At 20.2% G+C, this 144,179-nt stretch overlaps 3 long non-coding RNA genes across 3 annotated transcripts in view; all 3 read left to right on the top strand.

The window, feature by feature from the left end:
- The first annotated feature begins 29,874 nt into the window (after positions 1-29,874).
- LOC102656712 lies at positions 29,875-39,617 on the top strand. The gene is made up of 5 exons (XR_003306058.1): positions 29,875-29,972; positions 30,070-30,189; positions 36,948-37,038; positions 38,487-38,606; positions 39,581-39,617. It is a non-coding gene; the product is annotated as an uncharacterized LOC102656712 (long non-coding RNA).
- A 14-nt stretch (positions 39,618-39,631) lies between these two features.
- Positions 39,632-128,245, top strand: LOC113219233. The gene is made up of 3 exons (XR_003306059.1): positions 39,632-39,682; positions 39,811-39,884; positions 127,321-128,245. It is a non-coding gene; the product is annotated as an uncharacterized LOC113219233 (long non-coding RNA).
- A 14,074-nt stretch (positions 128,246-142,319) lies between these two features.
- The window catches only part of LOC102656835, a 3,899-nt gene continuing 2,039 nt past the window's right edge, over positions 142,320-144,179 (top strand). The window contains exon 1 of the long non-coding RNA XR_412244.3: positions 142,320-144,179. This exon is cut by the window's right edge and continues 600 nt beyond it. This is a non-coding gene — a long non-coding RNA (uncharacterized LOC102656835).

The following is a 144,179-nucleotide window of genomic DNA, read 5'->3' as shown; positions in this document are numbered from 1 at the left end:
TTCATGGTTGAATCAAAAAAAAAGATATTGTTGGATTGAAGTTATAAGATATGGATCAATTATCTTTCATATCTTTTGCAATTATATTAATCGAATCAAGAAACAACATTTAGGGTTATACATTATTCAAACTAACTAACAAAATATCTATCAAAACAATGAATTATTTCTAATTGAAAATTTCCAATTGAAGATGAAAAATCTTTTTAAACTTCTCTTGTGACAATAAGTTGAAGCATCGAGCTTATTTTGAGTAACGTGGTGATTCAATGGAGAAAACATTCCATGAAATATAATACACAAAGGTTTAGTTTTATGAAGCATTGAAAAATTTTTTTATATTACTGACAATATTAATTTATTTTTTTTTATATAAAAATTTTATATTCTTATATTTAATTTATTCTTAATAGCTATTTTTATGTCATGAACTTGATTCTTTCGAAAAATAACTTGGAAATATACAATCTAATGATACTTTCTGTCTGTCATCTGATGTTTATATTTGGAGATAATTCAGATGTAGAATATAAAATCTTCCAAATTTTTACATTTATGTCACAAAAAGAAATGTGTTCAATGAGGAGATAGTGATCAATCAACATGAAAATGAATGAAGAAATAATGAAAAAAATCTAATGAACAAACAAACTATCAGTTCAAATTCAATATCAAAAGTTTATACAACAAATAGATTTCGGTTTATGATTTATGATACATTCATAACTATTTTTAAGAAAAATTTTAAGAAAGATTTTCTATTATAAGAAAAACATATTCTATTGCAAGCAATTTAATAATATAATTTATCTTTTCTCATTCAAAAAGTTTACAATTTTTATATTTATTCGGTTCTCAGTAACTAATTTAATATAATTTAATTCGATTTTTTCAAACTTCCTAAATGATACAACTTAATAATACTTTCTGGTTATCAAATTATTAATACTGGAAAAAAATATACGATATTTAGAATTTTTAATTGTAATTGCTCTATCCTTTCAAAGAAAAAGACATAGAATACAATGAAAGAAGCATTGAAGTCAATTTTTTATGATTCCTCGCGTCGGATCAATTTAAAACAATCTAGAATAATATAAACGAACAAATTTCATGTGAGAATCTCATTTTCAATCAAGGAAAATAACAATAAACTATGACCACAAGGAAGCAGTTTGAAGCAATATAAATTTGAAGTAATATAACTAATATAAGTAACTGTCTCAAAGACGATGTACAGTCAACAAAATGATATACAATCAAAGGTAGGCTCATTATTTAGAAATTGGTAATTAATTATATTATATGTAGATAACGAAACGAAATTTTCTCTGTATCTTTATCGTTTTAATATCAAATAAAGACTGCGAATACAAGTATGTGATTGCATATTTATGACATGAAATAAAATAATTAAGAATTATAATATTCGAAAACTAGCTAGAAATATATATAAATTCGATAAAAGAACGCGTCAAAGAACGTGCCGGATCACAAAAAAAAAATTCGATGAAAATAATTTATTATTTTTAACCTAACATTCAATAAAAAACGAATTCTTCAATTCGTGTATTGATCATAGTTGGAAATAAATCTTACGGAAGAAATGTGTGTCTAATTAATCAGAATGGAATATGCCTATTTTCATATTTTTGTTTCTATTTATCATTATAGATATTAGTCCAATTATGACAGAGAAAGACAATAAAATTCTGAAGCAATAAGATATAATTTCTTACATGACTTCATAATTGAAAATAATTATTTTATTTATATAATAGAATTTCTCTTTTTACAATTTTGAATATTCAAAAGAGATATTTTATGATATCAGAAAATAATGATTTCCAAAAATGATTTCAAGAGACAGGTGATTCTAATGAAAAATATCTCTTGTCTTTGTGCCATTTTATAAATTTTATTTTAGTAATAAATAATAATATTATTCTCCATATCGAATATTTATCTGTAAATAAGAAGAAAAAATAATTATTTATGTTTTTTATTTTTTGATTCTTATAGCGACTATATCATATCTCTTCTTTCTTCTATTAATCTTGAACAATATTTATATAGAAGATGGTTCTTACAATAGATAAACAAAGAAAGTGTCGAAAGAAAGCATCTCTTACGTGAATTTTAGTAAACTGTAAGTATTTGCTGTAACCATAGTATGGCGCTGTAATCAATCCAATGAGAACGGATGATCTTTAGGAGATTATGAATTCCTCTATATTTCCATATGATGATATATTGAAAAACACGAACATTATGAATGTGACAATTTAATGATAGCAATGGCATACATACGATTTCTATGATTGAGATGTCTATCAAAAAGTATAAGAATACTAGCTAACCATCGATATGATTGTAATTAGATAATAATCAGCGAAATTTAATCTTTTCTAAAATATAGCACTTTAGAAAAAAAGTATAAAATGTTTTGATAAATTCTGATAAATTAAATTAAATTCACATTTTTTTTTTCAGTTCTGTATAATATTTTTTATGAACAGAATCTTTCTATATTATCGGCACTCATAAACATATCATATACTTCATCAAATAAATAAATAATAATAATAAATTAATTATTTAGTTGAAGAAATAAGATGTTTTCTAAAGTTTATGATAATCTATTGCTCAAACAGTAGATAAATTTTAATTCAAACAATTCCTGAAAATGATAATTTCATTTTATTTCGATTTTAATTAAAAAACAAAATTAATAATTGAAAGAAATAATCTTGCAAATTGATTACAAATGATAGGTAAACTTCGAATCATTCTAACAAAATTAAATGCTATTCAATCAAAAATTAAAATGGGTGTATTCAATAATATATTTATAATAATATATACAATATAATACATTTTCAACAAAAAGATAATGAAATAATTTCTTAATCTAAAGATTTTTTTTTATTGCAAATTATTTTTAATATAAAGCAAATTTATATCAACAGGTTACACAATTAAAGAAATTTATGAATTGCACTTCGCATATGCGAAATATTATATAACTGATTTAACATATATAATTTATATTATATATTATAAATTATAATATAATATAAATATTATATATGAATTAGTTTTGTATGCAGATTTTATTTTTTATACAATAAAAAGAAACGACAACAAAACAATGGAGAAGCATATCGTATAATGAATAATTAATTATTATTGATTGAGGTGAATTTCATCAAAAATAATAAACTATCCAAAGACCAAAAATAACATGCAGAGATCTAATCAAAGATCGATTTGTTACAAATTATCAATTAACTTTTATATATTTATAACGAAATTTCATTTCATTTCAATAATTTCGATAAAAGAAAGTATATGAGCATAAATCTGATTACATATCTATGCATATTCATGACTTCATACATTTATAATTATCATATTATAATTTATATTATAATTCATCTGATATCGTAATCGGTTCCATATCCATTATAGGACTAAAAATCTATTAAAAATCAATTTGCCGAATTTTGAAATAAGAATAGAATTTGAGAATGCGTTTCATGCGATATATTCATTGAAATTAATCAAAATTTAAAAATTGCACTACTTGCACTTGCTTGAAAAAATGAAAAGTGTGATTAGTGCAATTCAATATTACAGCATAATTATGAAATTATATTTGATGAAAATATATAATGCCAAAAGTGCGCTTATATCATGCTACATTTTTTTTTGCATAATAATGCCATAATTTAACAATTACATATTTGATCATTGCAATATTGATACTGAATGATATCGTCAATAATTCTTTGGCAAACATTATCATATTGTATATGAAGATTGATGCCATAAAGAAGTATTAATCGAACATCTATCAATCAAAAAATTTCATTAATAACCGCAAATGCAAAAACTTCAAAACACTTGTACGTGCACATAAAAAATTTTAACGCAAAAGAGAAATACTTTGTAAAAATTTCCAGTTCTTGATTAACAAAATTGCAAAAATCAACGAAAGATAATACACATATAAGTAAGATATCTAACATAAGAAAATTTACAAATGTATCATTATTAACAATTTGAAATTACGATGTCATGAAGCATCAAGACTGTAAAAAGATTTTCAAGATTGAAAAATTTGTAACAAGCTATATCAGGAATTTATCGTAGAATTTTGATTGATAATCGAAATTCAAAAAATGAACTGCAAAATGTTCTTAGTTTCGTTTTTAATTGGGTTGACTTTATAACCAGCTTCGATTTTACAACTAAATTCATAGCTATAACGATCGTGCATGTTTAAAATCGCGATTAGAAATCAAATATAAGATAAACATTTTTAGACGATAATATGATTATCAATAATAATTACAAAAATTACAATTTTCAACAAAAGAAATAAAGTAAAAAAAAAAAGACAATAAACATTTCATCAAATCGATCTAATTTTTCAAATATAATTGATGCTCTTCATAATTATATTGATTAAATATCCATTATATTGCAAATTCATAATTCCATCGAACAGTGAATATGGATATATTGATTGGTACCGGGTCTGATTTTTCACTCAATATCAAGTTATATTTTCATGTTAGAATTTTTATCTTAGAGAGATTCATATCTTTGCAGCAACGAAATTATCAACCGGTATTCCAGCATCGTGAAATGAAGACGAATCGTTGAATATTATTTTCGAAGAATTATTGTCTAAGACTTTTGTAACTATATATATATTCAGACAATATCAATTTTGTAAGAAGAAATAACAATAAAAGCAAATTGTATCAAATATTGAAAACAAAAAAAATATTTTTTTTAAATAAGAAAATATTGTAGCATTTCATAATCATTTATATTTAATTCACCAAATTATATTTAATAACATATATAATTGATAAATCATGAAATAAGTGATCAAAGAAAAATTGTTCAAGGTTTGAAATTAAGTTTAATATGATCAAGGCGATAATTAAATTCTTCTACATTTGATTCCAACAATTTCTCGCATTTCTCTTTAACTTCATTTCCTGATTCTTTTAACAAATATGCCTAAGATAAATTTTATCATATATCTTGAAATCGATTGTTCCCTTTCTATGAGAAAAATCAATAAAATGTAGAAGAAAACGATTGTCCCTTTCTATGGGAAAAATCAATAAAATGTAAAAAAAAATGATATTAAAATCAAGAATTTTCCATTATTCCGAAAATCTTCCAATATAAAGACATCTGAGATGAATTAAAAAATTGTATTAAGAATCAAGCAATATTCATCGGCTAACAAAAACCAAGAATTACAATCAAGAATACTAGAACAATAATTTTCAGTAAATAAAGAGAAACATTGAAAAAGTTTATATTGAATCATCTAAATTCAATATATACATACATATTGAATTAATCATCATACAAAATAAATTTGTATGATCTTCAAGTGAACAAATGAAATTCATCGTGAAATCATTCGTCATACGGAATTAGAAATTTAAAAATAAAAATTAATTTCACGAATATATCATCAAATGTTATTGGAGATTTTAATAATTCATGTTTACTTAATTGAGTGAACATATTTGATTTCTATCTTCATTTCATGATCCTTCGTATTCGCAATATGTACAAAATATAATGTGGAAACAAACTATAGTTTCAAGTGTGGATATTATTCTTCGCATAATTAGAAATAAGAAAGAAATAAAACGAAATAAGACTATTAAAAGAATCATATTAAAAAAAATAACAACTATATAACAGCAAGGACAACATGAAATTCAGTCTAAAGTAGATTTGTTAAAAAGAATCGAATCAATTCTTCCAATAAAAATTTCTCTCCATCTTATTCCAATTGTCTTAATATAATATAATATAGAGCCTGCAAACATAAATATTGTATATTTAACTATATATCCATGCACATTCAAGACTCAAACGATAGTTTTTTAAAAATAAAATCATAATACTTTGAATTTTTTTAGAAACGTATAGATTTTGTAAAGATAAGGAAATTACAAAATCGTTAAAATTGAAAGAGAATTCGACGAAATCAATCCAATGCATTAATTATAGATTCTATGAAACATTGTCAAACAAATCACAGAATCGTATTGAAAGATTCAATGAAATCAAGACTAATGAAGTTCTCTTTAAAAATAACAAATATTATAAATAAAAAAAATTACAAATATTAGAAAACTATCGATAAATATAGTATTACAATGATAGCATTGTTCGAATTGAAATCATGCACGAGATAGTCAATCAAAAATTCATCTACCACTTGCATATTTGATAGTTATAATCTTATCAAGTAATATTGCCAATCTTTTTCAAATAGAATCGATTTTCTTTCGAAAATATATAGCAAAAAAATAAGATACAGTTTCTTCTTGTATTTTGATCAATTAAATCCGTATTCTTTTTTCCAGTTCTACATATGAATTTTCATGAACAGAATTTTCTATATTATTGCTAAAAATATTATGTATTTCAAAATCAAATAACGAAAATGAATTAATCATTTATTTGAAAAAATAAGATGTTCTCTTTATCTTATTCATCACAATTTCGAATTGAAGATGATAATTTTTTTATTTCAACTTTAATTGAAATAAAAAAGGGTCAATAATTGAATCAAAAAATTCTTTCTTTGCTACAAGTTGTTTTTTTTCTTTTAAAAAACAGATTTGTATCAACAAGTTATAACAATTGAAGAAACTTATGAATTGCATTTTTCATATACGAAGACTTTTTCATATAGTTGTTCGCACGTGACTTAACTTTCGCGTGTCATCATAAAATCATTTAGCCTTCATTGTGAAAAATGAAAATTGATTTTCAAGCCAAATATTTCAAAATTAATTTTACGAAACAATTATAAATTACAACAAATTACTCAATAATTTATAAAATGAAAATTTTTTTTATAATCTCTGTGCCCAATCGTAACAAATGTTGTGAAAATAACTTAACATAATAGCACTAATTATTCTTCGAGCCAGATACAATTTAAGAAATGTTATATCCTAGTTTTATGTGCGAATTCTTTGCATAATTAGAATAATAACAGACAAAATTACAATAGACAATTACAAAAAATAATCAATAGTCAATTATTATTGACTGAGACTAATTTTATCGAAGACAATACTCTCCAAAGACGATCAATAAGGTCCAGAGATTTAATTAAAAATCAATTTATCACTTACGAATTAATACTTATAACGAAACTTTATCTCAACTCAATAGTTTTAATTAGTTCTATACATGGATTTTTTATACAATCAGAGAAAATACAAAAAGAAAAGACAAGAAAAGAGAAAAGATTATAGAGAAACATATGGGATAATTAACAGTCAATTATTATTGACTGAAGCTAATTTCATCAAAGACAATATTCTCCAACGACGATCAATAAGATCCAGAGACTTAATCAAAAATCAATTTATTACTTACGAATTAATATTTATAAACTTTATCTCATTTCAATAGTTTTAATTAGTTTTATATATGAATTTTTTGCACAATTAGAAAAAAAAACAAGATAAAACTGTAGAGAAACACAGAGGATAGTTAATTACTATTGATTGAAACTAATTTTATCCAAGATAATATTCTCCAAAGACGATCAATAAGATCTAGAGATCCAATTAAAAATCGATTTATTATTTAGGAATTAATATTTATAACCAAAATTTATTTTAACTCAACAGTTCTATCTAGTTTTATATATGGATTTTTTGCACAATTAGAAAAAAAACAAGATAAAACTGTACAGAGCAGTAATGCAAGGGATAATCAATTACTATTGACTGAGACTAATTTCATAAATTATATATTGAAGAATAATTATTCAAAATGAAGAATAATGTCCAAAGATTTAATTAAAGATCGATTTGTTATTTACAAATTATCAATCAATTCTTATAACAAAATTTCATTTCCACTTTATTCTAATCGTTTCAGTAAAAACTGAAATCTACAAATATAAATACAATGACTACTCATTCATGACTTAAAATTTAAGTCAATTTCACAGAAATAACATTATATACTATTGGAAATTGATTAGAAATTTTTTGTGCTTTAATTGCTTGTAACAAACAAAAATGAACAAAAGGAAGTTAGGAATAGAATTTTAGAATCTTAACTACAAGAATTCAAAGATTATAAATCGCATTACAAATTTCATCATCAACTATTTTATAACCATTCGAATAAATGGCTTTCAATTATACAAGTTTTATCATGATCAGAAATTAATCAGATACAGATTTTTTATAGACACGTGTTTAAGAATTTCATTGTCGCCAATCTGAAACAAAATTACGATTTCCAATAAAAAAACAATAATTGATGCGTTGGATAAATTGAACAAGATTTCGAATGAATACAGTCTCAACAACTATCGAAATCGTTCTAACTTTATAACTATTAGAATATCCCATAAGTTTTTTTTTTCATACTACTTTAACTGATTATTTTTATATGAATATGCAAATTTATCTATTAACCGTGTATGGTATCGGTTTCAGTCGTCCAAAGTTCTTTTAAAATACGTTTTGTTGCTAATATAGTTTCTTTTAAAACTTTTTTCTACATCGTTCAATATGGATAGGAAACATTTGCGGCATGTTATGTTTTATTGCTTTAAAAAAAATGATAGTTCAAATGATACTGCAAAGGAAATTTGTATTGTTTATAAGGAATGATACTACGATTATTATGATCATCTGCAATTGGTTTAAGAGATTTAGAACTGGTAATTTTGACTTGAAAGATGAAGGTTGTAGCGGATATCAGCAATGACAAATACGGACTTTATCAAGGCCATACTCGCTAAAAATCCACGATATAATGTGCAAGAAATAAAAGATGCCAACATTCCCAAGATAATTATCTGATCAGAATATAGGATCAGAAAATAGGATATCGATCGATGCAAAATTTCTATTGATGGAGATCTTAACCGTGCGATTTCTTTCTCCAGCGATAAGAAAAAGAATCTTTTTTAAGAAAGATTGTGACAAGACAAGACTTGAGACAAAACTTGGATTTTGTATCAAAATGTGCATCGAAAACGCACTTGATTTAAGGACAATAGATCTCCAACTGTTGCAAAGCCTGAACTTTCCGAAGAAAGTTCTTTTGTCTATTTAATAGGGTTAAAAATGTGTAGTCTACTATAACTCTTTTTTCAAAACCATCAATTCTGCAAAATATTGCAGCTTGATAAATTGAAAGACGCCATAACAGAAAAACGGCCAAAATTGGCGAATCGACGAGACGTCGTTTTTCATCATTACAATGCAAAATTACATGTTGCATTGACTATAAGAGAAAAGCTGTTAAATTGGGACGTTTTATTGCATCTTTTGTATTCTCCAAATTTTGCTTTCTCCGATTCCGATTAGTTGTTCTTATTATTAAAAAATTCTTTCCATAAACGGTTCCAATTCGCAAATTAAATAAAAATGCATCTCGAGGAATATTTTGCAAATAAATTCAAATTTTGGAAAAAGGAAATAATGAGACTGGAAGAGAGATGGAAGAAGATGATAGAATAGTTCATATATAATGCAATAAATCAACCTTACATAAATTAACAGCAAATATCATATATTCATTTCGTATTAAAAAAAGAAAAAACTTATAGGATATCCTAATACAAATCTGATTCGTAAGATGAAGAAGCTGTATAAAAAAGCTGTCCAAAAAAACGAAAAAATGAAACATTTCTTAGCAATATCGTAACACATCAATCGTTAATCTTTCCTTGTGCCTATTAATCGAAAAATAATCGATTAATCGAAATTGAAATAAGTAATGAAAGAAGAATTTTTCACTTTCATAGAATAATTTAACGTGATTGAGATCGAAATGATATTAAAATATTGATAATGTATCGTTAATATTTCTGATTTCATCAACTCTCTTACGTATTCAACTCCTGCTCATTTCCTCATTAGCACTTCTTTAACAGATTTCAGTTGATATCACCTACAATAAAACTGGCGTACATCCATCAAACAAGAGTTATATATCAAATAATATAAAAGAATGTATGAATATTGCTTTCGAATCAAAAGCGTTGTACAAAAAGTTATATATTATACATTGTACAAAATGTATTTAGATTATTTATCAATTTTTTACATTATTAGCTATAAATTGATGTGGATGTTCTGCATATTGCAAATCCTACACCAAAGAATCGAGAAAAATTTTATTGTTCATTATTATTCTTTTCACCAATTTTGATTGCAGATATTTCAAAACTCAAAGAAATCACGTAAAAGAATTAAAAAACTGCATCTCTCTATGAGAGGAATGCGAAAGCAGGATCTCGTACAAGATTAAAAATGGATTTGTTGAGAAATGAACACAAATTAAAAAGTTGTATCAAGAATCAAACAATATCGAATATCAAGAATCAAACAATAGTTGAACGCATACAATGTGAAATAGTTATTATTTATCACTTTTAATTGAAGACAAAGAAATCTTTTCTACAACTTTTCTATAAATTCGAACAATCATATTATTTGAATTATTGTCGCTTAATATATATATTCAAAATTTTAATAACACGATTTATTGAGAAAAGAATGGAACATAAATTTCATTTCGTTTATCAGCAAAAAATGTTTTTCATATTACTATCTTGCAATATTATTTAATACAAAATATTTAAATAATTTCATGTCATAAATTCGATATATCAACTTTTTATATTATAAGCTAAAAATTATGAAACTTCGTGTTATCAAAAATCGAAGATCTTAATCAGATTAAAAATAAACCAATCCTGATATAATCTATTACACAAAGAATTCACATAAGTATCAAATTGGCAATCCAAAAGATCAAAAAAAAAATTATACATTAGACAACATAAAAATATATTTATTAAGCTTTATTTTCGAACAAAAACAAAAAAAAAATTATATCCTTATAGAAGAAATAGAAGAATTACACGAGATTGATTTTTTCTCGTTCTCGAAAAATAAATATTTTTCAATATTATATTGGAACTTAAGTTTAAAAAATTAGGAAGCAATTCAATCAAACAACAACACCAAGCGGATCAATTTATCGAAATAATATGAAGTAGTGCCATTTCTATTTTAAGAATGAAAAATTTCTTCATTGACAATAGATTGAAACATCATATTATTCTTTAAAGATTCTTTTGAATCTTTTATATTTTCTCTTGAATAATTTAATTAAGAATATTTAATGAAACGCACAAATTTATTTTATGGTTTATGATACATTTATGAGGAAGACATTTTCCATATTGGTCATCGAGAAGATTAACAAAAGCAAAACATGATACAACATGATACAGTTAGCACTATTTCTAATTGAAGATGAAGAATTTTTTCAGTATATACAATAAACATCAAAATATTTAAATCGTGAGTAACGTGATGATTTAAAGGAGAGAGCATATTATGTTCTATGAAAAACACAAAATACAAGGATTATGTTTTATAGTTTATCAAACATTTGTGACTATTTTTAAGAAAGATGTTTTTTATTTTTGTTTATAAACACGATACTTTCCAAAAATATGTACAATATACGATATTTCCAGTTACTGAATATATTTTATATTTGAAAGAGAAATTTTCAAATTTTTCATAAGTGAATTGATGAATCACAGAGAGCAGTGAAAAAATCTAGCGAATTCAAATAACAATGAATCATCAGTCCAAATTCAATATTTATAATTTATACAATAAACTTGGTTAGTTTTCAAATAGAACTTATGATTTATTTTATTAGAACAGATTTCAAAAATTAATTTTGTAAAATAATATATCGCGACAGATCAAAAATTTAAACAAAAACAATGTGGAAACTTTATAATTCGCGCAATCATATCTAATCATATCTATGATATTTATATGTATTGTACGTATTGTTCATTAATTACCATTTTAATTATTATTATTATTTTCAATTATTTCTCTTTCGTATAATTAATATAAAACAAAAATTTGTATAGATTTTATCAATTAGTCGAAAAAGAATAAAAAAAGATTTTTACAAATAATTATGGACGTCTAAAACTCTTACCATAAAGAAAACAATAATTCGAAAAATAGAAAATACAAAATAATTTAAATATCAATACTATAATAATAGAAAGATGATGGATTAATCATGGCAGTTATTAAAAAAGAAATATTTATTTAATAGTATATATAATATATAATCTAAATATCATCAAGAAAAGTATAAAGATTAATCATAATATTACAAGAAATATGAATCACACATTTTTCATACAATTCAAGAACAAGTTCAAAAATTAATTCCAATAGATTTTTCATAAAAAATATTATTTTACACGAATATAAAAAGCAATTATAATAAAAAAGCAATATTCACTATATTATATTATATTTGGACGAACCCGAAATTCACGCGAAAGTGGACTATTTAATATATCTTTTATCCTGCTAAATTGAATAAAAACTTATATTGCATAACGGAAAATAATTTTTAAAAATAATTTTCATTCATTTTTATATATTTGATTGTACATGATAAACAATAAATTAATAAAACATTTCTTGTCATATTTCGTCTGATTAGAAATATTTATGCAATATTTTCATAAGAAGAATTAATGCCTCTAATAAAAGTTAATTTAGATATAATGTAGAGATTGTAATTTATTTACGACAAGTCACTGATACATTTTTATGATAATATCAGAAAAATCTTAAACATTATAAATTTAATAATAATTGAAGGTCAAAAGATCAATAGAATAACAAACCATAGATTTATTTCCATAGAAATAAGAGGAAATCATTCAAAAAAATTAAATTAATGAGACAGCATTAATGAATGAATATGTACTGCAATTGAAAATAATCAGAAAAAGTTATATGAAGAGAAATTAATTTAATATATTAATTTAAAAAAAATATTGTAATCCAATATATTAACGTATATAATTGATGATATCATTATGGAATTATAGCAAGGAAGAAAATGATTGTTTTTTATAATTTTACATAATGATAATTATTAATATATATATATATTAATATATATTAATATATATATATATTAATATATATTAATATATATATATATATAATAAAAATACAAGATTAAATAAATCGAACGCACAACATTAATCGAAAGAATATTTTTTATTAACTTTTAAATTAGAGATGACGAATTGTCATGATATTTCAAAGACGAAAATATAAATTAAGTAAATTTAAATTCATTATATCATGCTTTAAATTCTATATAAATAAAACCAACTCTTCTTTAAAATGTTATTTTATTTACCGAAGAATATATAATTTGAAATCTCTATTAAATAATAATTATAGAAAAATAAGTAATCAAAAAAAGAAAAGGCAATAAAGTGACTGAAATAGTATTTAGAAAAGTATTATAATAGTATTTAGAAAAACAAAAAGCAAGATTAGAAATATGATTCAAATAAATCAGAACATAGCCAAAAATATTATAATTAAAAAAATAATAAAAGATATTTTAAACATTTATAAATTATGAACATTTAATAAATTTTTCAATTTTTATTGCTTATAGCTTTCAAAAATAAATCAGTAAAAATTTTATTCTAGCATTACGAATATAATCTTACTAAAGCTTACATAATACTATTTTGATAATGTTGCTATTTTTATACACTACGGTGCTCATAGATTAGTGATTGCAATAAGGATTCGACTTTAATGCAGAATAGAATAAAAATTAAAAAATTTGAAGTATATTTCAGATTCAATTTAATTGAAAATTAACATCCCTTTTCATGTTGTTAATATAATTTTAAATTCCAGAGATTTTTTAGGAAAATAATTTTTAGGAAAATTGAGTTTAGCTTTATTTGCACTTTGAATAATATTTTGACTGACCTATAGTTATATATTTTATTATAGTTAATTATATATTCATTTTTATTTGTATTTTTTGTATTTTTTAAAATTATTATTCACTCTCTTTCCAATTTTTCCAACGTATATATTTTTATATATGTAAAATATTTTAATTATTTACTGATAATAGGAAAGCAAAATCTGATTTTGCCATATATGTATATATAAATGCTTTTATTTGGTTTTAATAATATTTTTTTTTTAATTAATAGTATTTTTTTAAATTCTTGCAATTCATCCTACGTTATTTTCTATTAAAATGTTAACAATTCATAAAATTTCTTTAGATATATTTTAATTGTTTTTTGATAATAAAATAAACAAAAAAGTACAAGATTATTATACAAAGATTTTGATTTAAATTTATTCATAAGTAATTGAAATTTAGATAAAGCGAAACAAAAAAGTACAAGATTATTATACAAAGATTTTGATTTAAATTTATTCATAAGTAATTGAAATTTAGATAAAGCGAAACAAAAATAAAACAATATAACAAAGATAGAAAGCCTATATATTTATGAAATGAAAAAATCTATCAATAAAAGAAATTTATTATAAAATATAAATAATAGAAATATGATTATATTTGCATTTTAAATTTCAATATGAAACATTTTTTTTTTTATTGAAACATTTTTTATTTTTTATTGAAGGATTTATATTTCTGATATATTTATTGCTTTATTATATTTGATATATCTTACATATAGCTATTTTAATTGTTATATTTTTTGACTATTATTTTATTTAATGTTTCTTTTTCTTGAAATTTTTTGAGAGACTTTTTCTTGAACTGTCAGAATTCTTATCTTTCATTTTATATCATTTTTCTTATGAAGAATATGTTCTAATAAGAAGAAATGTTGCGCAAAGGTATTCATTATTGTTTTTTTTCTTGATTTGATTTCTAAAAATATTATTTTTTTTAAATGCTTGTAGCATCTAACAAAGAAGCATCTAACAATAGAAAAATAGAAAGATGTTTTAAATTTATATATATAATTTATAAATTTCTTTACAATGTTTACAATGTTTTTTACAATCTTTTACGAAATAGCATGCATTTTAGAAGTAAGTTTTTAATTAAAAAAAATTATTCAGCATAAAATTTCATTAATTTTCTTTTTTTTTTATATATAATTTTTTTGTATTTTAAGATACCAAGATAAAAGAATTTCCAAGAGTCTTCAAAAAGAAAAATATATGAAATATATAAAACATTTTTATGTAATGAAAAAGCATTGTTTAGAAAAATAATTAATATACTTTTACCAATGAAAAATTCCATTTAAAAAATTATTTAATAAAATGAAATTAAAAATTCTTTAAAATGAATATTTCATTATCAATTTTCTAAAACAAAATAATATTTTATAGAAAATGCATTTATTATTAGAATTTATATTATTTTTTAAATATATTTTTATATTAATAATTAATATTATATTAATAATTATTTGAAATATTTTTTATTATTTTTTTAATTATAATATTTGTAGCATTTAAGTTTAAGATAACATTTGTATTAGAAAAAAATAAATAATTGTATAAATATACGTTTAACTACATAATTTAAAAAAAAAAAATAGCAGAAATATTATATAATGCAATGAAAATAGATTATATTAACGAATCAAGTAACAAAATAATTCAAAGATTTGAAATAAATAACTGTAGATATTTTTTTATTTTCATTAAATAAATTTATAAGAAAATTTAAAGTTTATGAAATTTGTAAGTTTGTAAAATATAATTTTATAATTTTATAATTTTTAAGCAATCATATATTAAAGTAAACAAAAAATATGTATTAATGTATATTTTTATAATTTATAAATTATTTTTAACAATAAATAATAATAAATGTTGAAAAAAATAATTATAATTGAAACAATAAAATTTTCTTCATACTTAATTGAATTATTAATTATAATAATTAATTGTAATAATAATCTGTACTTTTTATTTTTTACAATACAAAAGTATCATTTATGTTTCTTGGTTGATATTTATTGTATAAAAGAAAAATTTTAAAAATACATTTATTAACTATGCATTTATATATATGTTCTATACAGATTGAAAGAAATGTTGTGATAACTTTTTTTTATTATGCTGTCATTATAAAATGCGACGCTTATGATTTTTAACACTTAGAAAAATGTATGTATTATTTGAAAATTTACAAAGCCATCATTTGATTTTGATAGTAGATTTATAGTATTCTTTACTCTTAAATGATAAAGATGATGAATGAACAAATGCACAATTAAAATCATTTTGAAATTCATGATTTTTGGTAAACTTATTGGAATTCATGGTATATAAAAATTATTTGTAAATTTGAAAGACTATAATACTTTAAAAAAATATCTTTTAATATATATAAAAGGCTACAAAAATATATCTTTTAATCTTTATCTTTTCTAAATTTATTGATGACAAAAATTCTATTAATTTATTTTTTATAATACTTATTATATTGTCAATTTCATGGACAACTGTTTCTGAAAATTTTATTCTATTATGCAATATGAATTTTTATTTGTCCATGAGTAGTACTATATATGTATATATATATTATTTTATTATTTAATATATATATATATAAATAAATAAAATAATAAAATATATTAAAATATTATAAATAATTAAATAAAATAATTATTATAAATAATTATAAATAAAACCGAATATATATATAAGACATTAATGAAAAAATACTATTGCATATATTTCTCTAAAGATAAAGATAAGCTATACTCGACGAACAGATTATATGAACATATTGTATGTCCATAATTAATAATATTTTATCTTTTGAAATATGTTAAATTAAAAAACATTTTGCATAAATTATTTTAATTTCATGTCTTTTTGTTTTCTTCTCTGTATGTTATTATTATTTGTTGTTTCAACAAAGATAATATTATATATTTTTGAATATTAATAATACTTTGATTTATTTTAATAATATTTAATTATTTTCTAATTCTAACTTTTTTAATGATAATTTTAATGATAATTTAATGCTTGAATTATTATACTTTATCTCTTGCTTATTAATCGAAAATATATATGAAGAAATAATGCAATATTTAAAAAGAAGTAAAGTATTTGAAATACTCAAGTTAAATGAAATATTATCACCTCTTTAAATATTTTATTTATAATTATTTATATATTATCTTCTATTTCAGCTTATTAAACTGAATTATTTAACTGAATAAAGTATATCATTATTGATGTTATGGTCGAACAATGATATATGAGATGATAAATTGAACTTTAATGTCAAAAATAAAACATTCCATGATTTTTCAATCAAATTTCTTGTAGATATTTATTTGAAATCTATGAGTGCCTGCTACAAAATATTTGAAATCTATACTACATATGCCAAAAAAATCTATATATTTTATTATATTAATGTATTAAATCCATCAAAACTATTTTTTATCAATGTAGAAAATAACAATAATTATAAATAAAACCGAATAGAGATAATCGATCGATATAAAAAAATCGAATTATATAGAAATTTAATTTAAGTGTCTTAATATTTACTAATATTTCTAATAGTTACTTTCTTAATTACTTCAAGTTATAGACAAAGTTACTTAGAATAACAATTATAGAATAACAACATCAAATGACAAATATCAAAGTTAAGATAATCGAAGCTGGTTCACTTGTGATATAAATGTAATTAGCTTATTATAACATTATTATGTATAATATATATAATATAATATAATAATAATATATATATATTATAGTTGTATAACTTTACTGTTGAAATTTGTTTAACAAAGTGTTCAAGAAAATAACAAATATATTGAATTTTTATCACTACTGTATTTCAAAACTCAAAAAATAATGCTTCATTTACAATATTTTACATTTCTTTAATAGGAAGCCGAAAAAAGATTAGAAATTTAATGAATGCATTAATCAAGAGAATCTGAACTTTGTAACCTAAACGATACATTCAAAGTTACAAAATAATTATGAATAATAAAGCAATGTCAATACATCATGTTATAAATAATTAAAATCATATATGTATAAATTGAAAATTTGATCCTCAAAATAATTCAAATATTTTGACCAAATAATGATAAAAAAATATAATATTACAATTTAAGCAATAATAATTAAATGTATAAGAAAAAATTAATTATCTATATATAATAAATATATTGCATTTTTATTACTGATAATACGAATCACGAAAAAACAATTTACATCGCCCGTATTGCGAAAAATAAAATTAAGATTAGAAATTTAATAAATGCACTTACCGGAAGAAAATGGACATTTTAATACAAACAATGCATATATAAAAAGAAGGCTACACTAAACGATAAGATACTAATCAAATCATATATGTTGCACTTTTTACTGATGTAATGAATTTAAGAATTCAAAATACAATATTTTAAATATGTTCCATATATTATATATAGAAATCTAACTCATTCTTTGATTGACAGAGACAGATACTGCGAAAGTCGAAAATTTAATAAATGCATTTTTCTATCAAACATACTTTTTAATAAAGACTCTTCAATATATACCCGTATATATATATATGCAAAACAAAATCCATACTAAGTGTTACAAAATTTTAAATAGCAATTGGGTGTCAATTTACAATTAAATATGAATAATAGATGAATCAAACTATGTCAATATATACTGATGATTTGATCTTCAAAATAATTCAAATATCTTGACCAAATAATGGTAACAAAATATAATATTGTAATTCAATTAATAATTACAGGTATATGAAATAGTTAATTATCTATATATAATAAATATATTGAATTTTTATCACTGATAATACGAATCATGAACAAAAATTTTACATTTTCTGTATTCTGAAAAAAAAATTAAAATTAGAAATTTAATAAATGCACTCACCGGAAGGAAATGGACTTCATAATATAAACAATGCATATATAAAAAAAGACTATATTCAATATTAGAAAATAATTTTTAACAATAATTTAATGTCAATATATAATTGTTATGAAGAATAATCTAAATGGATCATATATATATATTGAAAATTTGATCTTCAAAACAATTCAAATGTTTTGACCAAATAACGATAAAAAAATATAATATTACAATTTAAGCATTAATAATTACAGATATATGAAATAATTAATTATCTATACATAATAAATATATTGATTTTTTATCACTGACAATAAGAATCATGAAAAAAAATTTTACATCGTCTGTATTCCGAAAAATAAAATTAAGATTTCAAATTTAATAAAAGCACTCACCGGGAGGAGATGGACTTTTTAATAGAAACAATGCACATATGAAAAAAAACTATATTCAATATTAGAAAATAATTCTTTAGAACAATTTAATATCAATATATAATTGTTATAAATAATAATCTAAATGACTGTATTCAATATTAGAAAATAATTTTTAACAATAATTTAATGTCAATATATAATTGTTATAAATAATTGAAAATATGATCTTCAAAATAATTCAAATATTTTGACCAAATAACGATAAAAAAATATAATATTACAATTTAAGCATTAATAATTAGATGTACATGAAATAATTAATTATCCATATATAATAAATATATAGAATTTTTATCACTGATAATACGAATCATGAACAAAAATTTTATCGTCAGTATTCCGAAGAATAAAATTAAGATTAGAAATTTAATAAATGCACTCACCGGAAGGAAATGGACTTCATAATATAAACAATGCACATATGAAAAAAGACTATATTCAATATTAGAAAATAATTCTTTAGAACAATTTAATATCAATATATAATTGTTATAAATAATAATCTAAATGACTGTATTCAATATTAGAAAATAATTTTTAACAATAATTTAATGTCAATATATAATTGTTATAAATAATTGAAGATATGATCTTCAAAATAATTCAAATATTTTGACCAAATAATGATAAAAAAATATAATATTACAATTCAAGCATTAATAATTAGAACATGAAATAATTAATTATCTATATATAATAAATATATTGAATTTTTATCACTGATAATACGAATCATGAACAAAAATTTTACATCGTCTGTATTCCGAAGAATAAAATTAAGATTAGAAATTTAATAAATGCACTTACCGGAAGGAAATGGACATCTTAATATAAACAATGCATATATAAAAAGAAGGCTACACTCAATGATAAGATACTAATCAAATCATATATATTGCACCTTTTTAATGATGTAATGAATTTAAGAATTCAAGATACAATATTTTAAATATGTTCTATATATTATATATAGATATCTAACTCATTTTTTGATTGACAGAGACAGATGCTGCGAAAGTCGAAAATTTAATAAATGCATTTTCTATCAAGCATACTTTTTAATAAAGACTCTTCAATATAAATATATAATATAACTCTTCAATATAAATGTAAATATAATTCAATATAAATATATATATATACATGCAAAACAAAATCCATATTAAGTGTTACAAAATTTTAAATAGCAATTGAGTGTCAATTTACAATTAAATATGAATAATAGATGAATCAAACTATGTCAATATATACTGATGATTTGATCTTCAAAATAATTCAAATATCTTGACCAAATAATGGTAACAAAATATAATATTACAATTCAAGCATTAATAATTACAAGTATATGAAATAGTTAATTATCTATATATAATAAATATATTGAATTTTTATCACTGATAATACGAATCATGAAAAAAAATTTTACATCTTCTGTATTCCGAAAAATAAAATTAAGATTAGAAATTTAATAAATGCACTCACCGGAAGGAAATGGACTTCATAATATAAACAATGCACATATAAAAAAAGACTATATTCAATATTAGAAAATAATTTTTAACAATAATTTAATGTCAATATATAATTGTTATGAAAAATAATCTAAATGGATCATATATATATATTGAAAATTTGATCTTCAAAATAATTCAAATATTTTGACCAAATAATGGTAACAAAATATAATATTACAATTCAAGCATTAATAATTACAAGTATATGAAAAAGTTAATTATCTATATATAATACATATATTGAATTTTTATCACTGATAATACGAATCATGAAAAAAAATTTTACATCGTCTGTATTCCGAAAAATAAAATTAAGATTTGAAATTTAATAAAAGCACTCACCGGGAGGAGATGGATTTTTCAATAGAAACAATGTACATATAAAAATAAGGCTATATTCAATATTACAAAATAATTCTTTAGAATAATTTAGTGTCAATATATAATTGTTATAAATAATAATCTAAACGACTATATTCAATATTAGAAAATAATTTTTAACAATAATTAAATGTCAATATATAATTGTTATAAATAATAATCTAAATGGATCATATATATAATATTGCAATTCAAGCATTAATAATTACAGATATATGAAATAATTAATTATCTATACATAATAAATATATTGAATTTTTATCACTGATAATACGAATCATGAAAAAAAATTTTACATCGTCTGTATTCCGAAAAATAAAATTAAGATTTCAAATTTAATAAAAGCACTCACCGGGAGGAGATGGACTTTTTAATAGAAACAATGCACATATGAAAAAAGACTATATTCAATATTAGAAAATAATTCTTTAGAACAATTTAATGTCAATATATAATTGTTATAAATAATAATCTAAATGATTATATTCAATATTAGAAAATAATTTTTAACAATAATTTAATGTGAATATATAATTTTTATAAATAATTGAAGATATGATCTTCAAAATAATTCAAATATTTTGACCAAATAACGATAAAAAAATATAATATTACAATTCAAGCATTAATAATTAGATACATGAAATAATTAATTATCTATATATAATAAATATATTGAATTTTTATCACTGATAATACGAATCATGAAAAAAAATTTTACATCGTCTGTATTCCGAAGAATAAAATTAAGATTAGAAATTTAATAAATGCACTTACCGGAAGGAAATGGACATCTTAATATAAACAATGCACATATATATTTGCAAAAGAAAATCCATACTCAGTGTTACAAAATAATTTTAAATAGCAATTGAGTGTGAATTTACAATTAAATATGAATAATAGATGAATCAAACTATGTCAATATATACTGATCATTTGATCTCCAAAATAATTCAAATATCTTGACCAAATAATGGTAACAAAATATAATATTACAATTCAAGCATTAATAATTAGATGTACATGAAATAATTAATTATCTATATATAATAAATACATTAAATTTTCATCACTGATAATACGAATCATGAAAAAAAATTTTACATCGTCTGTATTCCGAAAAATAAAATTAAAATTAGAAATTTAATAAATGCACTTACCGGAAGGAAATGGACATCTTAATATAAACAATGCACATATAAAAAAAAGGCTACACTCAATGATAAGATAATCAAATCATATACGTTGCACCTTTTTACTGGTAATGAATTTAAGAATTCAAGATATTTATTTTTCAAGATATAATATTTTAAATATGTTCCATATATTATATATAGATAATCTAACTCATTCTTTGACTGGAAGAGACAGATGCTGCGAAAATCGAAAATTTATTAAATGCATTTTCTATCAAGCAGACTGTTTAATATAAATGCACATATATATTTGCAAAAGAAAATCCATACTCAGTGTTACAAAATAATTTTAAATAGCAATTTAGTGTCAATTTGCAATTAGATATGAATGATAAATGAATCATGCTATGTCAATATATATTGATGATTTGATTTTCAAAATAATTTGAATATTTTAACAAGAAAGTTAGTAATTGAACATAATAAACTGGATATTTACTAGAGAACTAGAATTTATTAAAAATTATTAGAAACACCTGATCATCTTATAAATGTATTGCATTTTTATCATGATAATAACAATGTTTAACAATTTGCGAAATAATATTTTATATATCTGATTTATTTACTGAATTTATTATTGAATTTATTATCATATTTGACTTATTATTGAAATGCGAGAAAAATACTAGGAAAAACAAAAATTTAATAAACCTAATTTCTTTATTACTAGAAAAATTTGTATTTATATTCATTAACATGATTATGAAATACTAAATAAGATTAAAAAAGAAAAGAGATTCGTTAGATTAGTAACAATACTACTATGTAATTATTTTTTATGATAAATAAGCAAATAGAATATTGTATGAATTATCTTAATTAATTTTAAATTCTATGGTGTGCATCACGTATTACTTATTTATAATTATTTAATTATTTTAGATAAATCGTAACGGATTTTTATATATCAACTTTCATATTTGATTTTATATTTAAAATTAATTCTCCAAAGTTATCTTATGAATTCTTCATTTAGCTACGAATATAAGAATATAAAACATTTTCTTATTTTTTAAAAATTATTTTATTTATTTATTGTAAAAAAATAGAAAATAATATAATAAAAGATAGAAAATATCTATAAACATTTTTAGGACTAGAATTATGATCATTTAACCAAATTTTCTAGTATAAAACACAGCTTAATAATTTTTTCTTTATATTCTTTATATTATTTATATTATATAATTCTTAATAATTTTTCAAATGTTTTCAATAATAAATTTAATAATAAATTGAAAAGACAATATATCATTTTATAAAAAAAAATTTCTCATCATCTGCTATATTCTTTCTACTTTTAAAAACTAATCTTAATATCATTATCAGCTAATTAGAATTAAAAAAAAGTTTATGATCAATATATAATCAATATATAATATATTAATCAGAAAAAAACTAAGACAATTATATGAATATATATTTATATATATATTTATATATTCATATATATTATAATTTATATATAAACATATAATTCTTATTAATTAAATTTTATCGTCCAATAAATAATCTTGTAATTGTCGTCAAATAAATTATATTAAAATAATGTTTAAAGGATGAATTCGAAGAAGTTAGTAAAAGAAGAATTTTATATAAAAAATAGAATTTGATGAATTGAACATATTTCATTTAAAATAAATCAGCACAAAAATTGGTGAATATTAGCTTAATAATAATTATATAATGATAGACAATAAGATTTTTGGCTATTTTATGAAAATCCTATTATTAATATATTTGTTAAACAATTAGAAATAATTTAAAAAGTCAAAAAAAAAACCTGAAGGAAAAAAACGTACAAATCATATATCAAGTTTATATAAATAGAATAATAAAGCATATCATTATATTTATCTATATTTCATATAGATTCAAATACATAAGTAAATAATGGTAAATAAGAAATATAAAAGGAAAAATATCTGAAAATTAGAAAAAAAATATCAATAAAATTTTATCCACAATTAAATATGTAAATGTTATCACAAATGACAACTTTCACTTAAAGTTAATTTTAAAAAATTATAGAACTTAATTTTATATATATAATTTCATATATTTTAAATCTTCAAGACAATAGCATTTAAATTAATGGTAAATATTGAAAAATTATAAAATAAAATAAAATATATATATATAATATATAATATATAATTATATAATATATATGTAATTATTGTATTGTATTGTATTGATAAAATATATGATTATTGTATATGATATTGTATAATTATAATAAATATTTTATATAGTAAAATATTATAATATATTATATGCAATACTATATATTCCTATTCTATAATATTGTAAAATATTAATTCGTGGAATAAATAATATATAATTAAAAAAATATGTCATATGTATATTAATTTTAGTAAATATATATATATATTTTCATGAAAACACACTAACAATTTTTTAAAAAAATATATAGACATCATATATATAAATTAGATTATATTGATTGTATAATTAATAATTAATAATTCTATAAATTTTTTAAAATTTAAAAAGAGATAAAATAAAAAAAATATTTGCGTTATATATATGATTAAAAATATACAAAAATAATCACACGAAAATTATTTCTATAATTCTATAATTTAAAAAAAATATTTTTCATTTATAAACTACGATTCTGATAATCTAAAGAATGTTTTATACATAAATTTAAATATTTAATTAATAAAAACGGCATATTCTTTTTATTTATACATTTTAAATTATATTTTAAAACCAGTCTTTTATTTATAAAACTTATTGAAAAATTATAATTTGTTATTTTAAAATTTTTAAATTTAAAGACTATTTTATTAATTCATTTAATCTAGAGAGTATTGGTCTAATTAACATTATTTTAAAAACTGTTTTTATATTTAATTTATTTTAATAATTAAAACACGGTAAATAGAATAATTTGTTTACACTTGTGATTAACAGTCACAATATTTCAAATATCTGTGTTCCTATGTTTATTTTATAGTACGATTTTTTATAAGTATTGGTAAGTTTATTTGTCATTTCTTATTATTTAGATGAAAACAAAAATGACTATTAAAAATATATGATCTGAGATTTCTAAGCTAGGTAATAACAATTTTATAAATTGTTATTAATATATAATTTTAAATATAGATATTTATCGATCTCGATATTTATTAAAAATTATATTCGATCTTTTGTGAAAAATTGTATTTATTGATATAGATATAGTTCTATAGCTTTTTTTTTTTTAATAGCATTAGATAAAAATATTCTTAACGAGAAACAATTTATCTTCTCTATTTAAAAATATGTAGATTTATATTCAAGAGTAAAAAATTATATTATATTATATTTGCTAATTATTCACAATTCACATATTATTTACTTATTAATACTTGCGGATACAAATATGTTTTGTCCTGACGATGATTCAAATCGAACTTTCAAACCAAACTTTGATATAAAAACAAAAGGAATGTCTGGAATCAGAAGAAAACATTAAAGGTTATATGTCAAACTAATAGACAGTAAATTTTCAAATTTCGTATTGAAAATATTAACGATTTATATGTAATCAATACTATTAAATATAAATTTATATATTATAATATTATATATTATATATTATAAATTTATATATTATATATTATATAAATTTAACTATTATTTTGTTTTTTTTACAATCATATTTACAATTTATTTTATTTGAATTAATTATATAAATTATATTTCTTTATTATTTATTTCTTTTAGATAAGACAATGAAAACTAAAAGATTAACCAATGTTATCTTATATATAATTATAAAAAATAATTTATCTTTCAATATAAAAAATGATACATTAATTATTTAATCAAAGTTACACTTCTTTGTAAAATTTAATATAATTTAATAATTAATAGCGAAACTATAATAACAAATATGTTAAATGAAAATATAGATTTCTATTGAACAAAGTCAAAAAAAAAATTGAAAATATTACTTAATATTATTATTATTATTATTATTATTTCTAAGTACTAAAATATAAACTTGTTAGTAATAGATAATTCTATCGAACAAAGTCAAAAAAAAAATAATTGAAAATATTATGTATCTCTTTTAAGCGCTGAAACATGGAACGTTAAATATAAACATTAAATAATAATTTTTAATTTGTTCACTATTAAAAAATTTATAAAATAATAATATAAATAAATAAATTACAATTTACCTATTTTAATTTTATATTAAATAAGAATAAAAAAATTGCGTAATATAAATACAATATCGTAGTAAAAATATTAATATTTAAAAAAAATTAATATATAGAAAAAGAATTTTAACCATGCATTGCATATACATATATCTATAAAAATATTTTATTCGAAAATTCCTAATAATGACATTATTATTGTAGAATAAAAAAATTAAAGTAATAATAATTTATACAAATCATTATCTGAGAGATTGAAGAAATTATATACGATATAAAATAGTATGTTAACTTTTACAACATATATTTCGAGATATTTTATATTATAAAAATAAATTTAGTAGCGTTTTGAAAATATTTCATGCAGAAATATAATAATATAATACATAATAATATAATATAAAAGTATTTGTATCATATTTAATACAATTGATTTTATTATATTTATAATATCATATTAAAGAATATTTAGTTAATAATCAATCATTTCTAATAATCTACTACAATGCTTTAATAATAATTTATATAGAAAATAAATTAAAATTATTACAGAAAAATGAAAAATAATTTTCAATTTGTATAAAGAACACAAAAATTATATAAGCATAGAAAAATGGGTGATAAAAATAAATTTTTAATTTAATTAAAAAAAAAATATTATTTAACAAACAATCAATGTAAAAAAAAATCAAAAATTAAACAATCAAGAAAATAAAGTATAACACGTGAAAATAAATAAAACAATAAAATAAGAAAAAAGATTAAGAAATAAAGATATGATCTGAAAAAATATTATTCTTTTAAAATAAATCAAAAAAAGAAAAAAATTTTTTTAAATCAAATAAGAAATTAAATTTAAAAAATTCAAAACCAACTATTAAATTGGAGATGGATCGATTTCAGATACATAATAATTTCTAGAATAAATAATGTATTGTTATTAATGAGATTATGTATACAATGATAAGACTAAATATATAAATATTTTATACGAAAATCTACAAATACAAAAATACAAAAATAAACGGATATAATTCGTGTTCGAAAATTTATTAATTTATTTTAAAAAATTAAGAAATAATAAATGTTATTATGATTAATAAAACATTTTTAATGCGATTATAAAAATTACAAAATTTCAAAACATAATAAAATTAAAAATATAATAATTAATTTAAAAATTGATAATATAGCGCGATAATTGATGTTTTTTTTTTTGTAAATTTTAGAATATATTGAGAATAGAAAAATCATTGTTATATATTAAATATTAAAAAAATATTTAATAAAAGCACAGAAATTAATTTAAAAAATATTATAAATAATACTTAAATATAAAATGAACAAATTATTAATATATATATATATATATATATATATATATATATATATTAATAATTTGTTTATATTATGTATAAGTACTATATATAATATTATATATAATTATATTTATATATATATATTTTTTTAAAATTAAAAAAACATTAAACTTTGACCAAAAAATTATTGATTTTTGAATTATTGAAGATTCATATAAAAGAAAAAAAAAAAAAATTGTATGAAAGTCTGCTTTGATTTTAAAGCATAAAGTGTTTTCTACTTTATTCCTGAATATTTTTTTTTTGAAAATCGCTTTTTGTTATAGAACACAGTGAAAAACTAAAGCTGCTTTTTTTCTTTTTTGAGAAAAAATGATTTTACAGAAAATTTTTGAAAAAATTTGTTTTAAATAAATTTGCAAAAGAAAAGTCTCTTATGATGACAATTTAAAATTTAATGTATGATTTTTTTTCATTTTATTGAATTTGAAACAAAACATTCTATTTAAAATTTTAATATAATAATATTCATTATTTATGTAAATAAAATAGTTGCTATTAATATATCCTGTTATGTACTTGTTTTCCAAAGTTCCAAAAAAAAAAAATTAATAATTAACATATGATTATGTTATGAATTAAATAATTAACTTTATATCTATAATAAGTATGAACAAATTAATAAATATGAAATAATAAATTGTATTACATATATATACCAAACAATTATAAAATTATGTATAATAAATAATTGATAGTAAAAATATTTAAATTCCAATAATATTTTTTTAAGATATAATAATAATTACAAATATTATAATGTAATAATATGTAATACATTCAAATGATTTATAAATGAAAATTTATAGAAAAACACAAAGTATCTTAGCCAAAAGAATATTATCAAACCCATAGTTTCATAAATCTAAGTAAAAAAAAAAAAAAAAAAAATAACATATTTTCTTTATTTCCAAAATAGAATTAAATTATATCTAATGATCATTTATACAGAAAACATGAAAAATAACTTCAATGTACTTATTCAATATGAAATTTTAATTATAAATCTTTTATTATTCATTATTATATAGTAAATAATATAAAATATTTATATTTATTTGAAACAGATTTTAGTTATTTAAGAAACAAAGATTACAGATCTAATTTCTTTTAAAAACAAAAAAATATACAAGATTTTCTTCTTTATTAAAGATAATAATATTTTAGTCTAATAGTCATAAATAATGTTAAAATAAAATATTAAATTCAATCGACATAAAGACATTTAAATTATGTTATATGTATTTATATATTTATTTTTAAGAATATTATTCCGTAATTAAAATTTAAAATCTATCATATGATTTCATACAATAATTTAATCAATAAATATTAACAAAAGTTAATAGAGAAAATAATAGAAAAAATATGATCTTTAAATAATATCTAATGTATATATATATTTAAGAAAAATAATATATAAATATTTAATAATTTCTTTTCTATATATAAATATAGAAAAATAATATAAAACAATATATACATATAATAATATACATATAATAGTATATAAGTATAATAATATATACATACAAAATTATATATGAATTATAGTTAATAAAATATTTAAATTTAAAAAAAATTAAAATTTATTTCATTTTTATTTATTGATTTAAGAAATAAAATAATTTAATAAAATAAAAATAGAGTATTAAAATAACAAAATTAAACTATTAGATATTAAACTATTAAACTAAATTAAATTATTGATATATATATAAAATGTGATTTAATAATATTTTAATATTCTTTATATTTTTCAAAAAAGGAAATAAATATGATGAAAAAACTTACCGTAAATAATAATAATATAACTTGATATCAGTAAAATAAATATTGATGAAAAATATTGTTGATGATTTCAATATATTGATAAATGTAAATCTTAATGTAAAATAAAATCAATAAGTATAAAATATTTCTGTAATAATATCGATAAAATTACTCTTAATGATCTTGAGTAATCTACTTGCAAGAAGAATACTTCGAAATATCTGTAATAAAGAAAATTATCGATGTATTTAAATTATATGATCGCAAAACCGGTAATTTGACATTCGCAACATAAATGAATTTGATTGGTTGATTTTGAAAAATTTAATACATTCATAAAAACAAGCATGGATATTGGTTATATTTCAGGTAAGGTTATATAAAATTGCGTGATGGTGAATAATGGAAGGGAGTATTCCCCTTCTCTAAACTGTTCCTGCTCGAGCATTATTAGTCCTACACATGATAGAGGAACTATGTCTTGAACATGTAAGTCTTATTTGATTTTTCTTTAATTTAAGTCTTTCTCTACTATAAATAGTAGATAAAATAATGTTTCATTAAAATAATTTTATTAAAGTAAAAAATAAATGTATATATCAAAATCGAAATAATTACAAAAAATCAATGTAATTTAATTAATCATAGAATAAAAGGTAAGTCAAAAAATTAATTACATTTATCATTATAATATAATATTAATTTATATTTTAAAAATTAATTTTATAATTAAAATATGTTTTAAAATTATATTATAAAATAATTTTATTATAAAAAATATTAAAAAAGTATACGTATATATACATGCATATTATTGAAAAAAGTAATTTATTGAATTAGATGAATTAATAATTTATTGAAATATTTTATATATATTTTTTTAACATTGACAAATTAGTATCATCTTTTATTTGTACAATAATTTATTTTTAAATTTTATTTTTATATAATTATTTTTATATAAATTTTATAATGAATTAGGTTTTTTTTATATTTTTCCTTTGTCATTACTCTCTTTTATCTTATTGATCTTTTTGAGAATAATATAATTATTTATAATTTTTTCATAAATAAATTTTATATTATAAATGATATTTAAATATGAAAAATAAATTATTTTTAGTAATTTAATTTTTATTTTAAATATAAATTATTATAATATAATTATTTTACATAAATTAAATAAATTACTTTTTAATAAAAATGAATTATTAATATTAATTAATTATAGATATATATATATATTTATATTATATATATAGTATTAAAATATATAATTACATATATATATATATATATATATATATATATATATATATATATATTAATAATATGTTATTCCGCATTAAATCTTTTCCAATAAAAATAATGAAATAAAAATCCAATTCTATATGATCCATTTTTTTAGTTTTTTAAATTGTTGTAAAAATATTGAAATAAATAAAAAAATATTTAAATATTTTGTTTTATTTATAATTTGAATAAAATATAATTTTCTTATTTTCTATCTAAATTATTATATTACTATTGTATTTCAATTGCTATTATTTTTATTTTATATTTTCTCTTAAGTTTTATATTTTTGAATAATATTTTATATTATTATTTAATTTTTATATATAATATTTTTTTTCTCAAATAATTTTCCCTTATATAATTTTTCATTTTTTCAATAAAAAATATTTAAATTTTTTTCATTCAATTTCAAAAATTTAAAATTTTTTATGTTTAAAATATTTCTTTTATTGAATTATTATCGTTTATTATCATTTTATTTTATTATTAATTAATGATATTTTAAATTGACAATGATGATTAATTGAAATCTGTATAGTATATTATAAATAAATACATTATAAATAAAATGACACAAAAAAATAGAATAATATAATATATATATATATCATTCGTAACTTAAATTAATACTAGAATTTGTTCATTTCATTCTTTCATAATTGTAAATTTTAATCTTATTGCTTTTAGTATCTGGTTTTTAATACTTTTTAGTTTTATTATATTAATTCATAAACATTTTTTTAAATAAAAAATTTATAATTTTTAATTTTTTTTACTATTTCTTTATTTTTCATGTTTTTAATAAAATCTTTGTATCTAGCAATAATTGTAATTCATAACAGATTTTATAGAATATTGAATATAGTAAGTTTAACATTTCTTCTAACTTTTTTCTCTCTTTGAAAATATAATCAGCAAATATCTAAATAAATTATTTATTATAATATTACAAATAAAAATTAGAAATTCCATACAAATTTTCTAAAGAAGTTATTAAATTAAATTCAAAATTGTGAGTATTATTTAATTTTTTGTTTAGAATTATGAATTTTTATAAAATATTAATTTATCAACAATAATTCCATTCTATATATTCTATATATATAAATTAGTTATTTTAAGTATAATAAATTCTTGAATAATATAAGATTTAAAATAAAGATTAATTTTCTAGTTGAAAATATATGTCTATATTTTTTAATTGCTTAAGGATTTGGTTATATATTTGTTGTAATGTGGTATACGAGATTATTAATGAACAACACAAGATATTACTCTATTTTTATAAGAAATTAAGATAAAAAAGGAAATTTTATTAAAGAAATTGAATAAAATAAAATCAATAAAAAAAACCATTTAATTTTTAAAATATATGTATAATTAGAAAAATATATTTTAATTTTTTCAGCTAATCATATTGAAACATATATAAATTACAGAAAAATATTTAAATAAAAGTTATAGAATATTAAGGAAAATAAATCATATTATTTATTATATATATAATTACATATAATTTGATCTTGAAAATATATAATAGTAATATTACAGTATCTATATAATAATAGTACTACAAGTAATTTCGAATTTTTTAATTGAAATCTATTTTTTTTTTAATATCTTTATGAAATCTATATTTTTTAGTATTTTATTTAGTAAAAATTATTGAATATTATTATATCTATATATGGAAACCTTGATAATTATATATTATAAATGATTATCGCGAATCCGTAATCTGTTATTTCATATTTGTAAAATATTATCGTTATTATCATTGAATTCTATTCATATATATACATACATATAGATTATTTATGCTAATAGTAAGTATAGTCACCGCTTTGTTCTTCACTTCGTGATTTGTTTACATTCAGCAACCATTAATTTCTTTGTCTTTCTGCGCTATATTTCGCTAATTTAAGTATTTATATAGTTTCCATTAAAATTCCATGCATAATTTATATTTATATTTATATTCATATTCATAAGAAAATTTTACTTCGATGATTATGTTTTTAATAATTATAATAATCATATATAGAAGAAGGCATATTGATGATTCTTAAATATATTATAAAGAATAAAATTAAAAAAATTTTTTTTCTATATATATTTCTATATATATATATTTTTTAAAATTTCTATTTAATCTTAGTTTTCAAGATATTTGTAAAAAATTGTTGCTATTACTATATTGAATTTTATTTATAGTTATTCATAATATGTATGTCAGCATGTGACTTATTTATCCACTTAGTAGTAATACATTATAGTATGTTAATACATCATACATAAATATATTATGCATCATGTATAATACACTGAGGGAGATTCATTTTGAGAATCAATTCTAAAAGTCGATAAATATAAAAATTGCTATATAAAAATTGACAAGAATATCAATCGAAGCTTATTTATTAAATTATAAACAATTATATCATTTTATATTAGATAAAACGAAATGGAGACTTCTAAAAGTAATGTGATGAAAATAAAATTTCTTTTGTGTTATTTTATTTATACCTTTGGTAGAAAATAATAAATTATCTATATATAAATTATTAAAATATAGATATCAATAAATTTATAAATTTTTACTTTCGTTTTTACTTTTGCCTATCGATTCTTTTTTTATTAGTCTAGTTTAATAGTAATTGTCATAAATCTACGAAACATTGTTTAAATTATCATTATACGCGCAGATAAAAAAGTGGTAAAAAGAGATGTTTATTATTTTTTTCACGATTTCGATCGGTTATAATTTTTAAATATCTAATAAGAAATCCTTCTACTTTTCAAAAAACTCAAATTATTTGATCAAATTATTGTTATGGATAAATTTTTAAAAATAACTTTTCGTAATAGTGCAAGAATAAAACATTAAATTATAATAAAATATAAAATATTTAATGTTAATTACTTCATTATAAAAAATATTTCCACTTGAAATTTTATATAAAATATGAAAAAATAATAAAAATTTGGATAATTGTTGTTATGTATTCAAAAAGATTTTCTATCAAAAAATGAATTGCTCTTCATATACGTATAATTGCACTTTAAATTATCTATAAATATTTTAACTAAAATTAAATTTTTGAAAATAAATATTATATTATAAGATAGTATAAACTAAAGTAAAATAAATATTTTTTACGACTAATTGTATATAAATTATATAATTTCCATGTATATATAATTATATAAATTATAAAATTTATTATGTCATTGATCATTAACATTTTTTTTTAAACATTAATTTGTAACTAAAATAATTTCATTGAATTATTTTAAATGTATATTAACTATTATTTTAGATATATTAATATTTACATAATATAGATATTTATGTAATAGATATAATTATGTAAATTTTTAATAAATTTTCTAAAATGTTCTTAAGCGTTCTAAAAATTAGAATATCTGAAGAAAAAGTAGTTTTAATGGTCATATATAAAAAATGTTTACATAAAGCTGTAGTAGTAGTAACAAAAAACAAATGCTCTATGCTGACTCGCTTATAGAATTGTGTACTTCTTTTTTATATATTTTGAATAAAATAATTATTTAAAATTTTTATTAAAATTTTTATTTATTAAATAAGTTTGATTTAAATTAAATATTTATAAAATATTATTATAAAAATAATATTTATAATAATTATATTTAATAAATTTAATAAAATATTTATATAAAATATTTAAATTGTTTATTTATCAATTGTTAATTATTTTACAATATAATATTATTTACATATTATTTACAATATAATAATATTAATTATTTACATTTTCTTTTAAATACTTATAAATATGTATATAATACGTGATTATTGCTAAGCTATCTTACTGTCCTTTGGGCAGTTACTTAGCGACGAGTATCTTTTGTTCATAATGATTGACGACTTCGAACGTATATCGATCCGCGTCAGTATTTTTTCAGCTACTATTATGTGATATTAAAAAAGTGTTATTTTTTTACTATTAAAAATTATAAATTAAAATATTAAGAAAATATTATTTATTATATTATATTATATTATAAATTATAGCTATATATATATAATTTATTATGATAGTAATATTAAAAGTAATATTTTAAATAGTATGATATTTACTATTTAAATTATATAAATTTGATGAATGAATATAATGATTCTAAATGAATATAAATATTTTTTAACATGATCACTAATAATATTAATGAATATATGATAAAATTTTACTGGTATATATGAATTTCTATTGGTATATATTAATATATACGAATGTTCTCTGTTTATTATTTATTATTTTATACATATGATTAAAAATAATTTTAATAAAATATTATAATTTGAATCTGATAAAATGTTTATGGAATTCTAATTGGAATATTAGATGTTTAATATTTCATATTCAAAAATTGCATTTCGTTTTGTAATTAATTCCTTTGAATATTGACATATTAATTTTAAACAATATTTAAATTTGATAAATTTCATAATCAAATATAATAATTGGCAATGATGTTCCTAAATGAATAATAAATGCTATATTATATTTTTTCAGAATTCATACTCGATTCGACTTTATAAATTCATGGAACATTAAGATTTTTATTTTTATGCAATTCTATTAATTTTATTTTTTTCTTCTGCTATTTCGCAAAATAAATTTTTAAAAACGGACAAAATACAAATTATATCAATTTCAAAAAAATTGAATAAAAATACGGTAGATATTTTTAGTTTTCATAATTTTTCAAATTTTTCATCAAAATGATTCATTCAAAAGATTTTTTAATTTTCTGATAATTATCTATAGCTTCAGAAAGAATATTAAATTTTCAAACTGCATTTTTTAACACTTGTATAATTTTTCTGAATCAATTTTTTATGAATTTATTTTTCATTCATTAATATTATTGATAATATTGATTTATGTGTGCATTATATACATAATGTATTCAATAATATTTTTTATCTTAGGATTTATTTGATATCTTATTTTGAATGAAAGTGAAATTTTTAGATTCAGGTTTTTTTCAATTAAAATGTAAAAAAATATATTTTAATATATTATATTATATTATTTTAGTATTTATTGTAATATATATATATATATATATATATATATACTTCCATCAATTATTTAGAATCTGAAGGATAAAGATGTATTTTTCAAATTATTCAAATTTTAACATGGATTTTTCGGATCTAAAAGACTCATCCATAGTTATTTGCTTTTACTTTTGTTTATCAATTATCATGAGTATATTAAGCGATAATTGATAATGTTCACATATTAGGAATAACAAATGATTATGTATGTATTTGTTTCTTATAATTTAATTTATTGAGTGTTTTCTGATATGTTTAAGCATTTATTAATAATATAAATATTTATTAGTACTATAAAATTTTATTTATTTAATATATAATTTTTATATAATAAATGATAAATTAAATAATAACAATTAATATTGTTAACAAATAATAACAAAATTTAATATTGAAAATCATGCGAACAATTAACAAATTTAAGTTAAAAAAAATAAAATGGAAATCACAGTTATATAATGTACTGTTTTTTTCTTTTTTTTATAATACAATTGTAAAATACAATTGTTTTAATAAAAATTATTTTTTATTAATAATGAATTCTATATTTTATTTTTATTTTAGATGAATTTATTATTATTATTTTTATTATATTCTCTCTAATAAGAATTTAGAATTTATGTATAAGAATTGTTATACAATAAAATATGTAATCGATGATTTTATTTCGATGATTTTATTAAATTATTATTATTATTATTATTATTATTATTATTATTAATATTAATATTATTATATTATATTATTATATTATTTTTATATATATTATAAAATTATTATTATTATTATGTATTATACATTTTAATTGATATAATAACAATATTTTTCGTTATTTGTTTGTTTTTAGAGTGACATCACTATGTGAATATGGCTATTGCAAATATATCTGATATTTCAGATAAATATTGGTATTCATCATTTGTAGCATTTAAGATGACGTAAGTATGTAATAATTATTATTTCTATTTTTTCTTATTCTATGTATTTATAAAATATATAACATTATATCTATCTATATCTATCATATATCCACATTATATCAGTAACATTATATCTATTGTATAGTTGAAGAAAGTTAAAATTGATTTTCTTTAATTTTTCTTTTATCATTGAAATATTAATTTTTTTATTAGAAATTATATTTTGTATTCTACTATCAATTTCTTTATTAAAATAATTAATATTATTTTAATGTTAATTTGATATATTTAATATAAAAAAATTAAATATAATTTTAAATAATTACAAAAAATTAAATGTAATTTATCAATTCTTTTTGAAACTGAATTACAATATTTATTAAATTAAATTATTTATTTATAAAATGTGTTTTTTACTAACAGATAAATTAATTTCAATTAATAATAATAACTTTATAATTAATAATTAGATTAAAATAAAAATAGATAAAAAATAGTAATGAAATTAATAAATATAAGGCATATTTCATTTATATAAATGAAAATAAAAAATATAAGACACTATAATACAACTAATAATTGAAAATGAATACAATATATTTTTCATAAGTTCTGTTATTTTAATTAATTTTAAAATCATAAATCTCAGGATATTTTTTTTCATTTATTATCATTCATTAAGTATTTTCATTTGATATTGGCATATTTTGAAATTGAAACTAAAAATAACATGATTATATTTCTTAAAAAATTTTTTGACTTCTAATTTTCACGAAAAAATTTGCTAAATAAGAATTTGTTATAAAGTAAGAATAATTTTTAATATTAAAAATTTTTCTAGATCAATGTTAGAAAAAATTGCTAATTCTTAGAAATCTAAAAAAAGCAACAAATAGTTTTCAAAATAAAAATTAATATATAGAAGATGTTATTATAAAATAAAAATCAAAATTCAAATTTCGTATTTATTATGTACATTTAAACAAATTTATAAAATCTTTTTAATTTTTAATCTCTTTAATCTCATTAATTTATGTTACACATATTTAAAAAATGTTATATACATAAATAATTAAAATAATGTCGAAATCAGAAATGAATTTCGTATAAAATAATCCAAATAGAATCACGCATGATTTATCATGGACGTAATTATCATTCATATTATGTATTTTCATTTTCATTTTATATATTTTCTTTCCATATCAGCATAGATAATATAAAAACAAATTCGAGTTTCTATAATTAATAATTAGCAATAATTACTCCTAAACTGCTATCACTTATGAAAGAATTTATTGTCTCTCGTGATATAAAATAATTTAAATAACATATTAAAAAGTCTACAAGTATTAAATTTTTTATTGACGAAATTATAATTAATGTTTCTTTAGAAGTTTAACCACTATAACATTTTCTATTTTCTCATAAATATTTTTATATTAATAATATTTTCTGTTTTGCAGCATGGGTAAAATAGAGATTGAACTATATTGGAAGCATGTACCTATTATATGAAGAAGAAATTTTTTCTGAACAATGTGGGAATAATATTTCATAAAATTCTTTAAATTTTATGATATAAGGTATCTAATTTTATAATTATATATTATATTTACATTATATCATATTTTAGTTTTATAGACATTGCAATATTTAAAAAAAAAAATAAATAAAGATTATGAATTTAATATAATATACACATTTTCTTTGAAATTATAAAAATTATTTGATGATCAAGAAAGATGCATAAAGTTTCATTATTAAAAATATATTAGCAAATTAAATAAATATTATCTTATATACAATACAGTTTAATTTGTATATGTTTGAATTCAAATCGATAATATAAACTATCTTAAAATATTAAATAAAATATAATAGAGTATAAAAATTAGCATGAAACAATAACGTAATTTCAATATAAAAATAATATTAGCGTATATTAAAAATATAGAAATAAATAATTTAAATAAGAGAAGACATGAAATAATTCCGAAAATAACTATTTAAAACTCTTATATTAAGATAATTAAAATAATTATGGAGAACTTTTATCCTCAATAATTTTTTTAAATTGAAATTTCCAACTAATATCAATTTCGGTTACTGTTCTATTCTGATTTATATTTCTGTTTTGATATTGATTCTGAAATTTTGTTTTAATGGTAGATTTAGTATATATACATATTTTTTATAAAATCATAAAAAAAAAATTTAAGATAGGATATTTTTTTTTTGTTATATGAATATTTTTTATTAATGTTCTATTATATTATTTCCTATTATAATGTGAATTAATTACAAAATATTTATTTTTTTCTATAAAATAAAATTTATTTATTAATTTAATGCGAGTAGTAATAAATGATCACTTTATTTCAAAGCATTTACAGTTTTAAATCAAATAATCCCTTTAAATTCCTTCTTGACTTTATTATTATTTTAAATGATATTGCTATTTTTCCAATTCTGTGTGATATTGATTTATGTCGCATTATAGTAAATTTATGTTACAACATTCTTATATAATATTAATAATTAAAATATTTTGTTTTAGATCGATTTGACAATATTTTTGAGTCAACTATATATATATATATGTTGAATATTATACTGTCGACTATGAGATTTATTTAAAATTATTCTTGTTTTTCAAATGGTATGTAAATGAATACTAAATTAAGATTAAATTATTGATGAATGTTTATTTAAGATGTTTATTTAAGAATATTGAGTTCTACGCTTAATACTTTGTTGATTGATAACGAATTAATTTGATTTTTTTAGATAATGATTCTATTGAAATTACAAAACATAATATATCTATTTCTGGAGAATTCATAATGATCTGAAACATATTGGTAAGTTTAATACAAACATTTTTATAATACAAACATTTCTTCTAATATGTTATCTAATACATATTATACTGTAATTTCATTTACTATAATATATATTATATTATATATTATCTACTATATTATTATATTTAGTATATATTATATGTATAAAAGATGTTGAAATATGTATTTCTGTATTTAGAAAACTTTTGAAAAATTGATTTTGATATCGAAACAAAATTGTAGAAATATTGAATAAGAATTTTTCAAATTACACGATTTCATTTTATGTTATCATGTTATATTATTTTTTGTTACGAATGTTTGTACATAGGAAATAATTCAATTAATATGTTAAACTGATTGAATTCATAATATATATGAAATTCATTAATATATATAAGATATTATATTTATGGAACAACAATTTTTTGAAGAATCGATTCAAAACAAAGACATAAATTGATATATCAAAATGTCAATTGAAACTTGTAATTATTAAATAAGTATATAAGTTAAATTTACAGTAGTTTGATTCACATAAAACAAGACAGAAATAGAATGAGACCACAGAAAGTGATCTCACTCTATTTCATTTAACGTAAGCTTATATTGTTTATAAATCTTTAAAGATTATATAAATATATTTTTATATATCATCATTAAATTTATATAAAAAATATACAATCTTTGAGTTAAGAAAATAGATTTTAATGTTAAAATGATGAAAAATATCCATACATATAAAAATAAAATACAGAAAAAAAATTATCATATAAAATCTAATGTAATTTTTTAAAGAATGTAAATCTTTCTTTAATTCTTTTATAAAATATAATAAAAATATAATTATTATTACGAAATTTTATGTAATTTAGTTTATAATGTATATATTATGTATTTGTCATTTAAAAAAAAATTATTTTCAGAATTTATTTCAGACATTGTACATAATTATATATTTTACATATTTAAGTTCATAATAATGAATAATAATTGTATAATCTGTCTATTTAATAGAATTTAGAAATAAATCGATACTTTAACATAAAATTTCGAATTAAAAATTATTAATGTTTTATTTACTATTGCTTTTGTACAATTGTATAATTGTATAATTGTATAACTTATATTTTTGTATAATTGTTTTAATTATTCTCACACATATATATATATATATATATATATACATATATAAGTCTCACATATATACAAAAAAATCACTAATAATAATTTAATCAATTTAAATACTATAGATCAATGAATTTAAAACAAAATTAGCTAACTTTGTCTTTATTTCACTTGCATTTAATATTTTTTATTAAATGTAAAATTAATAAGCTGAAAAGAAATATATATTATAATCATATTTTCATCATATTATATTAAGTTCTAATGATTTTTATTCATTGATTGGTTAATAATAAACTTATAATAATATCTCTATAAGTGATAATAATTTTGCTAATTATAAAAATGGGATTCTTTATCATTAAAACGATCAAGTTTTTCGATTTCATTTGATTTCAGTAATTCGATATTTCGCTTTCAAATTTCGTTGATATTTTTATATCAACGAATATCGGATTATATTGATTCCAAAATGTGGAATCATTTTATTAAAATATTATTTTAAATTAGAGCACAAATTAAATTTTTCTTTTCTTTCCTGCAATTTTTTTTTAATAAGAAAGCTTGAGGAAAACTCCAATTATTCTTCATTTTGTAAATCACATAAATAGGCAGGGTTTCAATTTATATAACAGGTTTTTCAATCTTTGCTATTACTATTATCCTTTATTTGCTAACTATTATCCTTTATTTTTTCAAATTCATGAATGTAGACAACATTCTTCTTTATTCGATAAATAGTTATTAAATATACATGATACTTATATCAATTATTAAAATTGATAATATTTAAAAATCTTCATAAATTTGCAACTGCATGAATAAAACTGAATTTTTAAAAGACGTACTATTTTATAACTCGCATTATTCCCTTCTCTTACTTTCTAAATCACATTTGTTTTAAACTGAATTTCCATATATCAGAAATTTCTTGTTCTAGCTCTTATCTTCTTCTATGAAAATGGAAAATATGAAATTATTAATTTTGATATATTAAATATTAAATATTAAAATCAAAAGTTTTTATTAATTTTTCGTTTTCAAGAATAAAAATCAAGATACATGTATTAATCAAGATGTATCTATTTTTATTTTTAAAGTTTCTAATTGAAATCTATTAGTTTAATATTTTTCAATTATTCAACTAATTTATAACAGATATTTAGGAAATGAATACTTGCCATTGAAAATTGAGCAAGATAAATATAGGATATTAATATATTCGTGAAAGATCGATTCTAAAGAATAAAAGAAAAAATTGATATACGAAATATATTTAGTATCCAGTATTTAAGTTATAAGCAATTGAAGTTTACATTAGATAAAATGAGAAATAGAATGTTATCGCTCTGATGTCATTGTTTTTGCATTTTTTTATTTCGTTTTGTTTAAGTTTTTACATGAAATTAAGTTTTTTTATATTTTTTTATAATTTAATAATAATATAAATGTCTAAACTGATATTTTTGTTTTGTATTTTATATTTATTTTGATTTTGTAAAAATTCTTTATAAATATATCATGTTTATTAATATCTTATGTATTTTAGAGTAATCGTACTTATTACTATAAAGTCAATTTATCAACAGAATTTATTTCTTTTTATATTTAGATGCAGTCAATTTTTAATAGAAGTGTCTTTTTGATCATTTTTAATAACTAATTTTACTATTGATATTATTTTACTATTGATCTTATCTTGATATTATTGATTAATCTTTTTTCATTTGAATTTAGTATTAGATTATTATTAAAAGCATAATAATTAACAGAAAAATCAGGATTTTCACTTATATGTCCTTCTCGTAGAATTTTAAAAATGTAATTTATGGAACATTACTCTATATTGTAATATAGAATTCACATTTATATTAAATATCAATTATCATTCAAAGAAATATAACTAGTATGGATAACTGAATATTTATATATAAATAAATATTTATTATAATTAAATATGTGGAATATATAATACATAATTTATCTTATTCTGCATACAAGAACTTATGATTAAAAAAAATTATATATTTTATTTACAGATATTAAGAATTAATATAGTAATTTTTAATTAATATTTTAAATTAATATTTTTAATTTTTTTTTAATTTAACTTTAAATACATTGAATTAGTATTAAAAATTACATTAATATTACAAAATATAATCATTTTTATTAATCCTTTGATTCATTAATTCTTAAATTTTTTATATTTCTTTCTTCTGATATTACTATAAAAATATATCTCATTATATATAAAGCTTTGTATTAAATTTAAAATAATTTTTTTGATGAGAGAAATATCAATTTTTCTTGTAAAAATGTGGGTAAGCAATGTTATATGCATTGATAAAAAATATAATACTATTAATTTATTGTCCTTTTTATCTAATCAAATTACACATCAAAAATTGTTTTTGAAAATTTCTATCCATTATAACATTTCATTAAATGTAAGAAAACAATGTATATTAAATATTTTTCTTTCGTCTAAATTGCAATCGTGGAGCCATGATAAAAAAAAAAAAACAGAAAAACGATGTGATATATATCTAATACGAGCATGTTTTATATTTTTTATTTTCATTAAATACTATTATAATTGTTTTCTATGTTGAATGACAATCGTTATGACTTCTTCGGATAAAGATAGATATGTAAGTAATGCAATTTTTGATTATCTTAGTTATGTATAAATTTGCCAAATTTTTTTTTGAATATTAAATAAAATTTCATTTATTGATAAATCAATAACACATAAATTAATAAATTATTGGCTTTAAGTGAAGACTTGTGTTTCGTTTAATTTTAATTGATAGTGATTCTCATGATTTTTCTGATTATGCAAAAAATTTGTAATGTATTTTATTTATGCTTTCTATTTTGTTCTATTTCTAGATTGCAGATCCAGTTTAAAAGATGTTAAATAATACATTTATTTAATTATATTATATAGTTGTAATATTAATGCGTCACAATTATTAGTCAATTATTAGCGGATTATAAAATTCCTTTCCAAGCTTGGTGCCTTTGCAAGAAGATAAATTAGAATATTTTTTGTTTTCGAATCTTTATTTTTTCATTTCCTTATCTATTGTTCTCTCTGTGTTAGGTTAGCGAAATACAAGCAATTTAATACTCATTTGCGTAATTCAAATCTAAATCGGTGTTATTATGAGATTATAATCTGTATTGTTAAGTAGTATTCCATTTCCAAAATAAAAGAGCAATCACCAATACGAATTAATTTAATAAGTTCATTTAGCGATCTTAAAATTAATATATATACAATATGCTTTATCTACATTTGCATGTGATAGAACTAATTTTTTTACAAAATTTGTTATTTCATTTTTAACGTCCGATTTTAAAATTTTTAAATAGATTAATTTAGATTCAATATTGAAATCATTATCATATCTATTTCGATAGATTTCTATTACTAAACTTTATAAATCATCTTTGTATCATTTTTTGATTCACTATCATCATTTGCCATATTATAAATATTTTTTATCATTTATGCTCTATTTTTCCTTTTCCAAAGTAAAAAAACATTATTGTTCAATAATACATCTTTCAGATACTTATTATTAAAATTAACTCAAGAAAATTTAAATTAATATTGTTATATATCTATAACTTTCTGAAATATGCAAATACAAAATATTAGGAATTTTATTTATTAACAAAGTCAAAATTTTTTTATAAAATGATAGTGTTCATGACTAATCTGTTAATATTATAGTCCTTGAACTCGTTACAATGAAAAACATATAATTCATTTTCTTTTAAAATTTATTATATGAAAACATGATTAATTTCCTTTTTTTTTTTTTAATATATTATTTTCTTATTCTGATATTTGGATTATTTTTTATTTGAACATTGTTTACAGCCAAATAAATTCAGTTGATAATGCAAGAAGTTAATATATTTTGCATAATGTAGTATATAGGCATAATTAGTAACAGTATAATACACATGAGATACAAAAGTAATATTCATTGATGAAGTAACATAACATATACTTTATTTCGACATTATCCGGTAATTTTTATTTACTTTGTGTTATATACTTTGATATGTTATCAGTTTGATTATTGAATGAATATTATTGAAATCTGTCTCAAACATGTTTATTAAAGAAATGTTAATCAGGAAATGAGCAAAAGTTAACATCGAAGAATCGTTGGATGACAGTGGACAAACATTTAATATAGTTTTGATTTCTATCATGAATATATCGAAGTTTTTCAACGTGAATAAATTTTTTCTTTTTTCTTCCATCATTTCTTTAATAATTTATTGATTGTTTTTCATAAAAAAAAAGAAACGAAAAAAGAGTGACTTGAACTTTTACGTTTTTTTCTTATTTTTCTTGAGTAAAAATTATCTTTTGTTATTTTGCAACATTTTATATAATTGATTTATCTTGTTTTTCATCTAAGAAATTGATGCTCTCTTTGAATATATATTACAATTTTTTTTCACACGATGAAGTATTTTAAAGCTGCGGTGAACACTTTGAACATCATATGTTAATCTCGAGATCGAGAAAAATATAAATATAACTACATAAATTTTTAGATGCGATTTCGATATTCTTTATGCAACGATAGAAACAGTCCAATCAATTATAAAAGATATGTAAAAAGATCTAAGATATGTATCGCAGATAAAGCATTCATTACATAGTTTATAATTAATGCTTTCGCTTTTATTTTTCTTTGATATATTTATACAAAATCCATTTAATCACTAATTAATTAATTATTTATTTTGTTGACACTGTATATTATTTACAAATAAGCATGACGTAAAATTAAATTCATATATATATTTTTTTGTAAATAGAAACAAATTCTTGTGAGCATTTTTGTTATGTTTCTGTGTGTCATGAGATATTCCCTTGTTGTTTAGCAACAAAAATCTTGTATTCTTCGATGATGATATGATTGATCATTCATCTAATGTAATTAATTTCATGAAAAAAAAATTTCTTTTCTACAAATTGCGCATGAACGATTCTCTAAAATGAAAGCTAAACGAATTTTAATTATAGTTAATCATGACAACATGTGTCGAACACGTTTATGGATCGGTGAAACTACAGATTCACAACTTTAATATTTTTAGTATAATGTAATGTTTGATTTATTTGCTCATTTTGTGTCTATCTAATGATCCGCGGTATGATGAATATCAAATCGTTTGGAACGATTTGATGAATGAGACTTTATTTCTTTTGTCGATAACCATAATTTTGTTGTCAACTTATCAGCGATGAATTTATTTACACATGTGTGTCACGTTTAATATTTGATTGTCATTCGATATGGAACGCTATTTTTTGGTCACGATCTAAAACGTGTATGATAAAGTATCTATCAATTGTAAAATTGAAATTGATTGTATGAAGGATCAATTTGATTAACGACAAAAATAATATGATATAATTAAAGCATAGATATATCTTATGTAAAATCTCGACTATTCTGACAATTTCAAAAATCGGAAGAAAGGAAATATTATGCGATAAATGTTTTCTCATTTCTCTTCATATTGATTGATCGATGTATTTATATAAACACGCGAAGATGTTTAATATACATATGTCTGTCATGTTTTATACCAGTCTGTATAAAAAATTATTATTTTAAAATTGTAATGTTTTGAATTTGATTTTGATGAATTCTTTTTGTAACGATATGCAAAAATGTAAATAGATCGTTTATCTTCGATTTCCATGTTTGCCAAAATATGTTTACACAATATTTCCTATTGATTTCTATTTTCATTTTTAAGATTGAGGCTCGTTGTCAATATTATCTAATATATCAAGAAATTATCAAGAAATTTATTACGATCAAATATGTAGTTTTATTTGATTCGATAAATCGCTTACCAATTTCGCGGAATAAGATATAAAAAAAACAATATTAGATGCTCTTTTGTCGTTTAAACTTCTTAAATGATAGATGTAAGTAATGCAAATTTTGATAAATCGTTTGCATGTGAATCATAGTACGAAAATTTTTCTTGAATATCCTCGTTTCGATGCGAAATCAAAATTCAGTAAATTGATCTTCGATGAATTTATCGATAATAATACACATGGAATCAATGATGATGAATTGGTCGCGAATAAAAATTGTCATTCATGCTCGAGAAAATATGTTTAGATGTATAGATATTATTATCTATAGTAATCTTCTAGCATTCCGCATTCTTCTAGTTATCCGTATTTTTATATTTTCCGAGAGAGCTTAACTTTTGAACAAATTGATTTTATCAAATTATTTTTTCGATGTAATTTTACAATTTAATATGTTTTTTTGCATAATCGTTGAAATTCATATATTTCTTTAGATTACAAATTGTGGTTTTATTGATTATAGTTTTATTTTTGAAAAAATATTGCTTAAGTTTTAATTTAATTAACGAATATTAATTACGTGGATATGTAATCAAAAATATGTTTGCGAATTTTAATTTATATTGAAACGGTTAGAATAAGATGGAAAGGAAATTTTGTTATAGGAATTGATTGGCAATTTATAAATAATGAGTTTATATACTTTGGATCTCACATTGTTTTTTTAGATCCTTTGTTGTTCTTGATACAGTTAGCTCCAGTTAATGATAGCGTTTACTTGTCTAGTTTTTCGCCATCTTGTTCATTATTTTCATTTTTTTAAAAAATAAGATCTATACATGAAACTACAGTTTGTTCATGCACTAAATTCTATGGATCCAGTTTGGAAGACATTACATGATACAATCAGCTATTATATCATCATTAATAGCGCGGATAATAAAATTCCTTTCCGATTTTGTAACTTTTAAAAATAACTCATGTTTTTTTGTAATAGGTTTTATTAATTTTGGAATAACTGATTAGTGGATTTTTGTATAAAATAATTTTGTATGTGGCTATAAGACTACGACTGACTAGATTTGTATGAATTTTATACATTGAATTTGAACTAATAATTCGCTATTCTCCAAAATATTTAATATTTTTTAAATATTTTTTTTGATGATTTATTATTCAGAATTTTTCTTGGAAGACTGAATAATATTTGTTAGATGAAATTCGAAGATTCAACAATATCGTGACTTTCCTTTGAATATAAAATTTTGAAGATATTTCTACCTTTATACAACTTTAAAAATTACGTTTTTAAAACTTTTGAATTTATGACACAAAATTATTTAAATTTTTTGTAAAATTAATAAAGTAATATCGCCTGACCGAATATGGAAGATATTTTAAAAAATTGGCTTTCCTCTTGATGTCATAAATAAAATCGAACGAAATTTTTGTTTCATCCATTGGAATATGCTCTTCTGTATGAATTACGTGTTACTAAAACTTCAAATGGATATCTTAATAGATATGATTCTTGGATTTATTGTCATAAGGAATGTTTTTTGTCTTCAATTAAAAATGGAGCTAATTGCTTCACGTTGTGCTTATTGTCCTAGTTCTCGATAATCTCTCTAATGATGTTTAATTTTAAATTTTATTTCTTAATTCATTCGAAATACTATTTTTCATGGTAGAAGATATTGTTTATTCTTAAAATAAAAAAATTCTTTTTGCTTTGTCTTTTTTTCAATACATTCACTTGATAAATGTATTTTTCATATAAGGAAGATTTACAGTTTCTTCTTGATTTACAGTGAATTCTTTGTGTAGGAGCATTAATTAATTTACCTTATATGATAAATTGATGTAAAAATTTAATTTTTTTGTTTGTGAAAAATTATTATTGTTTGTTTTTTAGTTCTAAAATTATATTTTCAGAATTTTCTTTGATTTTTGAATCTTAATATATTTTCTTTATTTACTTTTCATAAATATTATACATTATTTTCAATCTTTAAATTTCTAAATTTCATTAATAAATTTCACTAATATAGAATATAATATTAATAAAATGTTTCTGTTAACTAATGTTTCTATGTAACTATTATTAAAATATTTGCATCAATAACTATTAAACTTTTTTTATTTTTTTTTTTTATATTATAGAATTTACATTTTCATTATTATTTTTTTAAAATCTTTTTTGCATAGTTTCAAAATATCACTATTTAGTTAAACTTTATCTTATTTGATCAAAAATTATTATTTTTCTGTAAAAATGCAACCTAATATTTTAAAAAAATAGGATTATATAAAAATATAATTTAATATATTTCAACAAATTGTATGAACCTTTATTGTTTCTAATCATATTTAGATAGATTTGCATAAAAAACCACTTAATTTTCTTATTTAAAAATATATTGCTTATATTAGCAATAATATACATTAATACACGTTAAATCAATAATATAATAGTGACAAACTATCATCTAAAAAATTTATAAATGATATTAACAAAATCTTTTTCGAAGCAACTTCTATCTAATTTTTTAATTAGATTTCTTTTTAAATGTCGATTGCCATCTTCAATTATAATCAAATTATGCATAGAAAATTAGTTTGTATTTACATAGACGGTCGCTTTATAGCGAAAATTTAAAATTTGGGTTTCCACATTGTAGTCTATTTTCATATTTTTTTTCTTTAATTAATTTAAACAAGTCATGAGATTCGGTCCAATTTTCGTTGATTATAATTATTAATTTATACTCTCTTATTTAAAGGATGACTTTCTATCGTTTTCAAATCGTCTGGCAAAAAATGGATTTTAAATATTCAACTTCTTGATTGAAAATATCCAAATAAAAATTACTAAAAAAATCTTATATAAATGAAATTAAATCATATTCTAATGAATTATATATTTACTATTTTTTTTATAGATATATTCTTTGAGCGATCCATAATTTAAAAAAAAAAATTATCAAAACCAAATGATTATCAATTATTCTTTCAAATTTGCTTTATCAATAGATGGCTTCATAAATAATATATAAAATAATAATATTAAAAAAAGAATATCTAAATTATATAAAATATCTTCACAACGATTATAAAATTTGATTGTGAAATCTTGTCTAATTTAAATTAATTACCCATCTTTTATAGATATGATGAAATTACGCTGCAATTGTATCAAATAAATTATCGTCAGATATAATAAATCTTTTGAAAAGAAAAATTATGAAATAGTATACTATTCTTGAAAAAAGAAATCAAAATTAAATAAATTAAAAAACTTTGAATATTGATTTTCGAATTTCCGAAAACGAATACTAAATATTAAAAATATTTTCAATAAAACACACTATTTATATAGATGTAACTAATTGATTGTAATTGATTGTTGTCTATATAGATATTAATAATAATAATCTTATTGTATGAATTGTCGTTACGTTGTTAAGTAACTGCCAATAACGATATCTTCTAATATAAATGTTCTATGTAAAATTAATTATTTACAATCTATGTATATATATTATTTAAGATTTTAATAAAAGTATCAATTGAATATAAAAAGTATTTAGTCTAAGTGAAAGAAATATGGGCAATTTGTAAACGCAGCACTACTATAAAAACGCGATCATTTATCAACGCAACGTTACTATAAAAACGTGATTATCAACGCAATACTACTAATAATAATACCATTAATAATATTAATTCTTCAAATGAATTTAATATAAAATTTACTATTATTCTATAAATCTAAAAATCTAAAAATCTAAAAATTTTAAATATCATAATATCATAAATCGCTATATTATAGAATAAAGTCAAATTTATATTAAAAGAAAAAAAAATAAATTAATTCATTATTTCTAGTAAATATACGCTTATTTTATACGTACACAGAATACATATATTTATCAAATTTAAAAAAATTCATTAAATATATTAATTTCAAAATTAAAAAAAATATTTTTACTAAATATAAACACTTATTATACAGAATATTCCAAAAATGTTGAAACCTCAAAAATCTTTAATTTACGAATTAAATTTTTCTTTGTAAAAATTTTTCTTATTGAACTTTGTTAACAAAATTATTAACAAAAAACACTGGCCGATCACAAAAGATGTAATTTAATCGATCCATGCCAGTAGCATTAGTTACAGCAGATTTAGGAATAAATCCAAACAACATATATATGTCGAAGAAATATGTTTTAAATTAAAGTTTTTTTCATATAATTCTATCGATAATTTTTTGACTTCATATTTAACATATTTTCTATGATATATATTGCTTGGACTTGTTTGGTCGATGACATGTAACCAACGCTACTATTGTGGCTCAATCAGACTACGCATGATTGGCCAATATTTTTTATTAATAATTTGTAACAAAATCGTAACAAAAGTTTTTGCAATGTTGTTTGAAATTATCCTAGAAATTTCGAGTTTACAGATATTATAACATTTTTGGGACATCATATATATATATATATATATATATATACACAGAATATTATATATTTAAAATAAATTCATTAAATATATTATTTTTAAATTTATTAAGTTGATTACAGTAGATTTTTCTCCAGCTTTTATTATATCAATAATATTAGCAAATAATTATTTTCATAAGTTTTATTTTCATTCTAATATTGAATTAATTCATATCGATTACAATTATATTGTTATAAATATTGTGCGGACCAATCAGACAAATAAAACATGCATAATAATACAATATAATAATACAATTAATCAATATTTGCATTTTATTTTGTGTATATTTTTATCAATGCAGATATAAAAATGTATGCATTTATTAGTTTATATATATATATATATATATATATATATATATATATATATATATATATACACAAATTAGTATATACACAGATTAATAACATATACAATATATTTATAAAGTTGTTAACGCTTTTATTACAATATATATAATAGAGAAACTAATTCTGTTCATTGTAATTTTGATTGTCTAATATTCTTTATTTTTATAGCATATTTATCCTAATTATCGCTCACATTTTTTATTTTATATTATATGGTTATTATCTTTTTTATATTTTGATTTAATATACAATAATTTCTATTTTTTTATATATTTTTTAATAATATTTGATCATTTTTCCTGTAATATAATGAAAATCAATTTTTGTATTTTCATTATTTTTTTTAAATTGCATTTTTTCAAATTTGTAAATTAATATAAAAATATAATAAAAATGTTCATGTAATGCTAAATGAAATAAAGTTAAATAAATAAATTTATATAATTTATATTTATATAATTATATATTTATATAATTTAATTCGAAGAATCGAACATTAGTGGATAATTAAGTGGATAATTTTTAATGTTTCACTACTGTTCACAACTTTCAGATATTGTTATTATATTATATTATATTCGTTTTTTTTCCTAGATATATATTCTATATATATATCATGTATTCTCAAATTTTTTTTATATGCAAGCATTGAATTGACTATTAAGTTCATTGCAAAAGTATCTTCGTATAAATGCATTTTTTAGTCAAGTTTAACAAAATGAATGTGTTATTTTTATTGCAAATCATTGTTTATATCCCGCTCGCTCTTATTTTCTGTGATTTCTTGTTAATCATTTCCATTCATTGGCATTTGTTATCATTTAGTTATATATATTTTTTTTCTATATTTTTTTTTTGAATTTTGGCAAAACGAATTTGAAAACGAAAACTCGAATTGTCGCAAGTGTTAATATCATTTACTATTATAAGTAGGATAGTAAATATTAATTTTTATATTTTTATATTCTAATTAATATAATTTTTAATTTTTCTAATATATAATATATAATATATAATTATATATATAATATAATATAATATATAATTTTTCTAATATATAATTTTTATATTCTACCGATCATAAACTAAATTTGATAAAATTTTTTGTGAATATTTCAAAAAATAAGATCGAATAGAATAATAAAATTGTTGAGAAAGGCTATCTTCTAAATATTTTTTGCTTTTTTTACTTTTATTTTCGTTCTTTTTTTCCTTTTTCTTTATTATGTTATATACTGTTCTATAATCTTTAAATTTGCTTTTTTTCTTTTCTTATTACAATTCTCAAAATTCGCATTAAAATTTTTTTTTCAATATTAGAATCGAAAAATTGCAATAGATTTTAGTAATTTTACAAATTAAAAAATTATATGATTATATGAATTATATTCAATTCATTCGATATTGTAAATATAAATCGTTATATTACATTCAATCTAATTATCTAAGAAAATATCTAATTATCAAAATCCAAAGAAATTCGTAAAAAAAAACATTACTCAAAAATATTCTCGATTTAAATCCATTTTTTTGTTTTTTTCTTAATTTCGAAAAGTTATAAAAAATATTAATATCGATTAATATTCTTTTATTTCCTTTGTTTTCTCAAATTTAACGTAAAAATGCCAAATTTTATGAAAATATTATTACTAATTGAATAAAAATATTTGAAATAATAAATTTCTGAAATTTTGTAGCATTTTTATAACACTTTTATTCTTTCAGTGAATATAGTAGATCAGTAATTAATCTTTATTTCTATATAATTTGAATTCACCGTTTTTTTTACAATATAATATATAATACAATATTTATTTCTAACCAATACAATATTTATTTTTCAAAATCTGAAAAAATCAATGACAAATTTAATTCAATTCTAAAAAATAATTTACATACTTTTTAGAAAATATTATTCTTTTCTTTTATAATATCATATTTTTTCATAATTTGCTGTAGAATAATATTTTTTTTTTCATTTATAACAGCAGATTCTTTTAATCGTGTACTTTATACAAAATATTTAATTAATATAAAAAATCTAATAAATTAAGATCAAATACTTGTTCTGATCATGCAATTATGTTGTAAAAATATTGTCCCCAATAATTTAGTTAAAAATATGTAAATATTCAATTAAATTATTTTGAATAATTTTAAACCAAATATTTATTGTCATTGAAAATTATTTTCTAATATACAATCATAATTTTCTTCTCACAATTAAATATGTCATTCTTTGTGAACGTTGCTTTATCGTGAAATAAATAAAATGCATTTACTAATTCCTCTATTTTCTCGACATTTTCATTACAAAATGTTTAGTCTTGTTCCATAATTTTTATATATGTTATGAATGATATGGATGCAATTGATAATTCTAAATTTATCGTGATGATATGATTTATTCGTTGATTTTATATTACTTTTCGTAATTGAAATTTCCAGATTATTTTCGATTGTTTGAATTAAAAGTATTTCTTCAAGCACTTCGAAATATTTTCTACAGTTTTCCTAATTCAGTTATGAAAGAACTAATTAAAATTAATTCAAATTAATTCTTTATTTCATTCTATAATTTTATGGATACATATACATACTTTATGGATATATATACATGTTTATACATATTATGTATATATTCCAATGAATTCGTAAGATTTAACTGATGATTCTTGAAGTGAAATAATTTTTTCTTTGTAGAGGTTTTCGTTTCGGTTTTGTTAACGAATTAGAAAAATTGTAATACAAAAAGACGAATATAAATCTTTTCTATAAATAAATGTAGAAAATATTATATATATTAAAAAAATAAATTATCAAGTTATATTAATGTATAAAATAGTTCACTAATTAATCATTTATTTATCTGAAATTTCAATTCAAGCTTTAAGGTATGATATTAAATCATACTATACTGATATTAAATTATATTCGTATCATATCTTATCATTAGTTAATAGTCGTAACTTATGACAAATTTGTCATCAGATCGTATATCTATTATTCATTTCATTGCAACAATCAGTTGATAACTTACAATCCAGTAAATCATTATAGGAGAATTGAATTGAATTTATATTTTTTAAATTATTCCTATGTTAAACAAATCGGTGATTTTAAAAAAAGAATCGATTAAATTTATCTCAATTGAGACTCGACGAAATCCTTTTTTACGAAATGTCTCTGTTTATTTTTTTTGTATCATTCTATATCATTAATATACTTTCAGTGATATTTTCCTTCATGAATATCAAAATTAATTTGTCTCGAAAGATTTTATTTAAAAAGATATTTATACCATTATGCGTTACTATTTTGTTATATTGAAAGAATATTTTCTCCGGATCTTTAATATGTTTAAGAAAAATATTTTTCAGAAATGGAATATATTAAATCATCTAATCAGAAAATAAGAATGATCTAATGATAAAAGAATGATAGGAAAAAAATTTAGCTCATAAAATGATTGACCAGTGGACTTGTGTATAGATGGATTCTCTTTATACAAATGCGTATTGTAATAACAATATCTTTTTCATATGGAAAACGCTTCATTTGTTTATAATACATATTTACAAAATGAAAGTTCACGTTCCATTTTCTCTAATAATCACTTTGAATATTCGAAAATATAATATCCTATTGAAAATAAATCTTTAGCGAATGGAAATTTTTGCACTTATTGTACAGAGTTCTTCAAAATATGATATCATTTGATTGATACTAAATGGAAATAAAGATATTTATATTAAACAAATATTTTTTTAATTCATCAAATGTTATCATTAATTAATCATTGTATTGACATCATCTCATCTCGAATGATATTACGAACGTTGGTAATATCATCTTATTCTGTATTATTTATCAGCCATCATACAGATTCAAGTTTTTATATGGGTATTCAGATGATTTATATATGCGTGGTATTATTATTATAATCAATATTGAGTTCTTGGACAAAGATACTACTGTTTTTATCATTAAAATATGTGACGTTAGATTAACTCCAATATCACTATTAAATTCAATGTGTCTTATTGAATGAAATCTTTTAATAATCAATGTTTTTGCAAAGCATGGAATTGATTTCGAAAAGATTTTTTTCTTTTTATGAAGAATTATAAGAAGCTTGAATTTCAAAACTACTACTAAGAAATGTATTGATTATGATTTGATGTATTGATCTATTATAGAATTATGCAGAAAACATTGGTAAAAAATTTATTTACCAATTATTTACTATCCTTGAGTAAGCTTTACAAGAAATTTAATATTATTTGAGATTTTGATTCAATGATTAATGTTTTCGAATCGATGGCTGATTAATAAGAAATTTAAGGAGGAACAATGAAAAAGGAATAGATTTCAAATATAAAATTTTAATAAAATTAGGTATTTTTTAATTTTTGAAAGATTATAATGTATTGTGTGCCTGTATAATGTATAATGCCTGTATGTATTTATGATAGAATTATCATCATCAAATATGTGATTATCGTTTATCTTTTATTTTATTATTATATAAAAGATCATGATGATTAGCGCTACATACATATAAAATAGCAAAAAATTCATATAATTTTAATTAATTCCATATTCCATTTAATTTCTAAAATTCTCAATATTTCGAATTCTTTATATTTTTATACATGTTGCATTATAATATGCTTATTAATAATCAATGAAAATATTTATTGCTTTACTTTTTATAATATTTCGTCTGGTATATTTTTAGACAATTCCCTTTTGGGAAAATATCTTTCAATTTCATCGTTTTATAGGAGAATTAGATATTTTAAAATAGTGAAAAATTTGATTAAAAATGTATTTATTTGTGTATTTTTGAGACATTCCTTTTTCAGACACTTATTCAATCAAAAATAATACGGATATTTATCCATAAATTAAACTTTTATTGCACCAAAATTAACAGATAATATAATGGATATAATTACACGAATTTTTTTATAGTTTTTATTACATATTTTTTAAATTCATTCAAATTTATCTTTTTGAATTTTTACTATTTGCTTTTTTTCTATTGTTTGTTGCTTATTTCTGTATTGATAATTTACATGACAAATACAGACAGCATTGGAAACATGTATATCCATGTTTGACAATTCGAAATGAGATGGGTGTTATTGACATTTTTTTCTAACATTTTATTAATATTATTAAAAACTCTTTCTATTGCTCCATATAAATAACAGCAGGTAAGAGTGGACCAAGATGTATTATATTTTGCTATGAATCATAATTAATGCAAAATATGAAGTGAAAATTTTATTTCCATGTATAATTGTATTTAGAAAAACAAGTTCTCATTTTTTTTTCAATATATTACATATTAGCTTACAAATGTTTCAATATTTTTATACAATTGAATTCTGATTAATCCATAAATTGAAAATTTAATTTGTATTTTTCCATATAATAATTTTTTCTGCAGATATAAGTTGAAGTCGAACCGTGTCAGAAATTTTCATTTATAATTAAAATATATAATTATAATGTATTATATGATTATATATTATTTTTCTTATTGAAAAAGAAAACAAAAGATAAAAATTCATGATATATAAATAATACAAGATATTCCAGAAATCAAACGATAAAACTTATTAACTGATGATTTTTAAGTGATTTCAAGTAACGTTGTTTTGATTTTATTAATAAGTTATAATATAATATAATAATGTGAAAATAATAAGAATAAAAAGAAAAATAAAAATTCATGATAGATAAATAATACAAGATATTCCAGAAATATCGATATAAAACGACAAAGCTTAACTAATAATTTTTGAAATAGAATAAATGAAAATTTAGTTTGATTTAAATTTATCAATAACTATTATCAAAAATAGAATTTTTTTTTTTATTTATTTAAAACTTAGAGTGATGTGATGTATAACAATAACTCTTTTTTAAAGGATTCAGATTTAAAAATTGTATAAATTAAAAGGGTATAATAAATATTTTAATAAAATCTTATTGGAATCTTAAGTAAATACAATTGTAATAAAATATAATGGAAAAGAAAAATAGAAAAATAGAAGAATAAAATTTGAAAAAAGAATTATAAAAATTAATTATTTTTTATTGTTATGTAACATCAATAAACGAAAATAAAAATAGTAATAGTATAATGTAAAATAGTAATATAAAAATGATCTTAATAATTAAAAAACTATTTTTGTTTGTTATTAATTGAAAAATGTGATTTGATATAGATATCGTCAAATATTTTTTTAAAAATATTTCTGCACATATATATGTTATTTCTTTCAATTAGAAATATTTATTTTATTTATAATTTCAAAATTGCTATTATTTTTTATTTAGTAATAATGTTATAAACAAAAACATTAAAAATGAATTTTACAATAACGTGTAAAAATTTCTAGCTAATTGATTTCTTAATTTTTCTTTCAAAAACAAAATTTCAAGAAATACATTGGATAAAATAGTAATTTAAAAAAATAATACTCAATAAATAATAATGTATTTGCTAATAATGTATATGTATTTAAAAATTACTGAATTGGTATGTGCAAATTTTTTCAGCCAATTTCAATTGTTGACAAATATAGATTTGAAGAAAATTTAAAAATATTTATATTATTTAAATAATATTATACTGTATTTATTTAATGCAAAATAAGTTATACTTCGAAATATAGAATTTTAAAATAATATCATTTTATTTTATAAACTTTTTGTTTTTTCTATATTATCAATTGAAAAATTTTCTCGATGAAATTTATATTATCAATTGGAAAATAAATGATATAATTTTTTTATATTTCTGTTATAAATAAAATCAAATAAAATATTTTGTTAATATATAAAAATATATTGTTGTGTAAACTATAATATATAATAATTATAAAAGATTAGATTTAAAACATAAGTTTTAATGATAATAAAACATAAAAATAATTAGAAATTGGCCTTAATTATTCATACAAGATTTAATAATATAAAATTTTGTTCAAACAATTAAGAATAAATTGAATTCTATGATATTTTTGGTATAAGAGTGAATAATATGTAACAATATAATCTATTACATATATAAAAGTAGGAATTTATATGAAAGGAAGAACTTACGTTCTTCAATTTATAAATATTGATGAGAAATATTAGATAAATAAATTTTTTATGGCATGGAACAGCTTTAAATCCACATACAAAAAAAAATAATAATAATAACAATAAAAATAATAATGAAAATAATGAAAATATATATTTATAAAAGAGAATAAAAATTTAAGATAAGAATTTTAAAGAAGTTACAGTACGAATTTAATAATTTGTGATTTGTATAGATTAAAGCTGTATAATCAAGTCAATAGATTATTAAAAATCTTATATTTTTTTAGTTTAATAGTTTCTATAAATATGGAACAACAAACTTAATCAGAAATTTTTTTAAAATTAGTATAAATTGCATTTTTTTTATATATTCTTTGTTCTATTTGATAGGTAATGATGGTATAAATTAAATTTAGCATTAGTAAACCGATTTGATACAAAATTATGTCACAAGTATTTATCATGATATTCTCTTACATAGAAAAATATTTGTTATTAAACTTTTAAAAATTTGAGAAAACACATTCTGTAAATCAATCAGACTTTATTTTATATCTATGAAGAATCTATCGTAAGATAAAATGAGCTTCAACCGTTATAAGTTAAGTAATTCTGTGAAGAGCAATTAAACTAATTTATTCAAAATTAATCAAAGAATCTTAGATGTTAGTTCTTGTAAAAAGTTCTATCGTTTTTGTTTTGTTAATGGAAGAGAATGTTTTTTTTATACAATGTTTTTATTCATTGAAAAAGGCTTCATTATCCAAGAACTTCTTTCCAGTGTTAGATATTGTACATGTCTTTCTTATAAAATTGTGAAGTTTTGATTGCATTATTTATGTTCTGCAACATAAAATATGTTGTTTGTATTCATAATTAAAAAAAAATCAATTCGTACAGAGTTGAAGTACAAAACAAAAAGAAAATGATATAACTTTCCAGAATTAATATACTTTATATTTTCGTAGATCAAATGTTGATTCTAAATTCAAAAATTTTTGTATTTAAAAGTTTAAATGCATCCATGCATCGTTAATGTATACAAATTAAAAAAATAAAACAAAATTATTAGAAATAAATAAAAAATAAAAACTGGATGTATATCATTCATTAATAGAATGAATACAATTTTAAAATAATTCTAAAATATCTCTTAGTTTTCTAACATAATTTAATTATTTTGTGACAATGTCATAAATGTGTTATATTCAAATCTGAATTTGATGAAGAGAAGATGATCGATAAATAGAAGATAAAATGTGTATTTATATCGTCTATGAGCAGATTTTTTGGATTTAATATTGTGAATTGGTTTAAAAGAAAATTAAAAAAAGTGAAACGATTTATGTATATTATTGTTATAGATCTTAGAAGAAACAACGAACTCGATAGAATAACTTAAATACGAATAAAAATTTTCTACAAGAGATCAAGAGAAAATTTAAATAAATAAGAAGATGAAGAAATTGCGTTTTAAATATCAGACATATGTGAAATTACAATAATGAATAATACGTATATGAAAAAATAAAATAATCAATAGTAGAGATTGATAAATGTAAAAAATACAACGTTATTATTACATTCATATTATGTAAATTAATAATACAATTTGAAAAAAAGTTAAAGCAACCAGAAAAATACTGTTTTGTTTAAGCAGAGAACAAGGAAATAGCACGAATATATAAGAAGAAATCATTAAATTAGAAGATATTGGATAAATAATAATCATCATCAAGTGGGCAAAATCATCAATAAGAAAAAATAAATAAACAATAATTCTTGAAACAATTAAAATGATTTTTTCGATTCAAAAAATAATTTTTAAAGATCGAGAGATATCTAATTGTGTTCAAGAAAAAAATTCTAGAAGAATAACTTTGTTTCAAAATATCACTAGTTGCTTATTTTACGAAAGTCAGAATATGTGAAAAGTGTTTTCAGCTTCATTTAAATTAAATCAAATTATTATTCTGTTTTTTTCAACAATCTTGGTGATAATATCTTTCTTCAATCTGATCTCATTATAAAAAAAGAAGATTTAAAATCTTTTAAAAGACTCATTGAAATGATGAATAGATTTGATTTCGTCATTATTTTGTCAGTATAATATATAATAATATTTTTTTTTCATATACCTCAAATTTCGCAAACAAGATATCTTTAATTATTGTTGAAAAATCAACCAAATTTATTATGAATAATTACTAAGAAAATCATCATCTCTCAGATCCATTGCAAAAGCAAAATTATAAGTATTTGATGAGTAATATATGTGTGAAATAATCTAATAATATAAATATATATATCTAGAATGAAATGCAATTCTAAAAATGGCAAAGATGATAGGTTCAATGATTTTGAATTCCTTCAAATTAATAGTTGAAAAAAATAACTATTAACTAAATCTAATTAAATAACTATCAAAACAACTATTTAAAAATAGGAATTGAAGAAGGAATTCAAAGAAAGATGGAACCAGTAAAATAATAACAATATACACAAAAATCAAAATAATAAATTTAGATTAGAATAGACATGTTTCATTCTATAAATGATCAAGACATGTTTCATCTATAAATGATCATTCTATAATGAAATGTCTTGTACAAAAGATATAGAAAATTGGCTCGAAGAGGATTGCTTCAAAACAAGATTTTATCATAATAATCAATCAAAACAAATCCAAAGAAAATAGTTGTGCATATTGAACGAACAAGAAAATAATGCTATAATTAATTTTTTTATAGTAACAAGAAATGCAAAAGAAGCTTTTTAACTAAATAAATATAAAAATATTTGATTGACCAGAAAATAAAATTTGCTGAAAATCGATATTGAGCTGTTGAAAATTATTTTTTTTTAAATCTAAAATTAATGTCTTTAAGAGCAATAAAGGATATTAATTCAATATCGAAATTAATATTACAAATGATATGAGACTAAATACCGCAAATAAAGCATAAATACCGCAACGAGAAATTTTGATTCAAAGAGTTTTCTTCATTATTCTATTAAAGTAAAAAGCAGAAGAATAATGTTATATACAAAAATCTCATTGCCTATTATATTTGTAAAATATCTTACAATATTTTTGGATATTTTAACAACAAACATGCATCAAAATTAATAAAAAGATGAATTATCATCTTTAATAAATAAATAAATAAAATAGAAGATTTTAGATTGATCTTCGTTACACTTAAATTCAATTGAACTCATCTGTGAAGAGGAAATATCAAGTTAGGAAACACAGGAACTCAAATAGAAGACAATATTATAAATGCTAAAAGAAGAATGATCAAATTCCATATGATCATATAAATGCAATCTATATCTCATCGTATTGCAATTATTGGAGTTATTCCATAGTTATCAAATATGATGTCAAATATAACATTTAAAAAATTGTCATAACGCGTTATTATTTCCATTGTAAAATCTCCTAGAAATTTTTGCACATACTAATTTAGTAATTTTTTATATAAAATCTTGTATCGAATATTAATAAAAAATTTTTTATTCTTGAGAAAAAGTCATCTGGTTCGAAACTTCTGCATGTCACTATTGTTATGATAAATGTTGTTAAAAGATATGTTTTAGAGATAACATATGAAAAAATAAAACATGATGGCAGAGTATTTTTGTAGTTTTAATTATAAATACATAAATAAATATCATTGTTTCAAATACAAATATAATAATATGAATATCATAAATATCATGTCAAAATTCTGCTATTTTGAATTTTGATTGATTTGAAAAATTATTTCTACTTTATGATACATTAAAAATTAATAATAAAAAAAACTAGATTCTGAAAATATAATATGCACTTTCTATTCATGATATAAGAATATTGATATTTTTTAAAAAATTAAGAATTCTGCAATAAAACTTTTTATCATTAAAAAAAAAATTAAAAATTAATAATATTGTTGCTTTGATTTGAAAATATTAATTAAAATACATGCATACATAAGTATATAGGTATATAAATTGGTTAATTAGATAATTTAGAGAGTATTGTTTAATGTACTCGTAATTTTATATATAATAATAGAATAAATAGCATAATTTTCTATAATTAGCAAGGATACATATATTCCATGATTTAATATAGACTTGATCAATTTCTTTTCTATCATTTCTACAATATTACTAATATCAGTTCTCCACTATTAACCATTCCATATTCCGATTATTGTGATTATGTATTGTATAAATTTTTAATTTCTTTTTTATATTTTTTCCACTTTTCAAAAAATGTAGATCTTCTTAAAAATGGGAGATAAATTGCCAATTGTTCAAATATAGTTTAATATAGAGACTGCTTGGTTTTAATTTTTATGATAATTAATATATAATTAATTAATAGTTGTTATTTTATAATTGTTAATTATGAGATTACATTGATTAAATAAAGTCAAAATCTATTTCTTTTCCTCATTTGTGCTTATGATGGATTTAGTTAACAATACATATGATAAAAAGATTATTAAGAGAAATAGAATTTTAATTATGAGGCCAGCTTTGCTTTGTCTAGTTAAATTCTAAAGTAAGAAATAATTAGCTTTTAAATTTATTAAAATTTTTAAAGTTTAAAATTTCATGATTTGCATAAAAAATAAAAAGAATAATTTACTATATATTAATATAGAATAATAAAAAACATTTTTAATTTTATATTTTATTAATCAAATATAAGAAATATTAACATTTCCTGTATAACATCAAATAAATATCATTCATATTATATAAGAGAATAAATCCAATCTGTAATAAATTATTTATTTTTTATTTTATCTGCTTAAATTTTATATTTTATAATGCAGATTATTTTTATCTATATATATGTAATAATTCAAAATTGAACAAAAAAGTTATTCTGTTCTTGGAATAATTATTTATTCTAAATCTTTTTTTTAGAATGAAACGTTATTAAAAAATATGATTTTTGAATTTAGCAAATCTTTTTTATTTTTTATTTAAACTCTAAAAATAATGAAAATATTATTACATATAGTTATATATATTATATCTGTATTATGTATATTTTATCTGTATTATACTTAGTATCTGTATTATATGATTTAAAACGTCAATTATTTTAAGAGGTAGGTATTCTAAAAATTGTTGGTGATTTTTTTTCTTTCTTGATTTCATTTACGCAATTGATTCAGAGAAGAAACAATATGAAAGAGAGACATGTTTTGTGGATCTTATTTCTAACTTCTATTATTTTTTTTTAAATATCCTAGAATTAAAGCATTGTTTAATTTGCTTTTCATTAAAACTTCATACACATAATTATAAATACGAGATATAAAAATTCAATTATAAAACTGATTACTGATTACTGAAAACTTCATTATACATGATTAAGTTTTTTCTAAATAATAAATAATAATTTTCTAAATAATTGTTCACTAGTGACTTATTAACTATTGAACTTTACAACTTATAAACATTCACACTTAATAAATATAATAAATTTTACTTTACAATGTGAAATAAATGAAATGTTTAATTATTAGAAATATTTTGCTTTTTTATATTCATGTAAGACTATTAGAGAAAATATTTTGATGGAACCAAATTCTAATTAAAAATTAAATATCAAGATAACATAAAAAATCTAAAATCAGATTTTAGAAAAATAAATCTAATTTCTCTCAATAATAATAAAAATAAATATAATAAAAAATTAAAAATATTTTGAATATTATTCATAGAAAAATAAAGCTTAAAATTATTTTTTAATTTTGAATTAAAGAGTAGTATTTCCATCGTTTGTGTTAACATCCCTTCCCTATTCAAATTTATTGTTTTTTCTTCATGATTGATTTCTATTCATGATATGATCGTTTAAAATTTTCTGACATTTATGTCTATCCTTTTTGAAGTTCAACAAACTCGTGCGAAGTGAAATAAATCAAATTTGATTTGATTAGGATTTACTAAAAGTCTAAACTATACAATATTCTGTGAGAAATCGAAATGTTCTATATAAGTGTTCTATACTGGAATCGAAAATGTTTTGTTTTTTCCAAACATTATTTCAATTATTTTAATTATTTCGAATTGAATTTTTCGAAATTGTTAAGAATGAATATTGAAATATTAGACTTACTGCTTGAAAGATAGTCAAGTTTAGGATAGATAGCGCGATCTTTGGTATTATTTATATTGTTTTTACATCACAATTGTTAATTTTTTGTATAATAATTGACATCGTTATCATCATGCTTAAATATTATCTATCCCTGAAATTTATTTATTCTACGATGTATAATAATCAAGAAAAAATTATCACATGTTTGGCTAATGTTGGCTTTTATTATGACTTAAATTTAAATATTGATAATAGATCCCTTAGATTTTCTTATAATAATGCTTATAATGTAATTAAAAAAGAATTAAAAAAATGTAAATAATAAAAATTATAAACGTAGTAATAAAATATACATTATTACATTGCGTATAGAGGAATACATTGTCATTTTATGATTTTTACAAATAGAAATGAATTCTTTTTGATTTTTATATAAAATGGATGTTCTATGAGAAATAACTAACTTATTGAAATATTTATTATTATGGTTAATGATCTTATATCATTTTTCTTTATGTTTTCAATCGCGATAAAAAATGCAATAAATCGAGACATTTTCGAAGTTGTCATCGAATATATATATTAAAATATGTTTTTTAAATGATTTTATAGAGATTTAAACAGATGAAAATCAGAGGAGGCATTATAGGAGAACATCATAAAATAGAATTTTTTAGTTTAATGAGAAAATAATTTTTTTTTTTGTGGCCATTTTCTACTGTATATAGAATAGATATTGTCATGAAAGATAATCAATTTGGATTGATTAGATTGGCCAATTTCTTTCAATTTTAACACAAATTGTTATCATAATAATATAAGTAAAATAACCAAAACAATAGATATTGTTTTTTCTGGATTCTATAGTTGGTAATATAGTATTCTTTCATATCCCACTATATGCATTGGAATGTCTTTGTGTTATCACTTGACCAGAATATTTACGATTTTATGCTTTCAATTGTTATACAAAATTTGTTCGATATAAATATAAAAAATTTTTTCCCTTAAATTAATTTAATAAAGTGAATGCTGTTTCATATCGACGCATTTTGTTTTCTTCTTCTTCTTTCATATTTTATGTAACGTTCATTTTTTTAACTTCCATATTTTTTCCATTTATATTTTTTATACAAAATATTGTTTTTGTATCAATTCTGACTTTAATCTTTGTCCAAAAGCTGCAATAATTTTTTATCATGGAATTTTTTTAGAATTTCTTGAGATTTCTAAATCGATCTTCCCAATTGAAATTATCTTTCTCAAAATAATGGTAATATGATATGATAAATAATTATCATATAAATATATAAAATAATAAAGCAATATTTATTTTTATATAATTATTCTTTCTAATAATTTTTCTCAATAATATGTACAATATGTTTTTTAAAAATATTAAAAAAGTACGATTTACGTAATGGCTATCCATTAAAAATCATATCTCATTATATAAAATTGTATATGTTTTTAAGCTTTTTAGCTAATTTTGATTTTAAATTATTAAAAACATAATTAGGAAATGCAATTTTTATAATATACATAATAATATTTATTAAATAACAAACACAATAATAATCTATTTATATAAATAAATACATGAATAAAAACTACATTATAAACTATATTAACAAAAATTATATTAATTTATATGTTACATTTTATTCTCAGAATATATTTTGATTTTATATAAAATTAAAAATTATTAAATTATAACATGTAAAATGTCCGATTTTTAGCGATAATCTTGAATGAAGTTAAATGAGCATAACTTTTTTAATATTAAATATTAATAAAAATATTAAATTTTTTTAATCGAAATAATCACCATTACAATCTCAACGAATTGTTATAAGCTTATTATTTATATATATAAATAAATATATATAATAACATATATAACTAACAAATTTTTTTAGCTTAATAATTAATAAATTGTTTTTCTTATTCAAATAATGATTTTGATGTTTAAAAAATGTTTAAAAAAGACAAATTAAAAGTTGAGAAAGATATGATAAATATGATTAATTTTTTGTATATATATTATATTTTACATTACAAATCATTTTAATGGGTATGATTTAAAAAACACAATTTCAACGCAAATATTAATACAAAATATTATCCACGTAAATAATATGAAATGCACAAACTTAAGAAATCATAATGAATTATATTTTATAATGTTATGTAATAAATATTATAATTATTTTAACAATTATTGTTCTTTGTTACATTTGGCATTGCTAGGTAACATGTACTTCATACGCTATATGAGACTTTTGAATGAATAATGTTTAAATTCTATATTTTCGTAAAATTTGTTTCACGAATTTAGCACTTTAGCTCATATATTTTAATATTATAAAATACAGATGATACATAGAAAAAAACATAATTTTTTTTTTATTATTATATTTATTTTAATAAAAAATTTTTTAGAAATATTTATCTCGTATTGAAAAGCTCCAGTTGCTAATTAACACGAATTAGAAAGAAGAAGAGGATTTAAAATTTTTAGCTTTTAGATATATATTAGTTTTTTAGATATTAATAAAAATCTTTCGATGCTATATATTGAATTATATATTGCATATACATTATTAATTGTAATATAACGCTATTTTTCATATTTATTCTCTTCTATAATCCATCAAAAATCTTATCATTTAATATTTAAGAAATTAAAAACATTGACTTATCAAATAATAAATATGATATCAAGTATGAGCAAAAGAAAAAAATTTGAAGTTAAAATATTATTTATCATACATTGCTGTTTCCGATATGCTTTAAATAGAGACAATGACCCAAGATATTAAGATAAGTTAATTTGAAAGTGAAACAATTGCCAATATTTTTTGCAATTTTTCATAATTGATAATTTTATTATAGCATTTTATAAATAGCAACAGATATTTGATATTTGATAATAACATTTTTATATCAATAGTTGCATTACATTTGTATATACAAGATTTAATGCATAGTATTAAAAGTTTTTCATTAATGTATGGAAAGTAGTAAATATACGAGGTTAAAGTTTTATATTTGAGATCTTCCTCTTTCAAACGATTTTTCAAATTTATGAAACTATCTATGCGCTGATATATGCTCGTTAATGTTATTAATATATTATTAATTATATTATTAATATATTATCATTGAAAATGTTTATGTTTCAAACAATTTCTGTTGCATTGTATAAATATAAAAAAATGTAATAATTATGCAAAAATCACATTTTCATTCATTTTAAAATTCAAAACAATTAAAAGCAATTAAGAAAATGAACGATGGCTAAATTTGACGAAAGGAAAAATATTTGTTCTTCTTTTCATTTATATATTAATCTCGCTATTTTTTATATATTATATTTTACTATTTTTTTTAAACAAAATAATCATTTTTACATAAGCACATGCAGAAAGTTTACTCTTATATTCAAAACATCCCCAGAAATATAAATATTTACTTTAAAAATGATTTAAAATATTATAATATTAGGATATCCTATAAGTTTCTTTCTTTTTTTGATACGAAATGAATACGCAATATTTGTTTTTTAAGGTTGATTATTGGCGTTATATATGAATTGTTCTGCTCTATCACTCATTTCTCAGAAAGCCTCATTATTCTCTCTTTTCAAAATATTTGGGACTTTTTTTTTTGTAAATATTTCTCGAGGTACATTTTTATTTCGTTTACAGATTAGACCGTTTATCATGGAGAGAATTTTTTAATGACAAGAACAAGTAATCAGATACAGCAAAATCTGGGAAGTACAGAAGATGCGATAAAATGTCCCAATCAAACTGTAACATCTTTTCTCTTATAGTCAATGCAACATGCGGTTTTGCATTGTAGTGATGAAAAACGATACCTTGTTGATTCACCAATTGTCGCCGTTTTTTTTGTTATGGCGTCTTTCAATTTATCAAGCTGATTGTAATATTTTGCAGAATTAATAGTTTTCATCTTGAGAAAAGAGAGAAGACTTTATAGTAAACTACATCTTTTCAATCCTATTAAATAGACAAAAGAATTTCTTCTGGTAAAGTTCAAACTTCGCAAGTATTGGAGATAGTCCTTAAATCAAGTGCGTTTTCGATGCACATTTTGATATAAAATCCAATTGTCTCTAGTGACAAGCCTCTTTAAGAAAAGATCTTTTTCATATCGCTGGAAAAGCAAATCGTACGTAGAGATTCATAAGATTTTCATCAATAACTATGGAAACTTTGCATCGATATCCCATTCTGATCAGGTGATTATGTACTTATCTTGGGAATGTATTTCGCGCATACTATATCGCCGATTTTCAGCGAGCATATAGCCTTGATCCATATTCATCGCTGCTGGGCGGTCATTGTGATCTTCATCTTTCAAATCAAAATTGTCAGCTCTAAATTTCTTAAGTCAATTGCGAATGGTCATAATAGTCGTAGTATCATTTCTTGTAAACAATACAAATCTCCCGCATTTGCGCTATCACTTTTTTTAAAGCAATGAAATATAATATGCCGTAAATGCTTCCTTTGATCCATATTGAACGGTATAGAAAAATGTTTTAAAAGAAACTCACGAAACGTATTTTAAAAAAGTTTTGAACAACTGAAACCGATGTCATAATAGATAAAGTTGCACGTTTATATAAAAATAATCAGTTAAATCCTTAGTTTCCTAGCGAGGCGTGAAAGAAATTTATAGGACATCCTAGTATAATATTTTTATTAAGAAGATCTATTAAAAAAATCTTGGGATTAATTTTTTCATTTGCCTACTTTTTTTTTTAAATTTCATTATAATATAACTAAAACAATTCTGAATGATAATAATTATATATACAATTAAAGCATAAATATTTTGGCATTACAATAATCTTTTTTTGTTACCGATTAATATCTCATAGTGCTTAAATTATACATTTATATTATATTAAACTTTTTCTCTTCTACAAGAAAAAGCATTGATATAAAAATAAAAAGTACAAATTAGCACCTCTAATCAGACTCATTGACAAAAAATTAACTTTCTATTAATTTATTATTTATTATGTTCAATTAAATTCACTGAAAATTCTTTTTCTTTTTAAAAACTATATAATGTGGCTTTGTATTAAATTTAGGAGAATAGTATCTATTAAATATTCTTCGCATGAATAGATTTGTCCAAAAATAATTATGTATTCATGTGACATTTGCTCTGTATTTTTTTTGTAAAATATGTCTATTAATAATCTATTAGTATTAGTTTAATAATATATAATATAATCTTAACATAATTTATTTTTTTTTTAAATATCTATAGTACGAAAGTATAATTATTTATTTCTTCTTATTTTTCTTATCCTGACATTTTAATTATTTTCAATAATATTTTCAATTATAAATATTGCTTTCTCTATAATAGAAGCTCTAGACGCGTTCAATTTTTCTGCATTGATTAGATGTTTGGTGAAAATATCGTATAAACTATATTGTATGCAATTGTTTAATATCATCCGTTAAGATATTTTTTATTCGATGATATTTCTTAAATATAATGGAAAATACTGTATATAAATTCTTCTTGCTTCGTATCACTTTCACTTTCTTATAAAATGAAGCTTTTTTAATATTAATTTGCATTTTGCTAATGTTATTTAATATTAACGCTATTTATATTTTATATAAAACATATAATTGTATATTGTTTTCTATGGAATGGAATATGCTCTTTTCATTCAATCATCGCGTTACTCAAGATACCTCAATTTATTTATTTTAATTTATTTTTGAAAATATTTTGCATTGCTTTGCATTTTAGTTAATTCACATAATGATTTCTCAAATGATATTGTTTGTTTCTTATTTCATCCAAGATGCTATTTTTATTATTAAAATAATGAAAATTTTAATGAAAAATATTAAATTATTAAAATAATGAAAAATTTCTTCTTGATTTGCAAGTTTCTGATCCAGTTTCTTATATTTAATTAATAAATAAATTGTTTTTAACAATTGTACATTATTTTTTTGAGTAATAGACCTATTATATTTATATCTAATATAGAAACCAAATTTGTCAGTAAAATTTCTTTCGATCTTGTTCATTTGGTAGGATTCATAATGACAAAGAAATAAAAATTTCACTGAAAAAAATTTCTTTTTATTATGTAATGTAGTTTATCATTAAATTTATAAGAATAGCCTGTATTTAATACTCCACTTTTGCATGAAAATGTGATAAGTTCTAAAAAAAATATACGTTCTCTGAATATTGCATCTTCATGACAGATTCTTCATATTTTTATGCAAAATGGTAGTGAGTAATCCGTAAATAATTTGTTTTGATCTTGAACTCATTACAAATGAAAAATGTAATTCATTTTGTTTTAATGTCAAAAAAAGCTATATGGTAGCATAAGTTTTTTTTTTTTTTTTTTTGTAGTGGAATTTAGATCATTCTCCAAATCCATATTTAATTTAATCTACGGCAAAAGTTTTAGACGCCCTATAATTATATATTATAATAATATTTTTGAATTAATTATTTATTCAGCGAAGATATCATGAATAATTATTTAATTATTTTTTTGATATATTAAAATATTTTTTCGTCTAGTATATTGAATGAAAAAGAAATTCTATTTAAAAATTCTTGTTTCATGTTTTCATATTTTATAAAAAAAGAAGTGATAATTACAATTATACAATACAAATATATTAAAATATATTCTTATTTTCATATTATAACAAGTAAATTAAAAAAAAATTCCTACATTAAAAATAGAATAATTGAAAGCAATAATTATAATTATACACGCTATTTCTTTGCTTTTTTAAATAATATTGACTATTTGAATTCTGTTGACATATGTTTTTATAGCTAATTTTAGAAATAATATTTTAATGAATTCGCTAACAATGCGATTGACTCATTTTGTAAGTGTGTTTAATTGAATGTAAATGAAATGAAAATAAAAGTATTATTGTATATCATGACTATTTAATTTTTATAAAGAAAAAAAAAAAGAAAAGGAAAAATAGAAGAATATAATTACAAAATGTGAGAATAAAAATGGAAAAATACAAGAGAAAACGGTTTAGAAAGAAACAAATATTGGAAAGTACATTTGAAATTATTGAAAATTTGACAGATAATAATGAAATACTGACCTACTATTTACAAATAATGATAACAGTAGCATGAAATGAACATAATAAACTATTAGACTCGAATGATATAATGGAAAAAAAAACGAAAAAAAAAAAAAAAAGTAAAAAAATATGTACATTAGATGCATTTTATAAAAACATTATTGTATTTTATCAACAAAAAAGGAACAAATCAAGTAATGTAATTTATTTAATAATGTAATTTTGAGGAAGAAAAGATGGAGTCCTGAATATAAAATTTTAACTTCAAATGTTTATTACAGTTTCTGAGATATTAATAAAAAACTTTGATATAGAATATATTTATAATCATTGATTATATCTATACTTGGATGCCCTTGAATGTATGCACGATTTCTATAAACACATCACAGTTGTTTGTAAACAACGTCTATAGACGAATTCTAAAAATCTTTAAATGTACAAATCTACATGCAAATTAATGATCATAATTTACTAAAAATTATTCTAATTCAAATATTTTATCTTATTCTTATTCTAGCCATTACTTATTCTAGCATTTGCTAGATGACTTGCAACTTGCGAATCATTTTCTCTTCCCTTCTCTTTCCTCATTTCTAAATCTCTTTATTATATTTCTTGAAAGTTAGGAATCAATTTGTAATATATTTAGAATCATGTGACTAAAACACGATAGGAGAATATGGAATGGTTAATAGTGGGGGAATTGATATATTCATATATTATACGAAACGATAAAATTACTCAAGCTTGACGTACATGTTAGACATAGAATGTAGAATAATTACTATTCTACGTAATGAAGTTTGGAAGAAGAGCGATAAAGTTCTTACGTTTTATTTCATTTAATAAATCAAGAAATATGAAAAAAAAACAGATATATGAAATTCACACGATCGATGCTAGTGCTTAATAAAAAATTATTTTATTATTATTATTATTATATCATTGCTATTCTGCAATAATGACGCAACAAAAATTTATAATGAAAACATTGGTTGATAAAATGTATTGTGTCAAAATCTGTTTTTATTAATCTCAAAAACTAATAAAGAAAATTCAAGAACTAATAAAATTGTATATTTTATATTTTATATTAAGGATCTTTTTTCCTTTCTTTTATCTCTCAAATTTACAGTTAGTTTGATCAAGATATGCATATTATGCATCGTAGCACGAATTAAATTATATCATTCATGATTAAGATAAAGAAACGACGTAGAAAATATATTATTATCTTTTTAAGTTATAATGTACTCGAAATAATGTTTTTCTATTAGAGAATAAATAAAATTTTTACAGTTATAAATTCGAAAATAATCGAAAGATCATTAGAATCTCTTATTGATTATTTTAGACAATGAATATTTGAAGAACATTATATTTAATATTGTTATAACTAAAAAATATTATAACTATAAAAAAAATAGTGATACAATTTTTAATTAATTTTTATAATGATAAGTATGATTTTTATTGCTAAGATTGGTAATATTGATAGAAATGAATTTCATATTTAATTTCAATTTTGGAAATTAAAGATCACTTTAAATTTATGTAATTATCATTTCTGAATGAATTTTAGTTTAACTATAATGTGCAAAAATATAAAAAAATCAATGACTTTAAAAATTTCGAAAAAATTATCTTGAGCAAAAAATATTCTTTTCAGATTATTTATTTTAAGATATCACAATTTAACATATTATCATTATTATAAGATATTATCATTAATTGTATTCTTTTGTGTATTAATATTTTAAGATTTTTTATTAATAATATTGTCATTCGAAAATATAAAAATAAATATAATAACAAAAGAGTTTATCATAAGAAAATTTGCAAATGTCATTGCAAATTTGCAATATCATATTGAAATATTAAATGATCAAAAAACAAATTTTCTAAGCCAATTATTTCAAAATATCTTATATCATTAAAAATAAATAAAATATATTAAAATACATCATCTAATATCAAATAGATATTATATACATAATTTGAACGTAATCACAGAACATGAATGGAATATATAAAAAATTTGATTATCGAAAATCAGACAGATGAAATGAATGGCTTCCATATCTATATTTAATATAATATAATATATATATATTGGATATATATTATACAAATTAATAATGAATAACATTATTATAACATTTATTATAACATTATTATTAATAAATATTAATATATCAATCAATTACTTAACTGGCATGATAATTATATTGTTGCATGAATTATATGATAGATATATAGCGAATAGCAAAGCTTACAAAAATATTAAGATATGATAAAAAAAATAACTAATAAAAGAAGAAAACAATATAACGACATAAAATCATGAACAAAGTATTGAAAATTGGCGACAAATTAATATTTTCATACGACAAAATTTTAAGCAAATCGAAGAATCATCTACGGATTATATATAATACCTGACAGATACCTGATAAAAAAAATTATATAATATAGAAAAGAATACATTTCACGCAAATCGTTTAAAATTTTGTGTCGAAAAATAAAAAATATTTAATAGAAATTAAAATATTTTAATAATAATAATAAAAAAAAGAAAAATAATGTGTACATGATATTTTATTGGAATTCCTCATAGCCATCTGAATTTGATTTGTATAAAAAGAAAAGAAAATATATAAATAATGATAAAAAATATATAATAAGAAATAAATATCAAATTTATATTAAAATATCTATCAAAAAAATGTGGATTAAAAATTTTGTTTTCTATCAATTATATTCTATATTTTCAAAATGATTGTTAGTATCTTTTCAGTCTTTAAATAAATAAAACATTTTTCAATACAATCTTTAATCCTGAAGATGCATTTCCTATTGTTAAATAAAAAAAAAAGATAAATAAAAAAGAGAAAAAAGAAGAATATTTCCTAGTAATAAAAATTATCTAATTACTTATTATATTTATTAATTTTTCTTATATATATTCTTATATACATTCAGAATATATTTTCCGTTTGAAATAAAAAAATTTTCACATTAGTTAGAAATATATTTTTTGAGTGTCTATAGAAGACGGGACAAGCTGCAGAAGATGTCGAATGTTATTTATCTATCATTGATGTTTAATAAATTTTCAACAATGATGATATTAATTAAAAAAACTTATTTAAAATATTTTCCCAAGTAATATTCAAAAATTTTTTTAAGAAAAATATTCTTTTAATTTTTTAAATATTTTCTCAATATTTTAGAATATTCATAGATAAATTGTTAATAAATTAAAAAAAAATTAAAAATATTTCCAATTTTTAAATTGAAATAAATTTAATAAATCTTTATCTTTATTGCAAAATTATTCTGAATCAGAATTTCTTATTTTTATCAGAATTTTCAGTTTTAACATGAGGAGTATCTGATGATAAGGATAATTGTAGTTTCGAAAATCTTTTTTTTTTTTTAACTCTCGTATGTTAAATATTGATTTAAAATATTGATGTTGAAAATAATTTATTAATTCTGCTCAAATTATATGTTCTTCTACAAGATTTCTTTGAATCATTTCGATACGATCGAAAATGTTTATTCTGGATTTCGGTTGAATATCGCTTTTTTCGGTTGAACATTTTAATTAAATATGAAGAATATTCTAAAAATATTTTACAATGAAATAGTAAAACCATACAATAAAATTTTATGCATGATATGATGGCACTAATTTATATATAAAAAAAAAACAAATTTATATAAAAATTAGACAAATTTATATATAATTTATCAGTGTTTATATGTATATATATACGTTTTGAATTTTTCTATATTTATTTTATGATCATTCGATATTGTTTTTAAAATCACTTCTAATTGTAAGTTATGTAAAATCTCAATTTTATTATATCCTATTATTTTAACAGACAAATCAAGATTAGAAAAATATCGTCTATTTTGTTATTGGTATTTTTAAATCCCGATGTTGGAATAAATCAAAGAAATTTTTAAATCATGAATTTAAAAAATTTTTTTGTATTTTTAATTTGCAAAAATCTTATAATTTATTTTTTTTTCAATATATGTTTTATAATCTATTTCTTTTAAAATAAAAATCTTATAAGATAAATAGAATATACTTTCAACCAATCAAATTACATATAATGAACAAATCAAATACAATTTTATTTAAATCTATATTTATTACTTCTACTTTTGCTATTTTATTAAAATCATATGATATTACAAATATAATATTTTCTTGTAATATGTTTGCATTATATATTTTATTATTCAATTAATATCATTTCCATTGAAAACGATTTAAAAAATTTTTTTTCCATTGCACTTGATCAGGATGATGCAATTTTGGTGAAAGAATAATATTGATTTCAAAAATAATAAAATTATATATTTTCTTTTTAAATTATTTCGTATACGTATTTTATAATAGAATAAAAATGTTCCTCAACATGTTTTTACTGTTCTATTATGATGTATCCGTTTCTTATCCATATTTAAGAATTACGAACATGGTATGTTATTCTTTTTAAAAATGTTATTTCCATTTTCATAGATAGATTAGGTTGAAGCACATCACATGATGTAATGCAATACTTGGATTGGTGGAAATCTGATCATAATGTATATCTATGTATATCTATATATATCTACGTGCCTAATTATTGTAATATAGTGACAAATGATAATGTAAAGTAAATTTAATAAATCGGAATCTTTATTGTTCTAAATCAGAATTTTCGGTTTTAACATGAGGAGTATCTGATGATAAGGATTGTAATTGTAGTTAATTGTAGTTTCGAAAATCTTTTTTTTTTTTAACTCTCGTATGTTAAATATTGATTTAAAATATTGATGTTGAAAATAATTTATTAATTCCGTTCAAATTATATATTCCTCTAGATTTCTTTAAATCATTTTGTCGATACGATCGAAAATGTTTATTCCGGATTTCAGCCACTTTTTTCGGTTGAACATTTTACTTAAATATGAAGAATATTGATATGATAATATAACATTACGATGTAGAAGTCTATCGTGACAAACAACACAATTGAATACAAATAGCAAAAAATGATAATAGCAAAAAAATGAGATAAACGATAAAGAATAATATTGGTATAACAGTAAATTTAAAATAAGTTAGCATTAGAATAAATTTCTTAAATATTTTTTAAATCTAATTTTTCATATTCTTTTATTCCATAAATTTTTCAAAGAATATTTTTATTTTTTGAATTTAAACTATTTTCTGTATTTAAAGTTAGAAAATTTTATTTTTTCGGTATTCTGAATTTGAGATCTCAATTGTATATTTGCTCTTGCTGATTCTATCAAGATAGATTTTTTGATTATTTTTGTTGCGGAGAAGATTATGATGCAAAGATCTCTGTTTTAGAGATTGGAAATCCATTTCTTCGATATTCTCGAGCATCGAAGTCGATCTCGTTTTGGCCAATTCTCTTTGAATATCTTTCGCACTGAACAAGATTCTTAGTAATAATTCTTAGATTCTTAATAATGGCTGATTCGCCATTACGTATAACTATCTCTTATTTCTAGAATTATTCCTGAATTTTTTCATTCTTCTGAATGATTTCCAGCAACTGATGCTTTACTTATGACACATAGTTAGAAGTCTTTTTCTTTTTGATCAAAAGACATGATCGAAGAGATCGATATGTTCTCTGATTGAAAACAAACAATACAGCAATAATTAAAAACTTGATTATATTATTTTTAATGCTTCACTAGTTGAACTTAATCTTTCAATCTTATCTATTTCTGCCGCTTCATTTCCTTTTATTCTCCATTTTTATTTCAGTTTAGTTTAAAAAAAAAAAAACAATTTTTACATTTGATTCCACAAGAAGGATTCCAAAATAAGTTTGTATTAGATATACTAGTCATTTTTGAGTAAGATTTGATACACCAATTAAATAACAAGTTAAAAAAATATTGTCAAGATATTGTTTCACATAATTCAAGTTTAGGCTTTTATATGAATAGTGATTTAATAGGAATTGAGTTCTGACTAACAGAACTAAGAATCTTAATGCTAAGCTTTAATCTTGATATCAAAAATCCTTTGACTCTTCAATGCCATGAAATGGAGACCACTTTCTTCGTTATGCGCCATTATATTTCAAATGAGTAATCAGTTTCTATGGAATCCCATCAATACATTTCAGAGACAGACACATTTTCATACATATTGATTCAATTCCAAGAATTGGAAAACTTTCTTCGCTACATATATTTTGAAATTACTGATTTTTTATAGAATCTCATCAATTTTATTAGGACTTTATTGACAGACACTGGACCGAATTTTCAATAATTCATCTACGGATATTTCAGATTATAGACAAGTCATCCTATTACACTCATCAACTTATCTTTTGATGATAATGACTAACACTTTTTCCGCTATAAGTTGGAATTAATGATTTTTTTTATAGAAATTATCATCTTTGTGATTGATTAAAGAAAGTTTTTAAGAATTATGATAATAGAACTTGAGAACTTTGATATCATTAAATTCGTGCTGCAACACAATCCTTTATCATTTTTTTATCATTTTTTTTTATAATGCAATTTCTTTTTTAAGAACATTTGTAATATCCTATTTTTTACATTTAAAAAATAATGATCTATTAACTTTTTGAGGCTTAATAAAAGTTTATAGATTATCGTTTACTAGTAATAAATTAATTTATTATAACATATCATAAAAATATCATAATGACCAAATTCTTTTTTATAATTATGTCATCAGATATGTATTAATTTCGATCTTCGAGAGTTACAAAATAGTATTTGACTTCTTGATTTATTTTAATTTATAATTTTTGAATAATATATAAAGAAATAATCTTTTCAATGTATAATAGTTCAAGACTGAAGTTGTTGACTGAAGTTCGGATTTTAAAATAAATTAAATAATCTATAATTTCTTAAATAATTTTATTATTTTGTATTATAATTATAAAATAATGAAAATATGCATATTATTTTATCATGAATTGAAAAGTTTTAAATAATTTTTTTCAACATTTATATACTATTGTTTCTTATAGTTTCAGTATATTGATGATAATGTTATATTAAAATATTAGAATTGTTAATGAAATTAATGAAAATTGTGTAGTTCGATTTTTTCTTGCATTAATCTTTTTTTTATTTTTCCTATGTTGGCATTTGAATTATTTTTCGGAACGCTGTTTTTTTCTTTTTTTTTTTTTTTTTTTTAATAAAAATTTTAGATATTTTTTTAACTTTCTTGCACTAATCCTATGTTTAAAAAATTTTATTTTTATTAAAACGAATTTATTTAATAAATAATTTTGTCATAAATGTTTTGTAATAAATATGTCATTGTTTAATGATCCATTAAAATATTTTTTCGTTTGATCAAGATAAATATAAGATAAATAATAATAGTATTCTGGATAAATTTTTCTTATTTTATCTTATTTTATATTATTTGTTACTTTTTCTTATATCGATTTTTTTCCGCAAAAAATTATTGCTATATGTATATATTGATATTTTATAATAAAAGTTATATTAACACAACAAAAAATAATTTTAAAAAACTAGCTATACGAACGACAAATAATTATAAATAATAAACTAATTAGATATTCTTCTTGATTTATTAATTATTGATTTGGTTCGTTTTCGAAAGACTTATTTTTATAAAAAAATGGAAGTATGTGAAAAACTAATTGAAAACATGGCAATTGACGTAAAGTTTATGTATCCTATTTATTTTTTTGATATTTTTTATTCAACTTCATTTCATCAACTTCATTTCGTTTCAGCATGAATATATTCTGCGAATATTATTTTTTTATAAAAATTCTAGATATTTTAAAATTCTAGATATTAGCTTTCTTACATTGATCCTATGACAAATATTATTTTTATTAAAACGAAATTATTTAAAGAATAATTTTTAAAGAAAATGTACATATATCATTGTTTAATGATCCATTAAAATATTTTTTCGTTTGATCAAGATAAATATAATAATAATAGTATTCTAGATAAATTCTTCTTACTTTATATCGATTTTTTTTCCGCAAGAAATTATTGCTACATATGAATATATTGATATTTTATAATAAAAATACACAAGAGACAATAAAACAATAATTATATTAACATTGTGGCTGTAACATTATTATAAATTATATTATATATCTAAGATTGTATAATTCTCTATTATTTAAAACTGTTTTTAACTTATCTGATATAAATGCTGTTTATAAATCTATCTGATATATATTCATTGTCTTTTTTTTTTTTTGCATTTTTTAAAATTTATTTTATTATAAATTAGCATAATTTGTTATCAGCAGTAATATTCTATCATTATTTCCAATATACTTTATCAAATATTGAATGAATTATAAATTACAGTGGAGTTAATAACGTATGCGGAAAATTGGAAATAATCCATTGCCTTATTAAATAAGCAGTTTGTTTCCTTATTGAAACAAATTATTCCTCAAGATTTAATTTCTATTATTATTCCATATTATTTTAAAATTCTGCAAAATAAATATGTTGATTTATTTTGTTGTTAATAAAAATAAAAAGTTTATCGATCTTACATTAAGTTATTATATTATTAAGTTAATATGCTTACAATAAGTATTTTCAATTTAAAATTATTTACAAATAATTAGATTTATTTATTATTATATATTTACAGTTATATGTAATTAATTTATTTATATATTATAATTATAACATCTGTAATTATTTATAATTATCAATTTTTATATATATATTTATATATAAAATTTATATATATATATATATATATATAAATATATATATATTTGTCTAATGACAATTGTAATGAAATGAAAGATATCAAGCAAAAAATAAATGGAGATATTAAACATGAAACAAATTATAACATTTATTATTTAAAATAAAAAATAAAAAAATTGCTGGTGTATTATGAATCAGAAATTTCATACTATATTTAAATTAATTTAAGCAGAGATACCAATTCTTCCTGTAAAAATAGTACTGAGTGCATCTCTAGTCAAATGCACTGAAGAAATATAATTATTATATTTATTCAAGCATTTATCTTTAGAATTTTTATCCATTATAGAGCGTGATTTTTTGTGTGATAAATTTAAACGAACAACATTAAATATTTCATCTTCGCGTGAATATGGGTTCATCCATAAATAACATGTGCTTTATTAATTGCTTTGTTTTTATTTTATAAAATAATAATATTTGTTAATAATTATTTTATTTAATTTTAATTAATAATTATATATAATAATTATATATTAATAATAATTATTATTAATGAAAATTGTGTAATTTGATCTTTCTTGTATTAATCTTTTTTCTATTTTTCTTTTATATCGATATTTGGATTATTTTTCGGATTATTTTTTGTTTTTTAATAAATTAAAAATTTTTTTAAACATTTTTTTTTTCTTGCGCTGATCCTATGTTTGACAAATTTTATTTTTATTAATGCGAATTTATTTAAAAAATAATTTTAAAGAAAGTATACGAGAAAGTATAAAGAATATGTAATTGTTTATAATGATCCTTTGAAATATTTTTTCGTTTGATAACGAAATATATAATAATAATAGTACTCTAGATAAATTCTTCTTTCTTTATATCGATTTTTTTCTGTAAAAAATTATTTCCACATATGAATATATTGATATCTTATAATAAAAGTTATATTAGTACAACAAAAAATAATTTTAAAAAACTAGCTATACGAACGACAAATAATTAAAAATAATAAACTAATTAGATATTCTTTTTGATTTACTAATTATTGATTTGATTCGTTTTCGAAAGACTTATTTTTATAAGAAAATACAAGTATATAAAAAACTAGTTGAAAAAGCAATAAAGTCGATATATCCTGTTTATTTTTTTGATATCTTTTATTCAACTTCATTTCATCAACTTCATTTCATTTCAACATGAATATATTCTGCGAATATTATTCGATAAGTTTATACAAAAATAAAGAAGATAATATTTTTTAAAAAAGTTAAATATATAGTTTTCTTTTATCTTAATATACTTATTATTAATCCAATCTTTTTTTTTTTTTTTTTCATTTTTTATTCCTTTTCATACTATACTCATACTATATCCTTTCATATCATACTGTACATATTCATACTGCATATTCATATAAAATAATACTGTAAAATTACAATGTACAAAGATGAATTATATTCTTGAAAATCGAACATTGCATTTAAGAATTAAAATATTAAATATTAATGATGGTAAAAAAAAACAATAATAAATTTATAAAATTTTTATATTTGTTGTTAATCTTCAAATATAGTTTATTACTTATAAACAAAATAAGTTTTGTCGATTCTTATATTAAAATTTCCATTTGCTTTTAAAATTAATTATCTTCTTAGCATAGAATTAACTGAATTGGATGTTACATTCCATATTATTTCTATTCTTCCAGAAAAATATCTTGTGATAATTTTTTTAATGTAATGATTGAATTTTATCTTCAAGATGGTGTTTATCTCTGAAATAGCACTCATAGTATTAGAAATATTCTTAGATATTGTATGTATTCTTAGATATGTATTTACTGCTTGATATTATTAATAGCATAGTTTATTGATAATAATATAAACAATAGAATTATTGTTATATGTAAATATAAAATTAATTTTAGCGTAATAGATAATAATAATTACATAATTGTAATTATATAGTTATAATCCATATTATAAAATATATTTATAAAATTATATTAAAATATATTTATAAAATTTAAAAGTAATCAATATTTAATTGTACTTACAGTGAATCATGGAACACTTTAAATGGAGAAGTTTGAAACTTAATAAATATGAGCTATATTATAGAATATTTTTATTATATAATTATATAATACTATTATTATATAATATATATTATACATAATATGAACATATGATTATATATGATAAATTTGAAATACTAACAACAAGAAAACAATATTTATAAAATATTTTTTGATAACATTGGTTTTGTAATACAAAACAAATCTTGAACTTGACAAAATGTAAACATTGATTATTGATGTTACACAATTTTTTTGTTCAATATTGCAATGTTAAATTATGATAATTATATTAATAAATATTCAAAAAAATCAGAAAAGACGAGATTCATTGATAGAAAATTGATAATTATAAAAAATGATATAAAAAAGACAAGAATTCTTATAAGAGCTATTTATAATAAAATATCATGATTATTAAGAAGAAATAAATCTATAATTTGCTATTATATATTTAAAAAAAGTTCAATATCATCAGAATTTTTCAGGATAAAGTTCCTGGACGACTCAGGAAATTCACAAAGAGAGAAGAGAATGAGAAATTGTGTATGAAATAAAAAAAGGATCCAATAATTTTTAAAAATTTTGTATTGTATTAATCTGATATTTTCAAGAAACAAATTTATCCTGAACATTGTCGAAGAATCCTCCATAAAAATAATTTTCATGGTCATATTTCTTGAAAGAAATCTTTTATTAGCAAACTCGATGAGGAAAAAAAATTAAATTTCGCTAAAAGTATGTTTAATAAGGAAATTAAAAAGGATAATTTCTTAAACATTATTTTTTCAGATAAAATTAAATTTAACATAACATTTGGTTTAGATGAATTATAAAATTTAAAGAAAAGGAAATAAAGAAATAGATTTATAAAATCTAAACAATAAAATATAAGAATAATTCGATAATGATATGGGGATATATGAAGGCCAATGGAAATCTTATTATTGAAGGAATATTAGATGAATATATATTTGCAACTATTGAAATATAATTTGAAAAAAAAATATAGAAAAAGGAATAGTAGAAGATTTTTGTTTTTAATAAAATAATGATCTTAAATATACTGCACACATTTTTAAACAATGAATCTAACATATTCTTTTTAAAAACATCTTCAAATCTGAACAATCCATTTCATACAATACTTATAAAATTGATAAACAATTTAATAAATATAATATTAATTTCAAAGAAATATTAAAAATAACAATTTTTGAATATTTAATAAAATATTAAAACATTATATTTATTTAAAATATATATTATTGATATATTCGAGTAATTTTGTAGCAACCATTTAACTGATGCTACCAAAATATATTTTGTAAATATTGCTTACATTATCCGAAATATATTAAATTTAATTTAATACAATCACTCATATGTTACACTTATATAATGCAGAAATAAAAATATTTTATAATTTATAATATGATTCAAACTTTCTATTTCAGAGCGTTCCAATACTCTTGTGATTCACTATATAATACAATAGACAAATATTAAATTTATATAATATTAACTTTCATATTTATAGATCATAAATTTTCTTTTATATTTTACAATTTTTTTTTATACCTTTTTTTTTACCTAAAATATCTGTTGAATTCAAAAATTTCAAATAAAATATATGATCTGAATATTGCATATAAAATTCAGTTTGTATAATGTTAAGAAAATCGGTTTCTATTTAAAAAATGATTGACACATATGATAATTATAATTTATATAAGAATTTTAGTTATAGTCATTATATCAAAATTAATATTAATGATTAAAGTTGAATGAGCTATATTCTGTGTATTGCTAGAAACTTTATTACAACGATATTGTTCACTAAATTTTATTAAAGAATATAAACTATCATATTGTTGCATTATATATTTTAAATATTTGCTTGATCCGTTGTTTAATCAAGATGAATGTCTAATATAATAATGTCTGAAATAGTAACAATTAAGAAAAAATATAAAAGAGAATTATAAATTTACAATTGAAAAATTTATATATAGAATTTCTTTTTAAAAGTTATCTTAAAATAATAAAAAATTTACTTTAATTCTTAAAAAATTATTTTCAATTTTGTTTATTTTATATTTCTTATTTTTCTTATTTTATTCTATATTTCTTATTTTCTTCTTATTTTTCATAATATCTTTGTATGAAATTTCATAATTAATATTATTGTTATTAATAAAATAAAATAATTTTATTTTTCATTATAAAATAAAAAAGAAAATCAATATATTATATATGAAATTTTTCAAATAAATTCAAATATAAAAATTAAGCGAATTTAGATTTGAAGATCTAGATGGCTATTGTATTAATCTTCCATAATTCATTTATCTGTTTTAATTAAATTCTTCTTATGTTACTACAAAAATATGCTGATATTCCATGTTGTGCATAAATCATAAGCTCTGTATTACATTCCAATTAATTTCTATGAGAAAAGGCATCAATTCTTTTAGGAATTGCTTTTTTAATAAAATGCGTAGACAAGAAATATAATTCTCTTAATTTATCATCAATAAAACCTAAATTATATATTTATTGAAAATTATTTTTGAAAATTTTTTCTATTATGCAATGTGAATTTTCATTTACCTATATTAATATTCATTTCCGCATAGCATTAAATATTCCATTTCGACTATGGCTTCATTCCTAAATAATATTTGTTCGATAATTGTTACGTTTTTTTTATATTTTCTTCGTATTTCTGTACAAAATGGTGATCTTTGCACGTAATTCATTAGAATTAATTCTACTTTGTCAATGAAAAGAATATAATCCATTTTTCTTCAATGTTCATCATGTAAAAATAATATAACCCATCTTTTGTTTTTTTCGTATTTCTATATGATGGAATTTAGACCATTCTTTTTTAAACTCGAAGCATTTCTATGACAATTTTTATTGTATTCTTGGTTTTTTTTTGCATCAATTATATATTTAAGTAAAGTGATATGTATATATGTATTCGTAATCATTTATTTGTTCGAATATTCTTTCATTTGATATTCGATGAAATGGTAAACACAAAAGATTTATAAAAAATTAAAATGAAAAAAATTCGAAAAATTGTCAAAATTATTCTATTTCGATTTTTTCATTTGAAATAAAGTTTTCATTATTTGAAGAGTAAGAGAATCATTTCATTTTAAAAAATTAATATTTTCAGAAACGAATGTTCTTACAAAGTATCATAAAAATTAACGAATATAATTCTCGTATTTTACTGAATCTGAATTTTCTCAAATCTTTGTTTCTTGCTTCGAATACTTTTTTAATAAAAATTTTAGGCAAATTAATAGCCTATATTTATTTTGATCCATAAATTAAAATTCGATGAATATAAGAAGATTAAGATATAAAATTAACACTATTAAATATTGCTAAATTACTGTGTCACATTGACGAAATATATTTTTAACATATATTTATCTTTTTTGCATTAATATCATTTATGTTCATGAATAATTGTTTTGAAGTCGTATTAGAGTTCGTTAATAAATTTATTTGTTATTTAAAAAATTTGTAAAATAAAAAATAAATTATTTGGAACGATGCATAATTTTTTAATGATGTGATGTTAAACAAATAACTAATCATTCAAAAGTATCGATATTTTTAATAAAATGAGTTTCCATAATTTTCTCATATCACCATTTTCGAAATAACGATATTAATCCCAAAATAAACTTGTTCTTGAATGCAATTCTTGTTTCAATACGATTGTTAAAATTTAATAAATTGATTTTTGATAAATTGACCAATAATGTTTGATGTTAAAAATGAAAACTATTTGAACAATACAGATTGATATTGTTTATCTATTATACAAAGAATGAGATCCGCTCATAAAACTATTTTACATGCTTTGAAAATCGTGAATTTGAACAAAAATAAATAATACTGCTGTGTATTAAATCAATATGTTCATATTTCATCACGATACACATATTATAAAGAAAAGATCTTATAATTTTGAAATTACTTAATATCGCAATGCATTGTTTCATGGAATTAATTTTAGCTTGAAGATCTATTTTCATTCTTCACGATGAATCTTGAACGATTTCACGATAACGATTTATTTGTACGAAGGTTAAATTACGAACGACTGATCATCTTTGTCGTATGAAATTTGAATATTGAATTTCGATTAATCATTTTATTTGTAAAATTTTTGACAAAATTGCATTCCTGTTTTAAATATATTATGTAAATAAATATTATTTATTTGTGTATGCCAAAACTATTTTTAGAAAATGAATAATTGAATACCATTTTTATTTCTAGGATTGAATAAAATTTAATTTTGTCAAAATGATTTGAAATTTATATATATCATTTATGATCAATTTGCAAAATCATCTGATTTAACTGTTGATGTTGTTTTATCTCAATTAAAATCGAAATAAAAGAATTATCATCTGCTTTAAATTTTTTGCAATTATAGTGAACAAAATTTATCTTATTATTTGAGGGATATATTCATATCAATTGACTTTAAAGAACGCCTTATTTTTTTTAATTAAACTTGAAATGATTCATTTTCGTTATTTGATCTTGAAATACATAGTGAGTCTATAAATATCGATAATATAGAAAGATTCTGTTCGTGAAAGATATTATGCAAAACTAGAAAGAAAGAACGTGGATTTAATTGATCAAAATATAAGAGGAATGATCCTTTACAAGTATTTTCGATTTTATCATATTATTGCGGAGGTAATTACATATATCAATTAGATGTGTGATATTAATAAAGTCAAGGAATAAAATTTATTGAGAACGAGTGAAACAGAATATTGAATGTCATGGCATGATCTTAAATACTATTTACAATTAATTATTGATAGCTATTAATGTAATGAAAATTAAATTATAAATAAAATAATATAATTACTTTTACTTACTTTTTTCCTGATTGCAAATTCTATGTTTAAATCTTTAAATTTCAATTTTAATATTTTTTTAAATTTTTATTCTAAAATCTTTTCTGAGATTTTTCATCTTTTCACTTTTCATTTCATTATAATAATAATAATGTATGTAGTATATCTTCTTTAAATTCTCTCAATAATTTCTCAATTTCATTTCTCAATTTTTTATGAATGTGCTGGTAATTCTTTTGTGATTGATTTCAGAAATGTAGTTTGTAATTCGCTGCTTGTTAGAGCGAAATAATTAGTTCTTATTATTTCTGTTTACATAAACTTAATAGAATTTAATTCGCATATGTAAATAATTTTATTAAATCATATTCATGTAATATTTAATATTTCATTGGTTTTAATAAATATTTTTTCTGAAATTTTATTTTATTAAATAAATTATATTTTATTAAATTAAATAAATTTCTTATATTTTATAATAAAATGATTTTTACATTATTTTTTAATATCTATTCAATTATTTTTCTTATTAACATATTTAGAAAGTGGTTATTCGTTTAAATAAATTAATTTTTTCTGCATCAATTTTTCAAAATTTCCTGATTTTTGTCCGATTATCATAACAATTTTACAGTAAATTAATATTTATTTTAAAAATTAACTCGGCTTTTTCTATAAATCTATTTTTTTTTTGTGTCCAACATGTTAAAAATTATATAACAATACGAGAAATTTTTTTAATATATTTAATGTTTCTTTTTTAAAATTCAATTGCTTTTAAATATTTTTCTTTTTATGCAACAGTTTTTATCTTTTTAATTAAATTTACGAATACTATATTCTTCTTTTATTTAGAAATCATACTCCTCAACAATTAATGGATATCATATTATTTTCATGGAAAATATGTTTTTCCTTAGTATTTATTATATTAATTTTTTATTATTATTATATTAATAAAAATATTTAAAATTATTCAAATATTAATTTAGTTTTCTTTTTAATATAGAAATCATATTTCTTATTAACATTTATACAATTCACTTCAGAATTGTGGAATATTTTTCCTATTTTTCTTGATCTTTTTTCTGAAAATATTAATTTTTCCATCCAAATTCCACTGATTGATGTAATGAATAGAATATAATCTATTGCTAATATAAAAATCATGCTTAACATCATTTTTGCTTATTTCTTTTTCATTTCATTTTTTAATTTTACGATACATAATACTTCAAGTCTTTCTGAATCATTTGCCTTTTTTTTTTTTTATAAAACTCCATGGCATTTTATAGTATTAATTTAATTTATACTAGAAAAAAATAGCAGAATTGTAATATTTTATATCTATAATATTATAATATATAACATTAATGCTTAAAAAAGTAACAAATCAATCAAAAATAAAATCCATAATTAAATTAAAACTATAATAAATTTTTATGTATGAAAATAGAAATAATTTAAATCAAATATTTAAAAACGTTAAGCATTTTTCTGACAAACTACGAGAAAATTATTTTTAATGAAAACGAGATTTCTGAGAAAAATAATAATTTGAATATTGTAGCACTATTTTTTCCCTTACATATTTACATGAAAAATATTGTTCATTCATTATATATTATGATATAATTAAGATTAATTGATTTTTTATAGATATATAACGTTATATATATTATAAAATCCTTGTTTATGGATCATAGATCATAATCTTCATAAATATGAAAATTTTATTTTTATTACAAAATTGTCGAATCGAATTGTATAGTGGTTAAAAATATATGAAAAATGGCAATGGTATTCAGAATATGAAAGGAATTTTTCCATTTCTGTATAATATATTATAGATTTTATTATTTTTTTTAAAACTTCATTTTTTAATCTAAAAATTTATTGATTGAAACATAACATTATTAATCATCTAGTAGTTAGTTTAATGTTAATTTTTTTTTATTCATATCATTTGAAACATACAAAGTATTCAAGAAATATGAATTTTGCAAAAAAAAGTTATATTTAATTTTTCAATTTAGAAGCTAAGCTAAAAAAGCTGAAAGCTAAGTATTACTTGATATCTTTATTAATCTCTTATTAATCTCTTTGGAGACTGATTCTGATAAGCTTTGGCGATAATCTGGTCACATGACGTCAAATATTCTTCTTCTGTGGAAATTCGTAAGAGAATTAAGTCAGAAATTAAAAATTTCAAGAATGAGAAAAATAACACTTCCTTCAATATATTATATTGTTATAATCATCATCAACAATCACAGTGTAGAACATCATAACATGAATCGCAGCTAAAGAAAATAACAATCTATGGATTATCATTGATATTCGAAAAATAATAAACGAGGGAAGAAGTTAATATACTCCTTTTAATGAAGCAATCGTTGTTTTGATCATTTCATTTGTTCATCATTTTAAATTATATTCTTTGCAAGACGAAAATCCGTCAAAATATTTCGCTATAGATTCTATATATCTAAGATATGCTTATACTCGGGAATGTGGACAAAGAAGTTTGGAAAAAATTGCACAAATTTCACTATTTATATCAATATTCGAATTATTACACTATTTATAAAGGCGACAATCATTTATTTTTGTTATTTTGTTATTCTAAAATTATTAATTGAATATAGTGATTCGTTGAATTCTTGGATTTCCTCAAGATTTCTTCAATTTTGAAGTTCTTTAAATTTAACAATTCATCCATCTATTGTTCATCTCTAGATTTTTGCTTCTTTGCAGTTTTCTTTTGTTGGATAAACTAATGCTATTTTTTCCAAAATTATTCCAAAATTTACACTGTCCCATGAACTATGCTTCGATGAAGTTTCGCAAATCAGCAATTAATCTCAAAAATCTCATTGAAAAAAACTATGAAAATTGTTTGTTAGAAAAAAAATCTTTCAGAATTCTTAATATCAATATTACATTTGGTAGACATCGATCTTCCATAATGTTTTCTTATTATAGATTTTTTTCACAATATTTTTTGTTTACTTTACTCAAATTATTTATAATTGTTTACATATAATGTTTGTTCGAGGAACAGAGAGAAATAATTATTCTGTCAAGATAACAACTTGATTAAATCAATATTTTTTGAATATTAATGATAACCGATTCGTTTCATTTTCTATGCCGCGATTCATTTTGGTTCATATTGGTTCGTATTGGTCATTGTGACTGTCAATGTTTGTAACAATATTAATATATTATATGAGGATTAAAAGAAGAATTTTTAGGAAAATTTTTTATAGTTTGAAAATTTAATAAAATATATATTTTTTTAAATTTATTACATATTTTTAATGATGCTAGGAATATCATAAATAGAAATTGCTTTTGTATGCATTAATTTGAATGCAAAGATATTGAAAATGAACGTAAAATATAAACAGAATTGTTTATATTTTTATATTATACATAACGATTTGAAATTTATTCATATTCATTTTCAAGTCGAAAGAAATAAATTAAAAAAAAAAATAAATAAATAAAAATAAAAATTTTATTCAAAATATGAATTTACAAGATAATATTATAAAATATCATAAAAAAAGAAAAATTTATTATTATTTTAATATCTCGTGATTTTTTTTAGTATCCATAATAGTTTAAAACTTTCTCATTTAATGACTTTATTTGATTATAATTTCATATAATTTTCTTTTATAAGTAAATTTTTAATAATTTAGTATCTATAATTTCCGTATTTTATTGCTCACTTATACCCAAATATGTTCAATTGAATTGTTGATGAATATAATTGGTATATTTGTTATGGAGTATATAATAATCATTATTTAACAATTATAGCCATATGGGATCATTATTTTATTGGAAAATGCATTATATATTGATATTGTGTTCAGAAATTCAGGAATCTCCATTTTATTTAATCATAATAATATTTACAATTTTACTTCATTTATACTTTTATTGCTTTGTGATTTTTATGAAAAGCAAAGAATGATACAATCTGTTTTGTTTCAAATTCTGGAAACGAGTAAGTTTAATCGATATCCTCTACCGATTTACAATTGATCATATTCCATACTGTAGCTATCAATGCTCGTACAATATTAACAATTTTATGTCGAATGTAATTTCGTTTGAAATTGAAATCGAATGAATTTCGTTTCAAAGAAATTTTTGAAGATTTAATTCTGTAATATTATATTATATAATTACTTAATCTAGTTGGATTTTAATCTAAATCTGCTCATTTGGATGTTTATGTTTTATTGGATTTCATGATGAACATTTATCGTGGAACATTATATAATATTTAACAATTGTAGTCATATATTTGGAATCATATTGTTGAAAAAGTTAAGATTTTCGATAAGAAATCATTTCCGAAACACAAATGTTGATGGTTATAATTTTTTTGAACACATCCAAATATTTGAAGCATGACAAATTTGATAAATGATTTGATCCCTGATGCTTCAAAACCATAACATGACTAACTTTATGTTTCGTTACTAATATTATACTTTTTATATTCATTTACTACTTTCTCATTATATTCCAAATATTCCAATATTCCAAAAATATTATATTTATTTTTATCTATAAATAAAACTTTTTCAAAATTCGAAAATTTTTTAGTATATTTTTTAACAAAATCAAATCGTTTTTATTGATTAATTGAACTGAAATTGAAATGAATGTTTTTCTATTTATTGTTTTTTCGTGAAACTCAATTTTTCTTATGTTTCTGGTCGTTTCTCGAGTATAATTTTTTTCTGATTTAACTTTTTAAGAACAATATGTATTAAAGTTTAACATATTATATATGGAATATATGCGATGCTTTATATGTATTATTTTTATTTGATATTTTAATTTTTCATTAAATTAATAAAAATTTAACAGAATTTCTTGACCTTCCAAATCTAATTTGCCACTTTTGAAACAAATAAACAAATTTCATATAGTGTTTTCAATTACAATATTTCTCCATAAATGCTGAAATCTTTCTTATTTCTTATTAAGTGTGTTTTTTCTGTTTTGCATAAAAGCAATAACGAAAGTGCATTTTATTTTTTCCATTTTCTATTTTTTTACTATTAAGCAGTTGTAAAACTAATAGAAATAAAAATGAATTGCACGGAAAGAAATGTTAACATAATTTTTCAGTATGTGCAATAAGTTTTTTTAATCATGCATGGAATGAACACATTCTTCTAACACCATCTACTAAAAAAAAAAAAAATACTACGAATTTTTTTTTAATTCAATATTTTTTTTGTTAAATATATTCACATTGTATTATTAAATATAAATAATGAAATATTAAATATAATTAAATAACAAAAAGGAAATATAATTTGTAATTTCCATTTTTTTCTTTCCTTTTCATTAGAATTATTTGGATTTCCTTTCGCAAATTTATATCTACGCTTTTGCTACACTTGTCAGTTACTTTTAAATTTCGAAATATAATTTTGATTTAATTCGCAAATTTTTGTCTGCATCAAACTTCAATTTTTTTTTATTAAATTTGTATTTTATATTTAAAATCTTTATGTGAAACGTGGCCTAAAATGTGCAATGGAAGAGAAATTTAATTGATAAAAGTAATAATACAGTCTTCTTTTTCATGGATTAATATCAAAATTTTAAATTTATCCAAAGAATAAATAAAAAAAAAGATTAGATCTTTAGTTTATTCATTATAAATGGTAACGAATAGATGTCATGATTATATATAATAATGATATGTATTCAGAATTACTTACAAAATGAATTTCGTATCTTTTGGAAAATTAATTTTGAAATAAATCTATAATTATATTTATAGGAATTATTTATATTTATAAATTTGTGCAATTTAGATTTTAATTGTCCAATATGTATTTAGTACAAAAAAAATTCATAATATTTTTTAATTCAGAAATAAAATATCATACTAAATATATATAAAAATGTTTATTATCAAATAGAGATTATGTATTACATATTATATATTATATATTATATATTATATATTATATATTATATATTATAGAGATTATATAAAGCTTAGGAATTTTTTTCTGGAAGGAATGCAAATTTAATTGGTGAAACGTTAATCACTATTTTTGATATATATGAATTGATATTATATGATAATATCACACATATTTTCCATATTTAAAAAGAATCTTGTCTATACATAATAGCATTTGATACAAAAAATAATCATAATATTTTTTTAATTCAGAAACAAGATTTATATCATGGCAAATGTATATAACAATATATGAATGCTTATTATAAAATGTTGATGATTGTAATTTATAATTTATAGTATAGTTTATAGTTTATATATTTTACTATAAATTATATATATAATTTATAGAACAAATGATATTTATATAATACAAATATATAATAGAGCTCAGAAATTTGCTTTTGAAGGAATATAAATTGGATTAAATGTTGATTATAATTTTTGCTTGAAATGATATTACACATATTTTTCATATTAATGAAAAGAATCATGTCTACATGTAGCACTATTTGACACAAAAAGCCATGATATTTTTTAATTAGGAAATGACGACATTTATATATTATATGCTGAGACAAATATATATAAAAAAATATAAATGCTTATTATAAAATTTTTATAATTTATGGATTATAATATATATTTTATTATAAATATACAATTTATAGAACAAATAATATTTATATAGTACAAATAGAGATATGTAGAGTTCGGGAATTTGTTTCTAGAAAAAAATTTAATTAGATGAAACGTTGATCAACACTTTTGAAATAATATCATATATTTTTCTTAGTGATGAAACGAATATATATTAATTTGATATATGATATAAAAAGAAAACAGATGATGTATCAAAAATGAGTAAGATAGAGATATAATTAGAGATTAATCAATAATAAATATTAAAATTGACAGAAATGTTTATTAAATATTAAATAGATTCTCTTAATGCTCATATTTATTTAATCGAACCTTGTTGCTTGCACATTGGATATTAATTCTGATATAAAAATAATATATGAAAAAACAATATTCGAAGCAAAAAAAAAAAATTTAAGAAATTTACTGTATAATTGCGATTCATATCTTTACATATTAGAGATTGTAAGATTTCTAAGAACGAAGTTTTTTATGATCTATGAAGAACATCTAGTTTTTCCTCTCTAAAATATAACACGAAAGGGCAGTTCAAAAAAATAGTAAACAGGGAGAAAATAAAATATCATATCAGAAAGAATTTGACGCATTTTTTTTCGATGATCAAAATTTTATTACTAGCAATATATGTGGCATATATTTTATATAGCATTTTTGAACTTCGCCTTTAATAATTCATCAAGCAGAAATAAAATAATTTGCTTCATCTATCATGTTTTTCTATCTCATTTTTTGTTAATGATAATGATTATAGTCTCTAATTTAAAATTAAAATTAGTATTTTCCTTTTTAATTTATGCTTAAGTTATTTCTATTATTAAATTGATAAATATAAGGTGGAAATTTCAATATGAGCTTTTTATTTTTATCATTTCATATATTTTAATAATTTTTTAATAATTTTATTTTTTTCTTTTTTAATAATTTTAAGAAAATTAATCCAACAAAGAATCAATAGACATACTTAAATAATAAAGCTACGCGTAATATTGCGTTATTCTAAAAACGCAATTTAAATAAAGAATATTCCTTATAAGAAGCTTTTCACATTTCAATCGTTTTTTTCCTTTTCGAAGAGAAAATTGTTTAAAAATAAAGTCCATTCAGATTTTTCTTATCAATGATAATTTCTTGATGTTAATTTTTCGTTGCGTGATTACACAATTATATGGGAAAATATAGACTTTTTTTCATACAAAATCACTAGTGATAAATATTTCGACTCACGCCATGATGTGATACATCATAAAAAATAATCTATTCATTATAATCATATATCATTCATGTTCTGTTATTAATATTGTAATTAACATTTGTAACGTTTTGTGATATTTTAATTTAATTATTTCATTTTCTTATTTTCAATCTCATTAATTTTTAAAAAATAAAAATTTTTAATTCAAAAATAAGATTGAAGAGATTCAATATATGCTATTCAACAAATATTTGCTAAATAATTATTCTATAAAGTGAAATTAAACTAAGTTTAAAAATTTATTAATTTCTTTGATATTTTTCTTGCCAGGAAAATTGACAATTAATAGATGATATGAATAACAAGAGTTGTATCGATAAATCATTCATTAGAAAAATCTAGATTACTAGATTAAAATAATCTATTCTAAATCTATTTCTTCAACAAAAATATTAAATATATTTTATTATTATGTTGATTTTTTTATATAAGACTTGTCAAAGTAATATTTATAAAGTGTTTTATAAAGTAATATTTATAAAATGTCTTATATCGTATCACATTCGTATCAAACGATATTATAATGATACATTTGTTGCAATTTTCATTAATAAGAACAATGAATCGTTTATTTTTCTTCTAATTAGATCTTTTAGATCTTGATTTTATATTGTAGATTTCTGACAGACACAGAGAAATCTGAATTTGATAAATTTAAATCGATGATTTCAGGGCTTAGATTGTTTCACAATCTGATTAAAGAAGAGTTATATCACAATCGCTTACGCTTATTGTGATTACAAAAAAAAATAATTATGGGTTTTCTAAAACAGAGCTTTGTCAGAGAATTTATAGGAATGAATCTTGTATGAATAACCATCTTTGATTATATTAAGCAAAGATTACATTTCTATAAATTCATAATAACATTCACAATAATAATAACACCCTTAAATAACATGTTGCAATGATACGCAAATATCTTCCCAAAATCTATTATTTTTAAATTATGCTAAAATTGTGTAAGAAGAAATATTTGAAGAATGATTTAGATAGATAGATATTTATTCTTATTTATTGTAATATATACCAAAAATTTGCATGAAAAAAAGAAAAAATTATAGTTTTTCAGAAAAGAATAATCGATGTTCACTAACAATCTAGAATTTTCAATAAATGGCCAGGATTCACTATATAAAATTTCTATTTTTTTTATATAATTCAATCAGCTCATATAATTTATTTATTCTTTTAATGGATTCTTTATAAGAAATTGTTTTCTATTAATTATCTTGATCATACCAATTTTCTTTGCATATTTATTAGCTAGTTTATTAGGTTATAATTTCGCTATAGTACAAAATTAATTATTATTATTCATTTCTTTAAATTAATAGCATTTATTTACCTGATCTCCTGCTATTGAATGTGATTTAAAAATCATATTATTTTTTTTATCTTCATGCAGTATAATAATATGAATAGTTTTAGAAGTTCGCTATATTTAATTCTTTTAGTTTTTAAATATTTTCAACTGCCATGTTATATTTTATATAACTGCCAGTTCATATTTTGAGATAAATTATATTTTGTCTTGCATTCTATATATATATATATCACTTTTAAATATTTTCAACATTTCAAATTATTAAACTTTCTTTCTCATTTTTTGAAAATCTTTATGATTTATTTTATAATTTTGTCTTTTTTTTTTAATTATTCTGATTATATCAATACAACCAAAAATCCGGAATACGAATTGTTGCAATGAATGAAAAAAAATTCTTCTTCTAAATTAATTTTTATCATATATAATATATTTTTATCATATTTTAATATCATTCTTTTGATTATGTTTGGCTTCTTTTTAGCAATTCCATATTATTTAAAATATTATTTAATAATAATAAAAAAATTAATAAAATATTATTAATTCAATATTAATATTATCAATGGTAAATACACAGAATAACAAAGTTCCAATTTCAATAATCTTGAAATATGTTGTCGATATTATCATTCTAAACAACATTTAATAAATTTTTAGTTTTCAAGATATTTGCAAAAAAAGTTAGTTTAAATTAAAAAATAAATTTTTTAAGTCAATATTTAGAATTTGTTAAAATAGTTTCAAGGAAATAATTTCATTATTTTGCACATTTATATATTATTCATATTTTCTTTCGATTATTCTTAGTAAATAAATCAAATTATTCAAGAATGCCGTGATCTTTATCGCTAATAAACTAATAATATAATCAATAAACTTTCATTTTCGAATGATTTGAACCATTGAACTATTAATGCTTTTTAGACATAACTTGTTCTTGAATATTTGAGGACTATGAATCAAATAATTATTTTAATTTATTAATATCAAGCAATTGATTTTTCGTTTCGATAATTAATAATTTTTCTTCATTTTATTCTTATGTTTGTTAGGTTTTCTAGGCATAATTCATAATTATATAGATAAAAATTTGTAGTTAAAAATTTGTAGTTAAAAAATAAAAAAATAAAAATTTTTTATTTTCTAATTTTTTGTTTTAAAATTATATATATTATATAATATATATTTTTTTTAATTATGAAGCTTCAAGAATATGTAGAAAATAAATATGAAAATAAATAATATTTGATATAAAATCAAATTCAGATTAGTGCCTTTTTCGTCTTTTTAATATAACTTTATAATGTAACGCTAATAAAATTTTTCATATAAAAGTTGTTTAACTTTTAACGCATTATTATCCTTATAAAAAAAAATTCCTAAAGCAAAATTGCATTCAAAAAATAGTAAAATTTTGGAATTTCATTTTATCTTTACAGAGATATTTCCGGTTAATAAAAATATGAAATTATGATCTACACATGAATATTCATTAAAATAAAAATTATCAAATTTTCATGTAAGACAAGAAAAATATTAATATCAGAATATTCATTTTATTTTTTTATAGAAAATTTTAGAATAATAAATCTAAAACGAAATTTAAAGAACTTTATATGGATTATACTATATAAATATAAATATTATTAATTATTATAAGTTCGAAAATGTTTTCCATTATTATTTATAATATTATTTACATATCAATATTTTATAACAAAATATAGTAAAAATATCATGTCCATCCTGCTTTGCAAATAATTCTAAATCTTCGATATCAAATTGACTATTAACATTCAATGATTGTCTTATCTCTTAGTGTTGCTGTTTCACATTGGCTATGTTTCATTATGATTGAATCAATGATTATAACATTAATCTTTCTTTCTTTCTTGCAGATAGAATTACCAATTTTAATCTTTAATATTGTTTCACAACAATTCAGTATAGCACTGATTTCAATTTTAAGTAGTATAGTGATTTTGATTCATTCCTATCTAAAAAAAGAGATTTATTGATTTGCGTAAACGTTTTTAAACAATAATTAATGTCTTATTATTCATGCAAAATTAAAATTCTAAACAAGACATTATCGGAATGTTATCTCGTTTCTCAGAGTTCAAATATTCTCGTCTTTTGGTTCATTTTTTTGCCTTACGCTTTTCTTTTTGACATCTTTTTGGATAGATATTAAAATTTAGTAACTCGCTCCTCCAAAGCATATTTCTGATTCACGGAAAGAAGTTTTATATCAAAAGAATATTACTATAATGATTTCGTACATCTAATAATATTTTTATTAATCCCAAATCGAATATTAAATTGATGTTGTATTAAGATGAATCCAAAATGCAATTCCTTTTTTCAAAAGCCCAGAAATTGACTACTAGTAGTCAATACTACTAATTTATTATTAACAATTATTATTAAATTCACTATTTAACAATAAATTTAATAACAAAATTCAATATTTATAATCATTTCCTTTGTTTGTTTCTCCTGCATCATTATTCAAAAATATTATTAATTATTATTAATTATCGATGGATGAATTCCTATTTGTTTCTCAAAATATGTTATTTTTTTCATTAATTAACGTTTATTTCTTGATATCTGCTTTCTTTCTTGTACTAACTTCTTTTTTTATTGAATTCTCTAGAGATTGTTTTAGAATTGTCGTTATTTTATTCTTCAATGCAATTCCACTAAAATCCGCAAATTTCAAAAAAGCATTTTGAACTTCCCTCTGATAAAATATCGTATCCGAAAATGTCTTTTTAGAAGGATCTTTTTTAGAAGAGATTTCTTGGATATTTTTGATAATATATCAATATAACATTGCTTGAAATCGAAATATATTCATATCTTTTATTTATATCTTTTCCATTTTTACTTACTTACAATTATTTATATTAAGATATTTTACAGTGGTATAATTTTTACATGAGAGCAAAGAGACTATTTTTAATGACAAAAATAATTTTGTCATTTCTTGTGCTGTAATTCTTGTAATTATTGATGATTATATACTGTGACAATTTATAATAATAACAATTTATAATTATAATAATATCATAATTTCTTCCTTGTTTAATTTTTTCGCTTTTACTATTTTTATCTCCATATTTTTTTTTTTAAATTTTTTTTAAACTTCTATTTTACTCTTTTCTTGTTTCCTCTTATTTTTTTTATCATTAGTTTCATTCTTCTTCAATTTTCTCTTCTTTCTTCTTTCTATTTCATCTTCTTTATTCTTTCTTTTAACTCTTCTTCGCTTTGAATTTGACTCCTTTTTTTTTTTTTTGCTATTTCTCTTTTTTCAGTTCTTCTTTTCATATTTTCCTCTTTTGTATTTTTCCATTCTTTCTGTTTTTTCTCTTAATTATTAATTATTTGATGCTTTATCATTTCATTTTCATTCTTAATTTTCTTTCATTCTCTTTGATTTCTTTTTTTCATTCTTTTTTGCCAATTTCCTTTTTTTTTTCTTCTCTTCCTGGAATTTTTCTTTTATTTGCTAATGCACTAATTCAACATTTGAGCAAAAATAATTTCAAATATATTAGCTTCATTATATTCATTCATTACTACTACATCAAAAAAAATATTAGAAAAAATATTTCTGTCAGAAAAAAAAATTTATTGTATATAGTTACATCATTTTCAGAAAAGAAAAATTTCATTCATCTATTTATTTCCATTCCAAAAAAAAAAAAAAAAAAAATCAAGCCAAAATTCTGAACAAGACACCAATATTCAAATATTGATTTTTTATTTGAAACTCAACAAGTCTATATTCTTGCTTTTATTTTCATTGATATTTTCTTGATATTTTCAAATTTCAAATTACATTATTAAATTTTTCTTCCAAGATAGATTCACTTGAATGATTTTTTTTATTTTAAAATTATATTGTTACGTCTCTTAAAATAAACCAGATTCCAGCACATTGAATTTATTTTATATTTTATATTATTTGGACTTTGATGAAAGACTTTTCTTTTTATACAAGAATCAATGAATCTTATTCATGATTTTTATATTTTTTATGATTATGCTTTGCATTTTATACATAATATATATGATTCTTTCTCATCTGATTGTAATTTCAGGCATTTTCCTTTCGTTCTACGTGGTTGATATTTTCTCTAAATAATATTTTCTCTAATAATAATTTCTTGAGTTAAATTCATTAGCTATCATATTACATTATTATTTTTGCTAAAAAAATTTTCAATCTCTTTCTTATAAATTCTGATGAATCTTATACTCATAAAGTCATGCTAATGATAGTTATTAGTACTTCTGTCAAATTATAATGCTAAATAAAATAGAAATTTATTTTTAAATCACATCGATACTCTGCAACGAATTATCATATTAAAGTAACTTTTCGTTTAAATTTTCTATCAATCCATTTGAAAATGTAGTGATTATTCCTGTCTTCTCGGTTTGAAGCAATCTCATTAATTTTTTAAAATCTCTTGATTTCATATTTGAATAAATTTTCAAAGATACTTTATTTGTTACGTGTTCAAAATAAATTTAGACCATTATGATTGGTCAATATTTTAGCATTGGTATCATTTTAAGTCATTTTATGATCGATATACCGATTTCTAACTTTGAAATTTTAGAAGTGAATTTGCTATACCAACACTGTTATATTGTAACAAACAAAATTTCTTCTTTCTTTTTGTGTAATTTCTTTTTCCCCAGATAACGCAATGTCAACTTTAATCTTATATTTTGTATTGATGAGATCAAATAAAAATTGTTTTCAATAATTTCAGAAATATTTCATTATTGGCCAATCGTAATAGTTCTTCGAAATTTTTAGAATCTTCTTTCGAGATATCAACAACTCTTTTCATTATTTTTTGATTCATGTATTCTTTAGAATAATTTATTTCAGAGAATTTTATATTTTCCAATACTATTTTGTAGCAAAAATTTGCAGTTTCTCTCTATTTTTCTTTTCTTTTTTAAGATGAATTCGATTTCTTTAATCTTTTGAATTTAAAATTTCGTAGATTGTTTGCAAAACAGAGAAAGTGTTTTCTCCTTCTTCTTTTTTGTACTTATTTTTCTCTTGCATAAATTGTTCACAATTTAATTCGATGCATTATTCTCAAAGAACTTTGTCTCATCTATTCTACTTGTTGAAAGATATCAATCGTGATGTTACATAAAAATTTAAAAAAATTTTTTTCTTAGAAAAAATTGTACAAAGATAGTGATGAAAATATTTCATCGACTTCACTATTTCATTAGATTTCATTATTAGATAACACAATAATCAATTTCTATTTTTTCCAATTCTCTCAAAAAATAAGCGAGAAAAATCGATCCTCGAGATCTTCTCTTATTTTTTTCTTATATTTTTGGTACAATAATAAATTTTTTAATCATGAAATTTATAATGCATTTATAATGCAAAATAAATTAAATTTTTTAAAAGCAACAGATTCATCTTCAAATTTTCGTCCTTTAATACTTTGTTGTTGCAAAATAATTCCGCTTGTTGCTTTTTATTTTTGATTTGAGGCAATGTAAAGACTTTGCAATGAATTAAAAATCTTTGACAAATTTTTTTTTATATACTACAGATATAGAAAAATCGTTTTTAATTGAAAACGATTCTTGGATAAAATAAAACGATTCATTCTTGAATAATTATAATTTTATCCAAGTTTATCTGCTTTCATCTCCTATTTTCTGCAATAATATATCCAAAATATTTTTCGAAGATTTCTTTATGAGATTTACAAATAGGTTGATACAGGCGAATATTTTGTTGAAGTTCATTATTTTTTTATTTTTTTTAATTTTTTTTTAATATCTTTTCAAGAATTATTTTGTTGTTTGTCTAAGTAAATTAGATAGATTATACGAGAACTATCAAAACAAAGTTCATCATTTTATTATATGTTCGAATGTATGTTACATTGAATTAGTTTTGCATTTTCTACGAAGAAAGCAGTTTATCATTTGACTTTTTTATTCATTAAATCAATAGCCGTTTTGCAAATTAGTGAAAAATTAAATAGAACCGGAAAGCGCATCGATTTCTTATCTAATAATAATAGAATCTTTTTTAATGATTTCGTTCAATCTGCGATAATTGATATAAAATTTTTAATCATTGTAATTATAAGTATTATTTATATTTATAATATATATATATATATATATATATATATATATATATATATATATATATATTATAAATATATTATTATATATTGGATTGGCAACTAAGTAATTGCGGATTTCACTCATAGATGGCTTCAGTTGAATTTTTAGGTTTGCTGGCGTAATCCAAATGTAAAACACATTTTATTATTTGATAGTTGGCAATTTAGCTGTCAATCAGTAAAAAAAGTTTTTTGATCGGTTGCGTAGTTTTCGTTTGGCGTTCGTTGAAAAATGGAAAATCAAAAGGAACATTATCGTCATATTTTACTTTTTTATTTTCGCAAAGGGAAAAACGCATCACAAACTCACAAAAAGTTGTGCTGTTTATGGCGACGAAGCCTTAAAAGAACGGCAGTGTCAAAATTGGTTTGACAAATTTCGTTCTGGTGATTTTTCACTCAAAGACGAAAAACGCTCTGGTCGTCCAGTTGAAGTTGATGACGATCTAATCAAAGCAATAATCGATTCGGATCGTCACAGTACAACTCGTGAGAAGCTTCATGTATCACATACATGCATTGAAAACCACTTAAAACAACTTGGCTATGTTCAAAAACTCGATACATGGGTTCCTCACGAACTGAAAGAAAAGCATTTAACGCAACGCATTAACAGCTGCGATTTGCTAAAGAAACGTAATGAAAATGATCCATTTTTAAAACGACTGATAACTGGCGATGAAAAATGGGTTGTTTACAACAATATCAAGCAGAAAAGATCGTGGAACAGGCCGCGTGAACCAACTTAAACAACATCAAAAGCTGGTATTCATCAAAAGAAGGTTTTGTTATCAGTTTGGTGGGATTACAAAGGAATTATCTATTTTGAATTCTTACCATCCAACCGAACGATCAATTCTGTTGTCTACATTGAACAACTAACGAAATTAAACAATGCAGTTGAAGAAAAGCGGCCCGAATTGACAAATCGAAAAGGTGTTGTATTCATCATATCATCATGACAATGCAAGGCCACACACATCTTTGGTTACTCGGCAAAAATTATTGGAGCTTGGTTGGGATGTTTTGCCACATCCACCATATAATCCTGACCTTGCATCATCTGATTACTTTTTGTTTCGATCTTTACAAAACTCCTTGAATGGTAAAAATTTCAATAATGATGATGATATCAAATCGTACCTGATTCAGTTTTTTGCTAATAAAAACCAGAAGTTTTATGAACATGGGATTATGATGCTGCCTGAAAGATGGCAAAAGGTCATTGATCAAAATGGGCAACACATTACAGAATAAAGTTATTTAGTTTCATGAAAAAATTATCTTTGATTTTCTAAAAAAAATCCGCAATTACTTAATTGCCAACCCAATATGTTATTTATATTTATAATATAATATATATTTATAAGTATAATCGGAGAAGATCAGATTTTTTTTATTTTTTTTATCATTCATTCTTTCAACATTTTTTTTTAAGAACAATTGTCACGACATTTGTTTAATAGAACAGTAATCTTTCAATTTTGCATTGAAACTCTTCTGGATTCTTTGCAAATACATATTGAAATTCATAAAGTAACTTAAACTTTCGAACTATTTGTTATTCTGTGTTAATTTTTTTGAATAGAATTTCTGTAAATGATTAGGATTTTTTTTGATTCTCGTTTTCTCTCTTCTTATATTCTTTCTTGAGTTTTTTATTTTTCTTAAAAATCATTTCTCTTCTGTCGATGATTATTTTTCTCATCAAAAAATCTAATCGACATTTATGTTTTTCAGAATATCAATCTCTAAAAAACAATAATGCTTATTGTTAATTTTGAATCAATTTCTCTCGAAATTTTTATTATTTTTAACGCAAAGTCAAGCGTGTATATTTTTCCAGAGACTGGGAAAACATTTTCAGTTTCTGATTGCATCACATCAAGATTTATTTTCGCATAATTCTTTGCCAATAGATTCAATGAATCCATTTTAGTGATTATTAGAGTTCTTATTAGAGTTGACTATTCTCTCAACGAATAAATCTTTATAATTTTGATGAATAAATCTGAAGAATTTATCTTCAATATATTAACAAGAATTAAAATCGGAGATTCTCCTTCTATATGAATTTTTTCTGATTTCTTTATCATTTCTTCTCTTTGGATATATCCTTATTTTCCAGTCAATTTTCGGATTTCTTTCTCTCTTTAAATCTCCATTTTTATTTAATTTGATCAGAAACAAAAATTGATATTTATTTCTTCGATTTTATTTTGAAAAATTATGAGATTTCAAAGATTTAAAAAAATTTTCTCCTATTTTCTCATTGATCAATGTATACCTGAGAGATAGTCATAATAATTGGCAAAAGTTACTTGTACTAACTTCTCAATTTTGGCGACTAACTCAGAGATTAATTCTTCCTTCTGATAATGTTGAAATTATATATAATCTAAATTTAAAAAATTTTCGCAATAAAACGAAATTCTATAATCAGTCGAAACTAATTTAGTCGAATAATTATCCTGTTAATATTATTTTCTAATCTAATTTTCTCTTTTTTTTTTTTTGCGAATTAAAAAGGATTAACCCATAAATAAATTTTATTATGTACATTTGATTTGAAATATTTAAAATGAATAACAGTGAATAACAATAAATATCATTAATAATTTCAGTTCCGATAGAAGAAATATTGAATATTCAACGGATGTTCGATTTTCCATTTTATTTCTTCATTTATAATTTTTTTTTAAATTTTATATTTCAACATTTAATTTAGTTATAAATTATTCACTTTACTTTATTTAAATGCAATATAATATTTATTTAAGAAGCAGAAAGCTAGAACTCGACCAAATTATTTCTTTGGTTATGATGTTTCACACTATAATTGTCAAGATTTGTAACATTTTAATAATATTTCAAAATAATAATTGTTGTTAATAATAATTGTTGTCGTAATGAATTCTTGAAATTCTTATCAATGATAATTTCTTGATGTTAATTTCTCGTTATCCACAAATATAGATTCTTGTCAATAAAATCACTGATAACTATTTCGTGATAACTATTTCTATTCACGCCATAAAGTGTGGTACATCATAAACAATAATCTATTCATTATATTATCATTTATATTTTATTACTAACATTGTAGCTAACATTAAACTAAGTTAACGAATTAATTTCATTAATTTCTCTGGCGCTTACTTTACCAGGAAACTAATTTAGAATAATTTCCGATTAATATTATTTTCTAATCTAATTTTTTTTTATTGTAAATTAAAAAGGATCAGGCCGTAAATAAATTTCATGTATGTTGATCTATTATTTGCAATATTTAAGTGATTGTTATTAATAATTTGACTTGTTGTATTGAATGTTCAATGAATGTTCGATTTTCTATTGTATTTCTTTATTTACAAATTTTTTTCTTAAATTTTATATTATTTACACATTATTTAAATGCGATATTTATTCGGGAAGCAGAAAGCTAGAACTCGAAATTCGTCATTTTAATAATGTTTCTAAATAATAATTATTGTTAATAATAATTATTATCTTAGTGAATTCTTGAAATTGCTCAAGATGTGTTATTTTTTCAGAATTTTTGTTTTTAGAATTCGTAATTTCTTCAGCAGTTTCCTTTTGTTTTATTCTACAATACTTCTCGTTTCAACAATTGTTCTGAAAATATTGTTGTACAACAAATTATCCTTCTATGAAATTTTAAAGATTCGTTAGTAATTCTTGAATGAACGAATTTCTTTTCTAAGAAATGTTATTGAACGTCTTCTTCCTTTGCCAGAATATTTCACTTTTGATATGAATATTACATGAATTCCTTTTGAATATTATATAAAAATTACCTTTTTAAAATTTGTTTTATTTTCAATTATTTATTAGTATATTGTAATATATATATTTATATAGAAGAACAAAAAAAAATGTCATACGTTAATTGATATTTGTATTTATTTTTTGTTCTAATGGAAAAGATTTCGAGCATCTTACTTCTGTTACCAATGTTGCATTAACGCGAAAACGATTCTCCATAACTTGTTTTACAATTATTTACACAGTAATTATACAATTATACAATCATATTTTTATATGAAGCAAAGCGAAACATCGTTCTGAAAATAAATCTTTAAATCTTTTCGATAATCATTGATGACTGATGTATTATTATTTTTATAATATTGTTACATCTGCTGGCACTTCTTTTTCCATAACATATTTTTATTTATAATAATTATAATAAATTTATAAATCTATAATAAATAATTATAATTAATCTATAACTATTTACAGGAATTTAAATTAATTTACTAAACAATATAATGTTTTTGCGAAAAGAATACAATATATCCGTTCTGCTTTGTTTACCTAGAAAACGATTTTATTAAATCGATATTAATAACAATCATTTTTTTGTCATAAATGTATTCTACGTCTTTGAATCAATAATTTATCGATAAATATTTCCATAAAATTGTTCTTAATATTTTGAAATCAAATTATTTTTATTGTTATATCGTATTTTACTAGGATCAAGAAGTCATGAAATCATGCGTTGAAAATGAGATTGCAATTCTCTTGATAATTTTAGTTTATATACATAATATTCACATTTCGAATAATGTCATTTAATTGTTTTCTCATTATAATAATGAAATTATTACATTCATTATTAGCAAATTGAGTGAAAAGAATATATAAAGATCATTATGTCTAATGATACATCATCAAATTCTAATAGATGATAATTTTTAAATAAGATATTTGGATCATTATGGATTGAAGATTTGTACTGCACATTGTTCAAATCTTTTAGATTTTCTTATGAAGAATAGTTAAAGATTATATATAAATCTGGATTGAAAATACGTAATATTTAAGACACCAAACATAAATTGAGCTTTTCACGATTTAAAAATATATTTAAAAAAAATAAAACATTACAAAATATATATCTTATATTAAGAATATGTCTAAGTAATAATGATATTGAAACGAATATACAAACACAGTTAGAATATACAATAGTCAGGATTTTGTTCTATAAATTAGAACAAGAAACAAGAATTAAATATCTTTCATCATAATAAAAATAATATTAAGTTACAATACGTTCGATTTTTATATTTTTCGTTAATTTTCAATTGTTTATAATTAATTGTATAATTAAAAATAATTGATTGATTATTAATTTATTCGATTTGATTATTATTTTATTCGAAATGTAAATATTATCAAGAGAATCATTTATAACTCATAGTTTTTTTTTTAAGACTTTTTATTTTATTTTATTTTATTTTAAATAATAATGTAGCAATAAAAAAAAATACTTTAAATTAAAAATAATTTTGCGAGAATTTTTTTTAATATATTATCGATTCAGACACAATAATCTCTTTTCACTCTGTACAATTATATTTTATTTGCAAATTTCACTTTTATTTATTTATACAATATTTTCATGTTTAAATGGAGATCAACAATAATTTTTTTAAATTGATATTTTTAATAATATTTGACATATTGTAACTATCAATACTCATAATAATATTTTTTCGTTTCATTTTTATTTTTCTAAATATTTGAACATTTCAATTAAACCGCATATTATATATAAAGAATGTTTATATAAAAAAGTTCATGTATCCAATAAGAGATTAACTAACAAATTATAAACATTCCAAATTCATATTAGATAAAATGACTCTAAGTATTCAGATAAATGTGTGATAATATTATCGTATTGTAACAAAAGTCCTCAACAAAAAAAATCGCATTCTTTTAAACATACGACAAACTATTTTAGAATCTTAATATAATATAATAATATAATATGTAATATATGTGAATATTATATAATTTAACTATGCAATGTATTAAAGTATCATAAATTTCTTTCTTTTTTTTGATACGAAATGAATACATGATATTTGATGTTTAAGATTAATTTATTGCATTATATATGAATTATTGTGCTTTATCATCCTCTTTCATTTGTCAGGAAGCTTCATTATTCCTTTTTTCTAAAATTGTTTGAGTTTATTTGCAAAAACTTATATTTATATTGCTTGAGGTGCCTTTTCATTTCACTTATGGATTGGAATCATTTATCATGGATAAACAATATTTATATTATTTTAATAAAGAAAATATTATAATATAAATATTGTTATAATTGTTATAATTGTTATAATTGTCATTCTTTCATTATATCAAATAAGAAAGCGTAACAATTAGTTTTGTTTAAAATTAAATTGTTGAATTTAACAAATATTTGTAACAATTTTGATGAAAATTAAATCGATCAAGTTAAGTTATTGTTTTAAATTTGAATAAAATTTTTTATAGAAAAAAATATTTTCTTTATAAATGAGAATTTTTCTCATTTCTTGCATATTTTTTTATCATAGAGATTGTATTTTTGAATAAATTCTAAAGCTTAAAACGAACACAAAGTTGGTATACAAAAGTTGGTATACAAAAATATTAGTTAAAGTTTATTTATTAAGTGATTTATGTTTACATTAAATGAAGGTAAACGAAAATAGTGGGACAATATTAAAACAGAGATAGAATAGTCTTAACCTTTCTTTATTTTTTTTTTTGCTATATAATTCGAAAATTGCATTTTAATCAACTTTTTCATGAATTTGATCACTGCTTATCGATGAAGTTTATTTCAGAATTATATACATTTTTATAAAATCAAAAATTTTTTTATAAAAGAGAGAAAGACAGTAATAAATTATTTTTTCAGATTAAAAATAAAATATTAAACAATAAAAAAATGTAATCTAAATATTTTTTAATTCTAAAAAAACTATGTTAAATTCAAAATAAAATTTTAAAAAATATTGATTTATCCAGTATTATAATTAAATTTTTTCCTTAACATGATTTTCTTATTACAAAATGATCGATAAAATAAAAGAATCTAATGAAATAGTGATTTTTTTCGTTGAAATTTAATAATATATTAATTTAAATGAATGTATTACATGGAATAAAATAAAAGTTAAATAAAAAAAAATAATTAAATATATAAAAAAGGAGAAATATATAAGAATTTTGAATTATTTATAATTATTTATTCTGTATTATTTATTTATTTATTTCGCTATAGTCATCGTTCATTTGCAAATAATTTAAAAATAATTAAATTAAATATAAATTTCTTTATAATTATATTACAATTTTTTATGGAACTTTTATGGAATGTAAATATTCATTTTTTTTATTCAATTACTTTTCATCGTTGAATTTTTTAATCTCTAATGGTACATTCTTTGCTTATATAATTTTAATTTATTATTTATTATTGATATTTTCGAATTATATAGTTAAATTCTTGAATTTTTTAAATAATAAATAATAAAATTTTTTTAAATAATAAATAATAAATGTTAATATTGTCTTATTATATCACATTTATATTTTAACTTGTATGTAATCTTAAATTATTAATTGGATAGTAGAAATAATTTATAATAGAAAAAATATGCTTCTTCCAACAAAATATTTCATTTCATTTAAAAATTTATTCATTTGTATTAAAAATTACTATTTTTATGTCATTTATTATGTCGCATATTAATTTATAAAATTTCTATAATAATGTAAGATTTTCAAGTATTTTGACAATATTGAGTCTGATTTCGATTTTTCTTGCAAAGCAAATTGAATGAGAATTGTCTTGTAATTTTTGATTTTTCAAAATTGCAATAAATCTTTTATGTTGTAACTAATATGTCTATAGGATCGTGTTACAAAAGAGTTAATTCGTATAGTGTATATATATAATTAAAAATATATTTAAAGAGTTAATTCGTATAGTATATATATATATATATATATATATATATATATATATATATATATATATATATAATTAAAAATATATTTAAACTATTTTTTTTAAAAATTAATATTATATAAATAATATATCAAAAAATTATATTAATAAAAATTAATAATTCTATAATGTATCTCTGTAATGTAAAATTACAGAATAGAATTGAAATATTTTATACAAATTTTATTTAAAAATGTAATTTTGTTTATTTTATATTTTCTTCATATTCGTACGTGGACTTCCATGTTTATTAATAAATGTTCTATAAATATAACAATTATATTTTTTATTATAAAATAAAGAACATAAAAATTAAATTTGTAATTGAATATTATTTTTAGCATTTCTTATTTATTTTTTAAATTTTATAATTCATTATAGTTCATTATGTCTTTTATGCACAATAATATTCTTTTTACAAAATTTCTTATAATTATTATTATTATATAATTTTTTATTATTATTTATGTCTCTACGTTCTTTTTATGATTTTTCTTTTATTATTTTCCGCTAACTGTTTTCATGATTTTCATTGCATCTTATACACTAAATTCTCCAGGTAGTTCTAGAGTAATCTAAGGGATTCTTATCTAGAAATTCTAATCTTTAGTTTTTGGTTTATTAGGATCTATCCATCTATTATTAAATTTTTAATTCCATATCATAAAATATTATATTTTGTTATCTATAAATTTTATATTATATTATAATTGTTAATTATAAAAATTAAAAATAAAAATTATAAAATTAAAAAAATATATAATTTATAAAATTATATAATTTTGTTTTATATCAAATTATATTCTATAATTGATATTATATCAAATTAAATTATTATGAAAAGAAGCATTAATTTTCCTTTTAATATTATCACATACTTTTTCAATCAAATGCGTTGGTAAAAAATGCCATTCTCTAATATATTCAACTATGCATTACAAAAAATTGTCTTTGATTTTTATTTACCTGTACGTGTTACTATTATATTTTATATTGTTTGTAAATGTGATCTGTAATATTCGTTTAAATATTGCATTCAGTATTTTCTTCGTACAAAATAATAACAATCTTAGTGAATAATTTTACTAGTTCTACTTTTCTACTTTTTATTAGTGAAAAAGATTTAATCCATTTTCTTTCAAAATTGTTGAAAATTTATTAAATTATTTTCTAATGTACAATATGGATTTTCGTCTCATGCATGGATATTATTTATGTTAAATATTCCATTTGTATAAATGTGATTTCATAATTAATATTCGTTTAATAAATGTTCTATTTTTATTATGTTTTTTTAATAATTCATTGAAATTAATTTTTTTTTTTGCCAATAAAAGAATGCAATCCATTTTCTTTCAATATTTGCCAGAGGGAAGTACAATCAAATTTCTTGTCTTTCTTTCTCGTGCTGAAATTTAAATTATTTTCTGTATCCCGAAGCACTGGTTTTTCTATAGTAGGAATTCTTGATTTTTTTTTTAATTTTTCTGCATTAACCACATAGTATTGAAAATATTATGCATTCGTAATCATCATTATTCTTTGAAATATTTTTTCATTCAATGTTTTACGATATGGAAAATACTCTGCATATTTGCTTGCTGCTTTGATTTTTAAACTTCATCTATGTCTGTTATTTATTCGCAAATATACATAGTAAAATAAAAAAAAAATATAAGAAACAATAAATAATAAAATAAATAATTATAATGATTGTTTTGTTCTATTGATTGTGATTGATACGCAAACATGAATTGTATATTATATTTTTTATTAATAGTATTATTATATAATATTTGATTTCTAATTTTTTATGTAAATAATAATAATTTTTATCAAATAATCTAATATTTGAAATTAATGAATAAAAAAATTTTGATTCATTTATTGTTTTATTTATTATTTAAAATATGTCGCATACTTGTATTCAGAATATAACAATTTGTTAGATTATTTTCCAAAATTTCTTTCCGACATTTTATAATTGATAGATTTTGGATTTCACATGTCATATAAGATCTGTGATTTGAATTGTTTTATATATATATACATATATATACATGTCATTATATGTTATATTTAAATTTTTTTGAATATTGTTTCATGAATTTTTAATTTCTAATAAAGAAGATTTGATGTTTCTAATAATTGTGTAATATGTATACAGTCTCCTTGTATCTCCGATTGATTGTCCAGATTTTAATTTTCTTCTAACATTCTTTATAATTATGTAGCTTTTATATTTTTTTATTTGTTACTTTTTATCTATAATTAAAAATGAAATTTTTATTTTTTATAAATATATAATAATCAACTTAAAATATAATTTCGTAAAATATATCTGTGATGTAATTTCACTATGTTTTTTTCATATTTCTTTGCAAAATGATTTGCATATATATTATGCTGAAATTAATTGTTGAATTTTTTGAAAAGGATATAATCCAGTTTTAATATTTATAATATGAAAACTGGATCAACTCCTTGCCTTTTTCCTATTTTTTTATACTGGATTTTCTATATAATTTTTTTCTGTATTTCTTTCTTTTTTTATGATAAGAATTTTGATGTTTTCAATTTTCTTACATTATTCGTATGTTTAATAAAAGTATCATTTAATCGAATACTTATTGAAATGTTTTTTCAGATATTCAACGAGACAGAAAGCGTTCTGAATACATTCTTCTTGCTTCTTGCGATTTTATCTGCTTTTCTATAAATTCGGATCACATCGATCATTCATTATGTTCGAAAGAACATATTTTTTTTAAATTATAGCACAAATTATATACAAAACAAAAAAAATCAATCTGAGAACACTGATAAAAATGATATTGGTTAAAAAAATTATTAAAGATTAAATATTATTTAAAAATAATAATTGATTCTTATGAAACTTTAGTATTTTTTTGATTTATATTATTTGGATTTTTTTAAATAAAATAGTGTTTTGTTTTTATAAGAGTATAAGAAAATCTATCTATAATATATGTGAAAAATTTGTTGAAAAAATATTTTGATATAATGAATTCAATGTATTTCACTTTTATTTTCATTTATCCTTTCTTTGTTAAACTTCATTTAATTAAAATTATTTTAATAATTATTAACATTATTCTATTAAATTTATTTATTAACAATTCTTAGTCATTATGCGAAATAAAATTTTATAGAATTGTTATATTTATAAATAATATAATAATTTATAAATAATAGTAATTAAATAAGTATAATTATTATAAATATAAATAATTGAAAATATTTTGTAGAAAATATTGTAAATGTTAATCCAATACTAGAGTATAATAAAATCCAATACTAGAATGTTAATGTAGATACAAATATATGTAAATAGAATATTTACATATTCTCTATGCTTATTAAAAATCAATACAAACAATATTTTGAGACTAAAATATATTTTCATGCTATAACACTTTGATGTTACTAATTGTAACTAACTGATACGTTATATATATACGTTTTCGTTATAATGTCAAAATTGATATGAAACAATATATTCTAAGCATTTTAAAATTTTTTTTCTTAATGTCGATATATTCAGACATATTTTTTATTATCATCATATTTTTTTTGTGTAGGAATACTAATTAATCATAATATAAATTTGTTTCATTTTTTTAAATTTTGATAACAATATATAATATTCAACAATTGTTTTATAAATACATCATAATATTAAATATTATTATATTATATAATGTTATATATTATTCTAAGTTATTTACTGGTTATTTCAGTAAGAAAAATGTTTTATATTTGGCCTTTATAATCTTTTTATTTTAATCATATCTTTTATTCTATTTTATCTCTTTTTGAATTGTTTTTCAAATCTAGTTTATCGATTTCTAATTTGTGAAATCTATTAATCTTTTCATATTTTATCATCTAACTTCACTAGTTTCTTGCTCTTTAATTCTTACTCTTTCTTTAATTTTAAACTTGTTTGTTTTTTTTTTTGCTATACTTATGTTTTAACTGGACTTAAATCTAATTTTTTTTTCTTATATTTTTCACTGTTTTTCTTTTTATAATTTTTTTTTTTTATGCTTTACTTTCTATATTTTCTATGCAAGTCTATTAAATTTTTTATAAAATTTTTTATATGATAAGAAATAAAAACTTTACATTTTAACATATAGTGTTTTATTATTATCGGAAAAATAAAAATATGGTGTTAAAAAAAATACGAGTAACACAAAAATAACAAATGACTTAATAAATAATAATTTTGAAGATAAAGATTTTGATCCGAAAGATGCATCTCATACTGGATCACGTATAATGAAAATTAGATAATATATAATATGAGAGATTGATCATCATATTGATATCTGCTATGATTGTCTCAATACATACAGAATCTTGAACTGATATAGAAACTCAATATCGCATGAATTAAGTAAAAAAAAAATTAAACAATCGAATTTCTGTTTGCAATCTGTTATTGAAATGATATAAAAGAGAATAATTTTTTAAGAGACTCAACAACTAGCGAAAAGTAAATTATTTATAATAATATATGTTAAAAATATCCATTAAAATCGAAACTGAAAGAATCAGCTTAAGATTCAAAAATTCTGTATCTGAAGAAATTTAATTTAAAATTAAGTCTCACGGCAGCTTTATTAAAAATCTAATCTAAAATCAATCAGCAATAAATACTGTAATATAATGATAAATGATAAAATTATAATTATAAAATCAAATTTATTAATTAAAACTACGTTAAAATTAATATTATATAATTAAAATATTTTAAATATTATATCAAAAAATGCAATAATTCATTTATATTGTTGATAAAATAAAAATGCTGCTGTAATTAATATAATAATGTTTAATAATTTTTAATTTTCGTAATATTAATTAGTTTATGTTTCTCTCCAAATATATTAAATGTGCTGTAATATGATCACCACTGTCTGGATCAACAAAATTCATTTTGTGGTTCACATTTAGTTCACTGTAGTTTACATTCATTTTACTTAAACAATTGTAGAATTTTTAACAATCAATTTTCAATTCGATTTTACTAATTCTTTAATATCAACAAGCAAAGTGTTGGAACTTCGATGCAGAATTGATAGAATAAATATTTATTTATTTAATTACATTGAATTCCAAATTTCCTCCAAAATCTCTCATAAACTTGTAATATTGATAATATTTTTTTGTAATTATCTTTGTTATGTATTTAAGAAAAAAGCATTCAGAATTGTTGAATTTTTATTGCAATTAAACATCATCGAAATCGGTTAAGAATCTTTTATTTCGAATAATTATCTCATATTTTTATGGATTTCTGCATATTTATATTTACAATGAAATAATTCTGGAATAATGGTTTTTTTGATATTAATTTATCTTTTTTCGTTTCATTAGATTTACTATAAGCCTCAAATTTTTCATTTATCTTTCTTAATGACAAATGATTTTTGTTAATTTTTCTTCGATTTCAACTTTTAGAAAAATAATTATTTAATAAGAATTAAGAAACTAACAGTGGAACACCACTTCTAAATATTTTTCAATTATACTTCGCAATAAATAAAATAAATAAAAGATAAAAAATAATAAAATTGAACACTTTCAATTGGCATTGTTTTCTATAATACATTTTCAAAGAGATTTTCAAATTTTGATTCTTTTTATTAATTTTATATTATTTTTAATATCTAATTATTTTATTTGCAGAATATTTTTATTGTTAATTTCTAATTTATATATTAAATTCGTTAGATAAATTTCAGATACAAAAATCTAATGGATTTAAATCTAAAGATTTAAACTATAATTAGATTTTAATCAATCAAGATCATTTATTATTAAATTTTTAATTCAAAATGTCGCAAGAAAATTATGTTAGTGTCCTATATCGTACATAAATTATAAATTCTATACTATATTACATTCCGTGAAAAGAGACATCAATTTTTTTTAAAAGTATTATTTATGCTTTTCCAGTCAGACAAGATATGTGATTCTATTAATTTATTATCTAATATATTCTGTTATACATTAAGAAAAATTGTTTTTGTAAAGTTTTTTATATATACAAGCCGAATTTGCATTTATTCATGTGTGGATATCGTGTATTATTATTCTATTTCGTGGAAATATTTGTTATTAATTCTAATCAATTCTTTATTCTTTCTTCTTATACTGAAATTTAAATTATTTTCTCTATCTCGAAGCATACTTCTATGAAAAGATTTCTTGATATTCTCGATTTTTCTGTATTGATGAATATCTGAATATTCTATGTATTCATAATCATTAGATCATTCGTTAAAATATTTTTTTCATTCGATGTTCAAGGTCGATAAATGCTTTGCATATATTTTTATCTTTCATTTATTATATCTAATATATCTATTTATAGAAAATTGAGCATTTTGAATATTTTTTTTTTTTTTATGATGCAATAATGAATTTTCATTTCTCTCCATATGTGAGTATTATTATTATATACAATTTATCTCATGTAAATATGGCTCTGTTTATGAATAATATTTTATTGTCTGGTAAATCATTTGGTTATATTTTCAGAATATTTTTGCACAAATGAATCATTGTGTGTTTAATTCGTTTAAACTATTTATTTAAAATTAATACTGTTAATTATTAAAATTACTAGTTGCCAATGATGTAATCCATGTTTCTTTCGATATTTGCCAGGAAAATATCCTTGTCTTCTTGTTATTTCTCTCATAAGAAATTTGGATCATTTCCTGTATCTCGAAATATTGTTTGATCTGTAGCAGAAACTAATGTTCTCAATTTTCTTGCATTAATCATATGTTTGCAAATATCATGCGTTCATAATCATTTAACTATTCAATTGAATATTTTTTTTTATTTCGTATTTATTTAGATGGAAAATACTGTGCATATAATTTCTTTGGAAAGAATTAGTTCACTTTTTTATAAATTTTTATTATATCTATTATTTCTTCATATGAACACATAATAAGTGTATATTATATATACACTAAATAAAAAAAATACAAAAAACGATAAAGAAATAACCATGGTAATATAATGACTATATATATATAACACACTAAGAAAATCCTTGAAAAAACATTATTAATTAATTATAAATATAATTATAAATAATTATATTTAATTATAAATAATATTCTTTATTTATAAGTACTTTTTCATTATTTTTCCCATTGCGAGAAACCATGATTTTAATACTGATATTTGACCGAAATATTTAATATCGAAATAAATATTATTTCCATATTTCTTTGAATATGGAAATTATGAATGATAAATTAATTATGATATCGTTTTTTTTCTATATAATCAAAAATATATATTAATCATTTGTATAACTATATAGTCACATATATTTGCTCTGAGTGTTAAAATAGTATTGTACTCTCCAGACTATTTATATCAGACTATTTATACATAAATCAGGATCCATAATACAAGATTACATTTCAAAGTATTCATTTTCATTCTTTCATCTTCATTGGTTCTTCATTTATTTATTTATTTACAATACTTTAATACTTTATTTATATTGTGATGAAATCTTAATAGAGCAGAGTTCATGCTTTCTATTTATTAGATGTGCAAATAAGTTCTTTCCCCTTTTTCTTTTCAAATTCAAGATTTTATAATTACATTTTATTTATTATTTATAATTACATAAATCAGGATATATAATACAAAATTATGTTTCAAAATATTCACCCTCATTCTCTATAACTTTTTTCATAGTGGTGGATAAATTTTAAATTCCATCCATAAAGAATGACGATTGTTTGCAGATTATAAAGTCATTAATACATTTTGGGATATCTTCTTGAATTGAAATGCTTCTCTGACAATTGATGTTGCAGCTTCCGAAAAAGATGATAGTCTGACGAGACAGATTTGAAGAGTACGCTCATATGGCAGGACTTCTTATCTCAACGCATAAATTATGTCTCGCGTTCTTTTTATAATGTATTGGTGTGCTGCAAAATCACGTATCTTGTTTCTTATTTTTTGTCCAGTAAACAGCCGTTTCTGCTCTAGCTAGTCGTAAATTCATTAATTGATTTTGAATTAATATTCGGCAGTTATTGTCTTTCCAAGTGGAAGCAGTTCATAATGGATGATTTCTTGGAAATCCTATTACATAGACAGTAAAACAATATAAGTTTTGCCACTGAAATTGACGGTCCATATGGTAATACAAAAATGACTTCGTTTAATCGATATCTTTAATATTGATGACAATTGATGTTTGTCATTTATTATGGTTGACCGTGATATTCTATATTCTATGCTGTCAAGATTCATTATTCTCTCTGAAAAGAAAGTAGATTTTTTTCAAATAATCAAATAAAGACATGCTTTTAAAAAACAATTCAGCTTGAGCGCTGATTTCAATTTGAATAGTAATTCGTTAACTTTATCATTTTATTATACAATAGGTTTATATTTATTATACAAAAGGTTTTTTATAAGTGTATAATTTTCTTTAGATAGCAAAGAATTCACAGCCTCACATTTGTTTTTCGTTTCATCTTTCGTCTTTCAGAAAAAACGTCCAAACCTTGAACAAGACCTTGGAGTCCGAATATTCCGTTCTTTTCTAGAATTCAAATTTCTATTCTCATTTTCCTTTTTTGCGCTCTTCTTTCTTGACATCTTTTAGGACGGATTCCAAATTTTCTCGATTAAATTCCGCCTCCAAAATACATTTCTGATTCATTACAGGGATTTCTCTTATATCAAATATCAGCATCCCTCTTAAAATGAATTGGATTTGAACACATCTCTTCATTCATGAAACAATATTGTTTTTAATTTGCTATATGTGTTATAAGATGAATCCTGTTGCAAAAATACAATTTCCCTGAACTCGAGTTTAAGAAAATTAAAATATTTCTATAAAAGATTTCTTTGTTGAAATTTAAATTCGAAGAAAAACTGATTTGCTGATAATAAAGAATCTATTTTAATATATATTCTGAACTTCTATGATGAAATTTCCTTATCCGTTGAATAAGAACTGTTCAATGAATTCAATTTTTTTCTTATTTTATATATAGTTGAGGTATATTCGATTTATATGCGCTACTTTGTATTTCGCCTTTCTTTTTCTATATATTATATCGTTTATCTTATATATGATTATAATATTATTATTATGTACGTTTATCTTATTATTATTATATACATGACTCTTCAATTCGATAATTTCTGTTATTTTTTTATTATCTGACGTAACGTTGATATAACTATTATTAAATTAAATTCATTGGCATACACATGGCTGTCATTTTAATCTAAAAGGAATTTTTAAATTTTGTCTTACGAATTGACGAATCTTTTTTAATTTTTCTTCTTCTCTCTTTTCTCAAAAATAATTTCCTTTTCATCGATAAATATTTAATATTCAATTGAAAAATCTAGTTTATGTTTCTCGAAATTTGGGTCGAAAAAAATAGTGTTCACTTATTCCAATAAAAGAATCTATTTAATTTTTAAAATTAGATCGATAATAATTACGTAATTTTTTTCCAAAGATCGAAAAGATATTTTCGGTCCCTACTCAAATTTTAAAAGCATAATCAATCTTATTAATAAGCATTAATAATTATTTTTATTGTTTTATTGTCAACAATTCCTTCGAAAAACCAATAGAACCGAAGATGCGAATTCATTTTCAATACGATGAACATAGGAATTAAATTCAATGATTTTCGCATTTTTTTTTATTCTTCTTCTTATAACAATTCTTTTGGAAATGATTTTGTTTCTTATAAATTGAATACATATTTCTTTCTTCTTTTTTGGCCTGGTATTACCAGAAACAAAAATTGATTTATATTTCTGTTCCAATTTTCTATCTTTTTATCAATTTATATTTATGATGTACAATGTTTTAGGCATATCCAGCAAATTGCAGTTTTGTTACTTCTTTTTATTCTTCCTTTTTTCACTTATTACCGAAAAGAAAAATTGATTTGTAATTCGGTCAATTTCTCGAGAAATCTCTAGAACTATAATGATGACAGCCCTCAAAGGAGAATTCCTTGAAATGTAGAAATTTAATTTCTTCATTAGTTAATAATGAATTGAGATTGACTTTCATTGTAATTTTAAAACAAAAATTCAAACATAAGAGATTTTTCGTATCAAATAAAGAGCATCATTTTTTTTTTTTTTTTGCTGAATATTGGCTTTTGAAGTACGCCGGTTCATCTTTAATTGCTCCATGATCGTTTTCGTTTAACATCATTGTAAATGATTCTTTTCATCCAGTTACTATTCGCTTTAAAAATCAGTACTTTTATTTTGTCTTCATTAACTACAATTGATGTTCCAGAATATGGCGCGTTTTCAATGTCGAAATTATCGAAACGAAGTTTTGAAAACCAGTTTTGATCCTGGCATACTATTAATACACCTTCTCCATAGATTCAATATTTATGGAAGTTATTCTTCAAGATGAATAATTAATCTATCGAACATCGTTTCTAGTGTTCAACTTCTTCCATAATTGATTTTTTTTTGTTGGTTATATTATTTCGCAAATTTATCTACGATGGACCTTTGAAGATCGATAATCAATTCCAAAAAAAACTTTTTTTAAAGAAATTCTGAGATTTTTTTCGAAGGAGATACTTCTGAAATCCCACTTGTCATACACATTGTTTTATTTTTAATTTATTTATTTTATTTTACTTTATTTTATTTTTATATATAACTTTATTTACATTTTATTTATATTTCTTAATTTCGAACATTTTTAATATTGTATTCGACGGGTATTCAATTTTTCATTATGTTTCTTTATTTACAATTTTAGTTACAATTGATACAATTTTAGTTACATAATTTACTTACATTATATATATTTATTAATGATATAATATTTGTTTAAGAAGCAGAGAGAAACACGACTGTTTTACTTCATGTTCGGAAAAAGATTTCATTGAATTCTTCCGATATCTATATTGTCATTTCCTGTGTCGTTAGCAATGATATTCCACATTATAACTATCAACGCTCGTAACAATAATATATAAAAATATTTATATAAAAATCAAGAGATCCTTTTTTTAAACTTATGTTAGTGGCATTGCTAAAATCAATTCTGCTAATAAAAATAGAATTTCGATATGTTATTTTTATTCCAGAATTGCAAAGTATTATTTTCTTTGAATTCACACAAGAATATTTCATATTTCCATAGCATGTTCATAATATTTAATGAAAGAAATATTTTATTTTTTCATTATTCCATTTTTTTTTTTTTTTTAATTATCGAACAATTGCTATGAAACGATCTATATTCTTGAATCATATGTTTTCTGTATCGTTAAAATAATTTGTTATTTATTTAATAAATCTGAAACTCAAAAACATGCTAAAAAAACATTATTACTTAATGTTAATTATTTTAATAGTAGAGATAAAAGAAAATAATGAAATTTCTGAAATACAGTCTCCATTGTATGCATGCTATACATTACTCTGTATATTTTGGAATTATATTTTGTTATATATTTTTTCAAATTTGTAATGGTGTGTTTAATATATTCTATTTTTAAAATATTTAAAATAATTTATATATCATTGACATTCGTTCTCTATCTCAGAGAGAAACTATGTTAAAGTTCTGAGTAAAATTTTTGATAAACATAGACTTTCGTTATTGGAACTCACCCTAGTCTCCTTTTCTAATATCTTTTTTAACGATTAAACTTTCACTCTAAAGTGCACCGATGCAGAAAAATCACTCTTACACGAAAAGATTATCATTATTCACTTTAAAATAAATTAGATGATTCAAATAAACTTTTTCATTTAGATTATCATGTGCTAAGACTAGATTGTAAAAACATAATATCTTCGAATTCAATTTCGAAAAAATTTAAAAAAAAATCTAAAATTGTTTTCAATCAAGACAGAATTATTATCAAAAATAAGAAAATCATTCTTAGTATTCTTTTGTAAAAAAAAACATTTCTTTTTTGAATAATATTTATAAAAATTTTAATAATTTTTTTATTAGTGATAATTTTTTTTTTATTAATTTGTATTTTATATAAAAATTTTAACTTCTGTTCGTATAAAATCATCACTGTTGATGATTACACCGTATATGCTAAAAGCAACTAACGGAATTTATTTAAATCTCACTCATGTTCTATTAATATTTTACTATAGAAATAGTTTTATTTAAGCATTTCATAAATGTGGATGTAGCAGAATTGTTATAATCATTTTAATCTTCTTAATTTTAAACAATTTTATTAATAATTTCGAAATAATATTTTCGGAAAAAGATAAATCTAAAAATAACGTTGAAGAAATTCGTTGTATTTTATTTAATAAACATTTATTAATTGATTATTTTAAAAAAGACTTTGGTACATTTCGTAATTACTCTGACATTAATTTTCTAAGATCTAATGATAATAATAATAATTATTATTATTTTTTATAATTCTCTCAATTTCTTTTTTTATTCTATCATTATTTGTATACAATCTGTTACAAACAGTGCATTTTGAGAATCAATATTTAATTTCAATCTTTTATTTTATTCTGAAATATTTTAAATGTATCAATTCTACATGTTATATAAAATTATACTATTATTATTAATAATTTCTTCGTTAATTAAGAATTCATTATCTACGGAACAAAAATAAATAATTGATTTAAATCGATGACAATATTTTCATCCAAATACAAAAAAAAAAAATATCTGCAAATTTATTTAAATTTTCTTAATACGATATAGTTTATTGTGAAAATGATACTAATTTAAAAATATTGTAACTGCACTATTATTATCGAACATTTTTGTTATTTAGATTGTCGATTTCTTAATTAATTTATTATTTAAAAAATTCTTTTTTGAACATGCAATACACTAATACAAGCTTTGTCATTTGTAATTTTACTCTTCTTGATTTTTGTATTACATTTTTAAATTAACAAGCATTTATGCAGAATATATTATATGTTTTTAAGAATATATTGTTTGTTTTTGCATGATAGTTGAGTAGTTTGCATATAATGACGAGAAAAATTATATCTTTTCATTTGTGCAAACTTCAATAAAAGTTGTCCAATTAAAGAAAAATTATTCTCTTTCTTAAAAAATGTGTGCATTAATTTAGAAAGAATCTCTAATAATTTAAATATTTTTTTAACATAAAATGTTCATAAAATATAAATTAAAATTATTATAAATGTATGTTTTTAAGAAAAAATTATTTTATGTTTAAAAATATTGAATTGTATACTATATTATTTATTATATAATATGTATTGTTTATTTTCAAGTCCTTTTTATTTGATATATGATTATAAATTATGAAAATATAGTTTGCAAAATTGATATTTGTGATTAGAAGATATGACATATATTTATTCAACAAAAACTTATATAGAACAATTCGAAAGTTAATTGAATATAATATTCTACGCAAAATTGTTCGATTTTATTATAAAAAAAAATATTATTAGTAAGAAATAAAATTCACTGTACTTAAGTAATTTTAACATCTTCAATAAATTTTGTAACTTCTTTGTAATGCATTCTTTTATTTCAATCTTTCTTTTTTCATTCGCCATGATATATACAATCGAAAATCAGAAAATAAAAGGATATTAAAAAATTGAAGCATTGATAAAGATTATTATGATTATTATACTTTGCTAGAATATAAATAAAATTATTTTATCAACATTATGCCATTTGTTTGATTTATTTGTAATCATCGTAATCATCGTAATTTTTTAAAATTGTAAAAACTCAATTGTTTATTCAATAAATATTTAATTATTTTGATAAAAACTTTGATATATTGTAGTTGCTTTGATATTCATATTTAAAAATATTCATGTAAAAATATTCATAGATGTGAATGAATATAATTGTTGCATTTGTTAATTGGAGAAATCTAAATTACCGATAATAAAATCTATAATTATCTTTTCAAGAAAAATGATTTTGGAAATTGGATTAACTATTACAATTGAATTATTATTATATATTAATATGTAGAAAATATATAGAATTAAGTTAGACAAAAAAATGTTAAAAAAGATAGATAAAAATTAACAATATTTATGAATTGATATAAAAAAGGAGTTTTTTAATTAATTTAAAAAAAAAGTAATGAAAAATATCGCTTTAATTTTCTATATATTAATAGTATATATATATATATATATATATATATATATTTAATATTATATTATATTATATATATATATTTATACATAAATATTTAAACTTATATATTTTATAAATATATAAAATATATAAATATTATTTATATAAAATATATAATTTTATATTAATAAAAAAATAAATAAAAATAGAATAAATCAATAAATAATAAAAATATAATATATATAATAAATGAAATAGATACAAAATTATACTATTTTATATATTTTATTCTAATGCTCATATATACAATACAATTTTTCAGACATTCTCGCTATAATAAAAAAAAATTTTTTATTTAATCAAAAATAAAAAAATATTTTTTATTAAATGAAATTATAATTTTTTTTATATTAATCAATGCATTATTGTATTATTTTTTAAAAAAGGAATATATTAAGGAATTATTAAGGAATATAAAATTAATTATTTTAAATTATTTTATTTAATTTTTGTTGAATTATGAAATTATTTTTTTATTTAATATACGCATAAAAAGAAGAAAGAAATGTTGTATAAAATTTTATTAGTTTTGTGAATGTTATAAGCATATAATTTGTTATAATTCATGTACGTGTGATCTAAATATGCATCCATCAGAGTATATAGAAATGATTATACTCGATTATACTCATCTATATAAACATATTGTCTTTTATCATAATAATTTCATATTGTTATTAAATAATTATAAAATAATATGATGATATATATATGATATATGATATATAAAAAATAATTAATAGCACAGTAATGTGAGAATGTAATATAAGAATTTTGCTGAGTTTTATTGCGTTTTTAATTTCTTGTATTAGTTCTTCATTTTTGTAACATAAATTTTTTGTTTCAGAATTCTTTATAATTAATATTATATAAAGAGACATAAAATCCAATGATCTTGGAGGTTAAAAATATTTCTATTGTGATTTATTCATCTATTAATATTTCTTGTTCAACCAGTTTCTCATTTGTATTAATATAATATATGATACAATATATTATTTAACATTATATCCAGTTGTTTAGATAAAACACAAATTCTAAAAATGAAAAATTCATTTAATAAAATTTAATAAAAATGTTTAAAAAAATTCTATCTAATCAATTTAGTAGAAAAAAAAAATCAATAAATAGATCATTAATCAAAATATTGTAAATCAAATTTTATATTATCGATTATTATATATATTATGAGCTCATATATGATCAATATATATATTAATTAATTATATATCTTATCTTACATAAATTGTCTTATTTATTCATAATATTTTCAATGAAAAAACCATAATTTTTTCCTACTGTATTTACCATTTACAAAATTGAACTCGTTTCTCAATTGGAAATAGTTCTTGCACAAATGTGATTCGGTAATTTATTGTTTCGTTCTTTAAATAGTATTTCATAATAATTATAATTGAAATTTTTGTTGAATATTTGATATAAGTTGATTTTCAAAAAGATTTGAAATTTTATTCGATTTGAAAGTTATTAGAATCATGTCGTTTATTTACAAATATGAAACAAATTTATTCTGTATAATTAAATGAATGTTAGTAAAAACAAAATAATTGAATATTTTTTTTTAAAAAATATGAGTGTCGATTTTTCCATAGAAACTCGAACATTTTTATTACATAAAATGAATATCAACATATTATAATTTATTAGCAAATATTTTTCATATTTTAATATAAGATATTGAAAGTCACATAATTTAGAATTAATAAGAATTAGTAAGAATATTAGAATATAAGGATATTAATGAATGTATATAAAATAATTTTTGCAAATTAGATAAACATAAATGATTTTCTACATACTTTGATGGAAAATACACAATTACCTATATATAATATTAATTTGTAATTCTGTAACAAAGCGTTTTTTTAATAAATATTTTTTAATAAATATATAACATTTTTTTCTTCTTTTTATGTGTAGATTAAGCCGCATAATCGCAGAATGATACAGCCAAACAATCAAGAAGCATAGGGACATATGATCCATGATGAGCAGCTACAAACAAAATCCAATGTACATATTCTGATGATATTCGACATCCAAAGAAGAAGAATGATAAAGGCCATTCCATTTTTCTTATTATCATTTTCTGAAAAAGTAAAGACGACCAGAAGCAGGATTGCCGGACAATGAATAATCAATTTTCCTTCGGCAAATTTTAAATGGAATATATGATCATCACATTATCACTGCTTTATTAGACAGAAAAACGTCATGTATTATGATATTTAGCTTTGGATTATGTAATATATCTATCTAATGTACTATTCACTATTGAAAAAAAATATCTCTTGGAATAATATAAAAGCAAAAAAAGTTCTTTTAAGCTATCTAATCTTGTCATTTAGAAATATTTATTTTTTTCTTGATATACAGGAGATTTCCCTTGAATATTCAAAATTATAAATAAAAAAAAATTCTATTGTACAAATGAAACATAATTATTTTCAATTATGAATAGTCCTTGCTTTTCTTTATCACACAATTGAATTGTGTGTATCCGTATTGATAAATAGTACGCTAAATAAAGAAGAATATATGTAAATAATATTTTTATGAATTCCTTTTAATTGTAATGAATCAGATCCGATTTTTTTTCATAAGATTCAATAGTGAATATAATATGATATCAGATATTATATTATTCTTAAGCATAGGGCATTCTTAAGAAGAAATTTGCTGAAGGAGAATTGAATCATTTTTAATAACAGAAGGCATCATATGCAGTATCTTGAACAGAAATCACAGTTAGTTCGTGAATTGTTAATTTAATTTTTGGTTTAAATTATTTTAAATTTTAATAATAATATTTATAAATTGCTGTGACTTCGAAAAATAAAATATTTTTAATATTTTTTTTGTAAACAATAAACCAATTTTGTATTTCATCTAATTTAAAATTCAAACATTTTCAATAAAATTATGAAAATATACATTATTAGAGTTAGAATCATGGACATATTTATCATATTTTTACATATTTTTATATTGTACTATTATCTTCTTCAAGTTTTATAATTCAAGTATCTTGCACTGTAAAATTCGCTTACTGTAAATTAAGAATTTATATTTTAATAAATTAAAAAATAAAAATGAAAGAAAATTTTTTAATCTAAAGTAGTATTATTTTATCGTTTACTTTCATTAAAAATAATCATCTTGAATAGGATATCGCAATAATTTATCTCAATCGGTATGAAAAATAATCTATCAATCCTTGTGGGTATATCTTATACTGTATATATATATCCAGATCAGTGATAAGTGGTTCTCAGATTAAGGTTATTTTGAATATTATTGATGCAAATGCAAAATCATTCCTGTAACACAGCAAATATATGGAGGATAAAAAGTTTTTCAAGATTATAATATAGTTACTCAATCAGCCAAAGACACATATATTCCTTCGAAATGATCAAATCTTAACGAATTTGAGATTCCTACTATTCAAACAAAAAGAAAATGTACTGATATTGGCGTCGCGTTTTAACGTGAATCAATTAGAATAGATTCCAACAAAGAATCATCCAAGAAAAAGTTTTATTGCAAATAATGCCTGGCAATTGAAAAAAATTTAAGAAAAAGTTTTACTATATCATATTATAATCTGATGTCATATATCAAAAAATGATATCGTAATATCTTTCGATTCTGTGATGCACAAAAAAGCGAAAACATACAGGGAAAAATAATATATCAAGTGACAGAAAATTTCACAAGAAAAGGAGCTATAAATATTGACATTTCAGAAAAATGTCATCAAAATTGTAACGAAGACGAATATTTAAACGAAAAAAAATAAGGAATTTTATAAAATTATTTATAAAATGAAATGAAAGATAAAAAAAAGCAATTTATATATAAATGCAGTTTTTTTTATATAAGAAAATTTATTTATTTTCTGTATATAAAATATAAAATAGTGACATTTATGAAGGGAATCGTGGATCCATATTTCTATTGATAAAGATTATTAATCTATAAGACTATTAATCAATATTTTATCTTCTTATGATGATACTAAAGTTTATAACAAAATTCAGCATTATCTATACCGAATTAGTCATGCTATAATAAAAAGAGTATTGGTATTAAAATGAAAAGAAAAAGTTTCAGAATTTGTACAGAAATGAAGGAAGGCGAGAAGTATATTTAGAAGAAAATGGTGAATTACCTTTTGTTATTCCAGAAAAAAAAAATAAATAAATGAAATTTATTATAAAGAATTCATTTTGATAAGAAAATCAAAAGTAAAAGAAAAAGTATAGAATCTGCCTATAATAAAGAAAGCTTCTCTCTTTAATAAGAAAAGTATTTTAGAACGCATCGTTGAATAAAATATTCTTAATAATTAAATTATTAAAGATTTTTTTTTTATTGTAAATATATATTCTGTAATATATATATTTTTATCTAATATACATATTACTAATAGACTTAATTAAAATCGAATCTAACATAACCAAAAATTCGAGTAATTTGAGAGGATTTTAAAATAATTTTCAGAGAGATTATTTTATGATTCATATTTATATATACTCTTGAATGCAAAAAAAGCTTTAGTGATAATTATTTTTTATTATCTTTAGAAAAATAAAAATTTGTTGACCAATATTGATTTAGAAAATGTTATAATTTTAGTTTTAAAGATATAATGAAATTTACATATCATTTATAAAATAAAAACATAAATTCTAATTGAGTATTTTATTTAAACAAATCTGAAATCTTTCTTGCATCCAATACAAATATGGATTCTTTAAATAATTCTTAAAATATATCAAATTGTTATGGATAAATTGAAAAGTAGAAGACTTTTGTCAAAATTAGATTAAAAATGAAAAGATCTAAACTTAATATAAATATAATATTAAAAATAAAATCTATAAAGAGTTTTTCAGAAGATCATGGAATCCCAAATTCCTTCATGGAATATAAAGATTGCGTTCCTTTCCATTATTATTTTCATTATTTATATTAATTTGTGTAAGAATATACATGTATGAAATACATGAGAACAATCATGAAATTGATAGATAAATCTATTATAAAACAAAGAGTCTGGTATGTATATGATTGCACTATTAAAAATGCATTCAATTTTCTGTGATGGCATTTTAAAAGAATTGAAAACTAAAGATGATGAAATTCCAAGATGATTTAGAATCCAGATACTATTCAATATAAATCAACATCATTAATGAATATATATAAAGAGGTTCTACAGAATTGTGTATTAAATATTATTCCTGTGAAATTTTACAAACGATAATTTGTGGATAATATATGAACGAGCAATTGAACAATGATTTGACTTCCTGATAGAAGCAAAGAATATGAAATAAATAAATGATTTAATTAATATCAATTTGTACTGTGTACATCACTGGAGAAATAACAATCTTAAAATAGAGATTGCTATTAATCAATATTTTATCTTCTTATAATAGTACTGAAGTTTATAACAAAATTCAGCATTAGTTATAGTGAATTAGTCATGCTATTAATAATAAAAAGAATATTGGTATTAAAATGAAAAGGAAAAGTTTTATGTAACAAAAATTGTCCTCATAATTAGAAAACTGATCAAAAAAATGAATGATAACAAAATGAACTTATTTCTTAGAAGATATCTAAAAATTATCAAATCCAAATGGACAAGATAATGTATTTGCCTATTTCCCAATAAAGAAAAGTTAAAAATCAAAAATCTGTATTATATAAAAGGTCCAAATAGAAGAGTCTATTAGTACAACAATATGAATCACTAATATCAAAAAAGATAATAATAAGATTAAATTGATTTGCGCACAAATAATATATTAATAATAATAACTTACCATGATAGTAATAATTTATGAATATTATCTCATCTGTTATTACAAATAGAATGCTGGCTTGAAATTAAATTCTTAATAGAATTTAGAAAAATTTATTGTATCTCCAAAAAAAATTCATCAATATCCATCTAGACAATATAGAATGGTTGAAGAATCTGTAAACTGTGAATTATTAATTAAGAACAACTATAAAAAAAATTAGTAAGTAAAGTAAAAATGAAAAGTTAAAAAAGAAATAATAAAAGAGAGTATGAATATAATTTCTTTAATTAGATTAAAAGAAATATAAAAAAGATTTATATCTTTGGATTGTACATCTTTTTTCTTCAACAATGAGTAGTCACATTTGGCTGTAAATTTAAGGAACCGGAAGATCGTTGATTCTATATTGAAAATGTAAACAAGGTATACAAAATATGACTATGTATAATTGATTTATCAGTCTAATATTTGTTCAGAGTTTTCTATCAGAGATTTCTGTATTATGACTTATTATCATTAATCAATTATATTTTATATTTTATTTTTAGAATTAAATTTAATGGAAATATTTTCATTGTTTTGACTATGTTTCTTAGAAAATGTTAATATATAGCATTATTTTTTTATCATTGTTTTATTAATTATTTTCTTTTTTGATAATTCTTTTTATTTTTAATTTTATTATTCTAATATTCTAATATTTCCATTTTATTTGTATTTTTTTTTTCTATTATAAATTTAATTTTCTTTTGTTTGATAGCAATACGAAATTTATTTTTACAACAAATTTATCGATATTTTTAATGATGATTTTAAATGATAATTTATCTATTAATATTTAATGATTTATTTTCATAAATGTATCTTTATTTTTTTATAATCAACAAGTAAATAAATTATACTTTATTTTTTTGTATATATCTTGTTACTTGAAAAATATTCAAAGTTACCATTTAAAATACTATATTCGTTTGTAAATGTTATTGTAAAAAACATACTTGAACAATTATGCGATAAATCAGTTTTTATTTCGATATTTTTATTTCGACATAAATTTTGAGGGAAGTATTGCAAATGATTTTAATGATAAAATGGAATTTTTTAAATTAAATTGGACATAAGCCATATTATATAATAAGAAACTTATTATATAATATGACTCATTATATTTTAATTATAAAAATTTTTTTATAATAATTAAAATATTATTAGCTATCTGGGTCGAATAGAGTTATAGATAACGAAACTTTTAGATTTGACAATCATTTAATCAAATGAGATCATATGAAAAAAAAATCAAAAAATCTCGAAAGCAACGTATAAGTTGAACATTATACAGTAAGAAAAATATCGAAAAATATTTTTCGCAATTTCATGCCAGAAATTTAGAATATTTTTAAATGAAAAATTTAATTTATCTTAATAATAAATCTTTTGACAAGAAAATCAAGAAATGATTATTCTTGGAAATACATTGTTTTGATTAGAATTGGAATTTATGCAAATATTGAAGAAATTTTCAAATACGTTAATGTTTATTTTAATATAAGATCAATAAAATAACAAAAAAATTATATAAGAAAAATAATATAATTAGAAAAAAATGCTTATCTTCTGTATTATTACTTAAATTATTTTATATACGAATATAAATAAATATTATTTTACATAATCTTTGATATATTTAATATTTACATTCTTGCATTTTCTGTTAATATATAATTTTAATATATTTTATAGTAATCCTTATTACAAAATCATATAGAAATATTAGCGATTTAATTAAATCTTCATTTTGCTCAAAACTAATCGTTTCACAGTTATAGACATATTAAAATAATTCAATTTGATTGAATTTTAACGTGAAATTGATCGCATATGTCTCGTTCTGCATTTAGATTTAGATTACTTCTGGAGCGAGTAAAGCGAGGAAATATTTATTCATAGAAAATAAAAAGAATTGTATAATTTCAATTTTTGCGTCTTCGTAACTGATGGCAATAAAACTATCAATAAATTTCAAGGCAATATAATATTGTATTCATTTCATACACAAATTTCTATTTCACGTTATAATTTTTTCAAACTATTTGAAATGATTAATATTATTTAAATATTGATGATTATCTATTGAAAAATGATATCAAATTGTAGTAATATTTTTTCACGAATAAATTAAATTAATTTATAATTAAAAAAATAAAAAAATGATAAATATAAAAATTAATAAATTAGATTTATTATTAAATTCATATTATATATGAATCAAGAAATAGAAAAATAATGTTATCATCTATTGCTCCAAATCGATATAATTGTTATTTAGCAGATTATAAGATATGCCTTATCAAAAAAAGAGAAATATAAAGTCTATTTCTGTTTTATATTTTTCGCGATATATTTTAAATATAATTTTAGAAAATTTGTATTCCAAGAAAAGAAAGAAGTTGGGTAAAACGTCCGAAAAATATTTATTTCTAAAATAGAAATATATTTGTTCGATCATTTTGCAAATTATATGAAAAAGCAAATGGGACTGGCAAAATAATAGAAACAGATAGCGTGGCTAGCAATGCTGTCAGAGAATATTTAGAAACGCACAATTCTATTCTATAAAATTCTATAGAATTTTTTTCAATTTATTATGAAATTAATTAAAACCATGTAATTTAAAATATTACAGAAATGATCAAAGACCGAGCGTTTCAAATATCGATAATACAGCAAGCAATGTCAAAGAAAATTTGATGGTGTGCAATTTCATGGGCAAACCGAGCGATCGAGTAGCATCGAGGACAAAATATCTATAATAATAAGTCGCAATTATAACAATAATTTTATCAACTATCGCGACGATAATATCGATTATGATGACATCATCGATAACAAGAATTTAACTTTTAAATTATCTAATATTGCGATGTTATCAATGCCATAATTTATAGCAATTTTCTATTTTTTGAATTTTTGACTTCGAATGTTAATAAACCGAATCATCATTTATTAAAAAAGACTCGATTCAGTATTATGAGAAAGGAAAATATTATCGAATAAATTAATATGAAAATCGATTGTTTTAGAATCAATCTACGATGGAGATTAGCCGATACTGATGAAGAAAAATGTAAAGCAAACAGAGATTCATTTTCGACAATCCCATGCATCAAATATCAATAAATCGATTAGTATAAAATATAAAAATTTTCATTTCCGGTAGACTCATAGATCGAATGTCAAAACCGATTTATTCTTTAGTAATATAAAATAGTCGATTCAATATTATCAGATGAAAAAGTATGATCGAATAGTGTGAATGTTATGGCAATTAGAATTAATGATGGAGATCAACCGATACTGATGAAGATGAATATAAAGAATAAAAAAATTCGTTTTCAATAATCTCGATAATATTAATAATTCTTTAATAATAGAAAAAATTCGACTTAGAACGAAAAATATGATTGAATAGATTGTTAATACTACGTAGAATTAATAATGGAGATCTGCCGATACTGATAAAAAAGAATGTAGAGCATAGAAAAATTTATTTCCGATATGCCGAATATCAATAAATCGATTTATTTTTTAATAATAGGAAATAGTCGATTATTCAATGTTATAAGAAGAGAAAGTATCATTGAACAAATTGTTAAAATTAATATGGCAATCATAAAATCTACATGATGTAGTTCAGCAGATACTAATGAAGATAAATGCAAAACATAGAAAGATTCGATTTTTAATGCTTCCTTTTACGATTCTTTGACTTGAGTCAACTGAGACTAGACAGAATCTAATCTATCTAGAATCTAAAAAAGACATCAATTCTATCATGGAGAAGCCTCAGTTGACACGATAATCACTATCGAAGGCAATGGATAGCTTTTTTATTTATCAAGGTATTTAAATTCATGAATCATGAAATGCATCAGAAAGTGTGCTTCATACTTTTATGAAAAGAAAACGGATATCAATAGATATTGATTGATATCAATGGAAATATTTTGCTTGTGATTTCAAGAAATAGAAATAACATGATAAAATGGAACTTTTGAAAATAGAATTCTCAAAATAGAAAATTGATTCAAGGACGAAGAGTCTATAGAAATCACCGATGAAATATAAATTACGATGTGAACATTGAAATATATGTATATAAATATACATTGAAATATCGAATATTTCGATAGCAATGCTCAAACTGGAGTATGCTTCGTGTGTAATCTAAAATTGATGTTAAGAGAAAATGGATAAAACGATCTAATGTGAGAATACATTTTGAAACAATTTGAAAATGAAAAATATCTCAACAACACAATTTTCTGCTATTTCTAAATCAACCATAAGAATCTGTCGTCGGCGGTCGAACTTGGCACAATTGACTTAGATATTTTATGCGAATAACGGCATCACAAAGAATGAGCGTGGAAATAAGCTGTATCGTTGCGAAATTTTAGGAGATATAAAGGAGATCAAAATATTTTCCACGAAGAATAAATTTCGGTTTACGAATTACTTGAAAGACATATAAAAAAAGAAATATTTTCATAAATAGTAAAATCAGAAGCCAGTTATTTACGAAATAATATTCGATCACGCCAACTACCATCTCTAATTATTTTACTTATTAAAATTTCAAAAAAATATAAATAAAATAATTTGAAAAAATTTCAATTTGGATTAGGAATTACGGATTAGGAAAAAAATTAAAAATCAAAAAATGAAAGCATAATTATTGTTATCTTACGAAACAAATAATTATAGTAATAGATAATAATAAAAATGTGATTATTTTGAAACGATAACAAAAATATGAAAGAAATGGGAAAACGTTCACTGTTATCAGAAGAAAATTGAATTATAATCGAAAAAATTGCTATATTTCGAAGAATGCAATTTCATGAATAAAATCGAATGAATCAAGTCAGCAAATTAACTTATCGAGTCATCTTTATCTATCACTATTTCAATCATTGTGATTATGATTTATACTATCATGTTATCAATTTATTATTTTTCAAAAGCTTAAAGACTTCAATTTCGTTGGTTAGAAATAATTTAGAAAGAAAACAAAATATCGAATATATTGTCAAAATTATTGTCAACCGGTTACCATAAACGATTCAATGTGACTAGCACATAGAGATTAGTCGACACTGCCATCGAATACTGACGAAGAAAAATGAAGAGCTTACAAAGAATCACAAAATTTCTGTTTCATGATTCAAGAAACCTTTCAAGATAGAATATTTTGAAAAAGAAGGGCTTACAAAGAATCACAAAGTTTCAATTTAGCTTCATGATTCACGAAACCTTTTAAGACTGGATAGAATAATTTGAAAGAGATATCATAAAAAAAAAGAAAACACAAAGAAATATCTATCACGGAAAAATTTCAGCTGACAATATCACATTTCAATGGCAGGATGGTTACAGAACTTTTCTTGCTGGTTAAGATTAATAAAGATTCAAGTCCATGCATCAAGAGGTATACTTCATGTTCCTAGGAAAACAATAGAGCATATATTATTGAGAACAAGAGAAGTAGAATTTTTGAATATAATGATTAAAAAAGAATTACATAAACTACAGATAAAATATTCGGTTATCATTGAAATATCAAACATAATATCTTTCGATACGAATATTCAAAATAAGCACAATAGCGATCTGTTTCGTGTGTAATCTATTGATACTGAATCAAATTAGTTTTGGATGTAGAAAAAAGGAAATAACAATTGTAAAAAGACCTTAAAACTGAAAGACATGACATTGAACATGCTAATTGAATCGTAGTGTCGTAGTAATGATTGAATTTGGCACAATATGTCCAAAAAATGCCAATGTGAAAATAAACTATTGCAAAATATTGGAACATATTGTGATATTTCTCGTGATCCAGAAAAACGATCATGAAAAAATTCAGTTATTGAATATGGAGAGTATCAATCACTTAGAGAGATTATGTGATAAAAAAAAAGAATTGATGAATAAGAATCAAAAATTAATTGTCTATGTGACAGTGAAATAAGTTGAAAATGAGATAAAATTCAATAATGACTATTATGGTGTCTGGTTATTTAGCTTAATTTATTGAGGCTTTAGACAGATTCAAAAGGATGTGAATCAAATAGTGGGAGAATAATGAAGAAAAACAAAATTAAAAATTAAAGATTTTTTTATCTTTCAATCATTATATTTTACTTATATATATTACATATTATTTACTATAATCATTACTTATATTTTCGTATTATACTTTCGTATTGCAATAATGATATATTGTATCATATATTTTAGATAATTCTATCACTCGTTTAATTTTAAAAAGAAAGCAATATCTTGGAACTGGAATCCAATTCGGTATAGATCATATCTATATTTTCTCTAATCGAATCGCAAGAATCACTGACGATCGATTTTGACACAATAGAATTATAATGGCATTGAAAAAAAAAAAGAACGTGAAAAGTATTATTGCAAAATTTTGAAATATATCGTGAAATATTTCTCGTGATCAGACAAAAAATCACGAATACTAATTATTTGGAGAGATTAGATGAAAAAAGAAGATATGATATATAAATCAAAAGTTAATTATTTTATAGTCAAGATTCCATAATCATTAAATTAAAGAATATATTTATTAGGTTATGGTGCAATTTTTCTCTTCAAGGTTATATTAATTCAAGACTTATCGAGACTTTAACGAGATTGATTTGAAAGCATATGAATCAGATAGTGGGAAAGCAAAAATTAAAAGAAACGAAAAAAATTTTTATCTTTCAAAAAAGGGATACAAAAGGATAATTGTCAACAAATATCACAGTAAAAGTGAGAATGCGAGAATTTTAAAACCATGTAAGTCATGTCGAAAATATCATAATTAATCATGATTCATTTGTTGAATTAGAAATTTTTATTTAATAGAAAAAAAATTAAATTAAAGAAACAATTAGATAGATTAGTAGAAATGATTTAATTTAGAAATTATAAAATCATCAATTATCAAAATGCCTAAAAATATTCCAGTACACCTATTCGATAAATTTTTTCATAAAATATGTTATTTTGGCATTTACCCATTCCTAATATGAATTGATTTTAAAAAATAATATATTGAGGATACAATGGAAAAGCCGAAATTGAAATTATTGCTGACTGAAAATCCTTGCGGAGAAAAAAATTCTTAAAATTCACGATACATTAGAGAATGCAAGGACACAGTTCAAAATCAAGAATTCACTTTAAATGGAAATAAAATTATTGTTTATTTGATATAATCAATCACTTTCAAGGTTATCAATTTTTTAAATCTAGAAATAATTTAAACAACATATAAATTTATAGTTATAATATTTATAATAGTATAATATAATAGTTCATTATAGATTTATTAGATTTATTAGATTTTAAATAATCAGTTAATCAGTGTTCATTAATCTGATAGAACATTGTTTTCGTATAGACTTAGTTTTAATAATATTTTATTTATATATTTTTATTTATGTATTATTAATGTTAATATATAATAATATTAATAAACATATTAACATAACTTAATTCGTTGTATTTTAATAGTAATCATTTAAGTGCCAAGCAACGTCATCGCATTATTCAAGATTATTATTTGAAAGTACAATGTTGAAACGTGATGTACAATTAAATTCAGTACTCAATCTTAGCTGTTTAATTTTTGAATTATAATTTTTTTATGCTAATTATAAATCTTTTTTATCTATGTTCATTTTTATTCAATAAACATATAAAAAAATAAATTGAAAATTTCATAGAATTATTATTTAAAATCAAAGATTTTCGTTAATGAATAATCAAATTATATATAACATAACATAACATAATATGTAAACTTTTTTTTTTATATTCTATACAATTAAATGAGACATTTTTATGTTGTTAGTTTTGTTAATACAGATTTCACATTGTTGTTAAATCTCATTAATTTTGTTAATTTTGTTTTTTTCTTCTTTTATTAATTTTTTTTCTTTTTCATTTATTCAGATAATAACTTCATCTTTTAAATAATTTTTGAAATAAATTATAAAGGAAACATTGCTCTCTTGCCAACAATTTCTATATACATAATATATACATTTAACACCATTCGACCGATTATATTAAATGCAGTTTTTCCTGTACTGTATTCATTATTCATCACAAATAGATATACAACAATTTGTCGCATTTATTAATAATGTTCATAAAAATTTTTATAAGAGATTTTTATAATTTTTTAACTATGCATAGTTTTATTAATCGTTTTTCTTTGAAATTTGATTATTATTGTTACATTTTGATTTAACGCATATCGAAATATTAATAACACATTTTTATATATATATATAAAATAAGATTTATCTTCATAATATTTGACTTCATTTACGTTAACTTTTTTCATCTCTCTCATTCAATTTGTTTCTTATAGTGCCAATTAAATGTATTTCTACAAAAATAGAAATACTAATATTTAATAAATAATAAATTAATTAACTATTGCATGATTCCTTAAACTTAAATTATCATTTTTTTTTTTTTCAATAAATTTACTACATCATAATAAAGGTCGTGCTTTTTTGCTTCATCGTTATAGTTTTCAATCTTCGCGTTTTAATAATTCAAGCAATATTTTGAAGATAAATCGTAAAATTTTATTCCACATCGATGCTTTTTATTTGTTATATATTGCATCATACTTGATTGTGTCTGCTGACTCATAATTATTTGGAGTGCAATAACTTGAATCATATTTATATAAATTGTTTTCTTTGTTGTTCTATAGAAAACATAAATTGTCGATTAAATAGAAACTTATTTTTTGAAAATATCTTTCGGAACCAAAATATATTCCACTAGTTTTCAGTACAATATGAATATATATTTAGTTTTCTGATATTTCTAGCAACAACACCTTAATCTTCTTTACAATTATTGATTTCCAATATCTTTTATTTTTAAGAATTGCCGTTTTATTAATATTGCGCATTAATTGTTCGATGTATTTGTAAGTTTCTATAGTTATTGATAACTATAGAAACATATAATGATATCAAAGAAGATTCAAAAAATAAATTTAAAAAATTCAATTGGTTATCTTCTTTTCTTCCAATTTTGGAAGAAAAATTGCATAGTAGATCAAATTTTTCGATGTAATCATATATATTACGATGAATATCCTCAATAATATATGAATTTCCTCAATAATTTTTGTCCAAATACTTGATAAATAAACTGTTGTAAAGTTTCTGAGGAAAAACTTGAATTTTTCTTTATCGGAAGTGTTTAAATGTTGTTTCTTTCGTTTGGAAATAGAAAATATCTTCTTTATTATCATTCCCATTTACAAAATTTTAAATTTTTTGTTAAATTTTTTCTAAGTGTAATATCTTTCTTTTTTCAGCCTTTCTTTGTATTATAAAACGAGTATGATACATGAATATTGAATAAAATTGAATAAACGAAATTGAATAAAATAATAATAAAATTATTATTTTGATTAATATAATATAAATACCTAATATCGCAAAATAGAATTTTTATTAATTACAATTCTCAGATGTGATATTCGCCATTATATCAGCAAATATAACAATCCGCGATTAATAATAAAAAAAAAATAAAAAAAAACAAAATAATATTGTACTATTTGGCATTTTTTAACATAGATTTGAAGAAACAGGATTGCGTTGTTTGGCATTTATCAACACGAATTTTTTAAAGACTTCTGACTTCTCAAGTTGTAAATAATATATTGTTTTTGTTATATATATTATAAAATCTCGTACAATATTTATATATTATTATATCGGATAGATTTACTTTTGGATAGATATCTGAAAGATCTTTGGCATTTTGGAAAATATTTTTAACTTGTAATTCATTTTTGATTTGAGATCTCTAATATCTTTTTTAAAGAAGATACAAAGATACATCAATTGATGGAAAAAGAAAAAGTTATAGAAGAAAAATAAATAAATAAAATGATTTTACTTTTTTTTATAAAATAAAAAATTCTAATTTATTAATATTTAATTAATTTGCTTCGACTTTATCTAATATGTATTTGAATAATATGAAATTATTTTATTTCTGATACGATTTTTAAAATTTTTATATCTCTAGTATATTTTTAAGTTATATTTATTTGAATAAAGTTAAAAATTAATAAAATGAAACTTATTTTATTTTTTAATTTTATAAATGTAGTGTGATGCAATTAAAAGCGATAGCATTTAGTTATTATATTTCATTATATATTAAATATTCAATATATTCAATAAATGTTAGACTCAAATTAGGAAAGTTTTCGACATAATAAAAATGATTGCTATTTTTGCTATATTATAATTATGAAATTTTAAAATCATATATTACAGAAGTCAAAGACCGAGTATTTCAAGCACTGATATTAAAGGATATTTGGATACAATTTTATTAAAAATGATCGAACGACCGAGAAGTAAGTTAAGCCTTGAATCATCCTGTTTATATCAATCCTGTCAATAATAGTATTCATTGAGGATCATTATGATGTCAATGATGTGTTCATGTCAATACTATTTTTCAGAATTTCAACAGTTTCAATACTGTTGTTAGTACTAAAGAAAAATTCGATTAAATTGGATATTTCAGAAGAGAAAAAAGTTATTATTATAAAAATTAATGTGACAATCGGCTGCTATAGATGAGTCAATATTGCTATCAGATATTGATGAAGGAGAATAATGAATTTACAATGAATCGCTAAATTATAGTTCAATTTCGTGTTCATGATTCCGTGACTCAAAAAGTCATCTGAGGACAGACAGTGGAATCTAAAAGAACATTATTTCAGCTGATAATCAATGTCAATGGTAACAGAACATTGATAGCTTTTTTTTTTGAGGTTGCATCACAAAATATATACTCATGTTCTTATAGGAAGAAGATAACAGACAGAAGAAATAATTATTGCTCGTAGTTTTAAATGATCACAAATAATAGAATAGAACTTTCGAAGATAGAGTTTTTAACATAAAAAATTTATTTAAAAATATCTATATAACAATATCTATATCTATATAACAATCCAATCGTTAGAAAAATTATCTGAGACTGGATAAAGTAGTATAAAAAAGAAATTAATCCTAAAAGAGATCTCAGCTGAGAATCGATTGCTATCCAGAATAATAGAATAACTTTTTTATCAAAATTAATTTTACAAATCTTGAGGTATACTTAATGCTCCTATAGGAAGTAGAAAATCAATGACAAAATAAATATTTATCGTAGTTTTATATGATGATAGATATATATATTATGAAAAAAAAAAATGATAAAATGGAATTTTTGAAAATAGAGTTTTTAAAGTGGAAAATTGGATCAAATATCAAGCTCAAAAAGATAACATAAGTACATGATGAAATATTCGCTCTATCGAAATATTGAACATATCGATGATATTCAAATTGAAACATTTGTTTCAATTGTAATCAAACGTAATCTGTTTCACATATAATCTATTGATCTTAAGGTAAATTGATTTTAATGAAAAAAGAAAAAAAATGATTGAATTTATTTTGAAAATATGTTAGAATCGGAAAACATGATCGGTCATACAAATCTTGTTTATATTTCCAATCAAATCTCAAGAATCGCAATATTATCGATGATCAAACTTGGCATAATGAAATGATATCGAAAAATGCGAGCGTGGAAAGAATCTGTATCATTGCAAATCATTGGGAGATATCATATTTATATATAATTATAATCCAAATCAAAAAATAATACCAATCACTTTGAGAGATTATATGAAAAAAAAAAAAGAATTGATGGATAAAAATTAAAAATCAATTATCTATGAAAGTGGGATAAAATTCGATAATGATTATTACAGTGTTTATGATTATTTAGCCTAATTTATTGAAGTTTCAGAGATTTGAGAATATATGAACCAAATAGTGAGAGAAGTAAAAATCAAGAGAAACAAAATTAAAAAATAAAGATTTTTTATCTTTCAATTTTTATTACTTTTATATAAAATTGCAATAACAATTTCATATCACATATTTTGAGTTTAGATTTAATGCTCATTCATTTAATTTCAAAAAGAAAGCAATTATAAATAATACTTTTAATTTCGGATGATTATGAAATTGATTATTTTAAAATTATAATTTATACTAACTATAATTTAAAACTATAATCTTACAATAGAATATTACAGAAGAAATCGAAGGCCGAATATTTGAAACATCGTAGGCCAGAAAACATTTGGAAGTGCTATTCTATAGAAAAAGTCGAAGGATCAAATAGCAAAATAACTCTTTAGCCTTATCACTATTACTGTGATGCCATCATCTTATCAATTTATTATTTCAATAATTCCAGATATTTTGCCTAGCATTAGAAAAAATTCGATTACTCAGTATTATCAAAAGAAAAAGGAAGAATCATCAAAAATGCTGGTAATTGGCTGCGTAAACAAGTAGATGCTATCAATACGATGACATAAATATTAATAAATTTTCAATAGAATTAATTGGATAAAGATGATGAATAAGCAATTTCTGAGTTCTAATTTAGCTTCGTATTCATAATGCTATGGCTCAAAGGATCATTTGAGAGCGGATTGAGCAATCTAAAATGGACATGATTCGGAGAAATCACGGAAAAATTTCGAGACTATGTCAATGTTAATAGCAAGATGGTCGCAGAATATATTTTCTTCTTTGGACAAAATTAATACTATCTAGATTTAAGTTCATATAGAAAAATTAATCATAGGAAAAATATTTATTGTTTGTGATTTTACAATTTTGAAAAAGATAATAAAGTATAATTTTCGAAGATAAAGTTTAATATGAAAAATTGATTCAAAAAATATCAAGGACGAAGAGATATTTATATGTATCATTAATGAAATATTCGCTACGATATCAGTCAAAATATCGAACA

This window comes from Apis mellifera, linkage group LG14 (assembly GCF_003254395.2).
Source record: "Apis mellifera strain DH4 linkage group LG14, Amel_HAv3.1, whole genome shotgun sequence".
NCBI classification, from domain to species: domain Eukaryota; kingdom Metazoa; phylum Arthropoda; class Insecta; order Hymenoptera; family Apidae; genus Apis; species Apis mellifera.
This window is presented reverse-complemented; position numbering and strand designations above follow the sequence as displayed.